At 46.2% G+C, this 144,179-nt stretch overlaps 3 protein-coding genes across 5 annotated transcripts; all 3 read right to left on the minus strand.

Annotated features, from left to right (window-relative positions):
- Positions 1 to 39,038: 39,038 nt before the first annotated feature.
- LOC141153799 (uncharacterized) lies at positions 39,039 to 40,656 on the minus strand. Of its 2 annotated transcripts, none has more exons than XM_073638957.1 (2): positions 40,535 to 40,656; positions 39,039 to 40,164 (listed from the first exon to the last, which is right to left on the minus strand). In XM_073638957.1, exon 2 carries the CDS (start codon positions 39,946 to 39,948, stop codon positions 39,274 to 39,276), a length of 675 nt encoding a protein of 224 aa, XP_073495058.1. In that variant the 5' UTR covers positions 39,949 to 40,164; positions 40,535 to 40,656; the 3' UTR covers positions 39,039 to 39,273. The 2 variants fall into 2 exon arrangements, with proteins under 2 accessions (XP_073495058.1, XP_073495059.1); XM_073638958.1 differs by having other exon boundaries at positions 40,462 to 40,604.
- A 19,135-nt stretch (positions 40,657 to 59,791) lies between these two features.
- EAPP (E2F associated phosphoprotein) lies at positions 59,792 to 65,814 on the minus strand. Of its 2 annotated transcripts, none has more exons than XM_073637545.1 (7): positions 65,463 to 65,649; positions 63,713 to 63,877; positions 62,774 to 62,955; positions 62,097 to 62,189; positions 61,098 to 61,221; positions 60,589 to 60,714; positions 59,792 to 60,427 (listed from the first exon to the last, which is right to left on the minus strand). In XM_073637545.1, exons 2-7 carry the CDS (start codon positions 63,784 to 63,786, stop codon positions 60,151 to 60,153), a joined length of 876 nt encoding a protein of 291 aa, XP_073493646.1. In that variant the 5' UTR covers positions 63,787 to 63,877; positions 65,463 to 65,649; the 3' UTR covers positions 59,792 to 60,150. The 2 variants fall into 2 exon arrangements, with proteins under 2 accessions (XP_073493646.1, XP_073493645.1); XM_073637544.1 differs by lacking the exon at positions 65,463 to 65,649 and adding an exon at positions 65,669 to 65,814 and having other exon boundaries at positions 59,793 to 60,427.
- A 7,452-nt stretch (positions 65,815 to 73,266) lies between these two features.
- On the minus strand, positions 73,267 to 107,415 carry SNX6 (sorting nexin 6). Its single transcript, XM_073638959.1, has 14 exons — positions 107,199 to 107,415; positions 107,030 to 107,080; positions 103,198 to 103,302; positions 102,054 to 102,164; positions 96,812 to 96,933; positions 95,718 to 95,841; positions 94,082 to 94,177; positions 93,889 to 93,994; positions 91,969 to 92,044; positions 91,111 to 91,150; positions 88,693 to 88,779; positions 80,395 to 80,554; positions 75,434 to 75,519; positions 73,267 to 73,601 (listed from the first exon to the last, which is right to left on the minus strand). Exons 1-14 carry the CDS (start codon positions 107,202 to 107,204, stop codon positions 73,548 to 73,550), a joined length of 1,224 nt encoding a protein of 407 aa, XP_073495060.1. The 5' UTR covers positions 107,205 to 107,415; the 3' UTR covers positions 73,267 to 73,547.
- Between the last annotated feature and the right edge of the window lie 36,764 nt (positions 107,416 to 144,179).

Genomic DNA, 144,179 nt, shown 5'->3' on the forward strand with positions numbered 1-144,179 from the left:
AAAAAAATAAAATAAATGGGTTTCACATACTGCTGTACCTGCTTTTTTTCACTAAAACCGGATACCTGCATTTTTTTGCACCTACTCATTGCTCTCTATGGGTGAAAAAACGCTGAAAGAATTGACATGTTGCAATTTTCAAAAACGTAGCAGTTTTCCAAGTCAGTCAGGAAAAAAAACAAAACAATGAGTGTGCATGAGATGTCTGAAATCTCATAGCTTTTGCTGCTACTGTAAAAAGCAGCTTAAAATTTACATTTAAAAAAAAAAAAGCAACTTGTGAACATAGCCTTACAGTTCCAGCAAAGTGGATGGGATTTATAGACATCTCCTGCCCACTGTGCAATTTCTCTTGGGTACGCAGAGTTTCTGTGTGGATTTTTCCCATAAACTTGCATTAGATGCGGAACATCTACAGGTAAAAAAGGCACATGCATTTTTTTTTATTGCATTTCCGCAGCAGAAACGCATCAAAAACACATCCGCACCTAAGTATAGCAATAAAGTTGTCAAAGCCGAATGCCAGGAAATATCACAATCAAAGCCGCTTTATTTAAAGCATCACTTACTAACAAGAAACCCAAAAAATGCGATAAAGGCGCATGTAAAAAAACGCAATGAAAAAATGCAAGTAACCTAATTTAAATACTTGGTGCAGAAATTCTAGAGTCAAAAACGCATCAAAAGCTCATAGTGGGAACGTAGCCTAACTAGTAATCAGCTGTACGTCACAATGCAACATTGCATATAATGCCTGTCCATTAAGTCACGTTGAGACCTGCAAAACCTTCCAAAAACATATATAACCTGGTTTTATTTTAGGTCACAAGTTGCAGGTAATGTGTGCGACTTTTGATTCACATGTCACCTGTCTGTGATTTTACAACAGCCATATATCACAGCTCTGAGAAAAGAAATAGCAAGTCAGAAAAATGTTATTTGGTTTCCCTATGTGTGAACAAGTACATAGACTTCTATGGGAAACGTTCATCCGTGACTCAGATCAAAAATGGAGATGTTGCCGTGATTTTTACTGACATGTGGTTCTCAAAAAAAAAAACACAACATAGATGTGAACAGCTGCATAGATTATTATGGGTACAGGCCTATTTCAGCAGCAGATATCTGAGAATGAGCTTTTGAATCCTGCCACATCGTCTTTGAATGGGGTTAATCAAAGCTACAAAACAAGTAATATGGCCTCAAACCTGATATATGCGGCACCGACCATCACAAACAAGTCACAGGAAACGTGATCGCTATTACTTTACCTCACTAAGAAATACATGCTAAACTTACTAGGACAAGGACAGGCTGAAATCAACAGCGAACAGCCACAAAGTGCTGGAGCCGGCACAGGTGCACAACTCTGATGAGCACTCACTGACACCTAGACGTAGAGGAGCAGCTGCCGAGGCCACGTTCACACGTTCAGTGTTTGGGGAGTTTTTTACCTCAGTGTTTGTAAGCCAAAACCAGGAGTGGGTGATAAATACAGAAGTGGTGACGTGTTTCTATTATACTTTTCCTCTGATTGTTACACTCCTGGTTTTGGCTTACAAACACTGATGGAAAATACTGACCAAATACTGAACGTGTGAACATTGCCTAACCCTGTGACTAACATTTTATAAAACATCTATGTGAGTACAATTATATTACTAAAGCAGCTCCTGAATAGTCGGTGTGTGAATGACTGGAACCGGTCACCTGAAAAAAGCTATTAACCTGCATATTTGGGGTTGGAAATATATTTCTAAGTATACAGAACGATGAACGACGGCTGTAACCACGGCCCTGACTGATAGCCGGCCCCAATACAGAGCCAGTGTCAGTCAGAGTCGGGGCGCTGTAACAGCCAGCGCTCTGTATTTTTAACTAAACCTGCGTTAACGCCGCCCCCCATGACTGAAACCGGATCACTGCAGGGGGAAATAAAGTTCATTTTCTCCCCGCAGCTTTTGGCTAAGTGCCGGTACCAGGTAGGTAAATAACGCTATTAACCTGCAGACTAATCCCATATCTGCAGGTTTAGGCTGTGTGCCCACGATGCGTTTTTGGTGCGTTTTTTGTTGCGTATTTGCAGCGTGTAAACGCTCCAGAAACGCATTGCATACCTTATCCCATGACTTATGACTTCCTATGACATCCTGCAAGTTCTGTGCACATGGTTCGTATTTTTTCTGCGCAGATTTTACTCGCAGAAAAAAATACGGACATGACCAATTCTTGTGCGTTTCTGCATGCGTATTTGCCTATACAATGCATTGGAAAAACGAATGGCAAAAATGCGTCAAAATAAAAATAAAAAAAGCAAAGTACCCTAAAAAAGGTGCATTTCCTGAAGTGGATTGCACTTAAAATAGGATTTTTCCGTCTCTAAAAAAAAAACACTGTCTGAACATAACCTGAGAATATTTGATATCCACATTAGACCATCCACTAATTCTTCAGATGTCTAGATGTAGCACTTAAGCGACAGTTCTTACTCCATATGTGAACATTGTCTTAATGAGGTTTTACCTTTGTTGCCATGAAGCCGCTGCACAGGACGTATCAGAAATATATACAGCTGATAAGGGCATTTGTATTTTATAGGCATTTTACTTTCAAATTTCGCCATCTAGTGGACAATCAGTAAATTTACAAGTTAAAAAACAGCGAACAGGAATGGGATATGTGAAAAGTAACAGAAAAAAACTAATTTCTCTTCAGCCTGATGTCTTGCAGTATGAAGAGTTAGGCTTAAATCTATGTCTTTTCTTTCCAAAACGTAAAAAAAAAACAACTCAAATTTTAAAAAAAAAAAATCAGCAAATACTAGTGAACCGGAAGATATTGTAAACAAAGTCCCATTTACCATCATTTCCTCAGAAGCTTATTCAGAACTGATGAGCAATGTTACTGTTCACTTCATTATTAAACTTTAACTATTGCTCTAATATGTTGCCAATTTTAGATTTGTAGTGGAAATACACTTTAAAAGATTCTCTCATCATGTCAACCCTTCTTTCCAGTGATCGCTGTGGATCTAGTTTCTCCCTACTCCACATCCTTCATTGCTGTGGGAAGTTGAAACTGGCCGTACATTGTACATTTGCAATGAAGAATTCTATTACGGCAATTTGAATTTCACGTACGTGAAAATCCAGTGATGGTCATGTTTTATTGTTTAACTAAGGTTCATAAGGGCCTGAATCCTCCTAAGGGCAGACCTATCATCTCAGGGGTTAATAGCCTGAGTCAAAACATGGCTATCTACTTGGATCAGATGTTGAGACACATTTGTTTCATCCCTGCAGCCATACACATGGGATTCTCATTAGAACTTAAATAAAATTAATAAATTAAATAAATTAATAATTATATATACTGTGTGTGTGTGTACATATATATATATATATACAGGGTGGTCCAAAAGTAGGTGGACAGAAAGTGTAATAAGGTTATGAAGGGGGACATTTATTAAACATGGTGTAAAGTGAAACTGGCTCAGTTGCCCTTAGCAACCAATCAGATTCCACTTTTCATTCCTCACAGACTCTTTGGAAAATGAAAGGTGGAATCTGATTGGTTGCTAAGGGCAACTGAGCCAGTTTCACAGATCTAGTTTTCACATATAGATCTCCCCCAAATCTGTTTTATTTTCAGATAATTCAGATAACACATAATGGCAAATAATTTAAATACAGATCAAAGCAAATGAATTATTGGAAATCTCAAAATGCTGAAACCATTAGAGCAAATTGGGTTGAAACATTTGGTACTCAAGCCCCAAAGAGACAAACCATTTACCGCATTCGTAACAAATTCAATGCCACTGGCTCAATCCTTAATGCTCCAAAAACTGGTCGACCCAAAACAGTCTGTACAGAAGATAATAAACAACTTGTTGCTGAAACATTTGTTAAGAGTCCAAAAAAGTCCACAGAAGAGCCTCTTTGGAATTGGGAATTTCACGAGCTTCTATCATGCGAATCCTGAAATCTATTGGGTGGAAAGCTTATCGTCCACGTCTGATTCATGGTTTATTGGAGGGTGATCCAGACCGGCGGCTGCAATTTAGTGTTTGATAAATCTCCCCCTTCATAACCTTATTACACTTTCTGTCCACCTACTTTTGGACCACCCTGTGTGTGTGCGTGTGTGTGTGTGTGTATATGACGCGCCCCCTGGGCCAGTGCTGTAGTGCGGCGCACGTGTGCGCGGGGGAATACCCGGAGCCGGATCCGATGGGGGTAGTAGTCTCCGAGTGGCGGGGACCCGGTCCGTGCCCAGGGTGGTCAAACTAAGTGTGTGGCAGTCTTTGTAGATGTTGTTTAAGTGTCGACTACGCCACCCGTTGATTTGCGGTCGCAAGGCCGCCGCTGCAGAACAGTCCGCTGAGGCCGATGGTATGTGTGCAGCAATGGTGGTATAACCCCCAACGGGAGAGGTATGGCCTCAGGGCAGCTGGTGCGGGTGAAGGGAGTGATAGAAAGGGCGTCCCGGTACCTTTAGTGCTGGTAGTGCGATGGAACACAGAGACTGATTGCAGTTTTCAATGCTTTACTCACAGATGTTATCAGTGTCAGTCCTGCAGGTGATGACGACCCGAGCCGTGCTGCGTCCACCAGGTACGGGGCTCGACCAACCCCCAGGCAGCTCCAGAGTGTGACCTTGAACTCCCTTCTCCATTCCTTTCTCTGGCCGTCCCCACTAGGGACCCACCCATGTCCAGCTTCCTCGGGCCTTCTGGTGGCGAAACCTATCTCCGGTTTCCCTGACCCTACGTGGCGTGCCTTCGTGGTGAGTGTAGTGAGTGGTCGCGCCAAGACGTGGCCACGACCTCCGGTTCCTGGCTGAGGATAAGTGGCCTCCACCAGTTCGGGATCCGGTACCCTGATCTGCCAACCCTTCACCCGCTGACTCCTAGCGTGCTCGGGTTCCCTCTTCCTTCATGTCTCTGGGCCTTTCTCCAGGTTCCATTCCTTCCTTGTTCCTTGTTCCTTTCCTCTTGTCTTTCTCTCTCTTGCTCCCTTCAGGAGCAGCACCCAGACAGGGCTGCTGCTCCCTGTCACTACTCTTCTCTTTTTCTGTCTGACTGAACCCCTAAGATGGTGCCCACCTTTTATACTCCCTCTGACACCCGAGCCCAGGTGACTAGCCACCAATGGGCTCCTTCCTATGCCCAGAGTCCCTCCCCTGTCTGCTCCTACACTACTGGGATGTTCCTCCCCCCCTCCCACTCCAGCCAGGGACAGACGCTGTCGTACCTGCACATCTACCTAGTGGGAGTACCGTTGTTCTGTCCCCCGGAAATGGGATGAGTGTAGTGCATGCAGCTAGCTGAGCTCAGTCCCACACTCCATCCTTACCCGGGAGTGGAATACCACACCTCTGGATCGAGGTGCAATACCCCTGTAGCAGCCGAGTCCTCGGGGTGCTACATTCCCCCCTGGTAAATCACAGCACGTCCTCGGGCTGTAAAAGAATAAAACATACCAAAACATACAAACTTTTTTTTTAAAACATACTAACATATAAAACATTATAAAACATTATCAGAATATAATATGACAGGTAACTTATATATTATTCTAGCAATATAAACTTTTTCATATAAAACGTTCTTGTTCCTCCGATCACGGTGCAACTTATGACCGGGTAAAGTGCAACAGTCACTAGAAGAAAATCAGTTCTTCCTATAAAACCGGTAGGGGGCGCTTTAGGAAGCGCAACTATTTACAGGGTATGGCCGCTCTCAGTCCTCGGCCAGTGGGGAAAAGGAATGGCTGCTCACAGTCCTCAGCCTGTGGGGAAGAGGGATGGCTGCTCACAGTCCTCAGCCTGTTGGGAAGAGGGACACACAGCAAACAGTTCACACTAGTCCCAACGGGGACCACACTCTGATTTGCATCATATAAAGTACCCCTACGGGTAACTATCTACAGTTTCAGTCTATGCTACTTCCCTTCAGCAGCGGTGTCCTCTCCTTATCTCCTCTTGAGGGTAATCTTCAAACCCGTCCGGGTCCTCCTGTTCCTCCTCATACCGCAGTTCTTCCTCCGTCAGCCGGTGCACATGAAGGGCGTACGGTCCTTTGGCACACTGATGCCGGGTGAAGGTGACCTCGTCACCCAGGTAAAGGTCACGTCCGCGGTGTCCCTCCGGCAGGTGAGATTCGACATCCCTGCGGGTGACAAAGACGTCGCCGGGGGTTTTGTGATCCCTGATAAAGCCCCAGCCGTGCTCCAGTTGGAACTTAATTACAGTCCCGGTGGCGCGGGGACCGTGGGCTGCACGGGGGTTTCTCCGGGTCCGGCTTTTCTGCTCCGCGCTCTGGACCTGCAGCCGCTCCTCGCGGATCCGCCTCTCTCGCCGTTCTTTGTTGAAGACCTCCAGTTGTTGTCGGCAGCACTCCGCACGCTGGGCTGCGGCCGCCCGGGTCTCTTGGGTGAACCCCATGAGGTTTTCACCGGTGGGGTCCCATGCGAACTGCGCCTCCTCCAACGGGAGTGGGGTGATCTTGGCGGGTGCCGGAGCCGGGATCAGGGGCTCACACAGGGGCCATTCCTTCCGGAATCGGGGATTGAGGTATTCCGGTGGCCACTCAAAGGGCTGCCCATCTGGGCAAGTATGTTGCACAAGTAGGTCTTCGCTTAGGGGCAGCACTGTGGAGGTCGAGGGCGCGGTGGTGGTAGCGGCGCCCGGATTCACCAGGCCTTGCGACCAGGCCGGTGGCACTTTAAAGGTGAAGGGCACTGTGGAGACGGCGGCGCCCGGGGGCACTCGGCCTTGCGACCAGGCCGGTGGCGTTTCCTGCTTGGCCGCGCTCAGAGTTAAGGCGCGTGACGTCACAGGGGGCGTGGCCGCGGCTCCTGCCGCTTGAGGCCTAGTTCGGAGCAGTGGCGGTGCAGCAACGGGCACGGTCGGTGGGATTTCGGGCTCTGCGACGGGGAGCTGGGGCAGGCTTACGGCTACTAGGCTTGGGGTAGTAACGTCCCCTTTACCTGCTTCCATCTCTTCAGCTCCTTCCACGGCGTCGTCTCCGGCCTTCGTCCCTCCTGCACCATCCTCAGAGGCAGACAGACTCCTCGTCCCGGGTGACGTCTTTTGCTGGCGGGTTCCAGCCTGCAGGGCCATTTCTCTGCTCCACTCTGTCAGCACTTCTTGCTGCACTCGGGTCATCTTTCGAGCCAAGCCCTCCAGCGCGGTCTGTGCATGCTCCCGATCTTTGGGGAGCTGTGCCAGGATCTCCACCAGGCCTTCTGGGGTGGCGGCCTGCAACAGGCTCCTGACCAGAGGGTCGGTGCTGCCTGACTCTCCCTCCATCTCCAGGTGCGATCTTTCCAGACTCCTCCAGGCTGCACCCATCCTCTCTCTTTTGTTCTTGATCCGCCCATACTGAGGGCGGTCCTGGGGCAACTTGGTGATTGTCAGTTTCAGGGGCAGACCCCTCGCTCTGATGGACATCTCTATCATTGCAGTCTCTGCTGGTGGGGGCGGTCTCCGCTTTTGGCGCTCTTCTGGGACCAGGCCCACGATGGGAGGTCGTCTCTTGCCACCCTCTGGCACGCCCATAATGGCGTCCGCTCTGCCAGGGCGGGAAATCGTCTCAGATGGCGGGAAACTCCGTGGATGGCGGGAAAAGGCTGCAGATGGCGGGCAAACGGCGGGAAACGATCCGAGAAGGCGTCCAATGGCGGGGACCCTCCGGAATTGGCGGGAGACTCCTTTTTACGGTAAATGTGAACTTTTCTTCAGGCACGCAGTACCCGGTGGTTGCGGGCACGTAATCCTGCCGACTACGACAAAGTTGACGCGCCCCCTGGGCCAGTGCTGTAGTGCGGCGCACGTGTGCGCGGGGGAATACCCGGAGCCGGATCCGATGGGGGTAGTAGTCTCCGAGTGGCGGGGACCCGGTCCGTGCCCAGGGTGGTCAAACTAAGTGTGTGGCAGTCTTTGTAGATGTTGTTTAAGTGTCGACTACGCCACCCGTTGATTTGCGGTCGCAAGGCCGCCGCTGCAGAACAGTCCGCTGAGGCCGGTGGTATGTGTGCACCAATGGTGGTATAACCCCCAACGGGAGAGGTATGGCCTCAGGGCAGCTGGTGCGGGTGAAGGGAGTGATAGAAAGGGCGTCCCGGTACCTTTAGTGCTGGTAGTGCGATGGAACACAGAGACTGATTGCAGTTTTCAATGCTTTACTCACAGATGTTATCAGTGTCAGTCCTGCAGGTGATGACTACCCGAGCCGTGCTGCGTCCACCAGGTACGGGGCTCGACCAACCCCCAGGCAGCTCCAGAGTGTGACCTTGAACTCCCTTCTCCGTTCCTTTCTCTGGCCGTCCCCACTAGGGACCCACCCATGTCCAGCTTCCTCGGGCCTTCTGGTGGCGAAACCTATCTCCGGTTTCCCTGACCCTACGTGGCGTGCCTTCGTGGTGAGTGTAGTGAGTGGTCGCGCCAAGACGTGGCCACGACCTCCGGTTCCTGGCTGAGGATAAGTGGCCTCCACCAGTTCGGGATCCGGTACCCTGATCTGCCAACCCTTCACCCGCTGACTCCTAGCGTGCTCGGGTTCCCTCTTCCTTCATGTCTCTGGGCCTTTCTCCAGGTTCCATTGCTTCCTTGTTCCTTGTTCCTTTCCTCTTGTCTTTCTCTCTCTTGCTCCCTTCAGGAGCAGCACCCAGACAGGGCTGCTGCTCCCTGTCACTACTCTTCTCCTCTTTTTCTGTCTGACTGAACCCCTAAGATGGTGCCCACCTTTTATACTCCCTCTGACACCCGAGCCCAGGTGACTAGCCACCAATGGGCTCCTTCCTATGCCCAGAGTCCCTCCCCTGTCTGCTCCTACACTACTGGGATGTTCCTCCCCCCCTCCCACTCCAGCCAGGGACAGACGCTGTCGTACCTGCACATCTACCTAGTGGGAGTACCGTTGTTCTGTCCCCCGGAAATGGGATGAGTGTAGTGCATGCAGCTAGCTGAGCTCAGTCCCACACTCCATCCTTACCCGGGAGTGGAATACCACACCTCTGGATCGAGGTGCAATACCCCTGTAGCAGCCGAGTCCTCGGGGTGCTACATATATATATATATATATATATATATATATATATATATATATATATATACAGTACAGACCAAAGGTTTGGACACACCTTCTCATTTAAAGATTTTTCTGTATTTTCATGACTATGAAAATTGTACATTCACACTGAAGGCATCAAAACTATGAATTAACACATGTGGAATTATATACTTAACAAAAAAGTGTGAAACAACTGAAAATATGTCTTATATTCTAGGTTCTTCAAAGTAGCCACCTTTTGCTTTGATGACTGCTTTGCACACTCTTGGCATTCTCTTGATGAGCTTCAAGAGGTAGTCACCGGAAATGGTTTTCACTTCACAGGTGTGCCCTGTCAGGTTTAATAAGTGGGATTTCTTGCCTTCAACAACAACAGGTCCATGCCACACAGAGTTCTAGCAGCAGACACATCTCTTCAACAACTGTTAAGAGGAGACTTTGTGCAGCAGGCCTTCATGGTAAAATAGCTGCTAGGAAACCACTGCTAAGGACAGGCAACAAGCAGAAGAGACTTGTTTGGGCTAAAGAACATAAGGAATGGACATTAGACCAGTGGAAATCTGTGCTTTGGTCTGATGAGTCCAAATTTGAGATCTTTGGTTCCAACCACGGTGTCTTTGTGCGATGCAGAAAAGGTGTTCGGATGGACTCTACATGCCTGGTTCCCACCATGAAGCATGGAGGAGGAGGTGTGATGGTGTGGGGGTGCTTTGCTGGTGACACTGTTGGGGATTTATTCAAAATTGAAGGCATACTGAACCAGCATGGCTACCACAGCATCTTGCAGCGGCATGCTATTCCATCCAGTTTGCGTTTAGTTGGACCATCATTTATTTTTCAACAGGACAATGACCCCAAACACACCTCCAGGCTGTGTAAGGGCTATTTGACCAAGAGGGGGAGTGATGGGGGGGCTACGCCAGTTGACCTGGCCTCCACATTCACCAGACCTGAACCCAATCGAGATGGTTTGGGGTGAGCTGGACCGCAGAGTGAAGGCAAAAGGGCCAACAAGTGCTAAGCATCTCTGGGAACTCCTTCAAGATTGTTGGAAGACCATTTCCGGTGACTACCTCTTGAAGCTCATCAAGAGAATGCCAAAGCAGTCATCAAAGCAAAAGGTGGCTACTTTGAAGAACCTAGAATAGAATATAAGACCTATTTTCAGTTGTTTCACACTTTTTTGTTAAGTATACAATTCCACATGTGTTAATTCATAGATTTGATGCCTTCAGTGTGAATGTACAATTTTCATAGTCATGAAAATACAGAAAAATCTTTAAATGAGAAGGTGTGTCCAAACATTTGGTCTGTACTGTGTGCTTTGTATATATGTGTGTATATATATATATATATATATATATATATATATATATATATTTATTACAGGTGCATCTCACTAAATTAGAATATCATCAAAAAGTTAATTTATTTCAGTTCTTCAATACAAAAAGTGAAACTCCTATATTATATAAAGTCATTACAAACAGAGTGATCTATTTCAAGTGTTTATTTCTGTTAATATTGATGATTATGGCTTACAGCCAATAAAAACAGAAAAATCATTATCTCAGTAAATTAGAATACTTTATAACAAGAGCTTGAAAAATGTTTTGAAAATCCGAAATGTTGGCCTACTGAAATGTATGTTCAGTAAATGCACTCAATACTTGGTCGGGGCTCCTTTTGCATCAATTACTGCATCAATGTGGTGTGGCATGGAGGCGATCAGCCTGTGGCACTGCTGAGGTGTTATGGAAGCCCAGGTTGCTTTGATAGCAGCCTTCAGCTTGTCTGCATTGTTGGGTCTGGTGTCTCATCTTCCTCTTGACAATACCCCATAGATTCTCTATAGGGTTAAGGTCAGGCGAGTTTTCTGGCCATTCAAGTACAGTGATACTGTTGTTTGTAAAACAGGTATTGGTACTTTTGGCAGTGTGGACAGGTGCCAAGTCCTGCTGGAGAATGACATTTCCATCTCCAAAAAGCTTGTCGGCAGAGGGAAGCATGAAGTGCTCTAAAATTTCCTGGTAGACGGCTGTGCTGACTTTGGTCTTGATAAAACACAGTGGACCTACACCAGCAGATGACATGGCTCCCCAAACCATCACTGATTGTGGAAACTTCACACTAGACCTCAAGCAGCTTGGATTGTGTCCTCTCCACTCTTCCTCCAGACTCTGGGACCTTGATTTCCAAATGAAAATTGGAACTCTGGGATCTTGTGGCGTGTGTCAATGACTGCCTTCTGGACATCAGTCAAGTCAGCTGCCTTGCCCATGATTGTGGAGCCTACTGAGACAGACTAAGGGACCCGTTTAAACACTTAAGAAGCCTTTTCAGGTGTTTTTTGTTAATTATATTAATTTACTGAGATAATGACTTTTGTGTTTTCATAATCATTAACAAAAATAAACACTTGAAATAGATCACTCTGTAATGACTCTATATAATATATGAGTTTCACTTGTTGCATTAAAGAACTGAAATAAATTAAATTTTTGATGATATTCTAATTTAGTGAGATGCACGTGTGTGTGTGTATATATATGTGTGCATATATATATATATATATATATATATATATATATATATATATATATATATATATATATATATATATTAGTATACACACTGCTCAGAATATAACTCCAAGTAGATCAAACTTCTGTGGAATCAAACTGTCCATTTAGGAAGCAACACTGATTGACAATCAATTTCACATGCTGTTGTGCAAATGCAATAGACAATAGATGGAAATTATTGGCAATTATCAAGACACACACTCAATAAAGGAGTGGTTCTGCAGGTGGGAACCACAGACCACATCTCAGTACCAATGCTTTCTGGCTGATGTTTTGGTCACTCTTGAATGTTGGTTGTGCTTTCACACTAGTGTGAGCATGAGACGGACACTACAACCCACAGAAGTTGCTCAGGTAGTGCAGCTCATCCAGGATGGCACATCAATGCGAGCTGTGGCAAGAAGGTTTGCTTTGTCTGTCAGCATAGTGTCCAGAGGCTGGAGGCGCTACCAGGAGACAGGCCAGTACACCAGGAGACGTGGAGGGGGCCGTAGGAGGGCAACAACCCAGCAGCAGGCCCGCTACCTCCGCCTTTGTGCAAGGAGGAACAGGAGGAGCACTGCCAGAACCCTGCAAAATGACCTCCAGCAGGCCACAAATGTGCATGTGTCTGCACAAACGGTTAGAAACCGACTCCATGAGGGTTGTATGAGGGCCCGACGTCCACAGATGGGGTTGTGCTCACAGCCCAACATTGTGCAGGACGCTTGGCATTTGCCACAGAACACCAGGATTTGCAAAGTCGCCACTGGCGCCCTGTGCGCTTCACAGATGAAAGCAGGTTCACACTGAGCACATGTGACAGACGTGACAGAGTCTGGAGACGCCGTGGAGAGTGATCTGCTGCCTGCAACATCCTTCAGCATGACCATTTTGGCAGTGGGTCAGTAATGTGCTCGCCAGAGGTAGCCTGACTGCCATTAGGTACCGAGGTGAGATCCTCAGACCTCTTGTGAGACCATATGCTGGTGCAGTTGGCCCTGGGTTCCTCCTAATGCAGGACAATGCCAGACCTTATGTGGCTGGAGTGTGTCAGCAGTTCCTGCTAGATGAAGGCATTGAAGCTATGGACTGGCCCACCCGTTCCCCAGACCTGAATCTGATTGAGCACATCTGGAAAATCATGTTTCGCTCCATCCTCCAACGTCACGTTGCACCACAGACTGTCCAGGAGATGGTGGATGCTTTAGTCTAGGTCTGGGAGGAGATCCCACAGGAGACCATCCACAACCTCATCAGGAGCATGCCCAGGCGTTGTAGGGAGGTCATACAGGCACGTGGAGGCCACTCACAATACTGAGCCTCATTTTGACATGTTTTAAGGACATTACATCAAAGTTGGATCAGCCTGTAGTGTGTTTTTCCACTTTAATTTTGGGGGTGACTCCAAATCCAGGCCTCCATTGGTTAATAAATTTGATTTCCATTGATGATTTTTGTGTGATTTTGTTGTCAGCACATTCAACTTTGTACAGAACAAAGTATTCAATGAGAATATTTCATTCATTCAGATCTAGGATGTGTTATTTGAGTGTTCCCTTTATTTTTTTGAGCAGTGTATACATATTTATTTATTTTTAAATAATTAATTTTAATAAATTGTTATATATATATATATATTAGATTGAATTTTATTTTAGCCTTTTTGATTTGTGCTCACATAGGTAGCCAGTGCGCCGCTTACGGCAGCCATTTGTATAAGAGTGGAAGCGCTAGTGTGTTTTACAGTTTAGGTTTTCTTACTAAAACTTGAGGGATTTATGGTCAATACAGGGACTCTACTGGCCAGCATTGATGTGGAAGCGTTATATTCCTCCTCCCCCCCATGATAAAGGCATGGAAGCAGTGAGTTACTTTTTAATGGGTATGTGTCATCAGGTTATTGCTATTAAATCTGAGAGCAGCAACAGAGCCTGGTTACAGGGATGTGTAACTTACTGGGCTATGTCTTGCAGTTTCAATACAATTGGTGTTTTATCAGCAGGAGATTATCACTACTGGAATACGTACCTCCTGGCCCAAACACGTCCCCACCACTGATTGGCAGCTTGCTGACAGTGTACACATGAAACTACCAATCAGTAGTGTGGGTGGGGTTATAGACATGACGCGCCCCCAGGGCCATGGGGTACTCGGCAGCCGGGCCTATGGATGCCGGTGGGGGATATCACGGTGGCTGGCCCGGTCCATGGCCCAGGGCGGTCAACAAAAGGGGGAATTATTTATAGGGGATTTGTAAAGTGTTCGCGACACCACCTGAGGAATGCGGCAAAAGGGAGTCGCCGCTGCGGAACAGTCCTCTGAGGCAGATGTTAGGACAGCTTATGATGGAACGTCTCCCCACAGGTGGAGCGGGCCTCAGGGCAGCGTGGGGGTAATGGATGGTGGTGCAGGGGAGAGACGGCCAGGACGGTTCAGGAAGAAATGACAGACACTCACACGGGGGTTTGCTTCGGTACCTTTACTGGTGTTGATTCAGGTATGGTCCAGGGTACTCGGTAGGCAGGGTGCACTTCTGGACTCTCCCCAGTGAGCGGGTATAGGGCCTCCTGATCCGTTGCTTCCACTTGCTAAGCTTCTGACCTGTCTGGAGCTAGGCCTGGCTTAATTACTGTCTCTCTCTTGCACCTGCTGACCTGGTGGTAGGGCTTTCTCTTGGAGATCACTCTCCCTGGACGCTGGGGCCTCCGTGACTCCTAGCCCTGGTACTGTAGTCAGCATTGGTCGACCTGGGACTTGTAGTCCTCCAGGTGTCCGGTGGTCCCTACTGGGTATAAAGGGACACGGTAGGCGCGGACCCGGTGTCCGGTGTATATTTCGGGGTGAGCCTGGTACGCTTCTCTGCCCCCTCAACTCCTCTCTCCTTTCCTCTTTGCCATCGGCCACTCTAGGGGCCCTCACTACGGCATAAGCAGACGAGCTGCGTCTTCGCGTCTCCACCCTCCCTATATATATCCCAAACGGGCTCCCTCTGGTGGTCTGAGGTGGTAGGGTGGAGGTGTGTGAATGTAGTGAGGGCCTCTTGTGGAGAAGTCCATCCATGCACCCTACTGGGTTCTGTGGCACCTGTGCATAGCAGGGCGCCACATTATCCCCTAGTACAATTCAGTACTCCTGGAGTGAAGCATTTTTTTCAAAAACAGGGAACAACAATAACAACAATATTATAATAATAACAACAATAATAAGGTTACAATAAGTCCCTTAACCTGGTGTCCATTTCACCAATGAAGGAACATGAGGAACATGAGACACCCGCCTGAAAACCCTCAACGTAGGCCCTGGGCGTGGCTGCAGGGCATAAGTGATCCAGGTGCTGTACCATGTCTTCGACCAAGCCAAAAGGATTTTTGTTCCGTGGTCACTTAAGGGGCACTCCAGGGAGTGCAACTATGTACAGGACAGTTTTTGGGCTGCTCACAGTCCTCAGCCTACAAGTCTTTATACCCTTACGGGTAACTAAATGCACATATAAATTTCAGTTTATATAATAAACAATGACAGTAAGCGATGCACAACTGGGTAACTATTTACACTGCAGGTATTTATAACTTATTCCTTATACCTGGCAGGGACCTGGCCTTGTGTACTGCGTGTTGACCTACGTAGTATTGGGGTGTTGTTGATGTCTGTGTGTGCACTGTCTGCTACCCTGTCAGATCTACGTGTGGATAAATTGTAGAACTGTCTTAACCTCTCTATGGGACTGGCAAGTACACTGGTTACTGGGCCTTCTGGCTCTGCTTCTACCGGTGATCCTTCTTCCGGGGATTCTTCCTGAGCAGGCTCTTCTGGGGCACTTCCAGGTCTTACTTGCAGTGGAGGGTCTTCTGGCTGTTGGTAGAAGTGTATCACAGGTACTATTACCTCTCCATCCAGTTGAGGCCAATCTGCCGGTAAATCTCCTAAGACAGTATGAAGTACATCTTCTTTGGGTTCTTCAGTCACTATAAGAGGTACTTATTCCTGTGGCTTCAATAGACCTGGGCACAGCTTCAAATGGTCTCTTGAGACTGTTGCAACTGTCTTAACTCCATCTTTACTGATTAGACAGGTTTTTCTATTGTCGAACCTGGAATCCAACACAGTGTAAGGCTCTCTTTCCCACTGGTCATCGAGCTTGTGACCTCTTCTCTTTCGCTTCAGCACAACTTCTCCAGGTGCTAAGGGTTCTGCTGGTGCACTCTTGTTGTACTGTGCTTCCTGCTTATCTCTCACCCTATTTAGACTGTCTTCGACACAGGCTTGTACTCTCTTGTACTGCTCCTGTCAGGTCATATCCCAGTCTTCAGTGGACGTATCTGCTTCTGGCTCTATCACTCCAAGCTCCAGGTCCATGGGCAACTTTCCGAGTCTTGCTCTCATGAGGTACGCTGGAGTACAATTGGTGGAACTCACAGGTATGTGATTGTACAGATCTACCAGGTCAGGTAGTTTGTCCGGCCACTGATTCCTTTCTTCTAGAGGTAAGGTCTTCAGCAGGTCTATGACGATATTGTTCATCTTTTCACATAGGCCATTGGTTTGAGGGTGGTACGGCGTAGGCCGTATCTTCTTACACCCGTACAGATGGCAAAACTCTGAACAGCTCGGCTTCAAAGGCAGGGCCTTGATCCGTCAGCACTTTATCCGGGTATCCATGGGGCCTGCAGAAGTATGCTTGAAACGTCCTTGCTGCAGTTTCTGCCGTCAGATCCTTGACGGGGGCTACCACCACAAACCGGGAGTAGTGATCCACCATGGTCAGGGCATAGGAGTATCCTGACCTGCTGGGTGACAGCTTGACATGATCCAGGGCAACGATCTCCAGGGGCTGGGTTGTCTTGATGGACTGCAAGGGTGCTTTCTGGCTGCTGTAGTCTTTTCTTCTGAGGCTACAGGGTCCACAATCCCGGCACCACCTCTCTATGGAACTCCGCATTCCAACCCAATAAAACCGGTCCTTCAGGAGGGTTTCCAGCTTCTTCCAGCCAAAGTGCCCTACTTGATCGTGGTAGGCCTACAACACCATCTGGATGTCTGTCCTGGGCACTGCGATCTGCCATACCATCTCATGGGTCCTAGGGTTAACATACCTTCGGCACAGCTCTCTCTATAGATGAACAGCCGGCCTCTCTCATTCCACAGTTGCTTGGCTTGTGGAGAAGTGTCCTTCTCCAGGGAGGAACCTTCCTGGGTTACCAGTTCTTTGATACGGCTGACAACCGGGTCGCTGTCCTGGGTCTCCTTCCAACTGTGGTGAGGTAAAGGGTTTAATGTCTTACCACGATACCTCCTGGAGGTGCGCTGCTCGTGGACCATCCCATTTCTGTGGAAGGCAGGTAGCTCAATCTCCTCCAGGTCATCCACTTCTTCTTCAGTGTCCGACTGGTGAGGCATTCTGGATAGGGCATCGGCGTTGGCGTTCTTGTGGCCTGCACGGTACTTGATGGTGAACTGATAGTTTGACAGTCGGGCCATCCAACGCTGTTCCATGGCTCCCAACTTGGCTGTCTCTAGATGCGTCAAGGGGTTGTTGTCAGTATAGGCCGTGAACTTAGTGGAGGCCAGGTAGTGCTTGAATCATTCAGTGATGGCCCAGACCAAGGCCAGGAACTCCAACTTGAAGGAGCTATAGTTTTCTGGATTCCTCTTGGTAGGACGAAGCTTCCTGCTAGCATAGGCAATCACCTTCTCCTTGCCATACTGCTTCTGGCTTAGTCCCTCGTTGCTGACATCAGTGTACAGCAGGAAAGGTTGGCTGTAGTCAGGGTAGGCCAGGATCTCTTCGCCAGTCAGGATCTCTTTCATCACTGCAAAGGACTCAGCCTGTTCTTTACTCCACTGGAAGGGTTTTTTTTTCCTCTGTTGGACTGTCCTATCAGGAGATCTTGCAAAGGCGCTGCCTTCTTGGTGTAGTCCTTTACAAATCTCCGGTAATACCCGACCAGTCCCAGGAACTGACGTACCTCCTTGAGATTCTTCGGTTCCGGCCATTTCTGGATGGCAGTGACCTTCTCCGGGTCTGGTGCTACTCTTTCTGGACTGACGATGTGCCCCAGGTACTGAACCTTCTGTTTGAGCAGGTGGCACTTGGAAGGCTTCAATTTCATCCCATACCGGGACAACGACTCAAATACCTCCGCCAGGTGCTTCAAATGGTCCTCATACGTCTTGGAGTACACTATCACGTCATCCAGGTATAGCAGCACGGTCTCAAAGTTACGGTGTCCCAAACAGCACTCCATCAATCTCTGGAACATTCCAGGGACGTTGCAGAGTCCGAATGGCATACTGTTGAATTCGCAGAGTCCCATCGGGGTAGTGAAGGCCATCTTCTCCCAGTCCTCCTCAGCAACTGCTACTTGCCAGTACCCACTAGTGAGGTCAAGGGTAGAGAAGTAATTTTCAGACTTTAGTGCAGCCAGGGATTCCTCTATACGGGGCAAAGGGTATGCATCTTTATGTGTTATGCGATTTACCTGTCTGTAATCTACACACATCCTCATGCTTCCATCCTTTTTCCTGACCAGGACCAGGGGAGCTGCCCAGGGGCTACAGCTATCTCTTATTACCCCTGCTTTCTTCATGTCATGCAACATTTCGTTCGCTTTCTGGTAGTGTGCTGGTGGTATGGGCCTGTAACGTTCTTTGATGGGTGGGTGGTCACCTGTGGGTATATGGTGTTGTACCCCTTTAATCCTCCCAAAATCAAGTGGGTGTTTGCTGAATACCTGTTCGTATTCCTGGACCACCCTGTGTACACCTTGTCTTTGATGGGCAGGAGTGGTGTCAGTCCCAACATGGAGCTGTTGACACCAATCCCCCACCTGGGTTTCTGAGTCATTACCCTCCACTGTGTCTGATGAGGTTAAGGACTCTACTGTGTGTATAGCGTCATCATTCACAGTATACAACCAGGCTACAGTGGCGTATCTTGGTAATTTAACTTCATCCTCCCCACAATTTAGGAGACGTACAGGTACCCTCCCATTGCGTACATCAACTACCCCTCTAGCAGTTAAGAGTGTAGGTCTGTGCTCTGAGCTAATGGGCTCCACTACCGCCTGGTAGTTCTGTCCCTTGGAACCTATTGCTGCCCTACACCAAATCAGCATTTCACTCATCGGGGGAATCACAATGGGTATCGGGTCTGTCACCCGTACATTACCAATCTCACCACCTGTTAGCTTTACCTGTTGCTGGTACAGGAGGGCTCGTATCTCTCTCTGGAGCACCTTCCTCTGCCCTGGTTTGGCAGAGTCAGCAATCTGTTGGAGCAAAAACAACACTTCTCACAAACAGTTACCAACAATATTTGTACCAAGTATCATATACAAGTCTGTATCACCAGGGTTAGATTCTATGACAATTAGTCCTTGGTCCTTTAGTTCCACTTTCCCCACCTTCACTGTCATGTCCTTAACCCCTACTAGGTTAAGAGGAAGGCCGTTAGAGGCATACACGGAGAGGTTCGGGGCTGGCGGCTGGAGTTCATCTACGGACCAGTACCTTTTGTAGAGGACATCAGGTATGATGGTTACCTGTGAGCCGGTGTCCAGTAATGCAGGTGTTGCTATCCCATCCAGCACGATGGACAGGAAAGGCCTTCCTCCTACGAACCGGTGATACCAGCTTGATGGGCCTGGTTGATTTACTCCTGGGTGTTGGCCCTCGGCCCCAGGGTTTGCTCGTTTAAAGGACAGTTCCGCGCTGTGTGGCCTGCCTTGTGGCAGCAGTAGCAGATGAATTCTCCTGGAGGGCGACGTTGGTCGTTGGTCCTCCTCCCGGGGTGGCGTTGTCCTCCTACGGGGTGGCGTTGTCCTCCTTCTTCTCCTCATCCAGGGGACATCCTCAGGGCTGTCAGCCAGTAGGATTCTTCCCTCCGGCTCAGGCTCCGTCTGTAGCTGCAAGGTGCTCAGGACAGTGGCCAGGGTTTTACTTAACTGGCGCACTTCAGAGCGCAGGCTGTCCAGCTAGCTAGGAGGCACTGTTTGCATTTTTGTTTCAGCCGTCAATGAAGGAGCAGTGGGTGCTGAAAGCACTGGGGTGGCCCCACCCTGGTAACGCTGGATAGCAGTCTCTGATGGTTCCAGGGGCTGCAGACGCTTAAAAGCCATGCCCTTCAGGGTGTCAAAGGTGGCATCTGGATGATCTAAGGCCCACCACCGTACAGTTCTGCTCTCCTCCTGGGACCTCAACCCCCGGGATGAATTGCTCCGTCAGCATTTTATTCTCATCTTGTATGCTGGCTGGACTAACCTGTTTCAGGGCCCGCAGGGCTTCCTGTAAGCGACAGGCGTACTCCCGGATACTGTCATCAGGTTTCTGGACACAGTGGTAGAACCTCATCCGGAGATCCGTCTCAGTGCGGTTTTCAAACACAGCTTGCAGTCTCTTAAAAATGATGAATACTGATTCCTGGTCTGCAGCTGGCCAGGTTTCAACTTCCCGCTCCACGGCACCAGTCAATTGTTCCAGCACAACAGCAGCTCTCTGCTTACCAGTCATAGAATACATGTCCAGTACACCGCATATTTTTCTCTTGAATCCAGACAGGGTGTCTGGCTTGCCATTATACTGGGGAAGCCATTTCGCTCCAGGGATACACGGCAGGGCCATGGGTATCAATGGGGTCACGACCCCTGCTGGTGGAGCGGCCGCTCCGGCCTGTGCAGCGCCGGGTGCAGGTTGGGCATCAGGAGCGTTAACCGGTGCTCCGACGGCTCTCTGGTCGTCGACCATGGTTGCGCCCCCCCCCCCTAGTAAACCGTAGCCTACCTTCTTCACTCCTTATCAGGTAGGCCGCAGCTCCGCTTATCAGAGCATCCACTCGACTCCTTCCAGGACCTGACGCTTCCTGGTTCGACATCAAGGGTGGGGCGTGTCCTGGGCTTCGCGCGCTTCCAACGGTTACTCCTCTCCGATTCCCACGGTTACGCCCCTCTTCTTCCCGCGCGGTGACAGGAAAATGGCGGATAATGGCGGGGAACCTCAGGAATGGCGGGAAATCTTCACCACAGTAAGTGTTACAATCTTTTAAGCCGCACAGTACCCGGTGGTGACGCGCCCCCAGGGCCGTGGGGTACTCGGCAGCCGGGCCTATGGATGCCGGTGGGGGATATCACGGTGGCTGGCCCAGTCCGTGGCCCAAGGCGGTCAACAAAAGGGGTAATTATTTATAGGGGATTTGTAAAGTGTTTGTGGTGCCACCTGAGGAATGCGGCCAAAGGGAGCCGCCGCTGCAGAGCAGTCCTCTGAGGCAGATGTTAGGGCAGCTTATGATGGAACGTCTCCCCACAGGTGGAGTGGGCCTCAGGGCAGCGTGGGGGTAATGGATGGTGGTGCAGGGGAGAGACGGCCAGGACGGTTCAGGAAGAAATGACAGACACTCACAGGGGGGTTTGCTTCGGTACCTTTACTGGTGTTGATTCAGGTATGGTCCAGGGTACTCGGTAGGCAGGGTGCACTTCTGGACTCTCCCCAGTGAGCGGGTATAGGGCCTCCTGATCCGTTACTTCCACTTGCTAAGCTTCTGACCTGCCTGGAGCTAGGCCTGACTTAATTACTGTCTCTCTCTCTCTCTCTCTCTTGCACCTGCTGACCTGGTGGTAGGGCTTTCTCTTGGAGATCACTCTCTCCCTGGACGCTGGGGCCTCCGTGACCCCTAGCCCTGGTACTGTAGTCAGCGTTGGTCGATCTGGGACTTGTAGTCCTCCAGGTGTCCGGTGGTCCCTACTGGGCATAAAGGGACACGGTAGGCGCGGATCCGGTGTCTGGTGTATATTTCGGAGTGAGCCTGGTACGCTCCTCTGCCCCCTCAACTCCTCTCTCCTTTCCTCTTTGCCGTCAGCCACTCTAGGGGCCCTCACTACGGCAGCAGCAGACGAGCTGCGTCTTCGCTGCTCTCAGCATCAGCACGCTCTCCAACAACTAACTAACTAACTGCCTGGCTCCACCCTCCCTATATATATCCCTAACGGGCTCCCTCTGGTGGTCTGAGGTGGTAGGGTGGAGGTGTATGAATGTGTGAGGGCCTCTTGTGGAGAAGTCCATCCATACACCCTACTGGGTTCTGTGGCACCTATGCGTAGCAGGGCGCCACAGACAGATCAGCATTCTGATAACTGCTACATTTGCAACAGAGAAAACAGGGAATCTTTCAAAATTGCAGCAAGCAGCCCAGTAAGTGACATATCACTGGAATCAGGATCATGCCCCTAGATCCTGTTCCACAACAGCTTTATTTTGAGTGTCTTACAGTTTTGCTTGCCTCGCTAGATTTTTTTTTTTTCCCTTTTTGATCATAAGTTCTACCACCAATTCAGGGGCACTGCTATGGGGAGCCCCTGTGCCCCCAGTTATGCTAATTTGCTCTTGAGTTGGTGGGAGGAAACGGTTGTCTATGGTAATGATGTGAACCAGGAAACAAAAAAGGTTGAAATATTGGCACACTATATTGACATTTTCGTCATATTGAAAGGATCACAAGCAGTTTTGCGGACTTTGTGACCAAACTAAATAATCATTGTCTTCGCCTATATTTTACTTTTGAGGTGAATCATGAATACCTGCCATTTTTTGATAAACAAGTAAAAAAAGGTGGCGAATTTGAGAACTTAACATACAGGAAATCTAAGACTACAAATTCCCTGTTAAGATGGGATGGTAGCAAATCGAGAACCCCTAAAAAGGGAATCCCCAAATACTTGAGGATGCTAAGGAATTGTTCTGATGATAATATCTTTACAAAGGTTTGGGAAGTGACTCGCCTCCTGGGCCGTGGGGCACTCGGAGCCGGGCAACAGGGCAATAATGGGGGTAGTAGTGGCAACCCGGTCCGTGGCTCAGGGTGGTCAGACCAAACGTGGCAGTCTATTTATATGGTTTGCAATGTCCGACTACGCCACCCGTGGATTGCGGTCAGAGTGAACCGCCGCTGCAGAGCAGACCGCTGAGGCTGGTGTTGTGGGGGCAGCAGGGAATAGTATAACTCCCCATGGGAGGAGTGTAGCCTCAGGGCAGTGAGCGTAGATGGTGGGGGTTGTGGTGCAGGGCGTCCCAGTACCGTTAGTGCTGGCGCGGTAAGAAACACAGAGACAACATGTTGCAGTCCAGGGTCTTTTACTCACAGTTGATATCCAAGTCACTTCCGCCGGTAATGACTGCCCAAGCCGTGCTGAGTCCACCAGGTGAGGGGCTCGGTCAACCCTCAGGCAATTCAGGAGTATGGCACAGGACTCCCTTCTATCCTTTCTCTGGCTCATGCCCCACCAGTGACCAAACTTCTGTCCAGCTGCCGCGGATCTATGCGGGCAAACGTGGGCCCCGTTTCCCGCTATCCTGTATGGTGCCTTCCTAGCAGGTTTGGCGGGGGGTCGCACCAATAGATGATCACGACCTCCGGTCTTTGGCTGAGGGATAATTTACCTCCACCAACTTGGGAATCCGGTACCCTTATTCTGCCTGACCCTTCACCCGTTATCTCGTGGGTTCTTAGGGTCCCTTCTGCCTTCTTGTTTCTGAGCCTTTCTACTTCTCTGTCTCTTCTCCTTCTTTCCTGTTCCTTCTTCTCCCCCTTCCCTCGGCCTCTTCTCTAGGCCTGCCTCTGAGCAGAGCTCCTACAGAGCCTCTGCTCCCTGTCACTTCTCCACTGAACTTCTCTTCTCCTAGAACTAAGATGGTGCCCGCCTTATATACCTCCTCCTCTGTGTGTGAGCTCAGGTGACCAGCACCCAATGAGCTCCTACCTATGCTCAGAACCCAACCCCTATCTGCTCCTACACCACTGGGTTTTCCTCCCCCCTCCCCACTCCAGCCAGGGACATAGTCAGATGTGCCTGCATAAATATATAAATGGGAGCACCGTAGAGCTGTCCCCCGGAAATGGGGTGTGTGTGGTGTATGCAGCTAACTGAGCCCTGGTCCATACTCCTTCCTTACCTGGGAGTGGAATATCACACCTCTGGCCGAGGTGCAATACCCCTGTAGCAACCGAACCCTCGGGGCGCTACAGAAGCATATTTCACTACTGAATGATAGAGGGGAGGGAGGTGAGTGCAACAGATGCTAATTGCTGCTCTCCCTCCATACAAACTGCAGTTCCAGTTCAAGCTGTGTGTGATCCAGCAGTTATGGGGTCAAAAGGAGACAGTGCTGCCCTGCTTAGATCTACACAGCACAGACCCAGCACAAATGCCTCCTATTTCTTATCTCAAACATCCCCCAATTAGTAGGTGACTAATTACCACTTATGTGCAGAAGCTGCCGGGCAAGGCAGGCCCTACCTCTCACTGAAGCTCCAGCAGAAGCTCCAGCTGCTCTGTTGTGAAGGGCCTCATCATTTCCTCGCTTCCTCTGGCAGAACCTGCTTCACCAAAAGTAAGAGGTGGGGACAGGGCTATCAGTTCACAATTTGGTTTCCTGCCATTTCGTTGTCCCTGTCAGCGGGCTGGACAGAAACAATCAAAGGGCCGGATGTGGCCTGTGAGCCGCCATTTGCCCACGTCTGCCATGTCTGCTCCAGAACCATTGGCTTCTATGTGCTGTATATTCTGCAGCCCCAGTGTCTCCTATGTGCTGTATATACTGCATTCTCAGTGTATACTATGAGATGTATATACGTCAGTTTCAGTGTCTCCTATGTAATGTATACATGGCAGTCTTGTGTGTCTCCTATGGGATGTATATACGGCAGTTTTATTGTCTCCTATGTGATGTATATACGGCAGTTTCAGTGTCTCCTATGTAATGTATACATGGCAGTCTTGTGTGTCTCCTATGGGATGTATATACGGCAGTTTTATTGTCTCCTATGTGATGTATATGCGGCAGTTTCAGTGTTTCCTATGTAATGTATACATGGCAGTCTCGTGTGCCTCCTATGTGATGTCTACACAGCAGTCTCAATATCTACTTTGTGATGTATATGCTGCAGCCCCAGTGTTTCCTATGTGATATATATACAGCAGTCTCGGTTTCTCCTATGTGATGTATATACAGGAATCTCGGTTTCTACTATGTGATCTATATAGAGCAGTCTCAGTGTCTCTTATGTGATGTATGTACAGCAGTCCTGGAGTTTCCTATGTAATGTATATACAGCAGTCCCGGCGTCTCCTATGTGATGTATATACAGCAATGTTGGTTTCTCCTATGTGATGTGTATACAGCAGTCTATGTCTCTTATGTGATGTATATACAGCAGTCTTGGTATCTCCTATGTGTAAGGTTGCTGTCACGGGTGTGTCAGAGGTGACATCAGTCGCCCTGCAGTGGGTTACAGGAGATCTCTACGTTTGGCATTGCAGACAGTTTCTTAGATAAGAGGCCGTCTTTAGGATCGAGTGGCTACCTCTCTCTTGCTAAGTAGCTCTCTATGGCCTGGGTGTATATATACCTGGTGTATCTGAGAGAGAGTCGCTATGTCCATTTCTACTTGTTAAGCTTAGCAGGAGCAGTACTTCGTCCTCTCTGGAGCTTGAGGCCGTGTGCTTATTTGGAGTTCATCTAAAGCTAAGCCATTTCCCCTGTTTTGTCCACCCTTGTTGTCTAGAGTTTAGTGGAGGTTCACTAGTGTTCATCTCCTTCCATCCCTAGCCCTAGCCATATGCGAGGGAGAGTAGGGCGAGGCACGCGTGCGGTGATTGCTGAGGAAGCAATATAGGGACGTTAGGGGAGAAAGGGTGACGCTAGACCAGACTAGGAGGTCTCTACTTCCCCCTTTCCCTAGTGTCTGGGCTCCCTTTCCCTTTTTCCTCTGTGTTGCACTAAGTCTTTCCCACACCTGGCGTGACTGTTGCAGCTGGACAGGTTGTGGACGGGAGGTATGTGTCCCCGACGTGCCAAGCTTTGGTGATGTAGGACCCGGAGAAGAATGCTCCAGCACACATAGTGCTGAGAGGTAGTTAATGGGCCCGGGTTAAAGGACCGGGTTTATGAGCAGCTGAAAGAGCTGGGGGAGGGGGGGGACAGCTGCTCACTTACCTCCAGTCCAGGTCTTGGAAGGCTTGATTTAAGACAGCTGCGCCTGTCTCCGTCTGTCTGTTGTGCAAGGTGAGCAGGCCTGCTTGTGCTGCTCAGACCTTGCAGAAGGCAGAGCAAAGGACTTCATTTAAACCGCTGAGGCCGTGCTGTACGGACTGGTTATTTTGAGTTTTGTTTTGTTATACCTTCTTGTGCCGAGAAGAGGCAGTTATATTTTGTTTCCTGACGGGTTTATGGTTGCCTGCACTCCAGACCAACGCAAATCTGGAAAAGCAGTTATGAGTAGAAACATCATCCATACCACCTACCACCCAAGTTAATTGTTTGCCCAAATATAACAGGGTAATGTTCAAGTTGATAATTTTGTGCGGCCCCCGAAGGATGATGTAAATATCCAAATGGCTCTCGGCAGAAAAAAGGTTCCCCATCCCTGCTACAAAGGAACGGCCGTATCACTGGAAACCCTGGCATCCTTATCTTTTGGACTACTGAACGGTTGAGCACGTTCAATTTACTCTCTTTATATTATTGTTACAATATCATGAATAATGAATGTGGAATGGGAACCTTCTTAGCCTATGTATTTGAGTAGGAAATCCCCGATTATTCATGGTGGAATGATAAGTTCTAACCACTTTTAGAATCAAACTATATATTTATAAAACTGTTCATATTTGCTGTTGTGGCGCCCCTGAGGGTTCAGTCGCCACAGGGGTACTGCACCTCAGAATGAGGTGTGGTATCTCCTCTCCAAGGTAAGGATGGAGCACCACACAGTACCCCAACCACACACTCAACACTACACCACTCCAGTTCTGCAGGGGGCCTAAAAGCACCATAGTGCTGCCCCGTTCCGGAATGGAGGAGTTGGGGGGAACCAAAGTTAGGGGGAACCATGTAGTGAGTGAGGGTGGAGGAAGCACTTTACTTAGCACTTAATAGAATCATATATAATTGGAGGCCATTTTAATAACAAGGGTCTTTAGTCGTGGGTCTTTGGGACGGCAGGTCAGCACAAGGCTGCAGCCGCCTCAGGGTCCACAGTTCCCGGTCTCAGGCCTCGAGATGGGAGAATGGGACAGAGTTAAAACCGGCTCTGTCCCCAGTCAGAGTCCAACCAAGAAGGCCCAGGAGGGGAGCGGAGGAGTTAAGCTCCACAGGCGAAAGGATCTCAGGGGTTGCGGACGGAGTGGAGTCGCCACCTGCATACCTTATTCTGGCCCTGCCAGAGAGACTGTGCCGCAAGAGGGGACGCCGGTCCCAGATTATCTGACTTTGCACTTCACGTCTCTGTCGATAAAGTCCGGAGGCTTATGTGGATCCCAGGGGGATACGGACGGAGCGGAGTCGCCACCTGTATTCCTTAATCTGAGTTCATCCAGAGGGACCCAGCCTTACGCCAAGTTCTCACCGCTAGTAACCAAGAAGGACACACAGTTGGTCCGGGAGCTACACGCTACCCATCAAGGACATCACAGTACCCGTACGGGACACAGTGGGGGACACAAGGCGGGAAAAGCTACAACAGGAGAGGAACACTTTAGGGCGAAGGTCCTGTCAAGCGCTCTTGAGCTACCTGGAGTGTGCTGAACCCCACCCTGGCGGCTGCAGCTCGCCGTGTGACAGCAGAGAGAAGCTCTGAGCTGAGAAAGCACCACCGTGAGTAAAAAGACTTGGATGACTTCAAATACTGACTCTGTCTGTTCTTTCCTTCGCGGCTCTGCACCCGCCAGCGCTCTGTTCTGCATCCCTTCTCCTACGCTGCCCTGAGGCCCCGCTCCACCTGTGGGGAGCCGCACCTGTATCACCCTGAGGATTCGGCTGCTACAGGGGTATTGCACCTCAACCCAGAGGTGTGATATTCCACTCCCGGGTAAGGATGGCGTGTGGAACTGAGCTCAGTTAGCTGCATGCACTACACACATCCCATTTCCGAGGGACAGACCGATGGTACTCCCACTAGAGAAATGTGCAGGTACGACAGTGTCTGTTCCTGGCTGGAGTGGGAGGGGGGTGGAACATCCCAGTAGTGTAGGGGCAGATAGGGGGAGCAGCCTGGGTAAAGCTAGGAGCTCATTGGGTGCTGGTCACCTGAGCTCACACATAGAGGGAGTATATAAGGTGGGAACCATCTTAGATCAGGGTCAGTCTGTGAGACGTCAGTCTTTTGTAGAGGTTTGGTCAGTCTGAGAGAGCCTGAGAAGCAGAGAGAGAGGAGAAAGAAGGACCCAGAAGGGGAAGAAGAGGGAACTCCAAGAACCCAAAATTAGATCAGAGGGTGAAGAGTTGGCAACAGGGTACCGGATCCCAAGCTGGTGGAGGCTACAGCACACCTTAGCCAGAGACCGGAGGTCGTGGGCAGGATCTGCCACGACCACCCACTAAATCCACCCGGAAGGCAAACCAAGAATAGGGTCAGGGAACCCAGAGACAAGGGTTTACCAACAAGAGGCCCGAGGGAGCCGGACTTAGGTGGATCCCTGGTGGGGAAGGCCAGAGAGAAGGACAAGTCAGAAAGGGAGCTCAGGACCACGCTCCAGAATCACCTGGGGGTTGGCCGAGTCCAAGACCTGGTGGACGCAGCACGGCTCGGGCGGTCACTTAAGGCCAGAGTGACCACAAGAACAGCAGTAAGTAAAAACCCTGAACTGCACAGCCCGGCTCGAAGTCTTCTTAACATCCACACTGCACCACCACTACCACCATCCTCTACACCTGACCCCCTGAGGCTATACCCCTCCCGTTGGGGGTTATACTACCAGAGCTGCACAAGCACCACCAGCCTCAGCGGACCCTGCTGCAGCGGCGGCCGTATTGACCGCAAATCAACGGGTGGCGTAGTCGACATAAAAGAACATCTAGTAACATCTATAAGGACTGCCACACACTGAGCTTGACACCCTGGGCACGGACCGGGTCACCGCCACTCGGAGACTACAACCCCCATCTGATCCGGCTCCGGGTATCCCCCAAACAACACTGGCCCAGGGGGCGCGTCAACTTTGGCGTAGTCGGCAGGATTACGTGCCCGCAACAACCGGGTACTGCGTGCCTGAAGAAAAGTTCACCGTTACCTCAAAAAGAAGTCTCCCGCCGGTTCCGGAGGGTCCCCGCCAACGGACCCCATCACAGGTCGTTTCCCGCCGGTTGTCCGCCATTTGCAGCTTTTTCCCGCCATCCATGGAGTTTCCCGCCACTGGGAGACGATTCCCGCCATTTCCAAGGATTTCCCGCCTTGGGGGAGCGGACGCCATTATGGGCGTGCCAGAGGGTGGCAAAAGGCCACCTCCCATCGTGGGCCAGGTCGAAGAATGGCGCCAAAAGCGGAAACCGCGCCCACCAACAGAGACTGTGATGCTGGAAGTGTCCATCAGCGTGAGAGAACTGCCCCTGGAACTGAAGTTGCCCCGGGACCACCCTCAATGGGGGCGGAGACAGAACAAGAAAGCAAAGATGGGTGTCGCCTGGAGCAGTCTGGAGAGAGTGCACCCGGAGACAAGAAGTCTGGAGAGGAGTCCAGAGAGAGCCTACCCGGAGATGGAGGGAGAGTCAGGCAGCACCGACCCAGTGGTCAGGAGCCTGCTGCAAGCAACGACCCCACTAGGCCTAGTGGAGGTCCTGGCACAGCTCCCCCGAGACCGGGAGTGTGCACAGACTGCGCTGGAGGGCCTCGCACGGAGGATGGCCCGGGTGCAGCGAGAGACGTTGGCGGAGTGGAGCCGAGAGATGGCCCAGCAGACCGGAACCCGTCAGCGGAGCACGCCACCCGAGACGAGGAGACAGACCGCCTCTGAGGATGGCGCAGGAGGAATGAAGGCAGGAGACGGCGCCGAGAAGGGAGCTGAACGGACGGAGGCAGGTAAAGGGGACGTCTCTACCCCGAACCGGGAAACCGCGTGCCTGCCCCAGCTCCCCGTCGCAGAGCCCGAAATTCCCCCTGCCGTGCCCGTCGCTGCATCGTCACCGCCGCCGACTAGGCCTCAACCGGAAACCGTGGCCGCGACCCCTGTGACGTCACACGCCTCGACCTCGAGCGTGGCCAAGCAGGAAATACCATCGGCCTGGTCGCAAGGCCTAGTACCTCCGGGCGCCGCAATACCAACAGCGCCCCCTACCTCCGCGGAGCCACCGGCCTGGTCGCAGGGCCGAGTAACCCAGGGCGCCGCCGTTCTTACGGTGCCCTTTGCCTTTAGGGTGCCCCAAGCCTGGTCGCAAGGCCTGGTCGACCCGGGCGCCGCTACCATCAACGCGCCCTCAACATCTAGAGTGCCGCACCTGGGTGTAGACCTGTTCGCCCAGCATACGTGCCCGGATGGGCAGCCCTTTGTATGGCCCCAGGAGTATATTCAGCTGGAACTCCAGAGAGCAAGGCCCATGTGCGAACCCCTGATTCCGGCTCCGAAGCCCGTAAAGAGGACCTCGCCCCCGCTGGAGGAGGCACAGTTTGAGTGGGACCCCACCGGAGAAGACCTCATGGGGTTCACTCAGGAGACTCGGGCGGCCGCAGCGGAGCGTGCAGAGTGCTGCTGGCAGCAGCTCGAGGTCTTCGAGAGGGAGCGGAGAGAGAGGCGGGTCCGGGAACAGCAAATGCAGATAAGGAGCGCGGAGCAGAAGAGCCGGACCAGGAGGAAACCCCGTGCAGCTCATGGTCCCCGTGCCATCGGGACTGTGATAAAATTCAATATGCAGCACGGATGGGGCTTTATTAGAGACCATCAGACCCCCAGCGACGTCTTTGTAACCCGCAGAGACGTAGAAAGCCATCTGCCGGAGGGACACAGAGGTCGTGACCTGTACGTAGGGGACGAGGTCACCTTCACCCGGCACAAGTGTGCCAAAGGACCCTACGCCCTCCATGTGCATCGCCTGACGGAGGAGGAGCTGCGGTGTGAGGAGGAGCAAGAGGACCCGGACGGGTCTGAAGAATCTAAAGAAGGAGCAGGAGGACGCCGTCGTTGAAGTACGGTAGAGAGAGACTGTACATAGTTACCCGTCAGGGTATAAGAACTGTTCTAGTTAAAATATAGTCCCCGTTGGGACCAGCCAATTGAACTGAATCCCGTGTGTCCCTATTCCCACTGACCGAGGACTGAGAGCGGTCAATCCTCCCTAATACCTGGCCGAGGACTGAGAGCGGCCATATTCCCCTTTGTATATAGTTGCGCTTCCTAAAGCGCCCCCTACTGGTTTTATGGGAAAACCATTTTTCTTCAAGAGACTGTCGCACTTTACCCGGTCACAAGTTGCACCGTGACCGGAGGAACCAGCGACAGGAATGTTTACAAGAATGTTATTTATGAAAAGTTTTATATGAAAAGTTTGATAGCTGATAATATATATGATGTTTTATATGTTGATGTTTATGAAAAAAAAAAAATTGTATGTTTTGATGTTTTGTTATCTTACAGCCCGAGGACGTGCTGTGGTTTACCAGGGGGGAATGTAGCACCCTGAGGATTCGGCTGCTACAGGGGTATTGCACCTCAACCCAGAGGTGTGATATTCCACTCCCGGGTAAGGATGGAGTGTGGAACTGAGCTCAGTTATCTGCATGCACTACACACATCCCATTTCCGAGGGACAGACCGATGGTACTCCCACTAGAGAAATGTGCAGGTACGACAGTGTCTGTTCCTGGCTGGAGTGGGAGGGGGGTGGAACATCCCAGTAGTGTAGGGGCAGATAGGGGGAGCAGCCTGGGTAAAGCTAGGAGCTCATTGGGTGCTGGTCACCTGAGCTCACACATAGAGGGAGTATATAAGGTGGGAACCATCTTAGATCAGGGTCAGTCTGTGAGACGTCAGTCTTTTGTAGAGGTTTGGTCAGTCTGAGAGAGCCTGAGAAGCAGAGAGAGAGGAGAAAGAAGGACCCAGAAGGGGAAGAAGAGGGAACTCCAAGAACCCAAAATTAGATCAGAGGGTGAAGAGTTGGCAACAGGGTACCGGATCCCAAGCTGGTGGAGGCTACAGCACACCTTAGCCAGAGACCGGAGGTCGTGGGCAGGATCTGCCACGACCACCCACTAAATCCACCCGGAAGGCAAACCAAGAATAGGGTCAGGGAACCCAGAGACAAGGGTTTACCAACAAGAGGCCCGAGGGAGCCGGACTTAGGTGGATCCCTGGTGGGGAAGGCCAGAGAGAAGGACAAGTCAGAAAGGGAGCTCAGGACCACGCTCCAGAATCACCTGGGGGTTGGCCGAGTCCAAGACCTGGTGGACGCAGCACGGCTCGGGCGGTCACTTAAGGCCAGAGTGACCACAAGAACAGCAGTAAGTAAAAACCCTGAACTGCACAGCCCGGCTCGAAGTCTTCTTAACATCCACACTGCACCACCACTACCACCATCCTCTACACCTGACCCCCTGAGGCTATACCCCTCCCGTTGGGGGTTATACTACCAGAGCTGCACAAGCACCACCAGCCTCAGCGGACCCTGCTGCAGCGGCGGCCGTATTGACCGCAAATCAACGGGTGGCGTAGTCGACATAAAAGAACATCTAGTAACATCTATAAGGACTGCCACACACTGAGCTTGACACCCTGGGCACGGACCGGGTCACCGCCACTCGGAGACTACAACCCCCATCTGATCCGGCTCCGGGTATCCCCCAAACAACACTGGCCCAGGGGGCGCGTCACACCAACTAAGCTGCCTGATCACCGGCCTCAGAGGACTGTAGCAGCGCTGGTGATCCTCATCAGACACCACGGGTGGCGTCACGAACTTTCCCCTTTCCCATACACCTTTTCCCCCATTATTCCTTGCTTTTAAGAGTGACCCCAGGGTACGGGCCCGGCAGCCGGCCACCGCGGCATCCCCCAAAACTAACAGCAAGGCCCTGGCGCCGAGTAGTCGTCCCCCATTCCCTGGGCGCGTCACTGTCACTATTACATTGGTTTTATTTTTATACCTTTTTACAGTATAGATGGGATATACAACCAGTTATGTGGTGGAACATTGGTGAATGTGATCCATCTTTACTGTCAGGCCCGGCGTCAGCAACCGGCGCACCTGGGCGAGTGCCGGGGCCCCGAGCAGGCGGGGGGGCCCACTCACCGTCGGGCACCCCTGCGCGCTATGGGACCCGTGAGCGGTGCAGTGCCGGTGCCAGCGCCCCTCCCCCCCCCCCATGAGCCGGCACAATACTTGCCTCTTCCGTGCCTCCGCAGCAGCTCCGGTCTCTTCCGCGGCTGCTGCACTGTGATGTCTCAGGTCAGAGGGTGCGGTGACGTCTTTACACCACGCTCTCTCCTGAGCCGTCACAGCGCAGAGCGCGAAGACTCCGGCGACGCTGAGGAGTCTGGAGTAGCGGCAGCAGGTGAGTTTTTGATTTTTTTTTAATATGTATGGAGGCATGGGGCATTATATGGGGGGGGGGGACAAGTGACATCCAGCATGGGGCATTATATGGGGGGGAAACAAGTGACACCCTGCATGGGGCATTATATGGGGGGGAGAGGTGACATTCTGCATGGGGCATTATATGGGAAGGGGGAACAAGTGACATCCTGCATGGGGCATTATATGGGGGGGGAAACAAGTGACACCCTGCATGGGGCATTATATGGGGGGGAGAGGTGACACCCTGCATGGGGCATTATATGGGGGGGAGAGATCTGTGTTTTTCCAGTCTTTACATAGTTTGCCGCCAATTTTTTTATCATCAGTTAACCAGAGGACAGGTCATAACTTTTTCAAGCTTGAATACCCATTTATAGTGACCCCCTCTACCCTGGGACCACATATTTCTCCTTTATAGTCACCCTACCTGGGCCTGTCCATTTGCCTCCCTCTGCCTTCCCTCCTGCTTCCTTGATGGATGCTACACTGGCATGGGGACTGCATTGGTAAATATAATCCATGCCTCCTCTGCCTCCCCTGTGCTGTGGGATATTAAAGGCAGGGAAGGTGTAGTTTAGACTTACCACTGTGCTCCATATGCCACTGTGGTAAACATCTTGGAAGTAGGAGACAAGCAATAGGAAAAAGTAGAGCACCAGGTTGGGTGACTGTACAAAAAAATGTGTAGTCACTTTCCGGGCCCAGCTGGCGGGTGGCTTTAAAGGGGTTGTCCTGTTTAAGCTACAAGTCTGCAGTCACTCTATGTGACTGCAGACTTGTGAATCCTCACATTGCACGCACTGCACACTGTGAGGATTCTCCGGCGCCGGGAACAGGTGGTCATCTGACCACTTGTATGTGATTTGCATAGTTCCAGACACATTCTGACTAGACTTGTCTGGAATGTGTGAATACACTTGCATTGAGGAAGGCCAGATACAGTCTAGTTGGCATGTGACCGCACATAGGCAAATTGCAAACATATATTAAAAAAAAAACATTTGCAATTTGCTGCTTATTAAAATTTGCAGCCGTTCTCAAGATATTAACATTTTTCTTTTGTTTACACTCATTGCCTCAGAAACTGACCACTGCTACTGTCTAGCTTGCAAGTCCTGTGCTAAAACTGGTTGGGACTAGGAGGTAAAAGTGCGCTCCAGCCATTCTGAATAGCTTTAAAATAGCACTTACAAGCTCAATAGATAAGCACTGTGCATGTTCTGCTAACGTTGTGGTCGGTCTCCAAGGCAACAAGCAGTAAACAAAGGAAAAAAAGTTAACTATCTCATGATCGGCTGAAAATTTTCATAAGCAGTAAATTGCAAAATTGCTTGTATTTACCAGCACTATCCAAGAATACCCATTTATTAAGGTGGGAACAATGCTGTAAGCCAAGTCATCCAAGTATTATCTCCTGATGGAGCAACTAAAATGGTTGTATACCCTTCTCTTAATATATTTAAATTTTAAGTAGTATTCCTGTCTTTACCATTCATCATTTATCCACTAGATAAGGAAAAAAATGCCAAACTGGTAAGTGTTTAATGTTTGGACACTTTTTTTTTTGGCTGCAAACCATGACAAAATTTGCAACAAAACTGCAATGTACAATGATCCCTGGAATATATGTGTGCATAACCTGCAAAATGATCTGAAAAGATAAGACCATGTTTACACAAAGGTTTTTTTAGGAGCAGATCAGCTCTCAAATCCTCTGTTTTTCTCAATATCTGACATGGAATCAGAATAAACCTTTCCCGTTTTAGGTCAATTGGGATTACCATAATTTTTAATATTTGTCAAATGGCAGAATAATGAGAGAGAGAGAGAGAGAGAGAGAGAGAGAGAGAGAGAGAATGTTTTAAGGCATTTTTATTACTTACTACAAAGTCAAAAGTTTACATTCACTAAGATTACTATGCCTTTAAACAATTCTGGACTGCCCATATGATGATGTCATGTATTTGGAAGCTTCTGATAGTTTTTTTGGCAACATCTGAGTTAATTAGAGACACACCTGTGGATGTATTTTAATGCACACCTGAAACACACTGCCTCTTTGTGTAACATCATGGGTAAGTCTAAAGAAATCAGCCAAGATATCAGGAAGAGAATTGTGGACTTGCACAAGTCTGGCTCATCCTTGGGTACAATTTCAAGATACCTGAAGGTGCCTCGTTCATCTGTACAAACAATCATATGCAAGTACAAACAAGATGGGAATGTCAAGATGAACGTGCTTTAGTCCGACATGTGCATATCAACCCAAGGACAAAAACAAAAGACCTTGTGAAGATGATGGTGGAAGTTAGTAAGATTGTGTCAATATCCATTGTGAAACGAGTACTGTATCAACATGGGCTGAAAGGCCACTCTGCCAGGAAGAAGCCATTACACCAAAAGAAACATAAAAAAGCCAGATTAATGTTTGCAGATGCACACAGGAACAAAGACCTTAATTTTTGGAGACATGTCTTGTGGTCTGATGAAACTAAAATTGAACTTTTTGGGCATAAGGACCATAGTTACGTTTGGAGGAAAAGGGGAGATGCTTGGAAGCCTAAGAACACCATTCCAACTGTGAAACACGGGGGTGGCACCATCATGTTGTGGGGTTGTTTTGCTGCATGAGGGACTGGTGCACTTCACAAAATAGATGGCATCATGAGAAATGAAGATTATGTGGCAATACTGAAGAAACATCTCAAGACATCAGCCAGGAAGTTAAAGCTTGGGCGGAAATGGATCTTCCAAATGGACAATGACCTGAGGCATACTGCCAAAATGGTAACAAAGTGGCTTAAGGATAACAGTCAATGTTTTGGAGTGGCCATCACAAAGCCCTGATCTCAATCCTACTGAAAATTTATGGGCAAAGCTGAAAATGCAGGTGTGAACAAGGTGACCTACAAACCTGGATCAGTTACACCAGCTTTGTCAGGAGGAATGGGCCCAAATTCAGATCAACTATTGTGAGAAGCTCGTGGAAGGATATCCCAAACGTTTGACCCAAGTAATTCAGTTTAAGGGCAATGGTACCAAATACTAATGAGATGTATGTAAACTCTTGACTTTGCAGTAAGTAATAAAAATGCCTTAAAACATTCTCTCTCTCTCATTATTCTGGCATTTGGCAAATATTAAAAATGATGGTAATCCTACAACGGGAAAGGTTTATTCTGATTTCATGTCAGATATTGAGAAAACTGACTTGTGATATGTGTCAGTTTCTTTTGCACAAATATGCAAGTTTTTTTTTTTTTTTTTTTTTTAAAATGCACCAAATACTCATCATAAGAATTTATCCGTATGAAACTCTTCAAAAATCAGTTTAGAAAAAAAATATATCCTCCAAAAACGTGCGGTGTGATGAACACGACGTCACACTGCAGGTAGGAGGTTCTTAGGGGTCTAATCCAGTGGTCACAAACTGCAGAAGTTCCCGCTGGACAGGCGGCCTGTGAATCTTTTGCCAACTCTAAAATTATATTTTTATACTATACATGCACACGACGCACTGGTGGACATGTACAGAAAAGCAAGAACAATAAATGGTCCCTTTGCAGTCCAATATATCATCATAATACACAATTCCACCTGCTTTGGAGATGGATGTGGCCCCCTTACCTCTTGGGCCCATGGTTGCACCAATGATCTGTTCACCTCTGTACACACACGCTACAATTATACCACACAACATCTTATTACTGCAGCTGTATAAGATTTATTGGTACACACAGCTATTCAATTTGTCATATATACATTGAACAGATGTCATCCACATGGAGAATAATCAGTAAACTGTGAGATTAGCATTAGATTTTTATATAATTTAATGTAAATGTGTAGTTACATAACAAACTATGCTGTAAAGTATTTACTATAAGACTTAACAATAGGATGGATCGAACCTAAAAAATTGTCCTGTCGATCTCTTCCACAAGTATATATGTAGGATGTTATTACTGACCTGACATGTAACTGGGTCTCACTGCTACATTATTCCTAAGGATAGGTTCACGCAACCAATACGGAAAAAAACAGACCGATTATTCTGATCAGACTCTGAGTTTTTCTTGTGCGTGGAGAAGAAAACAAGAGTTTCTCCACATTCTCCTTTCTGTCAGTCCATGAAAATCTGACTCATCCAAGTACAGGTTGATTTTATTTTTATTTTTTATTTTTTTCCACGGACCCATAAACTTGCATTGCTAATTTTGATCCGAGCCCTCAGATCAAAATCGGACATGTCTCCAATTTTTTCCGTAGACCATTTCCATCCGAGGAAAGCGAAAAAAATCAGACATCTGCACAGCCCCATAGAATATCATAGGTACGAGTGCACTCGTCCGAAAAAATTGGTCATGTGCATGAACCCTTACAGATACAATTTATACAATATCCTCGTATACAATGGAATAATGCACTTGTGGTCTTTGTGATGTAACTTGTTGCATGTAACGTAAGTATAAAATGGATATAATGAAAACAACTTTGCTACAAAAATAAATTCTTAATTTTAAAAAATAATTGTCATTTAAAAAAAAACAACAACTTTTGGCATTTCAGAAGTTTTAAACAGTGGAGGTCCAGATAGATGCTCCTCTCCTCTGAGACCTTCTAGAAACTTGGAGGAGAGCACTTCTGCCCCTTTAATTCGGCGATCACGGAGAGCTTCAGCACTTGTACCCCCAACTGATGAAAACTTCTGACATGACAGTTCGACATGTCAAAGGTTTGCAAAATGTCATGGAGTCTTTAAATGTCGTTTCAACAAACTCTGCCTGCAGCAACAGGGTTGGCAACTTTATTTTTTACTATTTCTGGACAGCTTCCCAAAAAATCACTAACTGCTCACATTAGAAAACCATAATATTATGATTATAGGTGATCGGTGTCTACAGCCCATAATTCTGATATGAAGACATCAGCTGCCTTCACTCTTAACTTTACTTGTAATTATCATCCATTTTATAGTTATCGGCATAAGTTTTTTCAGCTTCAAAAAAAAATCACAGACACAATTTTTTCTTTACGGACGGTGAGAAAAAGTGCCCTATTTGTCCAGAAATTTCGGGACGGTTGGCAACCCCGTGTAGAAATAATACAAGCAAATCTAAGAAAGTTTGGAAAGGGCATATTTCTCTCACAAAAACTTACTACACTTTTGAGTCACTTCTATCTCTCCCCCCCTAACTTCTGATTTGGCTTTAATCATGTAGTCACAAAAAAGGAGTAAATAAGAACTTTATGCTAGAAATGTAACTAAAAAAATGAAAAATAGTATCAAAATACAAAGTTTGACCATATCCCAAGTGTCAATGCACATTGCACTTCTGTGTAAACTGACCCTACACGGTAGCACCCATCGTCCCTGAGGGTTCGTAGTGACCTGTAGAAATTCGGTGTGCCACTATGGTACCTATGTGGGGCACCATGTTCTCTCATAGAAGTAATTGTTTCTGAATGAGAATACAGCATGTGATGAAACATTGTACAATATGCCCGTATACTCTATATGAAATCAAAGGCATGAGGAGGGGGGTGGCGAAATAAAAAGGGGATAGTCTCCTGAAAAGCTATTACAACTACAATATATAGACCTTTATGTTTGTAGAACAGCATATATGGGGATACAAGGCTGTTTACAGAATAAGACCCCAGTAAGACGGCCATAATGTGCATGCACTTCAGCATTTATGTTAAATGGCTGCAAGTCCTGGCCAGAACTAACAGCACCATAGGTCCCTGTGATACTGTTAGCCGTGGTGGGTCCTGGAGTTGCAGCAGAAAACCTCACCCTAAGGGTGGCTTCATAAATCGGACCACAATGCACGGACTGGCCGGCGGCTCTCCCCGCCTGAGCGTGAGAGCTGCATAGAAATACATGAAGCTGTCACGCTTGGGTGGGGAGAGCCGCCGGCAGGTCAGAGCACTGTGTTACGATCTCGCTATGATTTATATGGCCGCCTGACTGCCCCCTAAAATGGTACAATGTAGACACGGGTGGAGGAGGCAATTTATTAAAACCAGTGCAAGTGAAATCAAGAGCCATTGCACTAGTGTTGATAAACTCTTCAGTATTTTAAAAGTTTTTTTTTCTGGAATCCCTACATGCAAGAAGATTACGTGTTCTCCTTAGTGTCTCTGTTATCTGTTTCCATATTTGACCAAAATGTCTTCATCATTGATGGAGCCCAAAAAAAAAAGGATGTGATTATTGGGACGTTGAAAGCTCAGTGGTGATGTCACTGCTCCTTGATGACATCACTATTCACATACCCCGCTCATCCTCTTTCATCATTAGTTTCCAAGCAATGTGTATTTGGTATCTTTAAGTGATTTCCATTTCAGGAATATGATCAAGCTTGAGATGTTGAAACCAACGATAATATAGAAGAGTACCAGAGAATTCAGGGACACACGCAGCGTGTAAATGACTTCCGAATAATCCCTGCCATAGCCATAGCGATAATTATAACTATAGTCGTTGGTAGTATTCCCCGGGATGCACGGATTGTACGAATCTATATCCTGCGTAGACACCCAACATGACTGAGTATCCGTATACACCTGGATCACGTATAGGATGATTCCAACAGCGGCGATTGCTACGTTTATCGCGTGGCTGATCAGACAGATCTTTATCCTTAGGATAGTTTCCTTTTCGGCGAAGATCACGGTGAGGATTGCAGTGGAAATAAATGCCAGGCTACCCAAAAATATGATTCCACTGCGCGAGAGAAGCGACAGGTAACCATTCTCAGCCACATACATGGAGGTCCCGACAGTCAACTGCAGCGCCCCTATAAGGATCAACACTGCACTCAGAGACTTCATGGGCTGTTTCTTCTTCTTGGACAGCTCATGGATCCAGTTCGGAGTGGTGCCAAGTCCGGGAAGGTTGTTCTGTCCTCCTGCTGGAACCACTTGGGTAGTGATAGACAAGTTTCCCAGTTGGGCACTGCTCGCAGCCATCTTTTCGACGAGATGTAAAAGTTTCTTTCAAGAATCTCGCCCGCTCTTCTTTTTTCTGCCTTCCTTTCTCCTCTTCTCAACGTTCTCTCCAGTCTATTGTAAACAGGCACGTTTGTTCTGCCAAAAGAAAAGCCTCCAAAGGAAATGAGGAGGGAGGAAAGGAGGAGCTGTTGTCCTGTAAGCTCAGCTTTCCCAGATGACTGCTGTGTGCGGGCTCTGGAAAAGAAGGGGTTAAAAATGAAAGATCAATCTGTATGTATGACCGCTAACTTTTTTTTTTTTTTTCCGCCCCCTTATTGCACAACTTTTATAGCAAACACTCCCAAGGATTTCACAAGAGACTTTAGGAAGTTATCTGCAAAAAAAATAACAGATTCCGTTTAAAGGGACACTGAAGTCTTTCTGCATTTAGTGTACAGTTTTGCGCTGCAGATCTGAAAAATGATTTTAGCTGTGCCGCCTGTTTACACGCGGACACCATAGAAAATCAGCAGATGGTTCAGTGTTACTCACTGTGAACTCTCATGTCCAATATCCTCTACTCTGTTTCCTGTAAAACATGAGATCCCCTCCAGATGTCACTGACCTTTTTCTCGCTGACTCCTCACGTTCACATCCTTCTGCGCTGCTGTAAACAGCCACATGAGGAGATTGGCTTTCGTTTTTTTTTTTTCATTTTACTCCTCCTATTCAAATGCTAAACCCAAAGGATGGGCGTGTGGGGTTTTAAGGGGGTATGCGATTAAAGGGGAAGTTTACTTTTTTTAAAAATAAACTGCAAGGGTTAAATGTTCACACATTGCAATTGATTATTGTTTGGGATGTTTTCCTTAGGGTGCGTATTTTCGAAGAAATGCAAATAACCTATTTTACTTAATGGGTGCAGAAAATCTGCGACATCAAAAGCTCTTAGTGGGAACACAGCCTTATAAATACTCGCTCAGACGTCTATGATTTTTCAGTGTGTTGGATCAGATTTTCATTAGAGTTTTTAGCATTAGAGTTTCATCATTTTTTACCATATACAGTTTAAAAAAAGTTGGAGGTTGCTTAACCTTCTCCTTTCAAACAGTCAATGAAAAGCAGACGGCACGCAAATGGCATCAGATTTTTTTCACAGACCTATAGATTCGTATTGAAAAGTTTTATCCGTGACTCAGATCAATATCAGACACGTCTCGGTGTTTTTGCGAGGCCACAAAAAAAAATCACAGACGTGTGAACAGCCCCTTAAAGGATAAGGTTGGGGTTACATGTGTCGAGCAACAACAAACATTTGTGCATCTCATCTGCGACTTGCTGTCATGCAACTATTTTAGAGCTGTGATTTTGCCAAAATGCAAACAAGTCACGTGTCGACTTGCATTGAAGCCTATGGCAAATGTGTCACGTTCGACTTGCATTGAAGCCTATGGCAAATGTGTCACGTTAGATTTTCTGTCGCAAGTCGAACACATTTGGAAACAATAGTGACTCTGTGGTCGCAGGTCACAGGGCGACACCATTAGAAATCATTAGCTGCGATGGCACAATGTGTAAGTATTGCGTGACACAGGAAGGTGTGTAGCCCTAGACAAATGGGCACATGTTCAATCCATGAAAAACGCACAACACGTACGTGAAAAACTAATGTCTGAATGAGCCCCAAGTCTATATGTACATGGACGCCTCCTAAAGATGTTGTCCACTATTTGGACAACTCCTTCTCATTCCCCACACTTGGCCCCAATAAAATAAAAAAGCCCATACTCGCCTCCCATGCTGGCACCGTTCCAGCGGTGTCGGCACTCGCGGTCCCGGGACTCCCGTGCGGTGGTTATGACACGTGAGCCAGGCACCCAATCAGCGCTGGCGACACTAGCCTGTAGCGTCGGCGTCCCTGCCCCCTGCTAGGCAGGGACGCTGTTCCCCTCACCCCTCCGCTCCGAGCCCGGCGTCCTCCTCCCGCTCTGCTGGCAGCGCGCGCTCCTTCCCGGCCACGGTGCTTAGGGCGCGCGCGCGCTCCCCCCCTCTTAAAGGGGCCGCGCGCGCCGTCTTAAGGAGTCCCCGGCCAATGGCCGGAGGACTTCACCATATATAAGGCACCTCCTCCAAAATGGAGGTGCCCGAGCAATGTTGTTGCACTGTTCACTACTCTGCTTCAGCCCTCAGGTCCCGTTGCCTGTTACCTGCCAGTTACCTGCCAGTTGCCTGCCAGTTTGCTGCGTGATTCCTGCCTGTCATCCGCTTTCCTGCTTGCTAGCCTGAGGTCCGACGGTGTGCCTTCCGACACCTGTCAGTCTGTCTATGGACCAGCTTGCCCGCTCACTTGGGAGCGCTCACCTGCTACCTGTCTGTTAGCCTACCTGGAGGCTCCGCCGTCACGTGCTGTGACCATCTGCCAGTCCAGAGACTCTTGTCTGCTCACCTGGGAGCGCTCATCTGCATCCGCCAGTTAGCCTACCTGGAGGCTCCGCCGTCACAAGCTGTGACCACCTGCTTATCCAGAGACTCTCGCCTGCTCACCTGGGAGCACTCATCTGCATCCGCCTGTTAGCCTACCTGGAGGCTCCGCCGTCACATGCTGTGACCACCTGCTTATCCAGAGACTCTCGCCTGCTCACCTGGGAGCACACACCTGCCATCCGCCTGCTAGCCTACCTGGAGGCTCAGCCGTCACAGGTCGTACCAACCCTATACCCAGAGACTGTCCCGGTCACTTGCTGTGACCCCCTGCCCGTTCTCCCAGAGACTGCCCCGGTCACTTGCTGTGACCTCCTGCCCATTTACCCAGAGACTGTCCCGGTCACTTGCCGTGACCTCCTGCCCGTTTACCCAGAGACTGTCCCGGTCACCTGCTGTGACTACCTGCCCGTCTTCCCTGGTCACCACCCGCTTCCTTAGAAGGATCGCCCCCTTGTATAGTTGCTCAGAGGTTCCGCCTCCCAGACCCGTTACAGTTTGCTCGGGCCATGGAACCCGGTGGTACCCAAGCTCCCTCACTCTCGGATCTATGTCATGAACTTTCCCGTCAGAGGTCCCAACAGGAGTCCATCCTGGGTCACCTGCGGAATGTCAACTCTCGCCTGGACACTCTGACTGCTCCACCAGCAACCACCGCTAGTGTCATGACTTGCAACTCGGCAGCGCCGCTGCCCACCAATACCATGGTATCCTGCCCTGGACCCCGGCTTTCCGCACCTCCTCGCTACGGAGGTGACTCCGCTCAAGCTCGGGGCTTCATAAACCAGTGCACCCTGCACTTCGAACTCTTGTCCCACCAGTTTATCTCCGACCGGTCCAAAGTGGCCTTTATCATGTCCCACCTCACGGGGGAGGCTCTGGCTTGGCTAAATCCTCTATGGGAGAGAGGAGACCCTCTGGTGTCCGACTTGTCAGCCTTTCTCACGGCTTTTCGGAAAGTCTTCGATGAACCCGGACGGAAGACCTCATCCGCATCGTCTCTGCTACGCCTCCGTCAGGGAGATCTCACCGTGGGCCAATATGCCATACGGTTCCGTACCCTTGCCTCGGAGCTGGCCTGGGATAACGACGCTCTGGTGTCTGTCTTCTGGGGGGGTCTGTCCGGCCGTATTAAAGATGAACTCGCCGGTCGGGACATTCCTACCACTCTCGACGACTTAATAACTCTTGCCACCCGGATTGACCTACGGTTCCAGGAGCGCGCCAAAGAGGTCTCTCGCGAGAGAAGGTTTCCACGTCTAGCTCCCATCTTCCAGAAACCCGTTATTCCCTCCGTTTCTCCCCAGGCACACTCTCCTGAGCCTATGCAGGTCGACCAGACCAAGATGGTCAAAACCCGTCAAGACTTACGCCGTGCCGAGGGGAGCTGCTTCTACTGTGTGTGGCAGTAAGGAGCACCGGATCCGTACCTGCCCGGAGAGGTCGGGAAACGCCTGTGTCTAGGATCGCTCAGAGAGGTCGTCCTAGACAAGAATAAATCCTCTCCATCTCTGCTGTTGTCAGTCTCAATCGTCTGCGGGGAGAACCGTTATTTCGAACTATCCCAACTTGACTCTGGAGCAGCCGGGAATCTTATTTCACAGTCCCTGGTAGAGAAATACCGCATCCCCACCAAACCTCTGGCTGTACCCTTGTCTGTCGCTGCCGTGGATGGGGGCCTCTTACCACGTCCCATCCAACTCATCAACGAATCCATTACTCTGCAGGTGGGAATGCTGCATTCTGAGAGTATCTCCTTTCATGTTCTGCCTGGACTCTCTCATGCCCTCTTGCTAGGCCTACCTTGGCTCCAGAAACATGCACCCGTGCTTGACTGGCAGACCGGAGAAGTCCTTCGCTGGGGACAGGACTGCCATAAGACTTGTTTGGTTCCCGTCCATCCCGTCCGTCATTCTCCTACCCCAGCTAATCTACCTGGACTTCCGATTCCTTATTGGTCATATGCTGATGTCTTTAATAAAAAGGAGGCAGAGACACTACCCCCTCATAGACCATACGACTGCCCTATCGACCTGTTACCCGGTACTACTCCTCCCCGTGGGCGTATTTACCCATTGTCCGCTGCTGAGACCCGGTCTATGTCCGAATATATTGAGGAGAACCTGGCCCGGGGATTTATCCGGAAATCTACCTCCCCGGCGGGAGCAGGCTTCTTCTTCGTTAAAAAGAAGGACGGCTCTCTCCGTCCCTGCATAGACTATAGAGGCCTAAACCAGATCACGGTGAAGAATAAGTACCCCCTTCCGCTCATTCCGGAATTATTTGATCGTCTGAGGGGGGCTAGAATCTTCACCAAACTGGACCTTCGTGGGGCGTACAACCTGGTCCGTATCCGTCAGGGGGATGAATGGAAGACGGCATTCAACACCCGGGACGGCCACTATGAATATCTGGTAATGCCCTTCGGTCTCTGTAACGCTCCCGCCGTCTTTCAAGAGTTGGTCAATGACATCTTCCGGGACCTTCTCTACTCCTGCGTGGTGGTGTACCTGGACGACATCTTGGTCTTCTCTCCGGATCTCCAGACTCACCGGAGGGATGTTCGTCAGGTCCTGCTCAGGCTCAGGCAGAACCACCTCTTCGCTAAATATGAGAAGTGCCTTTTTGAGCAGACCTCGCTTCCGTTTTTGGGTTACATAATTTCTCAGACCGGCCTACGAATGGATCCTGAGAAACTGTCTGCCATCGAGAAGTGGCCTCGACCGGAGGGGTTGAAGGCCATTCAGCGGTTCCTGGGCTTCGCCAACTACTACCGCCTCTTCATACCGCACTTCTCTTCCCGGACTGCCCCAATTTCTGCGCTCACCCGTAAGGGCACTAATCCCAAAGAGTGGCCGCCCGAAGCAGAGGAGGCCTTTCTTTCCTTAAAACAGGCCTTCTCTTCCGCCCCGGTGCTGCATCGCCCAGATGGCAACAAGCAGTTCTTCCTGGAAGTTGACGCCTCCTCCTCTGGAGCCGGAGCGGTACTTACCCAAAAATCGTCTTCCGGGAGAATGGTAACTTGTGGCTTCTTCTCCAAACTCTTCTCCCCTTCGGAGCGCAACTATTCCATAGGAGATCGAGAGTTATTGGCCATCAAGCTGGCATTGGAGGAGTGGCGTTACCTGCTCGAAGGGGCTCTTCACCCGGTAATAATTTACACTGACCACAAGAACTTGGCTTACCTCCAGCATGCCCAGAGACTTAACCCGCGCCAAGCCCGGTGGTCCTTGTTTTTTGCTCGCTTTGATTTTGTTCTTCATTTTCGCCCGGCTGACAAAAACATCAAGGCGGACGCCTTGTCCCGATCCTTTCTGGTGTCTGATCTCGAGGAGGAACCTAAACACATCATCGATCCCGCCAGAGTAATGCAGGTGGCTCCCGTGAGTCTAAATCGTCTCCCTCCCGGTAAGACGTTCGTATCAGTACCTGATCGGGAGAAGATCCTACACTGGGGTCACTCGTCTAAACTAGCTGGCCACGCCGGTCAGAAAAAGACCCTCCAGCTTATTACCCGGCACTACTGGTGGCCTACCCTGCAGAAGGACGTAATTGACTTTGTTTCTGCCTGTGTGTCCTGCGCCCGCAACAAGGTTCCGAGACATCTGCCAGCCGGTCGCCTCCTTCCGCTTCCTGTACCTGCTGCCCCCTGGCAGCATATAGCTATGGACTTCATAACTGATCTCCCCGTCTCTGCTGGTTGTACGGTCATTTGGGTGGTCGCTGACCGCTTTTCCAAGATGGCTCATTTCGTTCCCCTGCCAGGCCTCCCGTCTGCACCCGAGCTGGCTAAAGATTTTATCCGCCACATCTTTCGTCTTCATGGCCTGTCCCTCCACATCGTGTCGGATCGTGGGGTACAGTTCACCTCACGCTTCTGGAGAGCCACTTGTAAACTGCTAGACGTCACCCTGGACTTCTCCTCCGCTTACCACCCACAGTCTAATGGTCAAGTGGAGCGGATCAATCAGAACCTGACCAGTTACCTCCGGCACTTCGTTAATGCCCACCATTCTGACTGGGTGGATCTCCTGCCATGGGCTGAATTCTCGTACAATAACCACGAGAGCGAATCTTCCTCCAAATCCCCGTTTTTTGTAGTCTTCGGTCAGCATCCTCGGATCCCATTTCCCGTCTCCACCTCAGTGGATAATCCGGCTGCGGAATCTCTCGTTAACAAATTTTCCTCCATTTGGGAGAGTACCCGATCCGCACTCCTTCAGTCGTCCGAGCGGATGAAAAGACACGCTGACAAAAAACGTCTGGATCCTCCACAATTCCGTCCTGGGGATAAAGTCTGGCTCTCGTCCAAGTATGTCCGGCTCAAGATTCCTTCCTATAAGTTAGGGCCTCGGTTCATCGGTCCTCTGGAGGTTATCAGTCAGATCAACCCGGTGGCCTATAAATTGAAACTCCCGGCCAACCTACGGATCCCTAACTCCTTCCATGTATCTCTCCTCAAACCCGTGGTACTTAACTCTTTTTCCAAGTCTACAGGTACGCCTCCTGCTCCGGTTTCTGCTGAAGACGAGTTTGAGGTAGAGAACATTCTAGCCACCAAAAGGGTAAGAGGAAAGACCTTTTTTCTAGTAGATTGGAAGGGGTTTGGTCCTGAGGAGAGAACGTGGGAGCCCCGGGAGAACATCCATGCCCCTCTCATCCTTGCTAAATTTCTGTCTGGCCTAAAAAGGGGGGGCCTAAAGGGGGGGGTACTGTAGCGTCGGCGTCCCTGCCCCCTGCTAGGCAGGGACGCTGTTCCCCTCACCCCTCCGCTCCGAGCCCGGCGTCCTCCTCCCGCTCTGCTGGCAGCGCGCGCTCCTTCCCGGCCACGGTGCTTAAAGGGGCCGCGCGCGCCGTCCTAAGGAGTCCCCGGCCAATGGCCGGAGGACTTCACCATATATAAGGCACCTCCTCCAAAATGGAGGTGCCCGAGCAATGTTGTTGCACTGTTCACTACTCTGCTTCAGCCCTCAGGTCCCGTTGCCTGTTACCTGCCTGTTACCTGCCTGTTACCTGCCTGTTACCTGCCTGTTACCTGCCAGTTGCCTGCCAGTTTCCTGCCAGTTTGCTGCCTGATTCCTGCCTGTCATCCGCTTTCCTGCTTGCTAGCCTGAGGTCCGACGGTCTGCCTTCCGACACCTGTCAGTCTGTCTATGGACCAGCTTGCCCGCTCACCTGGGAGCGCTCACCTGCTACCTGTCTGTTAGCCTACCTGGAGGCTCTGCCGTCACGTGCTGTGACCATCTGCCAGTCCAGAGACTCTTGCCCGCTCACCTGGGAGCGCTCATCTGCATCCGCCAGTTAGCCTACCTGGAGGCTCCGCCGTCACAAGCTGTGACCACCTGCTTATCCAGAGACTCTCACCTGGGAGCACTCATCTGCATCCGCCTGTTAGCCTACCTGGAGGCTCCGCCGTCACATGCTGTGACCACCTGCTTATCCAGAGACTCTCGCCTGCTCACCTGGGAGCACATACCTGCCATCCGCCTGCTAGCCTACCTGGAGGCTCAGCCGTCACAGGTCGTACCAACCCTATACCTAGAGAATGTCCCGGTCACTTGCTGTGACCCCCTGCCCGTTCTCCCAGAGACTGCCCCGGTCACTTGCTGTGACCTCCTGCCCGTTTACCCAGAGACTGTCCCGGTCACTTGCCGTGACCTCCTGCCCGTTCACCCAGAGACTGTCCCGGTCACCTGCTGTGACTACCTGCCCGTCTTCCCTGGTCACCACCCGCTTCCTTACAAGGATCGCCCCCTTGTATAGTTGCTCAGAGGTTCTGCCTCCCAGACCCGTTACATAGCCCCGCCTTCATATGGATTGAACATGAAGAGAAAGTCAGAGATTAGCCGCAGCCCTAACTTCCTCTTCATGTTGAATTTGACAGGATGCGGAGACAGTGACGCCAGCTCTGATTGAGCCGCCAGCGTCATGTGTCACAACAACCGAGTGCCGACACCACTGGAATGGCGCCGGCATGGGAGGGAAGTATAAGCTTTTTTTATTTTATTGGGGCCAAAAATTTAGATCAAGAATGGGTTGTCCTAGTAGTGGACAACCCCTTTAAACTCAGGCAAACTTGACAAGTTTTTCAAAAAGAAGAGACTTCAGGAAACTGGTGTTTTTTTCCTGCAGCATCTTTTGTGTCATTTTTTTTTTCGGTTGTTTCCTGAACATTTTTCTGATGGTTTTAACGGCTGGCTGTTTTTTTTTCAGGATTTTTTTCCATGGTTTTTAAGACTTATTTTTTTTACTGTTGCTTTTTTCATTCCATGAATACTATGGAAACAGTTTGCCATAGTTTTTGCTTAAAAAAATTGGTAAGTGCCCCAAAACACATCCGGGAGCGATTTTCTATCCTTGAATAACATGGGTAAAACACATGGGTGAGAAACTGACAGCAAAATGAAGCCTAAAATTGCAGAGATGCACTGACCAGCTGCGGGTCTACGGCCCCAATCTTAGCCTCAGCCTATGGGGTTGTTCAGTGCAAGTCAGGAGATCCACGGCCAGAACCTGCATGTATGTATGCATGTGTGAACGTAGTCAAAGCCTTGTCGTGAAGGATACTCACTCCCTTCATCAAGAGCTGATGTATACCTGTATATTATAAGAGAGAAGTGGCTATACCGCTCATGTAGATTTTTCCATAAGCTTTGTTATTTTTTTTTTTAAAGTATGTGCACAAGTTGGTTTATGACATGGATTTTTAAGCAGATCCATTTCAAATTCAGCATTAGAGCATTTGAAGTTTTTTTTTTTTTCAAACAGATCTGCTTCAAAATCTACATAAAAAAGACCTAAATTATGTAAACAAGACCTTTTATAACTATAAAAAAAATGTGAGCATAGAAAGCAACAAAAAAAGCTTTAAAAAAACGCATCAAAATAATAGAAAACAGACTGCTAAAAGCCAAGTGTCAAGAAAGGATAAATTATGTTATTTAGGAGTGAATATGTCATTGTTGCAGTACCCTTGGAGCCACAATGCAGCCTCATTCGCTTGACGCAGCACCAAGTGCACCTTGGTCGCGCGACAAATGTTGCGGATAGAGTTGCTGTGTATCTCCAACCTACTTCAGAGTGATGCCATAAACAGTATTCCTGGAAGCATTGGTGCAACCCTTTATTACAGGGATGGGGAACCTCCGGCCCGTGATTACTTATTCTCCAGCCCCTGGACAGATTTCCAGGGACCACAGTGCCTGAGCTGGTGGTCGGGTTTTGCCGGCCCTTTAATGTTTTCTTGCACTGCGATCATGTGCACACAACATCCACTACTAAACTCTTGATTATGTCATGACACTGGCCAGTGTAAGCGTCTTAATATATCATTTGTGTGGAGTTAGCACGCAATGTGCTCTCATCCCACAGATGAAGACTGCAGCAGCCTCGTGTCTCCTGTGATGTATCTGCTCCTGCCCCAACGTCTCCGGCGATGTATATGCTCCTGCCCCAGCATTTACTATGTGCTGTATATGCTGCAGCCCCAGCGTCTCCTGTGATATATGATCCAGCCAAAGCATTTCCTATTTGCGTATATGCTGCAGCCCCAGCGTCTCCTATGTGATGTATATGCTCCAACCCCACTGTCTCCTGTGATGTATATGCTCCAACCTCACTGTATCCTGTGATGTATATGCTCCAACCTTACTGTCTCCTGTGATGTATATTCTCCAGTTTCAATGTCTCCTACTGTATATACTCCAATCTCAGTGTCTCCTATGTGCTGTAAAGGCTGCAGCCCCAGCGACACCTATGTAAAGTGTATTCTGCAGCCCCAGCATTTCCTATTTGCTGTATATGCTGTACTCCCAGCGTCTCCTATGTGCTGTATATGCTCCAGACTCACTGTCTCCTGATGTATATGCTCCAACCCCAGTTTCCTATGATGTATATGACGCGCCCCCTGGGCCTGTGTTGTGCAGGGGATACCCGGAGCTGGATCGCTGGGGGTTGTAGTCTCCGTGTCGCTGACCCGGTCCGTGCCCAAGGGCGGTCAAACCAGTGGCAGTCTATTGGTATTGTAATTGTCCGACTACGCCACCCGTGGATTGCGGTCATTGGGGACCGCCGCTGCGCTGCAGACCGCTGAGGCTGATGTTATATGCGCAGCCAAGAATGGGATGACTCCCCACGGGAGAAGTATAGCCTCAGGGCAGCTAGAGTGAATGTTGGGAGTGATGGTGTGAGCGTCCCAGTACTGATGGTGCTGGTGCGGCGATGAAACACAGAGACTTATAATTGCAGTTTCCAATGCTTTACTCACAGTTGTTATTCTGGTCACTTGTGCACTTGAGGGACCGCCTGAGCCGTGCTGCGTTCACCAGGCAAGGGACTCGACCAACTCCCAGGCAATTCCAGAGCGTGGCACAGGACTCCCTTCCTTTCCTTTCTCTGGCCGTCCCCACCAGTGACCCACCTTTGTCCAGCTCCCTCGGGCCTTCTCTTGGTGAAACCTATCTCCGGTTTCCCTGACCCTATGCGGTATGCTTTCCTGGTGGATGTAGTGAGGGGTCGCACCAAGATGTGGTAACAACCTCCGGTCTTTGGCTGAGGAATCTGTTGCCTCCACCAATTTGGGTTCCGGTACCCTGCTCTGCCAACCCTTCACCCTGTATCTCCTGGGCATATGGGGTTCCTTCTGTCCTCGTGTCTCTGGGCCTTTCTCTGTGTTCCTTGCTTCCTTTCTCCTCTGTTCCAGTTCCTTTCTTACTTTCCTTTCCGTTCCTTCTCCTCTCTCTTTCTGCTGTTTCTGGCCTCCACTCCAGGCCTGCCTCTGGAGCTGGGCCCAGACTGAGCCACAGCTCCCTGTCAGCCCTCTCTGGCTGAACTCCTCTCTGAACTGGCTCAACTGACTGACTACTGTCCTAAGATGGTGCCCACCTTGTATACCTCCTTCTAACAACCGAGCCCAGGTGACTAGCAACCAATGGGCTCCTACCTATGCCCAGAAACCCACCCCTACACCACTGGGTGTACTTTCCCCTCCCCACTCCAGCCAGGGACAGAAGCTGTCGTGCCTGCACTTCTGTCTAGTGGGAGCACCGTTGACCTGTCCCTCGGAAATGGGGTGTGTGTGGTGCATGCAGCTAAACGAGTCCTGGTCCACACGCCATCCTTACCCGGGAGTGGAATATCACACCTCTGGTTTGAGGTGCAATACCCCTGTAGCAGCCGAGCCCTCGGGGTGCTACATATATACTCCAGCCCCAATGTCTCCTATGGCATGTACTCCAGTCCCAGCATCTCCTATGTGTTGTAAATGCTGCAGCCCCAACGTCTCTTATGTGATGTATATACTGCAGATCTCTCACTGCTTGGGTTCTATAAATGTAACGTGAGCAGTGATGAATTTCCCACTGTGAGGAGACTTGCAGTGTAGTATACATCTATATTCGGCTGTAAGACTTATCATCACAAAGAGTCACCTGTGCTCCAGCCTGATGCAAACCTAGAAAAGCAGTTACGAGTAGCAACATCATCCATACCACCGCAAAAAAAGAAAAGAAGCTTCAACCATCACATTAGGGGTGAGTTAATTAATTGTTTGACCAAATACAGCAGGGTAATTTTCAAGTTGATAATTTTGAGCGGGGCCCTGAATAATGGTATAAACATCCAAATGGCTCCCGGCAGAAAAAAGGTTCCCCACCCCTGGTTTATTACATAGTTGTACATTCAGCTGATCTTCAGGGGTTTCAGCTACCAGACCTATGGCAACATCAAATGGTTGCCTAAAGAAAGCCATATGGTGTTGCACTGACGCGGGAAGATGTGGGTGAAAAGCAACGCACCCCGCAGCTGCTGTGTGTTCTTAGTTATTTAATGAGCGCATGATTTTACCAGAGAACAGCTGTTTCTCCAGAAGCTGAAAGTACAAGTCAAAAACATTTCTGTGCAATCTCTTGTGCAATCCTGGATTTCATAAGATTGACAATGATTAGACGAGATGTCTCAATCTTCCAGCTTTTGGTGAATCAAATCGGTGAATCACAGCAATGAACGTGTTGCAATTCCCAGGTTTATGTTCAGGGGTAAAAGATACTAAAATGTAATAAGTTTTGGTTCTGGTTAAATTGCATTCTTCCTCTTCTGGTAATAAAAATAAATAAAAAACACTTGCAAACACAAGCATTTGAGTTCCTCTTTTTCGCAAATAGTTAGGAACCATATTTAACCCTTTTCTGCAAATGATGGAAAATGGAAACCTTTTCAAAACCTCTCATTTTGTTCAGCATCGAGAAAGCGGCGCGTGCAGTCATATGCTGTGTAATCAAAGCGTCACACAGCAGCACCAAGAGTGCCAGTGTCTTCAAATGAAGCATTTTGCGGAAAAACACATTTTTTTGCCAGCTTTTTTTTTGTGTGTTCCATGAAAGTCAATAATGAAATTTAAGTCTCATTACACACACAGCTTTTTTTTTTTTTCTTTTTTTGTGGCATTTTTTCTGGCTTTTTATTTTTTGGAAAGGGCTGGGAGGGTTGGTCTGTGCATGGTATTTTTTTTTTCTGGTGTTTTCCAATAGATTTATTTCTATAGGCCGTTAAAAAAACAAACAAACAAAAAAAAAAAAACAGAAAAAATGCACATATATAATGAAGGAAGAAAAGAAAAAAAAAGAGGGGAGGAAATATACACACACACACACATTCTTAAAATGCAGGTTTTTCTTACATGAAAGTAAAAAAAATGCAGAAATTAAATTTTGTAAAGAAGCCCAAAACAGTGTCAAAATTTTTTTTTGTTTTATTTATTTTCCAGGAAATGAGGGGAGGGGAAAGGAGAGGCGATTATTCTGTACTGTGATTAAAAGTCCACAATACAATATGGAAACGTCTACATACGCCATAATATTTATGACATTTTTACCAATATGTAACTTTCTCTGCACTTTCTCTCTATAGGTTTCTCTATGACACTACAAAAAATGGCAGAAATTAATTTAGAAAAAGAATTAGACAAATAAAAATGCCACGAAAATGCATGTTAAAGAAAAAAAAAAAAAACTTCAAACTGCAGGTGTTTTTATTTTAAGCAGCCAGTCAACAAATGAAAAAAAAAAATAAATAAAAAAAAAAAATATATATATATATATACACTGCTCAAAAAATAGAGGGAACACTCAAATAACACATCCTAGATCTGAATGAATGAAATATTCTCATTGAATACTTTGTTCTGTACAAAGTTGAATGTGCTGACAACAAAATCACACAAAAATTATCAATGGAAATCAAATTTATTAACCAATGGAGGCCTGGATTTGGAGTCACCCCCAAAATTAAAGTGGAAAAACACACTACAGGCTGATCCAACTTTCATGTAATGTCCTTAAAACAAGTCAAAATGAGGCTCAGTATTGTGTGTGGCCTCCACGTGCCTGTATGACCTCCCTACAACGCCTGGGCATGCTCCTGATGAGGTTGAGTATTGTGTGTGGCCTCCACGTGCCTGTATGGCCTCCCTACAACGCCTGGGCATGCTCCTGATGAGGCTGTAGTATTGTGTGTGGCCTCCACGTGCCTGTATGACCTCCCTACAATGCCTGGGCATGCTCCTGATGAGGCTGTAGTATTGTGTGTGGCCTCCACGTGCCTGTATGACCTCCCTACAACGCCTGGGCATGCTCCTGATGAGGATGCGGATGGTCTCCTGTGGGATCTCCTCCCAGACCTGGATTAAAGCATCCGCCAACTCCTGGACAGTCTGTGGTGCAACGTGACGTTGGTGGATGGAGCGAGACATGATGTCCCAGATGTGCTCAATCGGATTCAGGTCTGGGGAACGGGCGGGCCAGTCCATAGCTTCAATGCCTTCATCTTGCAGGAACTGCTGACACACTCCGGCCACATGAGGTCTGGCATTGTCCTGTATTAGGAGGAACCCAGGACCAACCGCACCAGCATATGGTCTCACAAGGGGTCTGAGGATCTCATCTCGGTACCTAATGGCAGTCAGGCTACCTCTGGCTAGCACATGGAGGGCTGTGCGGCTCTCCAAAGAAATGCCACCCCACACCATTACTGACCCACTGCCAAACCAGTCATGCTGAAGGATGTTGAAGGCAGCAGATCGCTCTCCACGGCGTCTCCAGACTCTGTCACGTCTGTCACATGTGCTCAGTGTGAACCTGCTTTCATCTGTGAAGAGCACAGGGCACCAGTGGCGACTTTGCCAATCCTGGTGTTCTGTGGCAAATGCCAAGCGTCCTGCACGGTGTTGGGCTGTGAGCACAACCCCCATCTGTGGACGTCGGGCCCTCATACCACCCTCATGGAGTCGGTTTCTAACCGTTTGTGCAGACACATGCACATTTGTGGCCTGCTGGAGGTCATTTTGCAGGGCTCTGGCAGTACTCCTCCTGTTCCTCCTTGCACAAAGGCGGAGGTAGCGGTCCTGCTGCTGGGTTGTTTCACTCCTATGGCTCCCTCCACATCTCCTGGTATCGGCTCCATGCTCTGGACACTGTGCTGACAGACACAGCTACCCTTCTTGCCACAGCTCGCACTGATGTGCCATCCTTGATGAACTGCACAACCTGAGCAACTTCTGTGGGTTGTACTGTAGACATCGCCTCATGCTACTGTACCTCTAGGGGTGAGAGCAATGGCAAAATGAAAAAGTGACCAAAATAACAGCCAAAAAGGAGGAGAACAGAGAAATGGTCTGTGGTCACCACCTGTAGAACCACTCCTTTATAGGGGGTATCTGGCTAATTGCCTATCATTTCTACCAGTTGTCTGTTCCATTTGCACAACAGCAGGAGAAATTGATTCACAATCAGTGTTGCTTCATAACTGGATGGGTAGATTTCACAGAAGTTTATTGACTTGGAGTTACATTGTGTTGTTTAAGTGTTCCCTATATTTTTTTGAGCAGTGGATATACCACCTTTAGTTAAGAATTCAAAAAAATTTTTATTTGTAGCACGTAAGAAAAAAATCTGCTGCAAAGCACGTCAGGAAAGGCGCTTCATGAAAAACAGAGTCAGCGTTTTTCCTGATGCGTCTTCTGCTTCAAAAATAATGCTGGTACGCTGGAGTCTAACATGATGTGTGCACATACCATAAAAATGGAAACTTGTACCTTTGATTTCTGCTGCTTTTTTAGCAGCAGACCTGTATTAGATATCAGCAAGATAATAAATCAAATCCTTGGCATTTCTAACCCAAATACAGTGCTGGCCAAAAGTATTGGCACCCCTGCAATTCTGTCAGATAATACTCAGTTTCTTCCTGAAAATGATTGCAATCACAAATTCTTTGGTCTTATTATCTTCATTTAATTTGCTTGCAAGGAAAAAACACAAAAGAGAATGAAGCAAAAATCAAATCATTGATCATTTCACACAAAACTCCAAAAAAGGGCCAGACAAAAGTATTGGCACCCTCAGCCTAATACTTGGTTGCACAACCTTTAGCCAAAATAACTGCGAACAACCGCTTCCGGTAACCATCAATGAGTTTCTTACAATGCTCTGCTGGAATTGTAGACCATTCTTCTTTGGCAAACTGCTCCAGGTCCCTGATATTTGAAGGGTGCCTTCTCCAAACTGCCATTTTGAGATCTCTCCACAGGTGTTCTATGGGATTCAGGTCTGGACTCATTGCTGGCCACCTTAGAAGTCTCCAGTGCTTTCTCTCAAACCATTTTATAGTGCTTTTGGAAGTGTGTTTTGGGTCATTGTCCTGCTGGAAGACCCATGACCTCTGAGGGAGACCCAGCTTTCTCACACTGGGCCCTACATTATGCTGCAAAATTTGTTGGTAGTCTTCAGACTTCATAATGCCATGGACACGGTCAAGCAGTCCAGTGCCAGAGGCAGCAAAGCAACCCCAAAACATCAGGGAACCTCCGCCATGTTTGACTGTAGGGACCGTGTTCTTTTCTTTGAATGCCTCTTTTTTTTTCCTGCACACTCTATGTTGATGCTTTTTCCCAAAAAGCTCTACTTTTGTCTCATCTGACCAGAGAACATTCTTCCAAAACGTTTTAGGCTTTCTCAGGTAAGTTTAGGAAAACTCCAGCCTGGCTTTTTTATGTCTCGGGGTAAGAAGTGGGGTCTTCCTGGGTATCCTACCATACAGTCCCTTTTCATTCAGACGCCGACGGATAGTACGGGTTGACACTGTTGCACCCTCGGACTGCAGGGCAGCTTCAACTTGTTTGGATGTTAGTCGAGGTTCTTTATCCACCATCCGCACAATCTTGCGTTGAAATCTCTCGTCAATTTTTCTTTTCCGTCCACATCTAGGGAGGTTAGCCACAGTGGCATGGGCTTTAAACTTCTTGATGACACTGCGCACGGAAGACACAGGAACATTCAGGTCTTTGGAGATGGACTTGTAGCCTTGAGATTGCTCATGCTTCCTCACAATTTGGTTTCTCAAGTCCTCAGACAGTTCTTTGGTCTTCTTTCTTTTCTCCATGCTCAATGTGGTACACACAAGGACACAGGACAGAGGTTGAGTCAACTTTAATCCATGTTAACTGGCTGCAAGTGTGATTTAGTTATTGCCAACACCTGTTAGGTGCCACAGGTAAGTTACAGGTGCTGTTAATTACACGAATTAGAGAAGCATCACATGATTTTTCAAACGGTGCCAATACTTTTGTACACCCCCTTTTTTAGGTTTGGCGTGGAATTATATCCAATTTGGCTTTAGGACAATTCTTTTTGTGTTTTTTCATTGAAGACAAATTAAATGAAGATAATAATACCAAAGAATTTGTGATTGCAATCATTTTCAGGAAGAAACTGAGTATTATCTGACAGAATTGCAGGGGTGCCAATACTTTTGGCCAGCACTGTGACATCCCATTTATTTCGCTGGGCCATTTTTTTGTTTCAAAGTCCTTCTTCCATTGATAAACATTAGCTCCACATGCTACACCTTTTACATATGTATGGACAAAACACAGAGAGGTGTGAATGAGGCCTTTGGGTTTCTGCACACAGGCCTGGAACCTGCTCAATCAATGTTAAAAATAATGAACATATGAGCAACAATGTCAAAATGACTAGCTGTATATTTGTTCCATCTTTTGCAACTTCTTTTAACCGCTTCTGGATTCGAGAGCAGTGAAGAGACTAAAAAATAAATAAAAAAATTACCTGACCATTCCTACAGAGTCTTCCATGCTGACTTTCAGAAGTCCGATCACAATGTACGGGTTGCCCGCACATCTCCTGACCTGAGCGTGACAGCTTGATAGAAATATATGAAGCTGTCACACTCGGGGTCAGATGTGCGGTCAGCCTTTGCATTGTGATCTGACATCGGAGCGATTAGCAGGGACATCTGAAACAGCCCTCAGGCAAATCTGCCTGAAAACAAAAATTGTGTCCACATGTCCTAATGGAGTTTCCATTTACATGGAGTTTTTTTGCGCGGGTGTTTATCTGAAAAATTCATCTCTAAAAATCACTTCTAAAAAGACATTTGGTTTTGTTATTGCTGCGGTTTTGATTAATTTTTAATTCTAATATGGAGTGTAAATTGACATTAGTTCCCATCTCACAGCTTGAATAACCTTCCTTCACATGCCTACCTCAGCTTTCATAATAGTACTATAAGTATGGGTATCATACTGTGTATAAGCGAGCTGCGGGGACATCATACTGTGTATATGCGAGCCGTGGGGACATCATACTGTGTATAAGCGAGCCGTGGGGACATCATACTGTGTATAAGCGAGCCGTGGGGACATCATACTGTGTATAAGCGAGCCGTGGGGACATCATACTGTGTATAAGCGAGCCGTGGGGACATCATACTGTGTATAAGCGAGCCGTGGGGACATCATACTGTGTATAAGCGAGCCGTGGGGACATCATACTGTGTATAAGCGAGCCGCGGGGACATCATACTGTGTATAAGCGAGCCGCGGGGACATCATACTGTGTATAAGCGAGCCGTGGGGACATCATACTGTGTATAAGCGAGCCGCGGGGACATCATACTGTGTATAAGCGAGCCGTGGGGACATCATACTGTGTATAAGCGAGCCGTGGGGACATCATACTGTGTATAAGCGAGCCGCGGGGACATCATACTGTGTATAAGCGAGCCGCGGGGACATCATACTGTGTATAAGCGAGCCGCGGGGACATCATACTGTGTATAAGCGAGCCGCGGGGACATCATACTGTGTATAAGCGAGCCGCGGGGACATCATACTGTGTATAAGCGAGTCGCGGGGACATCATACTGTGTATAAGCGAGCCGCGGGGACATCATACTGTGTATAAGCGAGCCCTGGGGACATCATACTGTGTATAAGCGAGCCGCGGGGACATCATACTGTGTATAAGCGAGCCGCGGGGACATCATACTGTGTATAAGCGAGTCGCGGGGACATCATACTGTGTATAAGCGAGTCGCGGGGACATCATACTGTGTATAAGCGAGCCGCGGGGACATCATACTGTGTATAAGCGAGCCGCGGGGACATCATACTGTGTATAAGCGAGCCGCGGGGACATCTTACCGTGTATAAGGGAGCTGTGAGGACATCATACTGTGGATAAGCGAGCTGTGGAAACATTTACTTTGTATAAGGGAGCTGTGGGGACATCTTACTGTGTATAAGGGAGCTGTGTGGGCATTATAATGTGTATAGATTAGCTGGGGACCCATCATACTGTATAGATGGGAGCGGTGGGGACATCTTACTGTGTATAGGGGAGCCGTGGGGACATCTTACTGTTTATAAAGGAGCTGTGTGGGCATTATACTGTGTATAGACGAGCTGGGGACCCATCATATTGTATAGCGGGGAGCAGTGGGGACATCATACTTTGCATAGGGAAGCCGTGGGGGCATCATGCTGTGTATAGGGAAGCTGTGGGCCCATCATACAGTGTATGGGGGAGCTGTGCAGGGGAAGACTCAGGGGACATCATTAAATTTTAAGTGAGCACTTGTTATAGGGGCATTCAGGGTATTGTGTCAAAGTGGCACACATGGGGCATTATTTCTAAGGGACAAAATATGGGCACTGTTTTCTAGGGCACTTGCACAGGGCATTAATATATTCCAGGCGTCCGTTTTACCATCTAGAAGGCACCAAAGTGGTGTTTTACTTTGTAACTAGCACAGTGGTGGCATTACATGTGGGACAGTAAGAGGAGCTCTGTTTTTGTACCAGACGGCAGGTGCAGTAATAGAGACACATACAGCCCCATATTGACAACCATTCGCTTTAGCTCTGCATGCACTGGCTGCCTGCAACATGCACATTTTTGCGACACATGCAACAGCCTTTCTTGTGCATTTAATTGTGCCTTGCATATAAAAGGCTCCTTGCCAATCCCTTCCCGGCTATAAATTTATAGACATCAACACGTCAAAAGAAAAAAATAAAACTAAAACATGTGGAATGCGGAGAATCATCTAACATTTAATTGTGAAAAATGGTATTGTACACTTCAGCTGCTTCTTTCTATATACAAGAACCAGTAAGTTATCTTAATGGTATCAGTGTGCACAATGGCTCTAAAGCTTTGAGTCTCTGAAACGATTTAGAAAAATCTGCTATCATTTCACCGTTTCCATTTTCTCAATGTCTCTTTGAAGTCACTCTGGGAGAATCCGGTGATAAAATCCATCTAATATTGATTGGGCTTTCTTTTTAATCTCAGGAATATGATCATCTCCAAAGATTTTTCAATGCTAAAAATACCGAAAATCAATATAAAAATCAAAATAAAACTGTAAGTGATGGAAAGCATCACTGAGAAAGTCAATGTTTCCGTCCTAGCAGTGGCTGGCTAAAACATTAAAGAAATGGTAGACTTCCTCCTTGTCGAAAACGGCCACTTCCGTGGCACACTCATTGCATTTCACAGGGTGATACATGTCCACCTCTTTACTTTGCGTTTCCATTGCTGACCCTGCGGAGGCAGCCTTCCTTTTTTTCCTCTCCCGTCGTCTGTTCTTTATGGGCTGTTCGGGAAATTTTAAAACCTCCTCCTTGTTGACTGTGCAATTCATGACAAACATGGCTCGGTACTGCGTCCTATAGGATTCGTGTCTGAAAAAAAAAAAAAAAAAAGAATATATTTATTTTCACACTGTAGAGATGAAAAATTTGACTTTTGAAAACCAAGAGGAAAAATGATAAATACAACATATTGGAATAAAATTGATATCCTGAAACCGGAATACCAACTATTACATATTAGGTCCACAAACCTTTGGCAATCCAGGCAAAGTGTGGTCATACAGGCTGGACAGTTCAAGATGGCATCACTGCTGGGAAGAGCATTCTGTTTGGTCGATTGGGTCTGCGATTGCCTTTGTTTTCTGATATTTCTGTAACTAATATTTAAAGAGATAGTTTAAAAAAATCCCACGTAACATTTATTTTTAATCTATTATCCCATGTTGTGGATCCGTGAGGGAAAAAAAAAACATTGGCGTCCTACGCCAAATTACGGATATATTCTCCTCTGCCACAGCATCAAGGTATCCTCCCCTAGAATTGTTGCATCTAGTAGAGGATATGACGGTCTATACGGCTCATATGTCACTTTGTAAGCCTCTTATTAGGATGAGTGACTATAACCCGCAAGGAATATATATGAATACAGAGTACATATCGTGTCTCCTCTGATTTTGGGGATCTTGATGTTTTCTTTCCATTACAACGTCAAAATAGCCCATAAACGAGTTTAATTACAAGCCTTGCGTTATAACCTTACCTTCTTCTTTTGGCATCTACCCATTCCTGGTCGCGGTCGTCCTCGTGTGGATCGTACAGCAAGTCATCATTAGACAGCACTTTGTGCTTTTCTTTCCGCTTTTGTACCTTTCCTTTTTCAGTCCCTAAGACGAAATAGCAACAATTGATTAGTATCAACGAAGACTTGTTCAGATTGAAAAATTGAGCAGAACACTGTAATTTTGCGATAAAAGCCAGAAAAAAAAACGTATATCTAATTGTAGTATATCCCGGCTGGTTTCTGTATATTTTTCTCTTTCCGTACTTGTAGTGTAGATGATCTCTTCATCCTGTTGCTTCATAATTAGTAAGAAGATGCAGATGGAAGATCCGATAGATGACATTTGCCTTAAAAATATGTATTTTTAATGATGCTTGCACAAACCAATGATTTATGCAAAACATGTATCAATTGCCCCAGATACTCTCATTTGATGGGATTACAGCAGCCAGTTCTCAAGTAACTAGTTTAGCCATGTAATTTAAATTTCCCTCACTAATTCTCTGCCAATCCCTTCACTGGCGTCCAACTACCCAGAAAATCAAATCTAAACCATTAACAATGTCATACCAGGTCGTCCATATTCTGTTTCCACCATACATCTCCAAATTAATCTCCCAACACCGTCCCACACGTAACTTCCGGTCCTCCCAAGACCACCTCCTTTCCTCCACCCTTTTACGTTCATCACCCAACAGTCTCCAATATTTTTCCTGGGCATCCCTCACCCTCTAGAATCCCGTGCTGAGATCTAAATCTGCGCATGCGCCTCCTCCGGAGGCCATTTGCCTGAAGCCCACTGCCGGTAAATCAATGGGCAGAGTGGGGATTCCGCTCCTGCCTCACGGCCAACATCTTGTTGAAGCCCAAGGCCTGTAGCCTTCCACCGACCGGACACCCCCTCCTCCTAGCCCATACATACATACTATCAAAGAGATCTGGCTGTTCACACCATGCTAAATGTATATCTTTATGTACCTTCCTCCTCAGAGTCAGAGTCAAAGTATATCTCATCATAATACTGCGGCTTGTCCCCTTCTCCTGACGTTGTGGCAACGCTTGTAGAGGCGTCTACAATACAAAACACCCAATTATTAAATGCACCAAATTAATAATAAAATAATTCAAATTAAAAGTCTAAATGTTAGAAAGTCCCCCCACCCCCACACACAATAGACTTTTACCATGTAAACACTTTTCGGGGATCCATTGCTAGTATTTCCACTGATCTATCTCAATGCAATCCTATTTCCTTATAGATTGTTCCTTATAGATAGCTTGTGAGCAGGACCCTCACATCTCCTGTAACTGCTGAACTATGTGTTGATTTGTATAGTCTTTATTATCTGTACATGTCCCTTGTCAATTAAGTGCTAAGGAATATGTTGGCACTATTGAAATAAAATGATTATTATGAGAGACTTGATGACTTCCAGTGCACACAGAATATGCTTTGTAAGCAGTGGCACTCTGGAAATCTATAATATATCACATAGCCATAGTTATGTGGCTAGACAATAATAAAATAAAAAATGATTGTCTCAGTGCTACTTTAACATATTGACCCTGTAAAAAAAAAAAAAAAAGACACACAACCTCAGTGTGCAAAGGGCTCCTGACATTTATTAGCCATTTTTAAAAAGCCAGTCCCAAACCTGGGCCGTTGTTTTGCCATCTCCCTTCGATTGTTTTCATGGTAGAACTCAACTCATTTTCCATTTCCTTCTCAAAATCATCTTCACTAGAAGATTCACTTTCGCCAGTAAGACATTCTCGAATCAACTTGCGTTTCTGCTCTGGAGTTCCGTGTAAAAGAATATCCAACTCATCCTCAGAACTTCAAAAGAGAAAATAGTCACAAAAAAATCCTACTCAAGTTAAAAGGAAGGGTTGTGTTGCTTCCTCTACTAAAACAGATCACTGTTGAGATTTCAGAGCTGGTAAATAGATATTAGTGTTCACCAGAGATGGTCCTTTATAGTCTTTCTCATATAGTTTATATTAGGCTAGGGCTAGAAAGAGACATATAGTAAAATAAAGGAAACATTGCAACCATGGATTTCCTCTTCAACCCAGTGATGATGATGATAATAATTATTAAGATTATTATTAAGGGCCCAACCTCTGGCAACCCCACTGATGAGCTTACAATTTAGACACTGCACAATACTGGACAACTTCTACAGCTCAGATCCATTCGAGTGCATGGGACCGACACAGTTGCCTGCACAGATGGGAGTGCAGCTATGACGGTAAAAACTGAAGGAGAAACTGTGCTGCGGCCCCTTTTACTTTCAGGATTTTGGGGGTTCCAGATGTCTGAATGATCATTTACTGAATTCGGAATACTTCTTTAAGCCTAATGCAGTGCTGAAAAGAATGGTGCATGAAATTTGAGTCCTTATTTTGTTCATTGATTCCCTATTACCTCATGTCATGATCTACACCTTAAGACCTGTGTAAGGTTCAACTAATATTGTGTCCTCAAGCAATACCTGGTACAGAGATATAGGGTGTGCACACAATCTCTCTCTAATTTTATTTATAATATTATATATAGTATGTGCTGATTTATAATGAAGCACAATCCTCACCTGCTAATAGCACGTTCTTCATCACTGGGTTCTTCAATTGGATAGGCGTCGTATTCTTGCTGTAACCGGTTCATGGTGAATCACACTTCGTGTAATTCCTGTATGGCATGTGCTCACTTACAAGCAGAAGGATATGCTGCAGATAGTTCAGCGATGGATAGAAATCTGCAAAGCACAGAATCACTTTAATTTACACATCTCATCAAATTGGTATAATTTCGAGGAGATTCTTATAAAAAAAACATATCTGTCCTCTGAAACCTTTGACAATCATTGGTTCTCACTATGACGTAATATGGCTGATGCAGATGGACAGTACAAGTCCCTGTGAATGTTATGGTAGTGGTCCCTGCTTGATGTATATAAAGCTCTTAGGCTATGTTCAAACATGTTGGGTTTTTCAGCGTCACAAATCTGCAGCAAAACCTAATCTCTGGCAGGAAATCAGCTGCGTCAAAAATGCAGGTCTTGCTGCGTTTTTTTCCACTGTCCTTCGGTCTCTATTTACGCATGTACATACAGTTCTGTGAAAAAAAAAAGAACCCCATTCTATTTTGCCATCAAAAACGATGATGCAAATTTTGGTACATTTTTTTCACCACCCATTACTTCCTATGGGTGAAAAAACGCTGAAAGAAGTGACATGCTCTATTTTCCAAAAACCCAACCAAGGCCCAAAATACGCAACAACAACAAAAAATTATGATGTGTGAACAGAGAATTCTGGTTTCTCATGGACTTTGCTGGTACTGCAAAATGCAGCTGAGAATTTGCATAAAAATCTGCAGCAAAAAAAAGCTGAAAAACCCAACTAGTGTAAACATAGCCTTAGTGCTGCAACAAATCCCCCTGTACAGGCATACAGTAGCATATGTAACCCATACATTTTTTTTTTTTGCAGTACATGTATGTATACAAGCTAGGCGGAAGCCAAAGGGACAATGGTAGCAAAATACTCAGGCATAGTTATAGCAGCCATGGGTGGTGTAAGGTCCTCCAGGACTCAGCACTCTTATCTTTCCCAGCAAAGCAACACCTGGTTTCCTCTCACCTCCCCAGACCTGGTTTGGCACATGGAGAGGTAGGACACATAGTGGTTAGGGACCATCCATATTTAGGTACACCTTGACATGGATGGATGGCTTTTGCATTTTTTTTTTTAGTCTCTCCACACCAACTCTAGGTGATTGACAGCTCTCTCCAATATATGTACATAAGGACAGACCTGTCAATCCACTGGAGTGACCCAAGGAGGAGCCAAATCTTAAAACTATGCAGCGCCAGAGGAAAACCTACCTGTCTGCAATCAGGCTGCCTGCAGAATGAGCAGCATGAATCTAGTGACAAGCTCCTTTTAAAGGGGTTTTCCACAACTGTCATAAAACTGGCCAGAGTGGAGAGGTATATTATTAAAGACGTGATACGATCAGACCAACCCTTGAAGTGATGACGTCCAGTCCACTGTGACTGATGGCCGGGATGTCATCACTTCCAGGGGACCATCGGAGCAGAAGCACTGCAGCGGTCAGAATCGATCCATTCCTGTCTGGCAGTTTTGGAAAACCCCTTTAAATGTCCCATAAGGCTGAAACTAATTCTACTGAAGAATACTAGATAAAGGAGCAGGATAATAACAGTCTTGTGGGATTTTAGAGTAAACTGTTGTTTTTTTCTACCAGCAGGAAGAGCCACCATGGCTATAATGGCTATACAGACCCCTGAATAGAACCCCCCCCCCCCCCATACATACCAGACCATCACACCTAGGACAGCGCCCCAAGCACAGCGGCCATGCTGCTCCTATCCAGCAGATCCAGGCTGACCACCGAGCAATTTGCAGAACAGAAGTATTCAGTGAGCGCTGCCCAGGAGCCTACAGTGAAGCCTCGGAGCCGCCGTCACCGCTCACTACAAAACTCCCGTTTCCAGAGCAACAATCATAAAATATAGATTTACCTTTTCCTGGCGGAACCAAACACCCACAACGAGCGTCGCACGGCAATGACGTCACCAGGTTATCGTCGCGCAGGTAATGACGTAGGAAGCTAGGCCCCTCAGAAATGGGCGGAGCTGAAACGAGGGATGGGCGTGGTTACATGCCCCGCTGATATTATGCATTGATTATCTTATCTCAACTGTCGCTGGGAGGTGTCGCACAGCCACACACCGGCCAGTGCTGCAGCTGTGTGTGTGGGGTCAGGCTGAGCTGCACCGGGTGGAGGGAAGCCGCGGTGTTTCCCGCCATCGTTATGTCCAGCTGCACTCTGCTTGCTGTCAGTGATTGGGAGGCAGAAAACCTGCGCAGTCCTCGGGTTCTCGTCTCACATTTAGGTTTTTGCTTTTTCTTTTGTTAGTTTTTACGTTTTCAACAAAAGCAAGATAAAGAAGCGTCCTCCTGACAACCACCCCCTTGTATACAGGACACTCAGACATCCCAGAGGGGTCCTCAGCCTGGGACCACCCCCAACAACATATAGGGGTCCTCCGCCTGGGACCACCCTGACAACATATAGTGGTCCTCCACCTGGGACTACCCCGACAACAAATAGGGGTCGGGTCCTCAGCCTGGGACCACCCTGACAAGATATAGTGGTCCTCCGCCTGGGACCACCCCGACAACAAATACGGTTCCATCGCCCGGGACCACCCCGACAACATAAAGGGGTCGTGTCCTCAGCCTGGGACCACCCCGACAACATATAGGGTTCCTCCGTCCGGGACCACCCCTGTGTATAGAGAATACAGGCATCCTAGAGGAGTCCTCCGCCCGGGACCACCCCTGTGTATAGAGAATACAGACAACATATAGGGATCCTACGCCCAGACCACCCCTCTGTATTGAGAATACAGACATCCCAGAGGGGTTCTCAGACTGGGACCACCCCTGTGTATAGCGAATACAGACAACATATAGGGGTCGTCAGCCCGGGACCACCTCTGTGAATAGAGAATACAGACATCCTTGAGGGGTACTCCGCCCGCGACCACCCCTGTGTATATAGAATACAGACATTCTAGAGGTTCTAGAGGGGTCCTCAGCCTTGGACCACCCCTGTATATAGAGAATACAGACAACATATAGGGGTCTTCAGCCCGGGACCACCTCTGTGAATAGAGAATACAGACATCCTTGAGGGGTACTCCGCCCGGGACCACGCCTGTGTATAGAGAATACAGTCATCCTAGAGGAGTCCTCAGCCTGGGACCACCCCTGTGCATAGAGAATACAGACATCCCAGAGGTGTCCTCAGCCCGGGACCACCTCTGTGTATAGAGAATACAGACATCCCAGAGGGGTTCTCAGCCTGGGACCACCCCTGTGTATAATGAATACAGACAACATATAGGGGTCGTCAGCCCGGGACCACCTCTGTGAATAGAGAATACAGACATCCTTGAGGGGGACTCCGCCCGCGACCACCCCTGTGTATATAGAATGCAGATATCCTAGAGGGGTCCTCAGCCTTCGACCACCCCTGTATATAGAGAATACAGACAACATATAAGGGTCCTCAGCCCGGGACCACCTCTGTGTATAGAGAATACAGACATCCTAGAGGGGTACTCAGCCTTGGACCACTCCTGTGTATGGAGAATACAAACAACATATAGGGGTCCTCCGCCCGGGAACACCCCTATGTACAGAAAATACAGACAACATATAGGGGTCCTCCGCCCGGGACCACCCCTGTGTATAGAGAATACAGACAACATATATGGGTCCACTGCCCGTGACCACCCCCGTGTACAGAGAATACAGACAACATATAGGGGTCCTCTGCCCGGGACCACCTCTGTGTATACAGAATACAGACAACATATAGGGGTCCTTCGCCCAGGACCACCCCTGTGTATAGAGAATACAGACATGCCAGAGGGGTCCTCTGCCTGGGACCACCCCTGTGTATAGAGAATATAGACATCCCAGAGGGGTCCTCAGCCTGGGATTCTGTGTATAGAGAATACAGACAACATATAGGGCTCCTCCGCCCGGGACCACTCCTGTGTATAGAGAATACAGACAACATATAGGGGTCCTCCGCCCGGGACCACCCGTGTGTATACAGAATACAGACAACATATAGGGGTCCTCTTCCCGGGACCACCCCTGTGTATACAGAATACAGACAACATATAGGGGTCCCCCGCCCGGGACCACTCCTGTGTATTGAGAATTCAGTCATCCTAGAGTGGCCTCCGCCCAGGACCACCCCTGTGTATAGAGAATAGACATCCCAGAGGGGTCCTCATCCTGGGACCACCCCTGTGTATAGAGAATACAGACAACATATAGGGCTCCTCCGCAAGGGACCACCCCTGTGTATAGAGAATGCAGACATCCCAGAGGGGTCCTCATCCTTGAACCACCACTGTGTATAGAGAAGACAGACAACATATAGGGGTCCTCCGCCCGGAACCACTCCTTTGTACAACGAATACAGGCATCCTAGAGGGTTCCTCAGCCCGGGACCACCCTGCCCCATTATACTGTATGGCGCACTATGTGGGGCCATTATACTGTATGGAGGACTATGTGGGGCCTATTATTCTGTAAGGCGCACTATGTGGGGCCCATTATACTGTATGAAGCACTATGTGGGGCCCATTATACTGTATGAAGCATTATGTGGGGCCCATTATACTGTATGGCACAGTATGTGAGGCCGTTATACTGTATAGAGCACTATGTGGGACCATTATATTGTATGGTGCACTATTTGGGGCCATTAAACTGTATATAGCGCTATGTGGTGGGCCATTAAACTGTAATAGAGCACTATGTGGGGCCATTATATTTTATGGCGCACTATTTGGGGCCATTAAACTGTATATAGCGCTATGTGGGGGGCCATTAAACTGTAATAGAGCACTATGTGGGGCCATTATATTGTATGGCGCACTATTTGGGGCCATTAAACTGTATAGAGCACTATGTGGGGGGGCCATTAAACTGTAATAGAGCACTATCTGGGGCCATTATATTGTATGGCGCACTATTTGGGGCCATTAAACTGTATATAGCGCTATGTGGGGGGCCATTAAACTGTAATAGAGCACTATGTGGGGCCATTATATTGTATGACGCCATTATATTGTATGGCGCACTATTTGGGGCCATTAAACTGTATAGAGCACTATGTGGGGGCCATTATACTGTGTGGTACACTATGTGGGGCCATTATACTGTATGGCCAGGGCCACCATCAGGGCATTACAGCACTTACTAGACTGGGCCCCCCTCTGCTCATCGGGCCCCAGCGGCAGGATCAATACTGAATGTGCGTTCTCAGAAGCCGCATGGCAATAGTTAAAATCCGGCAGCCAATCACAGGGCGGCGTGTGACGTCACTGTCATGCGCCAACACGTCCGCACCTCAAATGCATGAAGGAGAGCCTGGCGTCGGGGCCAGGTAAGGAGAAACTTTTTTTTGTAATGAAAGCGTCAAGCCGCAATATGGGGACAGATGGGGCAGGATGGCGACAGATGGGGCAGAATCATGGAGCAGGATGGAGACAGGTGGGGCAGGATCATGGGGCAGGATGGAGATAGATGGGGCAAGATCATAGGGCAGGATGGAGACAGATGGGGCAGGATAGACACATGGGGCAGGATGGAGACTCATGGGGCAGGATGGGAGACTCATGGGGCAGGATGGGAGACTCATGGGGCAGGATGGGAGATCATTTGGGGCAGGATGGGAGATCATTTGGGGCAGGATGGGAGATCATTTGGGGCAGGATGGGAGATCATTTGGGGCAGGATGGGAGATCATAAAGGGCAGGATCATGGGACACATGGGGCAGGATCATGGGACACATGGAGCAGGATCATGGGACACATGGAGCAGGATCATGGGACACATGGAGCAGGATCATGGGACACATGGAGCAGGATCATGGGACACATGGAGCAGGTTGGAGAACATATGGATGGGGCCAGGATGGGAGATATTATTACTGTAGGGGCTAATTATGGATATTTTTACTGCGGTGATGTTTTTTATTTTTGAGGATACAGTTTTCTGTGAGGGGTCCTGCTACTGTGCAGGGCAGCACTATATCGTTTTTATTTCTTAATCTTGTGAAGTTAGGGAAAAATTGGGGAGTGTGCTTTGGAAGCGGTGCTCTAGATCAGGGTTCCCCAACTCCAGTCCTCAAGGCCCACCAACAGGTCATGTTTTCAGGATTTCCTTAGTATTGCACAGGTGATGTAATTATTGCCTGTGCAGGTGATGTAATTATCACCTGTGCAATACTAAGGAAATCCTGAAAACATGACCTGTTGGTGGGCCTTGAGGACTGGAGTTGGGGAACCCTGCTCTAGATAACTTATTTTCTGCAGAGACGAGTCCTGGCTGGGAGAAGTGATGGCGGTCTGCACTGGATGAAGAAAAGCAAAGATGAAGGACCTCAACTAGAGATGTCACTAGTGAGTCAGTGTGTTATCTGTACACTACATACAGAGCTGTTGTGTAAAAAGTGACTGGTGATCTCTGTATTACCTGTACACTGACACTATACACAGAGCTCCTGTGTATGTGTTACTGGTGATGTCTATTACCTGTACACTATACACAGAGGTCCTGTGTATAATGGCACTTATGGTAATATTAGTATTTTTTTTTTTTTTATTAATGATTAGTATTGTAATATTCAGTCACTATGTGGTGGTAATATGTGGCCTGGTCATGGTGTGGCGGGATTAGTTCCTTGTATGTGGTATTATTTGATAACTATGTGGTGGTAATATGTGGTCTGGTCATGGTGTGATGGTATTTGTCTCTTTATGTGGTATTATTGGTCATTTTAAAAAATGTATGTGACACCTTCCCTTAAAGTAAAATAAATAAAAATATATCTAAAAAGAGTACTGGACATTTTAAGAAATAATTAATAGGTTAGAGTAGAGTAGGGCCCGGCCTAAAAGGGTATGTGCACACGGTCAGGAGCCACCTGTGGCCCAGACACTGCGGAATAGCCGCTTGGCTTCAGTCCTCATTATGCAAATGAGCGGCACAATTTTTTTATTTTTTTTTCACATGTGGACTTTACTTATAGATGTTAGTCTATGGGGAAAGTCCACATGTGGATCCACAAGAGAAATTGACATGCTGCGGGTCCGAAAGACGCACCGCATGTCAGTTTCCGCGGGTGTGGAGCAGGTGCCCAGAGACGCATAGTGGACATGGGATTTTGAGAAATCCCATCCACTATGCTGTAACATCTGGATGCTGCGGGTTTGACGCTGCATAACACGGTGCTTCAAACCCACTGCAGCTACTGACCATGGGCACGTACCCAAAGAGTCTCCTTGTTGTGGTGATGGCGGCTTAAAAAATCATTTGGCTAAAAAAAAAAAGCTGCTACCTATGTATGTGATCTGGTGTTCGATAGGAACTGGTAATGTGTGATTGGTGAGGACGTGGTACAGAAGTGGAGTTTTTCCAACAGTGGGCGGTGGGACTGTAGAAGGTTCGCAAGGTGGAGGTGAAGCTGGGGTGGAGTCTCAAGGGGCCCGAAAATTTTGCCAGTATGGGGCCCTGAAATTCCTGGTGGCAGCCCTATGTATGGCGCACTATGTGGGGCCATTATACTGTAAGCAGTCTGAAAAAGAAATGTCTTTAGTCACTCTGTGTGACTGCAGACTGTCTAATCGGGACAGTGCACAATGCCCAGACACAATTTCCCTGTGCAAATGGGCAGTCATGTTCTATTGAGAAATGTGGGGAGAGCCTAGTCAGCATGTGACCGCAAATCGCTTGCATATGGTCATGCGACTGCACGGGGAGTACAGGAGTGCATAGAGTGACTGCAGAAAACTAATGTTACCTCCATTCACCGTGTAGCATTAGGCGTCAGTTATACACAGGTGCTCTGCAGCCCATGCATGAGAGTACGTACAGGTACATACAGCGACTTGCCGGTAGCGTCTCCAAATAAAGTCATTCACTTTCAATTATTTTCTTTTAACTACGTCTCATCTCTGTAGAATGAAACACACAGACATCTATAGCTGTTATAGAGCGCACTCCCCATCTTTCCCCCCACTTATACACTGTGGTGGATAAAAAGAAAAAAGTGCCGTAGTGCACCCAGATACCCTAGACAGTAATAGTGACTCCCTTTTGTTTCCCTCACTGTAACAGAACCTCTAAAAAGAAGATATATTACCGTAGTGACCGCTTCACATGAGACGTGTCCCCCTCTGAGGCCCCCATCCAGTACTAATGTTCATGGCCACTGTACAATAGTAAAACTCCCCTTTGTGTCCCCATACAGTAGCATTGTCCATCTTTGTGCAAAAATACAACAGTAATGCCTCCCTCCTCAGGTACCTACAGTAGTAGGTACATACAGTTTTTCTGCCCCCATACACATTGTGGTCCTATACAGTTGTAAAGTCCCCCATTGTGTCCCCATACAGTAATAATGTCCCCCATTGTGGTCCCATACAGTTGTAAAGTCCCCCATTGTGGTCCCATACAGTAATGTCTCCAATACAGTTGTAAACTCCCCCATTGTGGCCCCATCCAGTAATGTCCAGCATTGTGGTCCCATACAGTAATAAGGTCTCCCATACAGCTGTAAAGTCCCCCATTGTGGTCCTATACAGTAATGTCCCCCATTGTGGCCCCATACAGTTGTAAAGTTCCCCGTTGTGGCCCCATACAGTAATAATGTCCACCATTGGGCCCCATACAGTTGTAAAGTCTCCCTTTGTGGCTCCATGCAGTAATAATGTCCCCCATTTGATCCCATACAGTTATGTCCCCATGGTGGCCCCATATAGTAATAATATCCCCCATTGTGGCCACAGTTGTTCTTCATATAGCAAACAAAATAAACAACCATGCTTCTCAAGATGAGCAGCTCCTTCTTCCTCCACAATCTTTATGCCTCTAAGGGCTGGAATTACCAGATGGGTAAATTATAAGTTACTACCATCATCAAAAGCTTATTCATCTACTTGACCATTTTTGAAGTTAGATCTTTTCCATTGTATATAAAAATAAAGCTTATTTAATGGATAATAAAAAGTTTATCACTTTTTGGATTATTTCTGCTTGAACAGCGAAGAATCTCACACAGGCAGCGCAGTGAAGCTTCAGGAGTAAATGAATGTTTCAGTCGTGAGAACACTACACAGCCAGTAATGACATCTACTCTACATCAGGGAACACCAGGACGAGGTCAATTAAAAAAAATCATTGGATTCACAGTTTATTTTACAATATTTGAGAAGTCTACAAGTTAAGGCATACATACTGATGCGTTAGCGTTATGAACTGAAAAAAAAAAAAAATGTAAAAAGATAATTGGAAACGCTCTGAAATATCTAAGAAACTGTTTAATAAAAAAAATATAGTTCAGTAAATCAAGATAAACAGAGGCTTAAAAAAAAAAAAAAGTCAAGAAAAATCATTACATGGAACTTGGACAAGGATATACGACGTGAACAACTAATGGCAATGTTAATCCATTCAAACCGTGAATGTCGAACATCATCCAAGAGTAACATACATTGGTAAATAAATTGGCATTATGTAATACGATTCATTACACAGAGCATTTAATTGCATCCAAAAAATAAAATAAAGGGCGATTGTATCTGTGACGTACTAGAAAGCGTACAATGACTAAATAAAGGTACATGTGGATACACCGAGTGTGGGCTTTGCAGCACAGTGCTGTTTCTGACATGGAGGTAGCCCAATGTCTGTACGGGGTCCTCCTCCGCAGCTGGGAATTCCCATTTGACCAATTCATGGAAAACGTGGCAGCTCTTGGAGGCGACAGGAGGGTCTGGTTAACTCAAATTAGGACGGAGTGTGCTTTATGGTTTACCATTCAACACAGCCAAGCAACTCTGCAGCAGCTGCAAATTACCCTGCAAATGAGAGGGAACAAAAGCAGGAAAGGATCAATCAACACCACAAATATCAATAAATCTTAAAGCTGTGTCCACCCGCCCCAGGTCCATGGCTTGTAAAACACATCCTGTGGATCATGGTGGGCAGAGTTTCGCTCCAACATGTGGTCTCATGCTTAATGGTGCAAATCCATAAAATACTTTCAATAAATAACTGGCACACAGGTGTATTTTTCAGCTGCTTTTTTTCTAATACTTAAAGGGAACCTGTCACCTGGAAAAATGCCATTTACCTGCAGATATAAGGTTAATCTGCAGGTAAATAGTATTCCAATGCTGCCCTAATGAAACTGCGGCTACTGGGAGAAAATTAAATTTTTTCCTCTCGAGATCCGCCAGCTTTCAGTCATGGAGGCTTTCAGTCACCCCCGAAGCAATTAGTCATCGCTCAGTACATGGTGACTGTAAGGATTCCCCGACACTTTGATTGATAGCTTGCTCTGCACAGATGTGCTGGAAAGAATGATCAGTGCTGTGAGCTGCGATTGTAATTGCTCCATTCATGCTCCCATAACAAAGCCAGCGGCTCTCATGGAGGAAATAACTTCATTTTCTCCTAGTAGCCGCATTTTCAGTAAGGCAGCATTTTAACACCAATTACCTGCAGATTAATCCTATATCTGAAGGTAAATGTCATTTTTCTAGGTTCCATTTAAATGCATAGGTTTCTTGTACAATAAACATATTTGCAATAGGGTTTCATTAAAAATGTAGACTCCTGCAGCTTCTATATCCCAGAACATAGCCATCTTAAATAAAATCCACCAGTAAGATAAGGGAGTATTGCTTCCGTTAGTTATTTTGAAAATAAAACAATGTAGGATAACCCCTTTAATGATCAAGTTAAAGTTGAAATCAGCTTCAAAGACAAAGATAAGAGCTACAAACCCTGCAACGTCAAAAATCTCGTGCACGGACTGCTCTTAAGCCGTCATACACCTTAGATGGCTGTCATCCAAAAGATTGTACGACTGACAAGGAGAACAATGCGATCTGCAGTTCGAAATCAGACTTGCCTGATGACATCTCTCCCAACTATCAGTCGGCCGATGCCTACATACACAGACTGTCGGCAGAACCTGTCGATACTGGCGCGTTCAGTCGACATGAGTCTACTGTGGATGGGCAGCTTTAGGCTTGCATTGTACAAATACACTGAAGCCCATAGCGAACAAAAATTTTTATGTAAACCCCAATTGTAAACTTGCTTATCAGTCAATAATACACATATTAAACTAACATGTCCACTTTACGGGTATGTTCACACAGTGCTGTGGATTCTGCGCTTGATTTATAGGCGAAAATCAGCATTCGATTTAAAAAAAAAAATAATATGTATGCATGCTGCAGAAAAAAGACAATTTTTCTTGTGCAAATGTTCAGTTTGCAAAACTGCAACTAAACGCAGATTTTGCAGCGAGCCCCGAGTAGAACAATAAGCCCTTGTATTATCTAGTTCTCAGATGCTTTTGCCATGACAGATGCATAGTACATCACAAGCTTCTATCACTAGGGTTCCAAGTATTCGTCAGAAACGAAGCAGTGTTCTGAGTAGAAGAGCAAAAAGAATAGGAAACAACTGATTGATTGTTTCAAAGAGCGAATACGTCAGGATTAACAATTGCTAACATGTTGTTCTGCACTAGGACACTTCTCAGAAGCGCGTAGCTTGGCAGATTTCCCAGAGCTTTACCATAGTAACAATTATTGGGGTGTTATGAAAGCCCTGGACACGGAGGAACAAAAAGAAAGAGGAAATGGACAAAGTCCGCAGAAATGAGAATGTATACCTTGGCGTGCTTAAGTTCCAGTTCTGCAAGCTCTACTAGATTTTTACGAAAAGCAGCAACTCTTCTTGTTTTAAAGTCCATGAGTTCTGGAAAAACAAAATCCAGACTTGATAAACACATGAAAAATAAATTCAAGTTGGCACAGTACAGGAAGTGTTGTCATTGGCACACAGATGTGCAACAAATAATATTCATCCCAACAACGAACCCTGGAATTTTCCCCTGCGCTCAGAGCATTAAGCATTTTAGCTTTACATGCGCCTCTCGCAGGCTAGGGTCAAACAAGTGTTAAAAAATAACCCTCATTTTATTTCATAAATTAACAGTACGCATGAAAACAAGAAACAAGTAATAAATCATATCCAAGAAATCTGCTCCTTTCTCCTCCTGGACTGATCCTTCATTCTCAATTCATGGGTAAGATCCGTATTCAACAAAGACAGAGTTCTCCATTACCGAGATAGGAGATGACAGTTGGTGCTCATAAAGTTCTATGGAGAACTGTAACTGTGGTTTCAGGAGAACTTGCAGCAGAATGTCTGTGTCTGACTCTAGCTCCTCCTACTCTAAAGAGATGACAGTTGGTGCTATTAAAATTCTATAGAGGGGAGGAGCTAGAGGCAGAGACATTCTGCTGCAAGTTCTCCTGAAACCACAGTCTGCCTCTAACTCCTCCCCCCTATAGAATTTTAATAGCACCAACTGTCATCTCTTTAGAGTAGGAGGAGCTAGAGTCAGACACAGACAGACATTCTGCTGCAAGTTCTCCTGAAACCAGTTACAATTCTCCATAGAACTTTATGAGCACCAACTGTCAACTCTTATCTCAGTAACAGGGAAGTCCGGGTTCACTGAAGGCAGATTTTACTCGTGAATTGAGAATTAATGAATAAATGAGGTGCCAAAAGAAGAAAGAAGCAGATTTCACTGATAAGTTATTAAGAAGTTTCTTAATTTCATGTATATTATTGATTCATAAAAACTAAACGACAGAAAAAGATTTACAGACTGCCAATCATTTAATATGGTTTACACAAGCAGAGCAAGCTAAAGGATGTACACTGAACAATGTGCTGCAGAGAATAATGTTATTTTGTGCTGCACAAATCGACAGCCTATTTACACAGATTATTATGCACAGAAGAGTTCTGATGAACGCTCGTTCATGTCAGTGTAAATACACTGTAACAATCACAATTTTTTATGCTCATATGATAACCAAAAACAATTGCAGCTCCCCCAATTTCTTCCCAACAACTAGACAACCCACCATGTCGGCAGGGGTTGCGGTGTGTGAAGGGGTTGGGGGACAGTCTGCTGATTTATTTCAAGTGCAAAGCCACCCCTTCTCTGTCCAGGGTGATACACAGTGGGTACAGAAAGTATTCAGACCCCTTTAAATTTTTCACTCTGTTTCATTGCAGCCATTTGGTAAATTCTAAAAAGTTCATTTTTTTCTCATTAAAGTACACTCTGCACCCCATCTTGACTGAAAAAAAACAGAAATGTGGAAATTTTTGCTAATTTATTAAAGAAAAACATAAATATCACATGGTCATAAGTATTCAGACCCTTTGCTCAGACCCTCATATTTAAGTCACAAGCTGTCCATTTCCTTGTGATCTTCCTTGAGATGGTTCTACTCCTTCAGTGGAGTACAGCTGTGTTTAATTAAACTGATAGGACTTGATTTGGAAAGGCACACACCTGTCTATATAAGACCTCACAGCTCACAGTGCATGTCAGATCAAATGAGAATCATGAGCTAAAAGGAACTGCCCAAGGAGCTCAGAGACAGAATTGTGGCAAGGCACAGATCTGGCCAAGGTTACAAAAGAATTTCTGCATTACTCAAGGTTCCTGAGAGCACAGTGGCCTCCATAATCCTTAAATGGAAGAAGTTTGGGACCACCAGAAGTCTTCCTAGACCTGGTTGTCCAGCCAAACTGAGCAATCATGGAAGAGGAGCCTTGGTGAGAGAGGTAAAGAAGAACCCCCGGATCACTGTGGCTGAGCTCCAGAGATGCAGTAGGGAGATGGGAGAAAGTTCCACAAAGTCAACTATCACTGCAGCCCTCCACCAGTCAGGCCTTTATGGCAGAGTATCCCGACGGAAGCCTCTCCTCAGTGCAAGACATATGAAAGCCCGCATAGAGTTTGCTCAGAAACACATGAAGGACTCCCAGACTATGAGAAATAAGATTCTCTGGTCTGATGAGATGAAGATAGAACTTTTTGGTGATAATTCTAAGCGGTATGTTTTTTGGTGATAATTCTAAGCGGTATGTGTGGAGAAAACCAGGCACTGCTCATCACCTTCCCAATACAATTCTAACAGTGAAACATGGTGGTGGCAGCATCATGCTATGGGGTGTTTTTCAGCTGCAGGGACAGGACGACTGGTTTCAATTGAATGAAACATGAATGCGGCCAAGTACAGAGATATCCTGGATGAAAACTTCTTCCAGAGTGCTCTGGAGCTCAGACTTGTCCGAAGGTTCACCTTCCAACAAGACAATGACCCTAAGCACACCGCTAAAATAACAAAGGAGTGGCTTCAACTCTGTGACCATTCTTGACTGGCCCAGCCAGAGCCCTGACCTAAACCCAATTGAGCATCTCTGGAGAGACCTGAAAATGGCTGTCCATCAACGTTGACTATCCAACCTGACGGAACTGGAGAGGATCTGCAAGGAAGAATGGCAGAGGATCCCCAAATCCAGGTGTGAAAAACTTGTTGCACCATTTGCAAGAAGAATCATGGCTGTTCTAGCTCAAAAGGGGGCTTCTACTCAATACTGAGCAAAGGGTCTGAATACTTATGACCATGTGATATTTCAGTTTTTCTATTTTAATAAATTTGAAAAAAACAAACGTAGAAATTTTTGCAGTCAAGATGGGGTGCAGAGTGTACTTTAATGAGAAAAAAAATTTAACTATTTAGAATTTACCAAATGGCTGCAATGAAACAGAGTGAAAAACTTAAAAGGGGCCTGAATACTTTCCGTACCTACTGTACAGAATAGGAATAGACTCCTATGCACAATCCTGATGTTGCGCCAACATAGGAAACGCTCTCTCTCGCACAAAGTGTAACCGCCAGGACGTCGGTGGTGCTTTGCCAACAGAAGTAAAAAAATTACCCCTTTAATATACGTGGGTTAAAGAGGATTGTCCCTCCCATTAGTTTGGTTTCTCTATACCCATTAGCCTGCTCTTCGACTTCTAAACTAAATGTCTATAATATCTATATGTAAATATATTACAGGAGGATTTGCTTATTAAAAAGGGGTTTTCTGGACTGAAATGTAAGCAACTGCTCTTACGTGACGGCAGAATGACGTATCATAGCAGTGTGCAACGTGCATACTGTCAGGATTCTCGTGGTCGTTCACGTATGTGATATGGAGACTAGTGGTCACGTGTCGGCTAGACTCAACTGGCCTCTCACAATAGAAAATGTGAATGAAAAATTGCATACTTGCAATCACATAGATGGCGACGATACATGGAAATCGTGACAGTCATGAATCCGCAGTCTGCAATCAGTGACTGCAGACTTGTTTTCTGCACAGAAAACCCTATTAAAATACTTGGCTCTTGTTCTTTTTTTTTTTTTTTAAATAAACAGATGTTGAATTTGATCCACAAAGTCGCTGTGACTGCCTCCATCAGATGGCTGCTGGAATTCCTCTTTCCTGTTTTCTTCCATAAAAAAATGCTGTGCAATTTCCCATCCACTTATTTTCCCCTCTGTGGAGGATGGCGTTTCTTTTTTCTCTGACAATCCAAAGTCATCTCTTTTTCCTATACTTACCAGTCCATCTTTTTCCATTTCTTTTAGGCCATGTTTACATCTGGATTACGAGACTCCATCACAGATTTGATCCAAAATTGTGGAAAAAATAGCGCAGCAGACCCAAAGAAAAATCTCAGAGTAGGGAAAGTGGCACCGGGGGCATGGGAAAGTAGGGATTCATCCTATGAAGTCTCAGGCTGCATTCCCACTGATCGACTACATGCAAATTGATTGTGGGTCATTTAATAACCTGGTTAGAACACATTTCCATGTACTAACAATAATTAATACGCATTGAATATATTTTGTTCTCGGCAGCGCATGTTCTGATTATAAAGGACGATGTGCTGTAGAGTATGAGGATTTCAAGCAAGCTCATAAATCATTTCAACGGACGCACAAAAATTTTGCTTATTTTGTTCATGGTTCGCAGCCTGTTTAGATTATTAGTCAATCGGGGAAAAAAACAAAAAAACAACTTTCTGGAGGCGCTTAATCCCCATTATCGGCCAGTGTAAATGTGGCTTATTTGGTGTCCTCTGGATTGGCAGATGTTGTATAATTGTGTTCATATTGTTGGCAGCTTTAGGAAGGCTGAGATGAATTTCTATGAGACGTGGACGGATCTGCCTGCACAGCTGTGTCCTCTTCATCTGAGCTGAGATATATCCAGCCCAGAGTGAGAGAATACCAAATAAAGCCCTCTATGCAGCACTCACTGAACAGCTCTATGTTGAATCCTTGGCAGGGGCGCCTTATGCATCCTCTTTTGGAAGCAGCAAAAAAAATGCTTGGAGATGGTTATGTACAAGATGTCTTCGTAAGGGGTTATATAAAAAAAAAAGCATGCTCAAAGCCTTCAGGAAGAAATGACATAAAAACGGATTATGTGCAATAATGGAAATTTGCAAAAGTATTTGTCACATTAGGAGTCACCCACGGTGCGGAAAAATGTAATTAAGCAACTCTGTCCGCAACAGTTCTTAAAAACCACAAGACTCCTTGCCCCGGTCTGGATTGGTGCAGTGCACAGAGATTACCATCCACTTGATACTATCCAGTCCATAGAAGGAACCCCCTGCATACACCGGGCCATCACTGACCAATATAATAATCACCGAGCCATTTCTGGCAGATACATATATGTTTTTTCCCCCTTCACCTTGTTTTGCAGATTCAGAGATTTTCTCAAACTTCTGGCAGCTCAGCTGCTGAGTGGTTTCCGCTGACAGCACATCCTTGTTTTTAGCTCTGGCTTTATCTAGTGCTTTATTGGCATTTTCATAATCTACCAAAGAGCGAGATCTTCTGTACAACAAATCCTGGAAATGAGAAAATCAAGGTAAACACGTCATTAATTGGAAGAAGAAGAAAACAGATTAAGAAGATTTTGTTTCCGCTTGGAGTTTGAACAATGGGAAAAGAAAAAGGGCGGCTCTGTTCTCCATATACAGTCATGGCCGAAAATGTTGGCACCCTTGAAATTGTTCCAGAAAATGAAGTATTTTTCCCAGAAAATTATTGCAATTACACGTTTTGCTTTTATGTTGCTGTTATGTTTTGTTAATCTTTATTTCTTCTCTTTCTGCTCTCCATGCTTAGTGTAGCACGCACAGACACACTATGCAAAGATTGAGTCAACTTCTCCCCTTTTTATCTGGTTTCAGGTGTGATTTACATATTGCCCACATCTGTTACTTGCCACAGGTGAGTTAGAACGAGCATCACATGGTTGAAACAAAGTGGTTTACCCACAATTTTGGAAAGGAGACAATTTTGTCAGACCCATTTTTGGGGTTGTGTGTGAAATTATGTCCAATTTACCTTTTTTTCTGTGTTGTTCCAATACACACAAAGGGAATAAGCATGTGTATAACAAAACATGTGTAACTGCAATAATTTTCTGGAACAATTTCAAGGGTGCCAACGCTTTTGGCCATGACTGTATAATGTTCTCATAATCCTAGTAAATTAACCAGTTGCAATGCCACAGACACACATGAAGGGATGAGGTTCATCTGGAGGGCACTTCTGATAGGTGAACGCTGCAGATGCTTTCCAACCATAAGCAGTGGCATCCGTCAGGTAGTGGACGGTGGTTTGGGTCAATGACAGATGGTGTGAAGCATCCTGCAGCATCTAATCACTAGCACAAAGCATTGCTCAGTAATAACTGCAGCATAACGGCCCAACGACACAAGTAGATCAGTAGATCGGTGTTGGAGGCCTAGTAGAGATTGCAGACAAGCGCTCTTAAATTCTTTCTTCAATTGCCTAATAAAGGGCTCATGCAGAGGTCAGAGCACGGGCCGGTCACAGCTCAATAACATCGCGTCCTCAGACGTATGAAGCGCTAAGACCACAGCCCCACTATCAGTATTTGGTCAGTATTTTCTCTCAGGAGTGGGTGATAAATGCAGAATTGGTGACTTGTTTCTATTATACCTTTTCTCTGATTATTCCTCACCTGGTTTTGGCTACAACTCCTGAGAAAAATACTGATCGAATACTGACCAAATACTGATAGTGGGGCCGTGGCCTAACGCTCAGGTCAGGAGAGAAGCGCCAAGTCTGTGCTCAGACGTCTGATTGAGCCCTTAGTCTACCTATCATTAAATAAAAACCTTTGACATGACCAGTGTTTCCCAAATCCCAGTCCCCATGGTCCCCAACACATCATGTTTTCAGGTTTTCCTTAGCATTGCAAAGGTGATGAAATTATTCTCAAGAGGCATCAGAAATGGCTATAGCTTCTCTCACCTGTGCAATATTGGGGAAATCCTAAAAAACATGATGTGTTGGGGGCCAAGAGGACTGCAGTTTGGGACACACCGATGTAGACCAAAAGAGTGCAGATGCTGGGAACCCCATGATTCCTCAAAAGGAGGAACAGAAGTGCTGAGCTGAGTGCTGTCCTCCTCCATCACTGTTAATTCATAGACTTCCGGAATGAGTAGTGTCGGAGGATAGTAGCACTTACCTTTCACTTCTCCATTTTGTAATTGGTAGGGGTCTCAGCATCTGGATTTTCCCCCTTCCTCACAGATTAAAAATATCTGACTTCTCGATTAGGACTTGTTCACATGTTTTACAGCACCAGCAAACTGAATGAGATTTCTGAAATCTCATGCACACACTGCTAATCTAATTTTTTCCTTGCACACTTGACTAATCTTAATCAGCCAGCTGATTAGATTTGTTAAGCCAAAAGAAATGCACTATTGTGTTTATGTTGACTTATAAATGTATGTATTTTTGTGGCTGGTCAAGAAGGACATACTATTAAGTGTATAAAACTGAATGTGGTCTTCTCTTCGTTAGGAAACAATGATACTTGTTAATATGCTAATGACATTGTACTAAGCCAGCTAGACGTGAATTTAACCGCTTCCCGACCGCCCACTGTAGATAAACGTCCGCGCTGCCTGGGCTCTGTGCAGCGCGGACGTTTAAAAACGGTGGGTGGTCTCGCAGTGCTCAGGACCCCCTGGGTCCTGCAAGCGCTGTGAGAGCGGTGCAGAGCGTTAGCTCTGACAGGGAACATCATCGGGACCCGATTAGATCAGGTCCCAGTGATGTTAACCCTTTGCTGTCTTCTATATGCTGCGATCTATAGTGATCGCGGCATATAGGAGACAGCAGGAGAGGGGGTCGTCCACTTACCTCTCTGACGACCCCTTGATTGCTTTCAGGACCTGGCGTTGCTATGGCAGCTGGAGGTCACATGACCGCCTCCAGCTCTGCCATATATGGTGTCCTTCCTGTCTGGCTTCAGCCTGTAGCTGATGCCAGACAGGAGACTGTGAAACAGTCAGTGAAGATCTCATATAATGTAATATATGTCTATTACATTACATGAGATCAGGGATCAGAAAAATAAAAATTAATGTCCCATACAGGGACTAAGTAAAAATGTAAAAAAAAGGAAAAAAAATGTTTTGAAACTGTTAAAAAAAAAAATACAAAATAAATAAAAATATAAATAAAATATTAAACCGATAAATCCATATAGTTATGCAAAAATAAAAAAGTACACATATTTGGTATTGCCGCGTCCGAAACAACCCGAGCTATAAAACTGTCACACTAATTAACTCCTTATGTGTACACCGTAATAAAAATAAATAAAAAACGGAGCACAAAACTATGCTTTTTCCACATATCGCCAAACAAAAAGTGGAAAAAAATGCGATCAAAAAGCAAAATGGAAATAGAAATGGTACCGCTGAAAACGTCATCTTGTTCCGCAAAAATCAAGCCACCATACAGCTCCATCAGCCGAAAAATAAAAAAGTTATACCTCTCAGAATAAAGCAATGCAAAAAAAATATTTTTTCTATAAAATTGTTTTATTGTGTAAAAGCGCCAAAACATAAAAAAATTTACAGTAAGTGTAGTATCGCTGTAAATGTACTGACCCGAAGAATAACGCTGCCTGATCACTTTTACCACACGCAGAACGGCATAAAAAAAAACCTCAAAAAACAATTCCTGAATTGTTGGTTTTTGTTAATTTTACCTCCCAAAAAAACGGAATAGAAAGCGATCAAAAAATGTCACGTACCCACAAATGGTACCAATAAAAATGTCAACTCGTCCCGCAAAAAACAAGCCATCACATGACTCTGTCGGCCGAAATATGGAAAAATTATAGCTCTCAAAATATGGCGATGCAAAAACTAGATTTTGCAAAAAAAATGCGTCTCTTTGTGTGTGACAGCTGTCAGTCATAAAAACCCGATATAAATCTGGTATCTCTGTAATCGCACCGACCCGAAGAATAAAGTAATCTAATCAGTTATATCACACTAGGAACGGCGTAAAAAAATAAATAAAACCAATTCTTCACCTGCTACTGATTTGTTTATTATGTCTCCCAAAGATCGCAGTATGGCTCGGCACACATTTATCCTGCACTCTGCGCTGAGCACTTACACCAGAGTTTCCATGTAAATCTCTGAAATATGTGATTCAGCTGGAACCCATGACGGAAGATTCACTGTAATGAGGCAGATATAGGCCACTGTGGATGCCGTCTGGCCTGTGATCCCACGGTGTCATCTGTTTTAGGCGTGCATAAAAGTGCGGTTGGCCATAGTTTTGTGCACTTCTGAAAAAAAGGACACCGCTAAACAGAGGCCAGACGGAGTCCAGAGTAATTCTGCTGCCTCATTACAGTGAATGGATCCCGCAGGGGTTTCATCTGAATTACATCACTTGGAAATTTAGATGGAAACCCCGATGTAAGTGCTCAGCCTAGAGCGCCGGATAAATGTTACGTAAAATGTTCCCAATAAAAGCTTCAACTCAGTCCTCAAAAAAAAGCTAGTCCCCACTCAGGTCCGTCATCTGTTAAAAATATAAGGGACTTCCAAGTTACTGGTAGCAGAAAGGCTCTGGAAAAGCGAAATGGCCCTTGCCCCCCAAAAGAAATTCAAAAAATTTTGTGCTCCCAAATCCAAATGCCTATTCTACAATAATTTGTTCTCCAATTGTCAAATAGCACTCCGTCCCCCCCAGATCTCGCCATATGGCTGAGCGGTACGATACAGCCACATATGGGGTATTGGCACTTTTAGAAGAAATTGTGTGACACATTTCGGCACCAATTTTACCCATTGCCTTGTGTGAAAATGTAAAATCTGAGGGTAAAACATTTTTTTGTGGTAAAAATATAATTATGCTTTTTTCACTGCCCAATGGTATAAATTTAAAAATTAAAAAATACTCACTACTTCCCTAGATGAATTCCTTGAGAGGTGTAGTCTACAAAATGGGGTCACTTGTGGGGGTTTCTGCTGTTTCGGCATGTCAGCGACTCTTCAAATGTGACATGGTGTCTGCTGCCTATCCCAGCCAACATAGCGCTCCTTTCTCTTCCGAACCCTGCCGTACACCAAAGCAGTGGTTTTCCCCCACATATGGGGTATCGGCGTGTTCAGGAGAAATTGTACAACAAATTTCATGGTGCAATTTATCCTGTTACCCTTATGATAGTACAAAATTAGGGAAAGGAAAACATTTTTTGTGGGGAAAATGTGAAAATTTTATTTTTATGGCTCAATATTATAAACTTCTGTGAAGCAGCTGGGGGTGCAAGGTGCTCACCACATATCTAGATAAGTTCCCTAAGGGGTCTAGTTTCCAAAATGGTGTCACTTGTATGGGGTTTCCACTGTTTAGGCACATCAGGGGCTCCCCAAATGCAACATGGCGTCCGCTAATTATTCAAACAAATTTTACATTCAAAAAGTCAAATGGCGCTCCTTCCCTTCCAAACCCTGCCGTGCGCCCAAACAGTGGTTTGCCTCCACATATGGGGTATCGGCGTGTTCAGGAGAAATTGCACAACAAATTTCATGGTGCACTTTATCCTATTACCCTTATGATAATGCAAAATTAAGGGATGAAAAACGTTTTTTGCGGGAAAAATGTGAAAATTTTATTTTTACAGCTGATTATTATAAACTTCTGTGAAGCACCTTGGGGTTCAAGGTGCTCACCACACATCTAGATAAGTTCCCTAAGGGGTCTAGTTTCCAAAATGGTGTCACTTGTGGGGGGTTTCCACTGTTTAGGAACATCAGGGGCTCTCCAAACGCAACATGGCATCTGCTAATTATTCAGACAAATTTTACATTCAAAAAGTCAAATGGCGCTCCTTCCCTTCCAAACCCTGCCGTGCGCCCAAACAGTGGTTTTCCCTCACATATGGGGTATCAGCACGCTCAAGAGAAATTGCACAAAAAATTTTGGGGTCCATTTTTTCTTGTTACCCCTGTGAAAATAAAAAAAATTGGGTCTAAAGTAACATTTTTGTGAAAAAAGTTAAATGTTCATTTTTTACTTCCACATTCCAAAAATTCCTGTGAAGCACCTGAAGGGTTAATGAACTTCTTGAATGTGGTTTTGAGCACCTTGAGGGGTGCAGTTTTTAGAACGGTGTCACTTTTGGGTATTTTCTGTCATAAAGACCCCTCAAAGTGACTTCAAATATGATGTGGTCCCTAAAAAAATGTTTTTTGTAAATTTTGTTGGAAAAATGAGAAATCGCTGGTCAACTTTTAACCCTTATAGCTCCCTAACAAAAAAAAATTTTGGTTCCAAAATTGTGCTGATGTAAAGTAGACATGTGGGAAATGTTATTTATTAAGTATTTTGTGAGACATATCTCTCTGATTTAAGGGCATGAAAATTCAAAGTTTGAAAATTGCAAAATTTTCAAAATTTTCGCCAAATTTCCGATTTTTTCACAAATAAACGCATGTGATATCAAAGAAATTTTACCACTATCATGAAGTACAATATGTCACGAAAAAACAGTCTCAGAATCAGGGGGATCAGTTGAAGCGTTCCAGAGTAATTGCTTCATAAAGTGACAGTGGTCAGAATTGAAAAAATTGGCCCGGTCACGAAGGCAAAAACAGGCTCTGGTGTGAAGTGGTTAAAGGGAATCTGTCACCCCCTGGAACTTTTCAGATGGGTAATATGGGCATACAGGTGATAGAAATGTGAATCTATACTTACCTGTATGGCCCATATCTACTTACCTGTATGGTCCTTATTAGCAATCTGGTTGCTGTGTAATAGCTTTTTTATTAAATTAGTTCTGCTAAGCTTCGCGTCCCCCGGATTCCAAGAAATGCCCGCCTACGAAGCCCTATTTCCATACTCACCCCACCTCCCCTGCACGTCATAGGGCCCTGTGAGTTACTCTGCCTTCCCAGCACCTGCGCACAAGTTCCCTGCTCCACAACTCTACACTGAAGGCAGGGAGAAGAGCGCCATCCGTACAGAGGAAGCAGCGCAGGAGCAGGATTCGGCCGGGAACTGCATGTCACAGGGCCCTGTGACATGCAGGGGAGGTGGGATGAGTATGGAACAAGGGCTAGTAGGCGGGGATTTCTTGGCATCCGTGGGATGCGAAGCTTAGCTTTTTTTTATTAAATTATTTCTGCTATTACACAGCAACCAGACCGCTAACATGGGCCATACAGGTAAGTAGAGATTCACATTTATATCACCTGTATGCCCATGTTAGTGGTCTAAAAAGTCCCAGGGGGTGACTGATTCCCTTTAAAGAGCAGGATGGATACAAGCTATGCAAGTTGATTAAATGCTGAAACAATGAGTCATGAGCCCCTTTCACCTTCATCCCTGATCCTTGACCTGTGAATGATGATCTTACACAGGTGTAAATATAAACAAGAATGTCTGTAGTGCTGCAAGCAGAATCTAGGAGAATCAGAAAGACTTTACAAGGAGAATCAAAGATCAGAGACTCTCTCAGACCATCAGCTTGGTAGCGTGTCTTTAACCAAATAGACACAGATTTGGATTCTACATGATTGCGGCCTAAGGGTATACGGCCCTGACTGGAAAGATATGGATCTGCTCCACTGACCATCAGAGAGCCCATGGATACATTTGAGGAGGCAAGGTTGGGACGATAAGAACACCTAGCCTTAAGGATATGTTGTTTGGGGTTGCCAGGTGGGACCCTCCGGTCGCCTGGAACCCATGTAGACATTCGGAGAAGCCAGATTGGAACCAGCCGATCATCTGGCCCCATGGACACTCTCGGAGAAGCCAGGGTGGGACCCTCGGGTCTCCTGGCCTTGTACCTCGATGGACTGCTAGCTTCATAAGCTTGCCACTACCTTCTCTCTGTGGGGGCCCGCCAAAAGCAGGGGGGCTACTGGTTGAGATAGTTGGCCCTGGAAGTCCCAAAATCACAGCCGTTCTATCCCAGGCGGGTCAGCGGAAGGGTGAGGACTGTAATGTTGCACCATCTTGGGTATTAGCTGGGACTGTTCTATGTGTTTATTGTCCACTTTGTGGTTCAATAAAGTATTGCCACACTAGATTACCCTCACCCTTTGTTGTCTGAGTAGTATTATGCCCACGGAAGACCCCATGTCTTCACAGGGGACACCATAGAAAAAAAAAATTGGGGTATTTTGCACAACGTTTTTCCTGCCAACATGAGTATTTGCAGCAGATTTTTCTGTAGTAAAAGACAAACGTGTGCACATACCCTCACTTGTGATCATTTTTATTACATTTTCACGTTAAAGAGAACAGGTACATTGAATATATGAAAAAGGTATATTTTTGGATAAAGTGGTTGAGTAAAATCAGAATATTATGTGAAAACATTTTGATCTGACAGTCACACTTTAATAATGTCACAAAGGCTATAAATACCAAGTCATTACATACCACCATTATTTTTATATTCACAAAAACTATTATTCACCTGATCAATGAGCATTTACCGATAATTGTTGTATTAAATGATCATGCACACTCACTTGCTTGAGCTCAAAGCGGACATAGTTTTCTGCCCATCTAAATAGGTCTTTATGATAGGATAAAGTTTAGGAAAATCCGATAAACCCATTGAAACACGTGTGAACCAAACCTTATGTTGTACTATTGTATGCAGTGAACTGCTTACCTTAGCAGCTTGTGATTCCCTTAAATAATATTTTAGAAGATCAGAAAGCTTCAGATCTTCATCAGCTGATATCCGGGCCTCGATTTTCTAGAGAAATGACAAAAAAAAGCTGGTGATACATCCGCACGTGTCTACTGTAACCAGTTAAGATGAGGGAGTTGTAAGTTTGAGACGTTGATGTTCTGATTTTCTTAGACATCCACTTCATAGACAGAGGCAAATTATCAAGTCCTGGCTGCCTTCAACCACCACTAGGGGGAGATAATGCATAGTAAAGATACAGGTAGCGTCTATGGTCCCCCCTAGTATTAACTGCAATAGACCTGCCATCAGACTATGTAGGTGAGCAAACTGCAGGGACACGTCCACTTTGCTGGTACCAAAATCGTACAAAAATTTTTTATTGAGTCCAGATAAAAGACAGGACACCGTTTATGTGATAGTTTATTCATTTGGGGCACTATCCCAGCCTTATTCCCCTCTACTTTTGCAGTAAATGACCACTGACTGATGTGTATCTGCGCATACAGCATCCATTACTATAAAAGGAGGCACCGGACTCTAAGGGAACCGGTCAGGGAACTGATGCTGCACTACCCACAGTCACCACAATCGCAGCCACGTATATTATTCTCTAATACACTGTCATTTTAGAAAGAATATTCTTTCTTTCATGATGTAGACTATGGCGGGAGAGGAGACTAGTCTGGCACTGTTCCTGGTTGCATCATCCCAGAGAAGCTGCAGGTGATTGACAGGTCTCTCCCCTCATATGTACATATGGACAGATATGTCAATCACCTGCAGCAGAGCTGGGAAAAACCAGATTAGTCTCGTCTCTCCCTATTGCCCCCGGATGGATCTTCAAAGTATGTCTTTCCTGCAACGTCAGAGCGTTTCAGAGAGTAATATACCTGGCTGCAGACGGACTGTGATTTAGTCCCTTTAACTATAGTTCTAGGATATAGAGGTCGTGTTGCTCTAAGTGCTATGAAGAAATACTAAGATAAACACCACACAAAAAAAGATAGGGTGATTAAACAGAACGGTAGGTCCCCACACCTTATAGAGCACCTGTCATACTGAAAATGGTCTCTGATCTGTCAGCAGGATGTTATAGGGCAGGAGGAGCTGATCAGACAAACTTTTTTTGTGGGAAAAATTTCAGTAAAACTTGCATTAATTGAAATCCCTGGTGTTTGTATGAGTCCAGTAGGCGGTGCTAGTCAGTGACTGACAGTCTTCCCTATATGACTGTGCATGTAGACATAGCAGCCAATCACCAGTAAAACTGCACACTGGACTAATGTATAAAGACACCAGGGATTGCAATGAATAAAATGAAAATTTTACTTAATCTTTTTCAACAAACCTACGTATCATTCTGCTCAATGTCTTCTCTGTGTCGTGCTGTGCACAGATCAGACTGCATGTGCAAAAGGATAGGTTCTCTTTAATCATTTATTTATTGCTTTGCTCTACATATTTCTCTTTGGGGCTGAAATTTGCTGGAAAACGTTGCATAAGAAACTGAAGGTCAAGTGACCACAACGTCCCCAAAAAAATCCTTAGTTCTACATGTTGAAACCAGAGTAAAAGCTACTCAGGTCGCCTGATTCACTGTCTTTTAGGAGTGACTTCCTGCCATTTAAAGTTGTACTACCTAATTATTATTGGCTAATTAGGCTGCATTCACGTGTTACATTTTTTTTATGCAATCACAATAATGGAAAATTGCGGCAAAATATGCATTTTTGTCCATGATGTGTTTTTTACAGCACTGTGTGATTCAAATAATTTTATGTGGAACTTTATATAGTTCTCAACTTCCCTACACAACAGAAGAAAGGACTGAATATTTAGAAAAAAAAAGGGAATTCTTGCAACGCTCTTCTGTGGCCCAGCAACAGTTAGAGGGGTATATCAATTTAGATGAGGGCAAAATGGTTCTCCTAAAGGCAGAAAAACAAACTTAAAATTGTGGTTTTAACTGCTCCACGTCCCTCCTAAACATGGATTATAAAATCCTTACTAACAATATAGCAAAATGGATTAAACAGAATCTGTCAGCAGATTCAGGGGCCATTCTCCTTTGCTCTTCAACGTGAGCAGTCGCCTCAAGCCACCACTCATGGTGATGAGCAAATGTCACACAGATTGATTACGGCATGGGGCACTATGGAATTTTTCGACTTCGGACAGGTGAGGGATACGGTTTTCTTTTTTGAATTTTATTCTTAAATTTTACACTTGTTGTAGACAGCAGGGGCTGAATACAAATCTCAACATTGTCCCCTGCTTGTGCTGATGTCAGCTGATCATGGCTGACTCGAGCCAAGCCTGACCAAGCTTGGCTCCAGTCGTTTGTAATACTGAGGCAATTAATTCCACAGTGGTATTGATTACGGATATACATACCCGGGTCTTGTCGAACAATTCCGACACTCTTAGGAAAAATCTGTAGGAAAGAGGAAACAACAAAGGAACAGGATAATTTTAATGGAGGTGAATAATACTCTACTGGACCATCCCTTATTAGCAGCTACAATAGGCATTCAATAAAGAAAAAAAAACCCCACACGGTACTTCTCTCCCTGATTGGCGCCGTTCCACCCACTGATTTTTTCCATGCCAAAATGTTTTTACTAGTATCAATTTAAGGTACATACAACATTTTGATCACTTTTTACTGCATGTTTTAGGATGCAGTGACCAAAAAAAAACAATTTTGATGTTTGAATTTTTTTCCCTTTTTATAGAATTTACCGTATGGGTTAAATAATGTTACATTTTAGTAAACTAAACTTTTATAGACGTGGCAGCATTGAATATTCTTTTATTTGAACAGTTTGATCACTTGTACAACATACTGCAGTATGTAGGAAGGTTAGCCATCTCCTAAGAAGCATCAAGGTGGTAGCGACGAGGGTCTTCAGCAGACGCCAGCTACCATCGCATCCCATCAGCACCCCACAAACCAGTTAGGAGGGGAGATAAGGGCGATAGGCGCCCAAATGAACGTCCCACTTAAATCCATTGTCAGAAATTGACAGGAACACGTAAGTGGGTAATAAACAGGTAGAGATAAGAGTTGCTGGTACCTGCTTCTGTGAAGCGGGATCAGCTCATGAGCCTGCTCTATACACCTGTTGGAGTGGGGAGCGGTGATAGAAATGCTTGTATATTGGAATTACTAAAAAAATGGATACATACTGCTTCCAAGGATATGGCCTAAAATTTCTATGTAAATGCATTTCTATTGTGTGCATATCTTACTTGCATATGTCAGTGTTATCTTGGGTTCCCAAGGCGTACATGGAGGAGCCTATTCTGTTATAATCATCGGCGACACCTACAACAAAAGATGGGAAGAAAATATTATCAAGGACCAAACCTTTTCAACTTATGCTGCCAAGGCAATATCACCAATATGAAGGAAACACTACAAATTCTAAACATCCTGATGTCTAGAGGGGGTCATTTGGCTACCATGTTGTGTATGGACGCGCTATTTCCCATAAACCTGTTTCTGTATAACAACCTGTGCAATTTTACAGTATTTCATGTTTGTCTAGACTTATTATTAGCAAGGATTCATAGGCGAATGTACAGGAGACACCTGAAGGGGATTGATGGCCCCCCAGCTGCTAATGCAAATCTTTAGGACCCTGTGATTGAAAAAAATACTCAGACGAGATCTGGGGCACAATCTTAACTCCTAGAACAGCACCTACAAGTGACGGCATGGGGACAGCTCTTTGCGCTGCACGTTACAGGGTGGGAAGGCGTTACATTGGTTAGATCTTCACATAGACAATATATAAAACTTTGCTCATTCCTTAAGGGTCCCCCCCCCCTCCCCCGCCCATCCTGGATATGGCATGCAGCAGACGCAGACTGGCTAAATACGTGCCCGCATATCCACAGCTGTCTCTATTCAAGTCTATGGAAATTACAGAAAGAGATGGCTAAAGCTGTTACCACCTTCTACCTGCTGTCAACCGCAGCGTCACTATTCAGTTCATGCCACAATAAAGACACTGCTCAAAAAAACAGGAGCTCTGGGCGACAGCAAGTAGCGGACGGTTCGCAGGGCTCCCATCCAGCGACCACCGGAGTACTGAACGGGCCTCTGGACTAGGGTCCTACAATTGGATTTGCTCATTTCAAATAGCAATGGATGATTGCTGCCTGGCTGTTTCGCCTCTCCTGTGCACCCACTCTGTTAAAGGGGTCATCCAGAACTATTTAATTTTTTTTTACTAAGGGCCTAAGAATTAAACAGGCAGGTAGCTGCAAACTCATAATCCTATAAAAGCCCAGTACTCCGATGTGCGTTTCGCGTGCAGCTTCGTCAGAGGGTCCCTGGGCAGTGTGGTCTTTATGCACGATGGCACATGGAGGGTATAGGCCTCAGCATATACCTTAGTTGATATTCTATATTTTAGGAGTGCTAATGCAGGGGGGTCGCCTAGATCTTCAAATTGATATGATTGTATATTTGTAGCATCAGTGCTCTATATATTCAGGGATGGTCCATGTTTCTGTAATCTGCGCGGACCGTATTCCTATGCCTCCATTACTTTGTTATACTGCCTGATTTTCAGTGTATTTTCATGTTATGTACTAATCTGACCACACTGGCATTTTTCCTTTTATTTGGGCTTTATGGTCTCTTTTTTGTTGTTTTTAAAGGGTTTTGTGTCTTTTGTAGTTGTGTTAATAATGGTCTATTAATAAAGTTTAAACACACTGCTTCTCTTCCGCTCTGCTCTCTTGACGGGGTGTGACTGACGACATCATGCTGATTGACAGCCAGCTCCCCAACTGCGGGGAGCCGGCTGTCAATCAGCATGGCATCATCAGTCACACCCCGCTGATAGAGCAGCCCGGAAGAGAAGAGCAGCTGAATTACAGGCTGGAGCGGTGGGTCACCATTCTGAGCCGGCGCCGGGCAGAACAGCCAGATAGTTGCCCGTTAGCAACTACCAGACTTAAGTTTGTAGGCCCTTAATATAAAAAAAAAAAAAAAAAAAAAAAAATAGTCCTGAACAACCCCCAAGAAACCAACAGTCTGATTTGTAGGAATTTTCTGCCTTACAAATGACTGAAGTCTTTTTAATGGAGTCTCAGACACCAAATCCTTTGGCGAATTAGGAAATAGCACAATGTACAGTTTCAATAAAAGAGACTTGCATTTGTGGGATCTTGTCATCTTATCAGACTTTGCACTTGCATCCTTCACTCTGTTGTGATATTCTACAAGAAACGTCCGCTCGTGATCAAAGAAATCATCCACATCCTTCAAAAGACATTAAGGAAAGAGAAGCGATTGTCATTTAGTGCTCTACACTAGGTGCAGTTATGGTCACCAAACCGCCTAGCTTACCTTTGTACCAGAAACTATGACGCCATCAGCTGATTTCACTACGCTTTTGAAGAAATCTTCCAGTTTTTCCTTCTTGTTTTTACCACGAACACTTAACTGTAAAGTAAAAATTGATGAGGAGGTGACATTTTCAAAATTCTTTCCATCCCAACACTTTCTAAATTTGAAGGGGGATCAGAAAGCATTTACTGTATGCAAATTGCTTCTAATTAATGGGTTATAAAAGCAAAGAATGCTAAAAATGATCTCAATGTATTTACATATGACTGCTTAAGGGGTTTGTCCATGACTTGGACAACCCCTTCTTAAAAGAAACAGTGCCCCATGTAAAAATACAAACACCATATACTCATATCGTGGACGGGTGCCATTCCAGAGCTGCGTATGCAGGCGAATGCGTCACATTGTTATGTCACGTTAGTGCTGCAGCCAATCAACGGCTACCGATAGCGCTCACGTGATATAATCGCTAATAATAATCATTGAAATTGTCCTTTAATATTATGCGTGGAACAGTAAAACTGCTATCCCACAAAGTACTCTTAAGCTGTGCTATGTCCGCACCATGAACTGGAGCGGCTCTGCATGGTCAGACACAGCCATTACACAGTATACAGCAGGGGCACATTTATAAGATCTCAGCACAGGAACATTTTCCTTTTTAAACACATCGAATTGTGGAACTTCTAATTACTACAAGGTCTATTAAGGTAATTAAAATTAACTTTGGGTTGACTTTGTTCATGTCCTTGCTGTTTTCTACTGCTGAAGTGTGGACATAGCTTATCATGGCTGCAGCAAAATCTTTATACTCCATAAGGTTGTGACTTCTCTTAATCAAGCATTTAACTAGTTAGTAGCAACGTGCTGTGTTAAATTACTTTGACAACTTTTTGTTTTCTATCACTGTCTCATTGAAGGCCAAAATTTCAAGTGGATTGCGTCCGAAATCCACCTGATAAAGCACTTTAGCATTTCATAAATAGAATGAATGTATTCACGCACACAGTCATTTTGACATTGGTATGTTCAGACTTTTTGAGCTTCTTTTATCCGCTTCAGAATATGTTTCAGGAAAAACATTGGGGTCGTTTTCCTGAAGAATCTACTGCTTCAGAAACTCGACAGGTACGTCGACGTCTAAAAGATGCTGTATGCACGCACATACCAATAGGGATATTTTCAGCTGCACCCCTGACCTCACATGTAGTATGAAAGAAAACAAGCTGCACAACATAACAGGACAACATGGCAGACATGTATCACTCTGTTCCCAGGCTAAGGCCTCATTCACACATCAGTGTTGAAACACGTATGTGAAAAAATGGTACAATGTGTCCGTTTTTACCACCAGTGTTTTTCACAAATGGATAAATAAATTACAAAGATTCTCCTATCTTTTGCAATATTAAATACATACAGCACACGGATGGTTCAAGGATGCCATCTGTGTGCTGTACGTGTTTTTCACAGACCCATAGACTTGTATTGGCAAAGACAGAAAAAAAAAACGAACATGTCTTCGTGTGTTTCAAAAGGACATATGCTCCTCGAAAATTTTACAAGGACACATTGTCACAGACTGGGACTATCAGACCTGGTCTATAGCTTAGGTCTAATCTAGTACGCAACTTACATCTTGATTGTACTCCAGAAAAACATGAAAGTTCAGATCTTTTCTAAGAATAGGATGAGCTGCGACACGGCACAGGAACACTTCGTGCATTGCTACCGTTTTCTTAAAAATAGCCAGGTACTCTCTGCAAACAAGAAAACAGCGCATGCTTAAAGTGGAACTGCACTTTCACACTTTGCATAAATCAATAGTACAGACTAATATTTGAAACTGTATAATATGTCTTAGATCAGGTTCCTTCCTCACATATCAGACACTTTTTCCTAAACCTGAAATCCATCTGTAGTCACTGTGGCGTCACATGACAAAGCCCAAACGATACTGTTTTTTCCAGTACTGGAAATATCAGGACGTGTGAAAGTGCCCCAAGATGGTGAGTGGACACAGATATAGTTTAACAAAAAGAAAAAAAAAAATATGTATTTCAAGTCAAATAAGGCCTTTTTATGACATGTGCTCATCGTTAACTCCTGTAATCTCTAAACGACATATCACTGGCTGATATTCCAATAACACCTTATCGGCCCAGTGAGAGGACGCCACAAGTCTCTGCACAAAACTATGGAGGACGTTCACAATAGTGCTCACAATAAATGGAGCGGGCACAGGATTCTTTCAAGTGGCTTCAGCTTCATATCTGAGAGGCTTCGGCTAGGTACACATTGTGTTTATGTCCAGTAGGTATGCGCCCGACAACTGCCAGTCAGTATGGGTGCAAAGGCATCAGTCTGCCACAAAGAATATACTGTAAAAATAAACAAACATACAGCACGGTATATGTTTTTTGCAGTGATCCTCTGTATAGGAAAGCGTCTTCTGGGCTTTCCTATACGGTTACACCGTAAGCCGGCACTTACTTGCCAGGAGGCACCTGAAAGAACAGATTTCAGTCTCCAGATGGTGAATCATGGCAACGTTACAGTATGCATCGGGAAAATCTCTGGACGTATACTGTAGGCTAAGTGCACAGATGCAGTGTGAACCGGGCCTAAGGAACAACCCAGAGCTTTCCCCTTAGCTTTACCACTATGATTTCAGGTATGAGGGAATAGAAAGCAAACAGCGGTATTGTCCATGGACGGGTAAACACTCACGCTTCAAGCTCCTGCTTCATTTTAGTAAACTCTTCCTTGGTCATTGAACCTTCCCCTTCTCCGAGCTTTTGCAATTTCTCTCTGGAGGCATCAAAATCAGGTCTGGGGGGTGCGGGTGGGATCTGGATGTATAATAAATCATTTGCATTGTAATAGGTCATGTTAGGTAAAGTTGCTTTCACAGAGGTGTTCTCAAAAAAAAAAAGAAAAAAAAAAGAAGGACCTGTCCGCTCTACAAACAAGTTTATGAGTAAACACTTGCATTTCTCACAAAATCACCAGTTGACGCAGCTTTTTTTTTTTTTTTTTTTTGCTTTATGTCTGTAACTCCTCCTGGAACAGTATTAAAGGGGTGGTCTACTACTAGGACAACCACTTCTTCATCTGAATGTCTACCCCCGATTTAAATAAAACCACCTGTGCTCACCTCCCAGGGCTCACGTCACATAACGTCATGTGAGCCCTGGGAATGCAACAATGAACAGCGCCGGCACGGGAGGTGAGTATAGGTTGTTTCCCCCATTAAAATAAAACCGTCAGATTGAGAAGGGGTTGTCCTATTAGTGGACAACCACTTCAATAAATAGCCATTTGGGTCTTACTATTGTCCTTTTGATGTCTGACAATATTATAACTGAATGAACAATTTCAGACTGTGTAGAGAAATATCCCCATGACAAGGGGTAAGGTGTAAGGTAGACTCAGTTTTTACCTTATTCATCAATATCAAGAGGAATAATGAAGGAAAGGAACAACCAAAGAGCTGCCGATATTGTCATTTTATACGTATTTATGTATACAGACATATGTTTGAGAGGGCTTACCTCTGGAATCTTAACAAATCATTGTGACAACACAGCATTTCTTCTTAATTATGCCAGACAAACATTCAGTAGGGCAGGAGCCATACGCTTTTATCTTTATGTTGACTTTTGAATTTATGTGTTTTCTTTGATTGGTTAGCACAGACTATTGATTGAATAAGCCTGGATGTTGATATGTTGATATTTACTGCAACTTATTGTCTGCTAGCTTTGCAAGACAGGGACTCAGGGTCTTTGAACAATGGATGTTTGCTAGATATATTAATTACCATTGTACAAGTCCATACAGCTTGTTGACTTGTATTGCTTGGGTGGTTACAGTCTAGCCTTCAGGGTTTGCAAGTCAACATTGGGAAGGGGGGGGGGTGAGCTGTGGATACACAACCATTACTAGTGGATATCACCATCCCTTATCCTTTCCCTGTGGATGGGTGCTTGAAAGGAAAGGGGCATATGCCTCTGTATCAGACTTTACAAAATCAAAGCCAAGAGAGACTCTTCAGAACAGCCACATGGCTCCATCAAGAGGGACACAGATCTGATGCCCCAGGTGCTGTACATGCTGCACAATGCCCCTATATGGTTACCTAAACGGTGGTTCCGTACAATCATGTCTATATTTAGGGATCTTGTATGGGGAAAAAAACAACCGAGGATTAGATTGGAAATATTACAGAGGCCCAAAGATTGAGGGGGGCTGGCAGTCCCGAGCCCGTGGATCTACTATCTAGCAGCTCAAGGTCAACAGCTGAGGGGATGGAGAGAGACAGAGGGCACGGGTTCGGTGTGGCGGATATTGACTCGGGTACTGGGGAGAGATCCCTAGGTTCAAGGACTGGAGGCAGGTAGTTCTAGGAAACTGGGACTGTCATGCCCCACTCTGGCCCTGATACACAAGGTATGGGAGGAGATTAAAAGGATTAGGGGAGTGGAGGCCCTGACTAATTATTCCCCTATATGGCAAAATGAAAAACTGCCAGTTTGACAAAATGGGGGAATTTAAAAACTGGACGAGGAAAGGAATTCAATACATGGCCCAATTACAGGACTCGCGAGGACTAGTGACTTTTGAGAAACTACAGGAGGAATATGAGTTGTGTGAGATCTGTAGATTCCAGTATAGACAGTTCTGTCACGCTTACATAGCACAGGGTAAGACGGTTTCTATGAGGGTCCAAAAAGATATATTGTTGGATTATGTGTGTAGTGATGGGGGAACAAATGGAGTTATGTCAGGTATTTATAAGGACTTAAGGCACACTTTTTTAATCAACTACCCGATTAAGGCTAAAGAAAAGTGGGAAGACGAATTGGGTCGATAGAAGTGGATAAGTGGGAGGTGATTATGGAATGCATACCCCAATTGTCACTGAGTGAGCCAGGTAGACTCTCGTAAATATATGTGCTCCATAGAGTATACAGGACCCCTGAAAGACTAAATAGGGCAGGACTGAGACAGACTTCTGGATGCCCTCGTTGTCAGGCTGATGGGGCCGGGATCTTACATATGTTGTGGCAGTGCTCCAGACTGGACTCATACCGGACAGCGGTTATTAACACTATAGAGGGAGTGTATGACTGTAGAATTGAGAGGGATCCTGTGGTTTGTATTTTAGGTTATGTGGAGGAGATCCAGATTCAAAATTAGTTCAAACTGGCGATTGCTAGGTTGTTATACATTGTACGTAAATTAATAACCAGGCATTGGATAAATGAAGAACCGCCGACGATACAAGAATTTTTTAGACAATCAGACTTTATTGTAAATATGAAAAAAGGTATTTATGCCAAAAGAAAAAAAGGGAAAAAAATGTTCAATGTATTGTGGACACCGTGGGTGGAGAGACGATGATCCCGAAAGGAGGATGTACTTCTAAGTATTTGTTGTTGATGTTTTTTTATAAGGGAAGGGAGGGGATGCGCTGTAATTGAAAATATGTGACCTTGTTGGACATTGTAATGTCTGGACGCTGTTTCTTTGTTTGAATTTCGTTAATAAAAACATATCGGATTTAAAAAAAAAAAAAAAAAAAGAGGGAGGGACACAGATTTGGTTTCTACAGAATGTCAGCTTAAGGCACCATGGCCCTGGCTGGAGGAATACATATCCGTTCCATTGACTATCGCTGAACTCTCAGACGTTTTGAAGAAATCCAGGTTGGGACAATCAGGTCACCTGGCCATATAGCTCACTGCTCTATTCCCGGCGGGCCAGTGGAAAGGTGAGACTCTGTAACTTGCACCATCTTGTGTATTTTCTGGAACTGTTCTCAATGTTATTATTTGCTGATGGTTCAATAAATTATTGCCACATTGTTTAACCCTCACAGTGTTGTCTGAGTAGTGTTCTGCCCACATGAGACCCCTGTGTCTCCACAATCTATAGTGTTTATTACCATTTTAACAGCTTGAAAAATAATTCTAAAGTTTTTTAAAAAAATAAAAATTAAAAAAATTGTATCGTAATTTTCCTAGACTAAACTTCAATTTTTTCGTCCATGGAGAAGTTTGAGGGCAAGCTGACGTTTTTATCCATACCATTTTGGAGTACATAGGTCATTTTGATGGCTTCTTTTTTCTTTATTTTGTGTTGTTGCTGTGACTGAAAAAACGCAAATGTGGTGTTTGGTAAACGACAAAAGGAGGAAAACATTTTAAAAAAAATAAATAAATCAATTGGGTTAATGAATTTTATAGGTCGAACTTTTATGGACACTGATACCAAATATGTAAATACATTATTAACAAAAAAGAAGGGGGTGATTCAAATTCAAATTTATTTTTATTTAAATTTTATTTTTTTCCGTTCCCATAGGGGACTTGAACCTACGATCTTTTGATCACTTGGGGTATGTGCCCAAGACATGGAGTAGCAGCGGTTTGGATGCAGCTCACCTGTGCTGCGTCCAAACCACTGCGTTTTACATTAGAAGCACAGTGGATGGGATCTATAGAAATCCCATGCCCACTGTGCTTTTATTAGACGCCGCATAAGCTCACCGGCAGCGCGGGTTTAGGAGCCGCAGCATGTCAATTTCTGTTGCGGAGACACTAGTGTCCGCAACAGAAATTTCCACAATAGAATGGATAGGATGTGTTAAATCTTCAAGCTTCAGTGAACACATGAAGATTTAGCTGCGTGATTAGAACGCAGCGTTTTGGACGCAGCAAACATACGTCCAAAGCGCTGCTACTTCCTGATCCTCGGAACGTAGCCTTGTACTATATGCAGCTATACTTCAGTATGGCTGCATATAGTAAAATCCTTGGTCTTCTATGGTGCCCAGCTTAAAATGACAAGCACAGGGGCCTTTAGCAGACCCTTTGGCACACTGCTATCATGTCCCAGCCAAACAAATACCCAAGCCAGATCACAGTGTTTAAATGCTGCTGTCAGTGATTAAGAATTTTAGTGCCAATCACTGCTGCTAATGTCAGATGCCAGCTATGTAGTAAAGCTGGCATGTGCCCTTAGCAAAGCGGGTTCAGCTCCCGAACCAACTCCTCGTTGTATATAACCATCATGGAGCGTTAAAGAGTTAATGAACTCTGCGGCACAGAATGGCGTACTTCACCACACTTTCATACCTTTTTCGCAGTGCGGTATTATTATAGCGCCATTTATTCCATGGCGCATTACATGTGAAATATAATAATCTACTCGCCAACAAGCGGCGGCTAACAGGACAATCTTTTCCCATTGGTCAGACAATGGAGCCACATTGACATAGCATTTTAACTGCTTAAAACATCATTCAGACATCTGGGATTTTTCACGTTTGCAAAAAAGAAAAAAAATCTGCATGTCAGTTTTTTCCATTGGCATTTGATTAGTATGAAAAAAAAAAAATACAAAGTTTCTTCTATTTATTGCATTATTAACCGTGGACTGTACCCTGATGTCATCCGTGTGCTGTCTGTGATTTTCATGAACCCATAGATTTATATGGGTAACTTTCATCATTGATAAAAAAAAACCTCTAACACACCTTAAAGTGTGAATATGGCCATATAAACCTATAGATTGTCATGCTTTGGTAGAGAATATTGCAGAAAGCAGCTTTAGCATCTGAGAGACACATTAAAATAAAACCTCACATGCCGAGTGCCTGTAGCTAGAAATAACCCTCCGCGTCATAGATTCCTATGCATCACCTTATATCCCACTACACAACACACATTCACCACATGGCAGATCAACCTTTCCAAATTAAAAATGTTATTTTCGCCTTGCTTGATTGTTGTGAGCAGTATTTTCGCAGCACAGATGGCCTTGGCAGCGGTTTTCTTTTTAATGCTCAAAGGAATTTGTAATTATTGCCATTTAATTTTCAGAGACGTAATCGCCTGCAGCGCTGAAATCCAGCGACAGGAATAAAGCATTAACCAGTGACAAACTGAAGCGAATCCTGACTTACAATATATCCAGCGTATTCCTCATTCTCCACAAAGGAATCGTGAAGCCATATAAACTCCTCATGCTGTCTGACCACAGAAAACTCGTTTTGCTTGAAGTTTGGTAGTGAACTCTGTTGACAGAAAATTACAAAATATTAAAAATCCAATAAAAGGGTCATTTTTGGTTGCAAGATCTGGGCCAAATTCAGTCACAAGCCCTACATCCCAGCAGTGTAAACCATCTGCTGCGGATTTTCTAACCTACCGTTGGCAGTAGGAGTTGTGTGATGTGCAGACTTTATTGAGAGGAAGAGCTGGTCCTGCCGAATGTTGATCTGCTTTGCCTAGAGGAAGGCTCAAAATGTGCAAAAAGTGCATAGGAAAATGTATTTTTCTTTTGCAAACTATTTAAAGGGATTGTCCACTACTTGGACAACCCCTTCTTACATGCACTAAAGCCCAATGTAAGATAAAAACACCATACACCCACCTCCAGGACCGATTCTGTTAAAGCCAGGTCAGCACAGTTTCTGCTGATGTTTGAGTTAAATTGTTATGTAAAGTGAGCGCTGCAGCCCATCAGTAGCCACTGATGGACAGCAGCGCTCACACGTTTCTTGTACGGAACTGAGGGAATTGTGAGCAATTTGCGGAGATCCGGTTGTATGGAAAGTGACTAAGTATGAGTGATCAGCAGGACTCCGCTCATTACATGGACCTGCACATTAGGTGGTGCCATACTATGAATGAAAAGGAAATTGAAAATATTGATTTTTTTCATCTATCTAGTGGATGTGAAGTAACAATAGGTCGACCCCTTTAAGGGTAAGTACAGACAATGGATTCTGCACTGAAAATCTGCAGTAATTTACAATATACTGTAATACAAAAGGATGTATCAAATCCACATGTATCGGAAACATTTCTGCAGATTGTAGTTTGTGCATCCAGTGGATATTACTTTGCTAAACACAGGCTGAAACCGAATCCCCAGCAAAATCCACAAGAAACACACATTTAACCTCGAATTAGTCAGGAATAAACTGCAGTTTTGCCAAAAATACCTGCATCGTATTGAGCGATTCTTACAAGATGACCAGAAACAGGGTTACCTGACATTAATAGAAACTTCATAACTGGCCGCAGCACCCGGATTGCACCCACCTTTGTGTGCACAGTGAATTTCACTTTGTCTCTCTCACTTAGTGCATCGGATATATCGACTTGCAGAGTGGCATCAGGCTGCAGATCTACATTAATGGCCCGTGGCTTTAAGAGAAAAGAATGATCTGATTAGAAAGCATGCAACAACGTGGCTCATCGAAAGAATCCTCCTAAACCAGAGATCACAGACATTGCAAAAAGGCAAGAATTATATATGTAAACCTAGTAAACAATGTCACTCGTATTCTCCATTTTATAAGCACTTATTTGTTTCATCGCACTTCTGATCTTCACAAAAAAAACCACTCACACTCACCTGATAAACCCCCCAGCACTCCACCGGGGGTCACTGGCCAGTCTTTGTGTACGATCTTGGAGGCATGATATCCATTCACCGCAAGCAATTACTGGCCATGTACATTGTATGACTTAGGCTACTGAATATCCGCAGCACTCACATGTCTGTATGGCAAGTCACCTCTCCAAAAAAAATAATCAAAAGACCAGTGGAGACCATCAGAACCTTGATCAAGTCAATTATGTTTGTTTTGATGCAGATAGCTTTATTTCTTAAATGGTCCTTTCTTCTAGATAGGCAAGCCAATCAACAATGACAGAATCAAAATATGCTGAAAAGTGAGGGAAAGTAAGGCACGACACCTATAGTGCTGGCAGAATGCTGATGAAGAGGAACTAGTCACTGAAAAAGTCGATGGCTAGATCTGTGGTTCAGAAAATTAAAACTGCTTAAATATTTATATAAGTGACTTAGACTCTATAAAAATCATACCAGAAGCGTACATTTTAGTAGCAGACAAATACTTTATATGCAAATGAGGGCAATGGACTTGGCGCACCGTTACGCACCCCCAAACTGCATATCGAGCACATTCCCTGATCTTGATTTGACAGCACTCGCTTGCCCATAGACACTGGAGGAGCGCACGCACAGTGATTGTGGGCATGCTTTGATCCCTGGCTCCTCTCTGAAGCTGACAGGAGCCTGGGATCAGAGAAAGCAACACTGTGAGCATTCGCTGGAGAGCGGGTCGAGTTCAGGAATCACTCGCTCTGGGCAAGAGAGCACTGTCAATCAAGATCAGGGATATGCTCGATATGTAAATTGGAGTGCGTAACGGTGCATGGAGCCTTTGGCCACACCAAGGGTACACCAAACCCCCCTCATTTGCATATTAAATAAAAATCTATTTCTCTCTCACTAAAACACTAAAATGTACACTGCTGCAAAATATAGGGGCCAAGTCACCTATACAAGTTTCATAGTTTTTAAGGTTGAAAGTAGACAAAAGTCCATTGAGTTCCACCTATAACCTAAATTTTAAAGCAGTTTAATTTGCATTTTGAGGGTAACAGACGCCCATTACAAATAATTTGAATGGGGATAATTCCTAGATATATCAGACAGATATATGCACCAAACACACAAATTGTCGTGGGAGATGAGGCAACGGGACAACGGCTTTCCACAGATTGTGTGTGAAAGGACAAGTAGTGTTTATAAGGGGGTTTTCAGGGAATAAGTTGTTCATCCCCAACAGCTGCTGGGTAAACACAAACTCAGCTGATACTTTCCCTCTTTAGAGCCGCCTCTCTGCTGCTGCTACAATTTTTGTTGGCTGGCTGCAGCAGTTATGTTACTACTAAAAAGAACCATAACCGCTGCAGCCAATCATTGGGCTCAGCAACAATACCATAGGCTCAAAATGCTGGGCCTATAAACAGACTGCCAGCAATCAGAGCATTAGGGGATAAAATCAGACTCTGCACACACATACCGTATGTGCACATCAAGCTCTATATCTGTAGCTTCCAACTATTAAACTGGTGATTATCATTAGTTTTTGCAGAGTTTATGACCCCTCTAGACACATCATCAACCATAGGCTATTACTGCAATTTTGTATTTGGTTACGACATCCAATTGGGATTATTACTGAGCTGTCATTTTCTACCACTTAGGAATTTTATAGTTTAAAAGGAAAAAATCTACACATGTAAAATTTTAAAAGGATAACTAATTAACCGCAAACACTAAGAAGCCTAGGAAGTAAGCATTCCAAGCACGTAAAGAACTGATGTGAAAGGCACATAGGTCAAGACCACGGCTGTCTTCTGTTAGTGGTTATGCATGTGCTTGTAGAAGAAAAAATATATATGTAAAAGTCTGAGAAGTCCACCGACCATCCGAGATCTATAGAAGGTGGTAGTCCATCAAACATTATCCACTACTAGGTCCCATAGCCGGACCCTCGCTAATTGTCCCATGTCCCCAATTTCCCACCAACCACAAGACACACTAGAGGAACCGACTATAGTGCCAAGAGTGGACGAGTCCTACACTCCACCATCTCATTCAATGAGAAAACTGTGACTTGATCAGTAGGGCGCATGCGGGACCCCCGGTTCCAGCAATCAAACTTGTCTGATCCACGCTGATCTTACAGCGGTCACCTATCAAGGGGATCAGTGATCATCTGTTTAAACTGGTTCCCCTTTAAAGAGGATCTTCACCTTCAGAAAAATCTGGTTGCCGCCTGAAGGTATGGGCTGTGTAATTAGGTTATCAGAGAGGAGAGAGGTTTCTACCGCATATGGATTATCTGGCCATAATTATCTTTTTAAGGTAATAACAGTGGGACATCGGCTGCTATCCTCGTTAAAATCAGTCCGTTCCTCCAATTCAGTGCTTGAATTGGTATGTAAATGAAGCTGAAGGGCTATAGTAGATCTGAAGCCTCTGTCACTCCAGCTCTATTCCCCACCCAGTGCTGCCTCCTCCTGCTTTACTGATGACTCCTTTGACTTCAGGTCACACAGCACAGAAGCTGTCAGTCAAATAGGAGGGGCAGGGAATAGAGCTGGAGTGACAAAGGCTTCAGATCTACCATAGCTCTTACGCCTTATTTGCATATCAATTCAAACGCTGATTTCTCAGTACTGGAGAAAAGGACTGGCCGTGTAAAGGTATTACTTGTACCACAAACATTGTAATAAAAAAAATAATTGTTCAAGGCAGCATCCTTAAAGGGTTAAACTTGTGCCGCTGCAAAAGTAGTTGTATGATATCCTAGTCTGTCAATGGATGTTGTATAACTATAGCACTTGTCTTTCTCTGCTGGTCCTATAGACAATGAACGGAGCGGAAGACGATCATAGGGTCCTCTGATCCACGCAGGAAATTTCTGCAGAGCCCCATCTTCAGGATCCAGGGGTCGCATTCTTTAGATTGTGGGCATCCCAGCAGTCAGATCTCCAGTGATCAGTAAAGGGTTATTCCCCCCCCCCCCAAAAAAAATCAAGTTACCACTAATCCATGGTATAGGTGATACCTTGCTGATCGCTAGGGTCTGACAGCTGGGACCCACAGTGATCCTGAAATCTGGCTTATAACCTTTCTAAGGTCCAGATCTCTGCATTCCCAGTGGTTAGTAAGTCGACACTTATTCAGTGGAGAAGGGTTAACCCTTTATGTTGTCATTTCCTATGGATAACCTTCAGTTCTGGGATTAACCCTTTATCTTATGCCCTCCCCCCCCCCCCAAAACACCAGAAGTGACAAACACGACAGACGGGAGCGGCGCGGCGACAACGGACAGGAGCGGCGTGCGGAGGCTACTGGCGGGTATACATCCAATAGTGGTCATGCCATCTGTCCACCATAGGACGGCGTACGTCATCCTGTATGGGAGCGAATGTCGCCATGTGCTGGCCAGGCAGAGGACAAAAGTCAGCTGTCCGCAGTGTATGTTACAGCTGACAGGTGCCCCCGTGTAATGTCTGGTCCCAGTCACTGGGGTCTGTGGCCACTCACAGCTCTGTCCTCCTCTGACAGGAAGTCGGGTCCATCATCCAGGCCTTCCTGCTGCAGAAGGAAAAAAAACAAACAAGACATACACCGTTACTGTGACGCCATTATATCACCACCGACCGCTCGGGCTCAGCTAACGGAATACGGCTCACACCCTTCCCCCTATACTCACCATCATGGCTGAGACGGTCACTGCCAGGCAGGGGACGGACTCGAACCGATGAACAGGAGGGGGAGGAGAGATGAGGGCCGAGTCACGTGAAAGGAGGCGGGGTCAGGATGACAGCGGCTAGACGGCGACCACCGCTTACAGGAGGCTGGCTACGTCACGTGGTACGTGAAGACAGTGTCCGGCGGCCATAATTGCTAAGGGCAATGAGTTGGAGGTAGTAGAAGGGCGGAAGAGGTTGTGTGCGTTCTGTGTCATTTCCGGCCAGTCACGTGCACTCCGTTTTCCCTCAGTGTCAGTCGCTGTGTTTGTCTCCAGCAGTGAGGTTGTGGTAGTAGTGGAGGTCGAACATTTTACCTCAGAGAGGGACTACAATTGTAATAAAAGTGTACGTTACCAGAAGTATGTAAATATGAATATTGTAAAAAATATATATTAGCTGTTTTGTTTGCTTTTGACATAATACGCCTGAAGTGCAGCCCTGGGCGACCCACTAATACTAAAAAACTGACCAGTACCGCTGAACAGAATAAAGCAAGTGTGAACAGGCGCCAGCTGTTCTGCATGAGGGGAAGACATTAAAGCACCCCTCCTGCCTGTTTAGCTTCACCTCTGTAGTGGTGCTGAGAATACAAGCACCCTGTGATACCTTCCCGCATTTTCATCTGTTTTCCCCGCTGCTCCTGTCCGGCTCCTGCCGGATCCAGCGTTTGATGGAGCCGCGCAGGGGTCGCTTTTCAATACATCTCTAGGAGAGCCTTGTTCTGGCCTCGCTCTGGTTCTCATAGACTTGCATTGAGAGCTTGTGATGTACTGTAGCTTCTCACTTTGGCTGTTAGAAGCTGCGCTCACAAGATGGCGCAGGGGGGCTGTCCTGGCCCCAAAAAATGGTGAAGACGCTGGAGGGTGAGTATATGACCGGGGGCAGGGACTTATGTTTAAAACTTCACTCCAGCGCTGAAAAAACCTGCAGGAGTGGTGCTTTAAAGCAGAAACACACTGCCTGTGACTATGTCGTTACCTAATACCTGGTGCCCCAAGCCCAGAGATGTGATGTGACCACCGATCCCTGGGGATACGTAAATACGGAGTGCACGGTGCTGCTCCGATCACCCCTCCCTTATAGACGGCGGAGCCACTGACCTCACTGACTGGCTGGAGCGCTGCAGGCAAACAACAGAGACCGGAGCAGCGGGTGAGACTCATAGCTGGACCCGGGGAGGGTGAGTAATGCTCCATTAGTTTTGTTAGAACTACTGCAGCGTATAGCCCAAAAGGTTTCTAAAAGGGACAACCCGACTCACCGGAAGTCACATTTACAATGTATTTTTATGGAGCCTCAGAACTGATCTGGCTCGCCGGAGTTGAATTCACGTGGCTTAGAAGACGACCAGAGCGGTGCTGGTACCCGGGAAGATGGCGATCGGTGACTATATTATCACAACTGCACTACATCACATACTTATTTAGACAGGTGTAGGGGATACCATGTTTGTTGGAAGTGCTTTAATTATTCCTTTCTATTAAACACTAGGCATAATGGCACCTTTAACATGTTTCTACTGATCCCATAGATTTGTTATAGAAACGCTTTATAATTTATCCTGATGATAACGGTTGCAGGTATTATATGGGATTCAATAGCATACACAATATATAATGTATATCTCTTCTTTTTCTATGTGTCTGTTTTCAAGTTCAGAGATGCAAGATGCTGAACGCTCCAGCCAGTAGCTACAGAGGAATCGCAGGACAGGTAATGAATAGGATTATTAAATGTACAATATTCGCTCTTCCCTCTGCCCGGCGCGCTCCCGTTTTCCCTCTGCCCGGCGCGCTCCCGTTTTCCCTCTGCCCGGTGCGCTCCCGTTTTCCCTCTGCCCCTGCGCGCTCCCGTTTTCCCTCTGCCCCTGCGCGCTCCCGTTTTCCCTCTGCCCTGCTTACTGTGTACAGCTAGCAGAAGTCAGTAGTTGTGCCCTGCCCGCTGTGACTGTACATAGTCTGCAGCGGGCAGGGCAGGCTGTCTGTGCTGGATAAAAGTATTAGGTGACACAAGTGAAATTGCTGACTGACCGATTTGCCTCCCTGCAGGTCACCTGAACGCTGCATAACTGCATGCAGACATTGCATTGCCTATGATTGACTTTATCAGTGGTCACCACTGCTATAGCAAAAATTAATGACCTTCACACATTTGACCTGTGCAGTGTTCCATCGTCTAATGCCTTTGTTTTTGTTGAATAAAAAATGGTGATATGAAATAGGCTGCTACCAGGCACAAGGATGGATATGGAAGAATCAGCTGCAGGTGTTCCCGTATATCCGGGCAGCTGGAGGATGCTGCTGTTAAAGGGGTTGTCCACTACTGAACAACCCCTGCCTAATCAATTAAGGATCCTAATTTTAACAATCGATACTCACCTCCCACAGTAGCGCCATTCCAGTATTGTTGTGCCACGTGTCAGCTGCAGCCAATCACTCATTGGAAGTGTCAGCTGTGAAGAATAGCGGCACCATCATCACTAGAATGGCGCCTCTGCAGGAGGTGATTATCCATTGTGGTTTTTTAAATTAGGTTCTCAATTGATTAAACAGGGGTTGTCCTGGAATGGATAACCTATTTTAAAACCAATAATAATTAAAAAAAAGTGCAATAGTAACACATCACTGCTCAACAAAAGAAAGAATAAGGTGTTGACCTTTCAAGGCATTTATTGGTGCATAGATAAAAAAAGACAGAACTTCACTGATTACAACAAATTACCCTATTAACCTCTCAAATGCTGCTATTGTGTAAGCTGTATTTAAAAGGTTTCAACGTCATGGCTGTCAGTTCCGAACAAAGCAATCGTAGAGTGCTGATGGGTTTCCATGGCTCTACCGATTGCCCTTGTGTCTGCCATGTTTGTACACCTACACTACCGTTCAAAAGTTTGGGGTCATTTAGAAATTTCATTATTTTTGAAAGAAAAGCACATTTTTTTTCAATGAAGATAACATTAAATGAATCAGAAATACACTCTATACATTGTTAATGTGGTAAGTGACTATTTTAGCTGCAAACGTCTTGTTTTTATTGCAATATCTACATAGGTGTATAGAGGCCCATTTCCAACAACCACCACTCCAGTGTTTTAATGGTACATTGTGTTTTCTAACTGTGTAAGATGTTTAGAAAACTCTAGAAAACCCTTGCACAAGTATGTTAGCCCAGCTGAAAACAGTTTGGCTGATTTGAGAAGCTATAAAATTGACCTTCCTTTGAGCTAGTTGAGAATCTGGAGCATTACATTTGTTTGTTCTATGAAACTCTCAAAATGGCCAGAAAAAAGAGAACTTTCATGTGAAACGCGACAGTCTATTCTTGTTCATAGAAATGAAGGCTATTCCATGCGAGAAGTTGCCAACAAACTGAAGATTTCCTACAACGGTGTGTACTACTCCCTTCAGAGGAGAGCACAAACAGGCTCTAACCAGAGTAGAAAGAGAAGTGGGAGGCCCCGCTGCACAACTGAGCAACAAGACAAGTACATTAGAGTCTCTAGTTTGAGAAATCGACGCCTCACAGCTCCTCAACTGGCAGCTTCATTAAATAGTACACGCAAAACGCCAGTGTCAACGTCTACAGTGAAGAGGCGACTCCGGGATGCTGGCCTTCAGGGCAAAGTGGCAAAGAAAAAGCCATATCTGAGACTGGCTAATAAAAGGAAAAGATTAATATGGGCAAAAGAACACAGACATTGGACAGAGAAAGATTGTAAAAAAAGTTTTATGGACAGACAAATCAAAGTTTGAGGTGTCTGTATCACACAGAAGAACATTTGTGAGACGCAGAACAACTGAAAAGATGCTGGAAGAGTGCCTGACGCCATCTGTCAAGCATGGTGGAGGTAATGTGATGGTCTGGGGTTGCTTTGGTGCTGGTAAAGTGGGAGATTTGTACAAGGTAAATGGGATTTTGAATAAGAAAGGCTATCACTCCATTTTGCAACACCATGCCATACCCTGTGGACAGCGCTTGATTGGAGCCAATTTCATCCTACAACAGGACAATGACCCGAAGCACACCTCCAAATTATGGATGAACTATTTAGGGAAGAAGCAGGCAGCTGGTATTCTATCTGTAATGGAGTGGCCAGCGCAGTCACCATATCTCAACCCCATTGAGCTATTATGGGAGCAGCTTGACCGTATGGTAGGCAAAAAGTGCCCATCAAGCCAATCCAACTTGTGCGAGGGGCTTCAGGAAGCATGGGGGGAAATTTCTCAAGATTACCTCAGCAAATTAACAGCTAGAATGCCAAAGGTCTGCAATGCTGGAATTGCTGCAAAGGGAGCATTCTGTGACCAAAGCAAAGTTTGAAGGAGAAAATTATTCTTCCAATAAAAATCATTATTTCTAACCTTGTCAATGTCTGGACTATATTTTCTATTCATTTTGCAACTCATTTGATAAATAAAAGTATCAGTTTTCATGGAAAACACAAAATTGTCTGGGTGACCCCAAACTTTTGAACGGTAGTGTATGAAACCAAGCCTGAGACTGAGCTTCATTTGAGATTGTCAATTTCACAATAAACTATACGATAGTGCTGCAGTATATTATATAAGTGATCAAGTCCCTTAGAGAACTAATTAAAAATGTAAAACACATTAAAAAATATTTTTTGAAAAATATAAATTTAAACCAACCTTCTTTTTCTGAAACTTAAATGTAAAAATGGAAAAAAAAAAGAACATATTTTATATTGCCATGTATGTTCCGTAATTGCCCAAACTGATAAAATATCTTAATATTGATCTCATAAGCTGAATGGCAAAATAAAGAAATCGAAATGTAAAAATTGCCCCAGATTCTGCACTTCAACCAAAAAAACAATAAAAAGCAATCAAAACATCATATGTACCCCTAACTGGAATGGATAAAAACTACATCTTGATGTATAACAAACACGCTCAGAAACAGGTCCAGAAAATGGCATATATATATTTACAATTTTTTTAACTTGAAAAGTGTGCTGTCTCCATGATTTTTTGAGATACATATGTATTCATATACAAAGTTCTGATTTTTTTTAAACACCAAAATATAATAAAAATTTGTAGATTTGACCAGAAGAATTATATTGCCATTTTTACTGCACAATGAACACCGTAAAAACAAAACCCAAGAATGGCGGATTTGAGGTGTTTTTTTTCACCATTTCTCTTCACGTGGATTTTTTCCCTTGTTCAGTACATTATATGGTAAACTGAATGGTGTCATTCAAAAGTACAACTTGTCCTGTAAAAAACAAGCCCTCATATGGCTATGTTGATGAAAAAAGTAAAAAGATTATGACTTTTTGAAGAAGAGGAGGATGAAAAAATTAAAGCGAGAAAAGAAAAATCACCCAGTCCTAGTATCACAGTCTGTTAATATGTTATAAACTAAAAAATTTGAGTCAAAAGCCTTGTAAAAAAAAAAAAAACCCTGAGCTCCTCTTATTCTGCTGATCTTTTCCACTTTGTGTTGTGTTGCTCCATTTTAGAGATCTTTCCATTTGTTGCTTTTGGAGCGCAGTATGTGAAATCTCTGCTTGTAGTTCAACTGGGTGTTTCTTCAGAGTCTTCTCTGGGGGTGAGGACTTCCACCTCTCCCTTCCAGACATTCCCAATCCAGACTGCTAGATAAGCTGTGAGCTGTGATTGGCAGCATCTGGAAGGGACAGGTGGAAGCCCTCACCCCCAAAGAAGACTCTGAAGAAACACCCAGTTGAACTACAAGCAGAGATTTCACATACTGCGCTTCAAAAGCAACAGGTGGAAAGATCTCGGCAATAGAGCATTTTTTTATTATATACTAGACCCATGAACTGCACTGACATCCATACTGGAACAATACATCTATATCAGGAACGTATTAGCACACATATTTCTGTCTTATTATTTCAGGTGATTATTTCTAAATGATGAGAAGCAAGATGATGAATGCTTCAGGCAGCAACCGTATACAGGAATCAGAAGACTGGTAATAATTATTGTTATTATTATACATTACTAATAATTAGCAGACTAGTTTCTAGCTTTGAGGTGTGATATTTCCTTTCTGATATACAGATATATTGAGCCAGGCCTGACAACCAGACCTACCAGGCGGATTCCTGGTGGGCCGCTGACATAATGGGCCTTCTCCTGCATAACGTGACCACACTGTGCATGAATTCTGTGCATGAGTTCTGTGCGGCACTCAGTACTGCCTTCAGCACAGGTTCTGCCTGCCTGAATATTTTGCCGTCTTCCTCCTCCAGATCAGGAGAGCAGCAAGCAGTGAAGGGGTCCATCAGGAGGAGACGTGTGTCAGAAAACATCAGTAATTATGTCTCCTCAGTTTGAGAGAGGTCACAATTATTCTGGCCAGTATATGACAGCATGACACATTGATGTTGCCTCCTACTGTATCTAGAGCTTCCTGCTCACTTCCATTGGCTGCAAAAGGGACCCTCACTAGTTTGAAGGGGAAAATCAGCTGCTTAGCACTTCCCAACACTGTCACATCCATGACTGCTCCGATTTCTTTTACCACAGCTGTCTGTGGATAACAAAAAACCTGCTGTCTATAAACAACATCTCCCTCTCCTTTTATCACTAGAGGCCAGTGGACCAAGAGAAAGGGGAGGGGATGACGGCTTAAAAAAGTAATTCAGACGTCCATGAGTCACGTACGTGACCAGTGTCAGACTGAAAAACTTTGGGCCCACCAGAGGATTTGATTCTAAGGGCCCACCTTTCTCCCCCTCTCAAGAGCCCCATAGCAGCTGCAAGATTTGCACTATGAACTCTCCTGAAGGAGAAGCCAGGGCCCACCGGAGGATTCTCCAGTTTTCTGGTGGGCCAGTTCAACCCTGTACGTCACTTATCCTTGGTTTTCACGTATAGAACACATACCCATTATAATCTATGGAGCTGTTCACATGCCCATGCTGTTTTTGTGGACCGAGTGGTCTGCAAAAAATCACGGTGACATGTCTTTGATCCAAGTCACGGATCAAAATCACCCATATAAGTCTATGGGTCCATGAAAATCACAAATGGCATCATTAGTGAAATTCACTGAAGAACACTGATGGTAAAATCTGACACGCTGACCAAACTCCAACGAACAAATGTTCATGTTTTTACGTATAAGAAAAATCACAAAGTCTGAATAAGGCCTGGGTGTCTGCACAGCCTGTGATGAGGAATTAGCAGCCAAGTTCTCCCCTTTTCTGTGGTAAGTTCTCTCTTCTTGCTGACCACTTACTACTGACACTGGTTATGATTGCTGTCCTGGAATGTTGCAGGGTTGTGAAGGCCACAGCTGCAGCATAGTGTATGTAATAATGTGTATCTACACTCCTCAGCATTGAAATTGTAACACCAAAAAGGAAAAGTCATGGAGATATGGAAATCACAATATGGATAGACATGATAATGATCGAAACATCTCGATTTATTCAGTATTGTTTATGAGCCATGTACAGAAATCCGTTCAATCACATGCCTTGGCTGCTATCAACGAGGATTTAAATGGTTATCTGAGGAATATTCTGCCGCGCTGAATGCACTTGGGCAAATTATCAAGATTCGTCGCTGGCAGCTCCTTTACAGTTGCTGACTAATGACCTTTGATGTTATCAAAGGGAGATAAGTCTGGAGATGTTGCAGGCCATGATAGGATATCTAGGCCACGCAGGCTGCTCACAGTAACACAAGCAATATTTGGCCTGATGTCGTATTGAAAAACAGCTCCTGGGACACTTTACAAAAATGTCCGCACCACTGGTTTCACAACCAAATCAATGTTCCATCAAGCTGCTATTGGACATGGAATAAAGACTAGAGGGGTCCTAATACTGTACATTATGCCACCCCTCGACATAATCCCGTGAATAGGACCAGAGTGATGTTCTCTCATTCATTTTACGTCTTTTCCTTTTTGATGTTACAATTTAAATATTGAGGAGTGTAGTATATGTAATAGTATGTATGTAGCATATAATGTATGTAGTATATATTGTATGTAGCTTATAGTGTATTTTATAGTGTGTACGTACTATATAGTGTATGTAGTATATAGTGTGTGTAATAGTGTATGTAGTATATATATGTGTAGTATATAGTGTATGTAATAGTATGTATATAGTGTATGTAATAGTGTGTATGTAGTATATAGTACATGTATATAATATGTATGTAGTATATAGTGTATGTAATATAGTGTATGAAGTATATAGTACATGTATATAGTGTGTATATAGTGTATGTAATAGTATATATGTAGTATATAGTACATGTATATAGTGTATGTAATAGTATATATGTAGTATATAGTGTATGTAATAGTATATATGTAGTATATAGTATATGTAATAGTGTGTATGTAGTATATAGTACATGTACAGTACAGACCAAAAGTTTGGGCACACCTTCTCATTTAAAGATTTTTCTGTATTTTCATGACTATGAAAATTGTACATTCACACTGAAGGCATCAAAACTATGAATTAACACATGTGGAATTATATACTTAACAAAAAAGTGTGAAACAACTGAAAATATGTCTTATATTCTAGGTTCTTCAATGTAGCCACCTTTTGCTTTGATGACTGCTTTGCACACTCTTGGCATTCTCTTGATGAGCTTCAAGAGGTAGTCACTGGAAATGGTCTTCCAACAATCTTGAAGGAGTTCCCAGAGATGCTTAGCACTTGTTGGCCCTTTTGCCTTCACTCTGCAGTCCAGCTCACCCCAAACCATCTCGATTGGGTTCAGGTCTGGTGACTGTGGAGGCCAGGTCATCTGGCGTAGCACCCCATCACTCTCCCTCTTGGTCAAATAGCCCTTACACAGCCTGGAGGTGTGTTTGGGGTGATTGTCCTGTTGAAAAATAAATGATGGTCCAACTAAATGCAAACCAGATGGAATAGCATGCCGCTGCAAGATGCTGTGATAGCCATGCTGGATCAGTATGCCTTCAATTTTGAATAAATCCCCAACAGTGTCACCAGCAAAGCACCCCCACACCATCACACCTCCTCCTCCATGCTTCACGGTGGGAACCAGGCATGTAGAGTCCATCCGTTCACCTTTTCTGCGTCGCACAGAAACGGTGGTTGGAACCAAAGATCTCAAATTTGGACTCATCAGACCAAAGCACAGATTTCCACTGGTCTAATGACCATTCCTTGTGTTCTTTAGCCCAAACAAGTCTATTCTGCTTGTTGCCTGTCCTTAGCAGTGGTTTCCTAGCAGCTATTTTACCATGAAGGCCTGCTGCACAAAGTCTCCTCTTAACAGTTGTTGAAGAGATGTGTCTGCTGCTAGAACTCTGTATGGCATTGACCTGGTCTCTAATCTGAGCTGCTGTTAACCTGCGATTTCTGAGGCTGGTGACTCGGATAAACTTATCCTCAGAAGCAGAGGTGACTCTTGGTCTTCCTTTCCTGGGGCGGTCCTCATGTGAGCCAGTTTCTTTGTAGCGCTTGATGGTTTTTGCAACTGCACTTGGGGACACTTTCAAAGTTTGCCCAATTTTTCGGACTGACTGACCTTCATTTCTTAAAGTAATGATGGCCACTCGTTTATCTTTACTTAGCTGCTTTTTTCTTGCCATAATACAAATTCTAACTGTCTATTCAGTAGGACTATCAGCTGTGTATCCACCAGACTTCTGCACAACACAACTGATGGTCCCAACCCCATTTATAAGGCAAGAAATCCCACTTATTAAACCTGACAGGGCACACCTGTGAAGTGAAAACCATTTCCGGTGACTACTTCTTGAAGCTCATCAAGAGAATGCCAAGAGTGTGCAAAGCAGTCATCAAAGCAAAAGGTGGCTACTTTGAAGACCCTAGACTATAAGACATATTTTCAGTTGTTTCACACTTTTTTGTTAAGTATATAATTCCACATGTGTTAATTCATAGTGTTGATTGTAACATACCTGGTGGCGTCCTTGCATAGTGGTCCATCTTCCACTGTGCAAGAGCGCGCACCTGATCTCCAATCCAGAATGTCTCTCTGGCTTCCCTCCATGCTGTCTGTTTGCCTCTGTGTCTGCTGCTTAAGGGCGGCGGCCGATCACTTCCTGCTTTTTGTACCTGCTGCAGGCACACCCCTTGTGCGTCCTCAGCCTATTGCTGTCTGTCACCTGGTATTTAAACCAGCTGCTCCAATTAACCCATGCCTGAGCATTGTGTTTCATTCAGTGTGGTCTTTCACTCTGAATGTGCCAGGTCCCCTTCTGTGTTTGCTTGTCTGCCTATCCTGGAGGCTGTATTTCCAGGCCTGTCTGAACACGCTCCTTGCCTGTTCGTTTCGCCTTCTAGGGGCCGCATACCTAGACCCGCTCCTGTATCTTGTCTGTCCTGTCTGAACACGCTCCTGGTCTGTTCCTCCCGCCTTCTAGGGGCTGCATACCTAGACCCGCTCCTGTATCTAGTCTGTCCTGTCTGAACACGCTCCTGGCCTGTTCCTCCCGCCTTCTAGGGGCTGCATACCTAGACCCGCTCCTGTATCTTGCTACTGTGTCTGATCTTGTCTGTATTCTCTTCTAGCCTGTTTCCCGTGTTTCTCTATGTCCGTACCTTTCCTTTTTCTGCAGAGTCTGAACTCGTACCTAACTCCTGCTCGTTGTCACTGTACTCCCGTTTGTCAGTTTGTGGTCCACTCGCTACTTCACTGCAAGTACCCTGTGGGTATCTGGTTCTGCCTTTCCCTTCCTGTCTGTTCCGTGTGAACAGAGCCCTGTCCCCCCTGCTCTGCCTTGCTTACCGCTCTGGCGGTTCTAGCCTGCTCTGCCTTGCTCACCGCTCCGGCGGTTCTAGCCTGCTCTGCCTTTGCTCACCGCTCCGGCGGTTCTAGCCTGCTCTGCCTTTGCTCACCGCTCCGGCAGTTCTAGCCTGCTCTGCCTTTGCTTACTTCTCCCAACCTCAATAGGCAGTCCAGACGTGCTAGACGTAGAGGCAAGCCGTCACGCCAGGGTCTGTGCTCCCTGAGACCTCCTGACCCCAACCTTGTAGTCCCTACTGAAGCTTCATCTCCCTGTATCCCGGAGAAGCCCCAACGGGTAATGTGCGTGGGTAGTGCACCAGTTCTCCTGCCCGAAGAGACTACTGCCCATCCAGACTCCACACAGGAGAACTTCCTGCACCCGGCATCAGATACTTCACCCACTTTAACCAGTGTGCATGTCCAAGGATGCTCCGAAGCTGTGATTACCTCCGAGTCTGTGCACCTCTACTACCTGGCGGAGGACGCCCTGTTGCCTCCTGAATCCTCCGGAATACCAATCGATGACAAATGGAGAGAGACTTCTCTTCACCCGGTACTCGATACTTTGTCTGCTCCGTCCTGTGAGCCTGACAATGGGTACCCCAAAGTGGTAGTTACCCCCGAGTCTCTACACCCCTCCGACCAGGCGGAGGACCTCCAGTTGTCTCCAGAACCCTTCGGGGTGCTACCTGGTAGCGAAAGGACAGAGACTCTCCTATACTCTGTACCTGATACCTCGCTCGCTTCGTCCAGTGAGTCCAACCTAGTGTACTCCAAAGCAGAGGTTACTCCCGAGTCTCTACACCCCTCCGACCAGGCGGAGGACCTCCAGTTGTCTCCAGAACCCTTCAGGGTGCCACCTGGTGGTGAATGGACAGAGACTTTCCTATATCCTGGATCTGATACCTCGCTTGCTTCGTCATGTGAGTCCGATCTAGTGTACTCTGAAGCAGAGGTTACCCATGAGTCTCTACACCCCTCTGACCAGGCGGAGGACCTCCAGTTGTCTCCAGAACCCTTCGGGGTGCCACCTGGTGGTGAATGGACAGAGACTTTCCTATACTCGGCACCCGATACCTCGCCTGCTTCGTCCAGTGAGTCCGACCTAGTGTACTCTGAAGCAGATGTTTTCCCCGAGCCTCTGCACTCTTCTGACCCGGTGGAGGACCTCCAGTTGTTTCCTGAATCCTCCGGGGTACCATCAGATAACAAAGAGACAGTGACTTTTTCTCACCCTGTACCTGATAACCCGTCTATTTCTTCCTGTGAGTTTGACAAGATGTACCTCGAAGCAGAGATTACCACCAAGTCTCTGCACCCCTCCAACCCGGTGGAGGACTTCCAGTTGTCTCCTGTACCCTCTGAGGTGCCACCTGAAAATATATGGAGAGAGACTTCCTTGTGTGCTGTTCCTGGTACTCCACCCATTTCGTCTGTTGCTGAGGATGGCTGGATAGGAGGTAGCATCCTAGCTACCCAGAGGAGACCAGTTTTTCCAGTGGACAGTGGAAGTGATCTCCTTGTAGTGAAGGATTGGCCCTCGAATTCCCTGCGGAACATTCTGGCAGGCCTGAAGAAGAGGGGGCGTAAGGGGGGGGGTACTGTAACATACCTGGCGGCGTCCTTGCATAGTGGTCCATCTCCCACTGTGCAAGAGCGCGCACTTGATCTCCAATCCAGAATGTCTCTCTGGCTTCCCTCCATGCTGTCTGTTTGCCTCTGTGTCTGCTGCTTAAGGGCGGCGGCCGATCACTTCCTGCTTTTTGTACCTGCTGCAGGCACACCCCTTGTGCGTCCTCAGCCTATTGCTGTCTGTCACCTGGTATTTAAACCAGCTGCTCCAATTAACCCATGCCTGAGCATTGTGTTTCATTCAGTGTGGTCTTTCACTCTGAATGTGCCAGGTCCCCTTCTGTGTTTGCTTGTCTGCCTATCCTGGAGGCTGTATTTCCAGGCCTGTCTGAACACGCTCCTTGCCTGTTCGTTTCGCCTTCTAGGGGCCGCATACCTAGACCCGCTCCTGTATCTTGTCTGTCCTGTCTGAACACGCTCCTGGTCTGTTCCTCCCGCCTTCTAGGGGCTGCATACCTAGACCCGCTCCTGTATCTAGTCTGTCCTGTCTGAACACGCTCCTGGCCTGTTCCTCCCGCCTTCTAGGGGCTGCATACCTAGACCCGCTCCTGTATCTTGCTACTGTGTCTGATCTTGTCTGTATTCTCTTCTAGCCTGTTTCCCGTGTTTCTCTATGTCCGTACCTTTCCTTTTTCTGCAGAGTCTGAACTCGTACCTAACTCCTGCTCGTTGTCACTGTACTCCCGTTTGTCAGTTTGTGGTCCACTCGCTACTTCACTGCAAGTACCCTGTGGGTATCTGGTTCTGCCTTTCCCTTCCTGTCTGTTCCGTGTGAACAGAGCCCTGTCCCCCCTGCTCTGCCTTGCTTACCGCTCTGGCGGTTCTAGCCTGCTCTGCCTTGCTCACCGCTCCGGCGGTTCTAGCCTGCTCTGCCTTTGCTCACCGCTCCGGCGGTTCTAGCCTGCTCTGCCTTTGCTCACCGCTCCGGCAGTTCTAGCCTGCTCTGCCTTTGCTTACTTCTCCCAACCTCAATAGGCAGTCCAGACGTGCTAGACGTAGAGGCAAGCCGTCACGCCAGGGTCTGTGCTCCCTGAGACCTCCTGACCCCAACCTTGTAGTCCCTACTGAAGCTTCATCTCCCTGTATCCCGGAGAAGCCCCAACGGGTAATGTGCGTGGGTAGTGCACCAGTTCTCCTGCCCGAAGAGACTACTGCCCATCCAGACTCCACACAGGAGAACTTCCTGCACCCGGCATCAGATACTTCACCCACTTTAACCAGTGTGCATGTCCAAGGATGCTCCGAAGCTGTGATTACCTCCGAGTCTGTGCACCTCTACTACCTGGCGGAGGACGCCCTGTTGCCTCCTGAATCCTCCGGAATACCAATCGATGACAAATGGAGAGAGACTTCTCTTCACCCGGTACTCGATACTTTGTCTGCTCCGTCCTGTGAGCCTGACAATGGGTACCCCAAAGTGGTAGTTACCCCCGAGTCTCTACACCCCTCCGACCAGGCGGAGGACCTCCAGTTGTCTCCAGAACCCTTCGGGGTGCTACCTGGTAGCGAAAGGACAGAGACTCTCCTATACTCTGTACCTGATACCTCGCTCGCTTCGTCCAGTGAGTCCAACCTAGTGTACTCCAAAGCAGAGGTTACTCCCGAGTCTCTACACCCCTCCGACCAGGCGGAGGACCTCCAGTTGTCTCCAGAACCCTTCAGGGTGCCACCTGGTGGTGAATGGACAGAGACTTTCCTATATCCTGGATCTGATACCTCGCTTGCTTCGTCCAGTGAGTCCGATCTAGTGTACTCTGAAGCAGAGGTTACCCATGAGTCTCTACACCCCTCTGACCAGGCGGAGGACCTCCAGTTGTCTCCAGAACCCTTCGGGGTGCCACCTGGTGGTGAATGGACAGAGATTTTCCTATACTCGGCACCCGATACCTCGCCTGCTTCGTCCAGTGAGTCCGACCTAGTGTACTCTGAAGCAGATGTTTTCCCCGAGCCTCTGCACTCTTCTGACCCGGTGGAGGACCTCCAGTTGTTTCCTGAATCCTCCGGGGTACCATCAGATAACAAAGAGACAGTGACTTTTTCTCACCCTGTACCTGATAACCCGTCTATTTCTTCCTGTGAGTTTGACAAGATGTACCTCGAAGCAGAGATTACCACCAAGTCTCTGCACCCCTCCAACCCGGTGGAGGACTTCCAGTTGTCTCCTGTACCCTCTGGGGTGCCACCTGAAAATATATGGAGAGAGACTTCCTTGTGTGCTGTTCCTGGTACTCCACCCATTTCGTCTGTTGCTGAGGATGGCTGGATAGGAGGTAGCATCCTAGCTACCCAGAGGAGACCAGTTTTTCCAGTGGACAGTGGAAGTGATCTCCTTGTAGTGAAGGATTGGCCCTCGAATTCCCTGCGGAACATTCTGGCAGGCCTGAAGAAGAGGGGGCGTAAGGGGGGGGGTACTGTAACATACCTGGCGGCGTCCTTGCATAGTGGTCCATCTCCCACTGTGCAAGAGCGCGCACTTGATCTCCAATCCAGAATGTCTCTCTGGCTTCCCTCCATGCTGTCTGTTTGCCTCTGTGTCTGCTGCTTAAGGGCGGCGCCCGATCACTTCCTGCTTTTTGTACCTGCTGCAGGCACACCCCTTGTGCGTCCTCAGCCTATTGCTGTCTGTCACCTGGTATTTAAACCAGCTGCTCCAATTAACCCATGCCTGAGCATTGTGTTTCATTCAGTGTGGTCTTTCACTCTGAATGTGCCAGGTCCCCTTCTGTGTTTGCTTGTCTGCCTATCCTGGAGGCTGTATTTCCAGGCCTGTCTGAACACGCTCCTTGCCTGTTCGTTTCGCCTTCTAGGGGCCGCATACCTAGACCCGCTCCTGTATCTTGTCTGTCCTGTCTGAACACGCTCCTGGCCTGTTCCTCCCGCCTTCTAGGGGCTGCATACCTAGACCCGCTCCTGTATCTAGTCTATCCTGTCTGAACACGCTACTGGCCTGTTCCTCCCGCCTTCTAGGGGCTGCATACCTAGACCCGCTCCTGTATCTTGCTACTGTGTCTGATCTTGTCTGTATTCTCTTCTAGCCTGTTTCCCGTGTTTCTCTATGTCTGTACCTTTCCTTTTTCTGCAGAGTCTGAACTCGTACCTAACTCCTGCTCGTTGTCACTGTAATCCCGTTTGTGAGTTTGTGGTCCACTCGCTACTTCACTGCAAGTACCCTGTGGGTATCTGGTTCTACCTTTCCCTTCCTGTCTGTTCCGTGTGAACAGAGCCCTGTCCCCCCTGCTCTGCCTTGCTCACCGTTCCGGCGGTTCTAGCCTGCTCTGCCTTTGCTCACCGCTCCGGCGGTTCTAGCCTGCTCTGCCTTTGCTCACCGCTCCGGCGGTTCTAGCCCGCTCTGCCTTTGCTCACCGCTCCGGCGGTTCTAGCCTGCTCTGCCTTTGCTCACCGCTCCGGCGGTTCTAGCCTGCTCTGCCTTTGCTCACGGCTCCGGCGGTTGTAGCCTGCTCTGCCTTGCTCACCGCTCTGGCGGTTCTAGCCTGCTCTGCCTTTGCTCACCGCTCCGGCGGTTCTAGCCTGCTCTGCCTTTGCTCACCGCTCCGGCGGTTCTAGCCTGCTCTGCCTTGCTCACCGCTCCAGGCGGCCTCGTCCTGCTCTTCTCTTGCTCACCGCTCCAGGCGGCCTCGTCCTGCTCTTCTCTTGCTCACCGCTCCAGGCGGCCTCTTCCTGCCCTACTCTTGCTCACTGCTCCAGGCGGCCTCGTCCTGCTCTACTCTTGCTCACCGCTCCTGGCGGCCTCGTCCTGCTCTACTCTTGCTCACCGCTCCTGGCGGTCTCATCTTGCCCTGCTCTCGCTCACCACTCTGGGCGGCCTTACTTTGCTGTGTTTGTCCACCACATCTGTGGTTCTGTTCCTGAGTCCCAGTGTGTACTGGGTCCTATCCCACCTGTGTTCCTACCTGCTAGTGCCTCCCTGTCTGCACTCTAGCCGTGCTTGTCTGTACCCGCCTGCCTGCATACCCTCCTGCCTGCATACCAGTCGTGCCTGCCTATACCCACCAGTCTGTGTGCCAGCCTAGCCTGTCTGTTCCTGTATTCCCCTGTGTGGGTCAACAGCCGTCTCCGGGGTCTGTCCTGGAGTAGCACCTGGTCCCTCTGCTCGGTTCCTCCTTGGTGCACTGGCTCGTATGCCGTCGTGCGACCCTGGTCGGATCGGGTGAATACCTAGTTACGCCCCTCCAGGCATTCACTCTCCGGCACGGTCCAGTGGAATCACACGCACACGCCGCTCAGCCCGGGCGTGTGCATTACAGCGATGCCTTTAGTGTGAATGTACAATTTTCATAGTCAGGAAAATACAGAAAAATCTTTAAATGAGAAGGTGTGTCCAAACTTTTGGTCTGTACTGTATATAGTGTGTATGCAGTATATAGTGTATGTAGTATGTAGTGTATGTAATAGTGTGTATATAGTGTATGTAGTATATAGTGTATGTAATAGTGTGTATGTAGTATATAGTGTGTGTAATAGTATACAGGGTGGTCCAAAAGTAGGTGGCCAGAAAATAATAACATTTATTTTGATTTATATATAAAATTATATTTACTAACACAAGCATAACATTGACAATTAAATTGTTTTCTGAACAATAATACAAAAGCCCTTAAATTATATCACCGCAGGTGCTCAAACTGTTTTCCATTACAATTTGCACAGCTTTGAAGTCGCCTCTTACGCTTCCACAAGCTTTTTTGCACAAGTCTCTTTTGGTATTAATTTCTTGAAATGCATCTGTTATGTAATCTTTCAAATCACTGACACTTTTTGGTTTTCGACTATAAACTTTGTTCTTGAGTACTCCCCAAAAGAAAAAATCCATTGGGGTCAAGTCTGGTGAACTTGTCGGTAAGTAGTATATAGTACATGTAATAGTGTGTATATAGTGTATGTATTAGTGTATATGTAGTATATAGTACATGTATATAGTGTATGTAATAGTGTATATGTAGTATATAGTACATGTATATAGTGTATGTAATAGTGTGTATGTAGTATATAGTGTATGTAATAGTGTGTATATTGTGTATGTAGTATATAGTATGTGTAATAGTGTGTATGTAGTATATAGTGCCTGTATATAGTGTATGTAATAGTGTGTATGTAGTATATAGTACATGTATATAGTGTATGTAATAGTGTGTATGTAGTATATAGTACATGTATATAGTGTGTATATAGTGTATGTAGTATATAGTGTATGTAATAGTGTGTATGTAGTATACAGTGTATGTAATAGTGTGTATGTAGTATATAGTGTATGTAATAGTGTGTATGTAGTATATAGTGCCTGTAATAGTGTGTATGTAGTATATAGTGCCTGTAATAGTGTGTATGTAGTATATAGTGCCTGTAATAGTGTGTATGTAGTATATAGTGCCTGTAATAGTGTGTATGTAGAATATAGTGCCTGTAATAGTGTGTATGTAGTATATAGTGCCTGTAATAGTGTGTATGTAGTATATAGTGCCTGTAATAGTGTGTATGTAGAATATAGTGCCTGTAATAGTGTGTATGTAGTATATAGTGCCTGTAATAGTGTGTATGTAGTATATAGTGCCTGTAATAGTGTGTATGTAGTATATAGTGCCTGTAATAGTGTGTATGTAGTATATAGTGTATGTAATAGTGTGTATGTAGTATACAGTGTATGTAATAGTGTGTATGTAGTATATAGTGTATGTAATAGTGTGTATGTAGTATATAGTGCCTGTAATAGTGTGTATGTAGTATATAGTGCCTGTAATAGTGTGTATGTAGTATATAGTGCCTGTAATAGTGTGTATGTAGTATATAGTGCCTGTAATAGTGTGTATGTAGAATATAGTGCCTGTAATAGTGTGTATGTAGTATATAGTGCCTGTAATAGTGTGTATGTAGTATATAGTGCCTGTAATAGTGTGTATGTAGAATATAGTGCCTGTAATAGTGTGTATGTAGTATATAGTGCCTGTAATAGTGTGTATGTAGTATATAGTGCCTGTAATAGTGTGTATGTAGTATATAGTGCCTGTAATAGTGTGTATGTAGTATATAGTGCCTGTAATAGTGTGTATGTAGAATATAGTGCCTGTAATAGTGTGTATGACATTAACTTGTAATCCATCGCAGCATAACCTATACTACCGGATAAAAGAGACTCTAGCTAGGTAAAAGCAATAAACTTTATTGAAAACATATAAAAAAGAGGAAATCAAAGAAACAGGGTGGGACAAAAAACCTCCAATGGAGAGAGGTAATAAATATAGCTCGGTTACATTAGATACATGCTGGAAACATCAAAAATGCTGCTGAACACATAATAGGGATCTGGCATGACAAAAAATATCCAATGCAATAGATAATGTATCTCACTAGAAGCAGCACACCTGAATAAATAAATAATAAATAAAAAATTAACAGAATGCAGATATGCTTAAATAGGACATATGCATCTACTTTATAATAGCGGCCTAAAATAAATATAGTATAAAGTGCCAGGTGCCTATACAGTCATATAGCCATATAGTTGCATGCATATAGTGCAGCCCCAATCGCAGTAGTGTGTAAAAATAACAAGATACATATGCACTCAGATCCAAATTTACCCTCCTTTTTGTGCTGATGGCATGGTACCACTAGTTTTTGAGATGGGTGTATGGTATGAGGGCTGGTGGGGTCTGTGTGTCAGGGATGATTTATAGTCTCAGTCTGGCCCTGTACATACAACAATATTGACTGTAGACAATCCTAACGATTGAGGCCATTGTGGCTACCATGCTGTTATCTTTTATAAAGTAGATAAGCCCCATCTTCCATCATACTCACTCCTGCACCACTCACCCATTCCAACACAACCAGTACAAAAGCAGATTGTCTCCACTTCTGTTTTCCATAATATCCTCATAAATATTTTTTTTCTCTGAAAAGCTCATTAGGTTTCAAATCATGCATATTTTAGCGAGGATTTAACAATTACTGGAGCTTGAATAGAAATAAGAATGGTAGAAAAGTGAAGCGTAAGTGTTTGAGGATGAGCCAACCACTAATGGGACATAGAATGGAGTGTTAACGTGCGATCCCTCTGATGGACTACTGTGGGGGTATAGTCCGTGTTCCTGAATCACCAGGTAATCTTCATGTAGAAAGCAAGCTAGCATTTTCTAATTTTTGCATATATTTTAAATAGACGTAGGTTTCTTGTGATAGTTATTGTAGTTTATTGTAGTCTTAAAGGGATCCTCCCCCCTTTCAGAAAATGTTCTAACTATAAATACGTCGAGTATTACTTACCCCTCCGTGTCAGCCATCAGATTTCTGTCGCTGCCCGGTCTTTGTTGTTTGGCTGCAGCGTTGACGTCACATCCACAGCTCTTCAGCCTATTGAGCTCAGTGGCTCTAGCCATATACAGTACAGACCAAAAGTTTGGACGCACCTTTTCATTTAAAGACTTTTCTGCATTTTCATGACTATGAAAATTGTACATTCACACTGAAGGCATCAAAACTCTGAATTAACACATGTGGAATTATATACTTAACAAAAAAGTGTGAAACAACTGAACATATGTCTTATATTCTAGGTTCTTCAAATTAGCCACCTTTTGCTTTGATGACTGCTTTGCACACTCTTGGCATTCTCTTGATGAGCTTCAAGAGGTAGTCACCGGAAATGGTTTTCACTTCACAGGTGTGCCCTGTCAGGTTTAATAAGTGGGATTTCTTGCCTTATAAATGGGGTTGGGACCATCAGTTGTGTTGTGCAGAAGTCTGGTGGATACACAACTGATAGTCCTACTGAATAGACTGTTAGAATTTGTATTATGGCAAGAAAATAGCAGCTAAGCAAAGAAAAACGAGTAGCCATCATTACTTTAAGAAATGAAGGTGGTCAGTCAGTGCAAAAAATTGGGAAAACTTTGAAAGTGTCCCCAAGTGAAGTTGCAAAAACCATCAAGCGCTACAAAGAAACTGGCTCACATGAGGACCGCCCCAGGAAAGGAAGACCAAGAGTCACCTCTGCTTCTGAGGATAAGTTTATCCGAGTCACCAGCCTCAGAAATCGCAGGTTAACAGCAGTACAGATTAGAGACCAGGTCAATGCCACACAGAGTTCTAGCAGCAGACACATCTCTACTACAACTGTTAAGAGGAGACTTTGTGCAGCAGGCCTTCATGGTAAAATAGCTGCTAGGAAACCACTGCTAAGGACAGGCAACAAGCAGAAGAGACTTGTTTGGGCTAAAGAACACAAGGAATGGACATTAGACCAGTGGAAATCTGTGCTTTGGTCTGATGAGTCCAAATTTGAGATCTTTGGTTCCAACCACCGTGTCTTTGTGCGACGCAGAAAAGGTGAACGGATGGACTCTACATGCCTGGTTCCCACCGTGAAGCATGGAGGAGGAGGTGTGATGGTGTGGGGGTGCTTTGCTGGTGACACTGTTGGGGATTTATTCAAAATTGAAGGCATACTGAACCAGCATGGCTACCACAGCATCTTGCAGCGGCATGCTATTCCATCCAGTTTGCGTTTAGTTGGACCATCATTTATTTTTCAACAGGACAATGACGCCAAACACACCTCCAGGCTGTGTAAGGGCTATTTGACCAAGAAGGGGAGTGATGGGGTGCTACGCCAGATGACCTGGCCTCCACAGTCACCAGACCTGAACCCAATCGAGATGGTTTGGGGTGAGCTGGACTGCAGAGTGAAGGCAAAAGGGCCAACAAGTGCTAAGCATCTCTGGGAACTCCTTCAAGATTGTTGGAAGACCATTTCCGGTGACTACCTCTTGAAGCTCATCAAGAGAATGCCAAGAGTGTGCAAAGCAGTCATCAAAGCAAAAGGTGGCTACTTTGAAGAACCTAGAATATAAGACATATTTTCAGTTGTTTCACACTTTTTTGTTAAGTATATAACTCCACATGTGTTAATTCATAGTTTTGATGCCTTTAGTGTGAATGTACAATATTCATAGTCATGAAAATACAGAAAAATCTTTAAATGAGAAGGTGTGTCCAAACTTTTGGTCTGTACTAATATATATATGTATATATATATACACAGACTTGTTATGATATTTTCCTACTTTCTCGGTATCCTGCAATTCCCACTGTTGGATGATGTCTAGATGTCAGCTGGCTTTTTGGGGAGGTCTCCATTGTTTTTCCGAGTTGGTCTTATTGTCTGGAATGGGTGCACTTTTCATTAGCATGTTATTTATGTGGATATTTATTAATATTTTTCATTCTCAATAAAGGATACAATTTCTATTGAGCTGGTTGCAGAATTTGAATATTTTACTGGCTCATATCAATACTGTTTTTTGGTGGATTATAGGTAATATATAATTTCTAAAACAACACTGAGTCATTTCTGCTAATGGACAATAGAGGGCACTGTGGTCACTTAGGTTTCTTTTACATCCGTCTCTGAGGAACAGAGTTTTTCTGCATGTGACATTGACTGCCTATGCTTAATATAATGCAAAAAGAAAAGGGAAAGGGCGCATGTGTAGACTTACAGGGCTATTTATATAAATTAAAAAGTGCCAGTGCACTCACCTGTGATGGTTGTGTACGTCTACACAACCAAGATTAAGCGTGTGATTAATGAGGCTCCGGGTCGCCTCTCTCTATTTGTAATACCGTCCTGTCGGTGTTTGCTTCGCAACTCCGTGCTCCTCGAGTGGTCACGCGATCCTGCCGAACCGGATACCACGTCACCGCAGGTCCTCAGTTTTTTATCCCGGTGGCTGGATAACCGCAGTTTTACCCCACCTGATGAAGACGGCTTAGACAGTCGAAACGCGTTGTGGCAGTGGTATTGGAGGAAGAATAAAGGTCGGTTATCATCTATTAAATTGTCCAGTATTCCTTTGGCGTTCCCGGAGACCGCTGCACCATTGTTTACATATGCTTAATATAAGTCATCATTGTGTGATAAATGTGATGGCTGTCCATGCCTACCCAAAACAGTGCCACTGTCATCTCTGTGGCTGTGTCTAATACTGAAGCTCAGCTGATCCATTAAAGGGAACCTGGTTGTATCCAAAAACATTATTTACCTGCAGATATAGGATTAATCTGCAGGCAAATAGCATTAAAATTTGCGGTAGATTGTTATTACATGCAGTACCCAAGCAGCAATTCCTGCAGCTCCTTCCGTGGTGTTTGTAGGCCTCTTGGCAGCTTCTCAGGCCAATTTTCTTCTTATCAATTTCTGAGGGATGTCCAGTTCTAAGTAATATGCAAATAGCCTCCTTAGAGCCTCTTTAGCGCCACTTATTAGATGTAGCAGCAGTCCTAAAGGTCAATATCAACCCTTTAACGAGTTTTGCCACATGACTTAAGATAAGAAGTCAAAGCCGAAACTTCATTTGCAGATACATGTTTCGGGGTGTTTGCCCCTCATTAGTGGAAAGCAAGCTATTTTGTAACGGGTCTGGGAGGCGGAACCTCTGAGCTACTATACAAGGGGGCGGTCCTTGTAAGGGAGCGGGTGGCGACCAGGGAAGGTGGGCAGGCAGTCACAGCAGGTGACCGGGACAGTCTCTGGGTGAACGGACAGGAGGTCACGGCAAGTGACCGGGGCAGTCTCTGGATGAACGGGCAGGAGGTCACGGCAAGTGACCGGGGCAGTCTCTGGATGAACGGGCAGGAGGTCACGGCAAGTGACCGGGGCAGTCTCTGGGTAAAGGGTAGGTACGACCTGTGATGGCAGAGCCTCCAGGTAGGCTAGCAGGCAGATGGTAGATGTGTGCTCCCAGGTGAGCAAGCGAGAGTCTCTGGAATGGCAGGTGGTCACAGCACGTGACGGCGGAGCCTCCAGGTAGGCAAGCAGGCAGGTAACAGGTGTGCGCTCCCAGGTGAGTGGGCAGGAGTCTCTGGAATGGCAGGTGGTCACAGCACGTGACGGCGGAGCCTCCAAGTAGGCTAGCAAGCAGGTAGCAGATGTGCGCTCCCAGGTGAGCGGGCAAGCTGGTCCATAGACAGATTGACAGGAGTTGGGGGGCAGACCGTCGGACCTCAGGCTAGCAGGCAGGTAGCAGAAGAGCGCTCCCAGGTGAGCGGGCAAGCTGGTCCTTAGACAGACTGACAGGAGTCGGTAGGCAGACCGTCGGACCTCAGGCTAGCAGGCAGGTAAGCGGAATATCAGGCAGGAATCAGACAGCAACTGGCAGGAATCTGGCAGGTAACTGGCAACGGGACCTGAGGGCTGAAGCAGAGTAGTGAACAGTGCAACAACATTGCTCGGGCACCTCCATTTTGGAGGAGGTGCCTTTTATATGGGAGGTCCTCCGGCAATTGGCCGGGGACTCCTTAGGACGGCGCGCGCGGTCCCTTTAAGAGAGGGGGAGCGCGCGCACGCGCGCCCTAAGCACACTGCCGGGGAAGGAGCGCATGCCGGAAGCAGCAGGGAGAGAAGCGCTGGAGGAGGCCGCGCCAGGAGCGGGGAGGTGAGAGGGACGGCGTCTCTGCCTAGAACGGGGCAGAGACGCCGATGCTACAGTACCCCCCCCCTTTAGGCCCCCTCTTTTTTTGGCCAGAAAGAAATTTCTCAAGGAGAAGCGGGGCGTTGATGTTCTCCCAGGGTTCCCAAGTTCTCTCCTCAGGACCAAACCCCTTCCAATCTACCAGAAAAAAGGTTTTTCCTCTTACCCTCTTGGAGGCCAGAATACTCTCTACCTCAAAGATGTCATCAGCGGAAACCGGAGCAGGAGGGGCACCTGGATTTTGGGAAAAAAAGTTAAAGACAACGGGTTTGAGGAGAGATACGTGGAAGGAGTTGGGGATCCGTAGGGTGGCCGGGAGTTTTAATTTGTAGGCCACAGGGTTAATTTGCCTGAGGACTTCGAAGGGGCCGATGAATCGAGGACCCAACTTGTAGGAGGGTACTTTGAGCCGCACATGTTTGGATGAGAGCCAAACCTTGTCTCCCGGACGGAATTGGGGCGGATGCAGACGTCTCTTATCAGCATATCTCTTCATCCGCTCAGAGGAGAGAAGAAGAGCGGACCTGGTGCTCTCCCAAATAGTAGAAAATTCGCTGACAAGAGACTCCGCAGCAGGGTTGTCCACAGAAACGGAGACAGGAAGTGGAATCCGGGGATGTTGGCCACCGACTATAAAGAACGGGGATTTGGAAGAGGACTCGCTCTCATGGTTGTTATAAGAGAACTCGGCCCATGGTAGGAGATCCACCCAGTCCGAGTGGTGAGCATCAACGAAGTGCCGGAGGTAGCTGGTCAAGATCTGATTGATCCGCTCCACTTGACCATTGGACTGAGGGTGGTAAGCGGAGGAGAAATCCAGGGTAATGTCCAGCAGCTTACATGTGGCTCTCCAGAAGCGAGAGGTGAACTGAACCCCACGATCCGACACGATGTGGAGGGGCAGACCATGGAGACGGAAGATGTGGCGGATAAAATCTTTGGCCAGCTCGGGTGCAGACGGAAGACCAGGCAGGGGAATGAAGTGGGCCATCTTAGAAAAACGGTCAGCGACAACCCAAATGACAGTACAACCGGCAGAAACTGGAAGGTCGGTGATAAAGTCCATAGCGATGTGTTGCCAAGGAGCAGCAGGTACGGGAAGGGGCAGGAGATGGCCGGCAGGTAGATGTCGGGGAACTTTGTTACGGGCACAGGATGAACAGGCCGCGACGAAGTCTACCACGTCCTTACGCAGGGTAGGCCACCAGTAATGCCGAGTAATGAGTTGGAAGGTCTTCTTTTGGCCAGCATGGCCAGCTAGTTTAGAAGAATGTCCCCAGCGAAGAACCTTCTCCCGATCTGGCACAGCTACGAACGTCTTACCGGGTGGAAGACGAGTCAGATCCAAGGGAGCCACATTCATCACCTTGGAGGAGTCGATGATGTGCGTAGGTTCCTCCTCTTGATCGGAGGACAGGAAGGACCGGGACAAGGCATCAGCTTTGACGTTCTTGTCCGCCGGACGGAAATGAAGAATGAAGTCGAAGCGGGCAAAAAACAACGACCACCGGGCCTGTCGAGGATTGAGTCTCTGGGCATTTTGGAGATATGCCAGGTTTTTGTGATCCGTGTAGATAATTACCGGGTAGAGAGCCCCTTCAAGCAGATAGCGCCACTCTCCCAGTGCCAATTTGATGGCTAGCAATTCACGGTCTCCTATGGAGTAGTTGCGCTCCGACGAGGAGAAGATTTTGGAGAAGAAGCCGCACGTTACCATTCTCCCGGTAGAAGACTTCTGGGTGAGCACCGCTCCGGCTCCGGAGGAGGAGGCATCAACCTCCAGGTAGAATTGTTTATTACAGTCCGGACGGTGCAGGACGGGAGCAGAGGCGAAAGCTTTCTTTAGGGAAAGGAAGGCCTCCTCGGCTTCAGGCGACCATGTCCTGGGGTTAGCCCCCTTACGGGTAAGTGCAGATATGGGAGCAGTCCGAGACGAGAAGTGTGGGATGAAAAGACGATAATAATTAGCGAAGCCCAGGAATCGCTGTATCGCCTTCAAACCTTCAGGACGAGGCCATTTTAGAACGGAAGAGAGCTTCTCGGGATCCATTTGCAGACCTGTTTGGGAGATGACATAGCCCAAGAACGGAAGGGAGGTCTGATCGAAGAGGCACTTCTCGTATTTGGCATAAAGGTGGTTCTGCCGAAGCCTAAGCAGGACCTGACGAACATCCCTCCGGTGTGTGGGGAGATCCGGAGAGAAGACCAAGATATCGTCCAGGTATACCACTACGCAGGAGTACAGGAGGTCACGGAAGATGTCGTTGACTAGTTCCTGAAAGACCGCGGGAGCATTACAGAGACCGAAGGGCATCACAAGGTACTCGTAGTGACCGTCCCGGGTATTGAATGCCGTCTTCCACTCGTCTCCTTGACGGATACGGACCAGATTATACGCTCCTCGTAGATCCAACTTGGAGAAGATCCTGGCGCCCTTGAGACGGTCAAACAATTCGGAGATGAGTGTCAGGGGATTTTTGTTTTTTACCGTGATGAGATTGAGTCCTCTGTAGTCAATACAGGGACGTAGCGAGCCGTCTTTCTTTTTGACAAAGAAGAATCCGGCTCCAGCCGGGGAGGTAGATTTTCGGATAAATCCCCTAGCCAGATTCTCTTCAATGTACTCAGACATGGCTCGGGTCTCGGCTGCAGACAACGGGTAGATACGCCCACGGGGAGGAGTGGTACCAGGTACCAGGTCGATCGGGCAATCGTATGGCCTATGGGGTGGCAACGTCTCAGCTTCCTTCTTACCGAAGACGTCCGCATAGGGCCAGTAGGGAGCCGGGAGACCAGGTAAGTTAGCTGGAGTAGGCTGAGGGCGAAGTGGACGGACCGGGACCAGGCAGGTCCTATGACAGTCAGGACCCCATCGGAGTACTTCACCGGACCGCCAGTTCAATACGGGTTCATGTGTCTGGAGCCAAGGTAGACCTAGCAACAGGGAGTGAGAAAGTCCGGACAGCACATGGAATGAGATCTCCTCAGAGTGCAGCATTCCCACCTGCAGGGTTATGGGTTCAGTGACGAGCAGGATGGCCTCCGAGAGAAGTCTTCCATCCACAGAGGCGACTGACAATGGTTCAGCCAGGGACTTGGTGGGAATATGGTATCTCTCTACCAGAGACTGGGAGATGAGGTTTCCAGCAGCTCCAGAATCCAGATGGGCGAGTTCAAAGAGACGGTTCTCTCCCCAAACAATAGAGACCGGTAAGGTCAGAGACGGAGAGGGCTTACTTTTGTCTAGGACGACCTCTCCGAGTGGTCCTAGACACTGGCGTTTCCCGGCTTTTCCGGGCAGGAACGGATGAAGTGCTTCATACTGCCACAATAGAAACAGCTTCCCTCGGCTCGGCGAGATTCTCGGCGAGAACCGACCATCTTGGTCTGGTCGACCTGCATAGGCTCAGGAGAGTGTACCTGAGGAGAGACGGAGGGAGTGACGGGTTTCTGAAAAGTAGGAGCTAGACGTGGAAACCTCCTCTCACGGGTGACCTCTTTGGCACGCTCCTGGAACCGCAGGTCAATCCGGGTGGCAAGAGTTATTAGGTCATCGAGAGTGGTAGGAATGTCCCGACCGGCAAGTTCATCTTTAATACGGCCGGACAGACCTTCCCAGAAGACGGAAACCAGAGCGTCATTATCCCAGGCCAGCTCCGAGGCGAGGGTACGGAACCGTATGGCATATTGGCCCACGGTGAGACTTCCCTGACGGAGGCGTAGCAGAGATGATGCAGATGAGGTCTTCCGTCCGGGTTCGTCGAAGACTTTCCGGAAAGCCGTGAGAAAGGCAGGCAAGTCGGACACCAGGGGGTCTCCTCTCTCCCATAGAGGATTTAGCCAGGCCAGGGCCTCCCCGGTGAGATGGGACATGATGAAGGCAATTTTGGCCCGGTCGGAGTTAAACTGGTGAGACAGGAGTTCAAAGTGCAGGGTGCACTGATTTATGAAGCCCCGAGTCTGGGCGGAGTCGCCTCCGAAACGAGGAGGTGCCGAAAGCCGGGGTAGGATACCATGTTATTAGTGGGCAGTGGAGCTGCCGGATTGCGAGTCATGGCACTGGCGGTGGTTGCAGGCAGAGCAGTCAGAGTGTCCAGGCGAGTATTGACATTCCGCAGGTGACCCAGGATGGACTCCTGTTGGGACCTCTGACGGGACAGTTCATGACACAGGTCCGAGAGCGAGGGAGCTTGGGTGCCACCGGGTTCCATGGCCCGAGCAAACTGTAACGGGTCTGGGAGGCGGAACCTCTGAGCTACTATACAAGGGGGCGGTCCTTGTAAGGGAGCGGGTGGCGACCAGGGAAGGCGGGCAGGCAGTCACAGCAGGTGACCGGGACAGTCTCTGGGTGAACGGACAGGAGGTCACGGCAAGTGACCGGGGCAGTCTCTGGATGAACGGGCAGGAGGTCACGGCAAGTGACCGGGGCAGTCTCTGGATGAACGGGCAGGAGGTCACGGCAAGTGACCGGGGCAGTCTCTGGGTAAAGGGTAGGTACGACCTGTGATGGCAGAGCCTCCAGGTAGGCTAGCAGGCAGATGGTAGATGTGTGCTCCCAGGTGAGCAAGCGAGAGTCTCTGGAATGGCAGGTGGTCACAGCACGTGATGGCGGAGCCTCCAGGTAGGCAAGCAGGCAGGTAACAGGTGTGCGCTCCCAGGTGAGCGGGCAGGAGTCTCTGGAATGGCAGGTGGTCACAGCACGTGACGGCGGAGCCTCCAAGTAGGCTAGCAAGCAGGTAGCAGATGTGCGCTCCCAGGTGAGCGGGCAAGCTGGTCCATAGACAGACTGACAGGAGTTGGGGGGCAGACCGTCGGACCTCAGGCTAGCAGGCAGGTAGCAGAAGAGCGCTCCCAGGTGAGCGGGCAAGCTGGTCCTTAGACAGACTGACAGGAGTCGGTAGGCAGACCGTCGGACATCAGGCTAGCAGGCAGGTAAGCGGAATATCAGGCAGGAATCAGACAACAACTGGCAGGAATCTGGCAGGTAACTGGCAACGGGACCTGAGGGCTGAAGCAGAGTAGTGAACAGTGCAACAACATTGCTCGGGCACCTCCATTTTGGAGGAGGTGCCTTTTATATGGGAGGTCCTCCGGCAATTGGCCGGGGACTCCTTAGGACGGCGCGCGCGGTCCCTGTAAGAGAGGGGGAGCGCGCGCGCGCCCTAAGAACACTGCCGGGGAAGGAGCGCGTGCCGGAAGCAGCAGGGAGAGAAGCGCTGGAGGACGCCGCGCCAGGAGCGGGGAGGTGAGAGGGACGGCGTCTCTGCCTAGAACGGGGCAGAGACGCCGATGCTACATATTTGACTATTTAAATTCCCAGAGGAGCATTGCATGGCCTATAAGTTTCATTATGCCAGCATTGCACTCTCCACAAGGAGAAACGTTCCCCCGTACACCACTAGTCAGAGGCCTCTCAAATAGCCATATCACCTCTCCTATTTTGCACTGAGGAGGGGCAAACACCCCAATATGCAAATGAAGTTTCTTCTTTGACTTCTATCCTACGTCATGTGGCAAGCCTCGTTAACGGATCAATATTGTACTGTATTTTTTGATGATTTATATTATTATTGAACAACTACAGCGTTGTCTGTAAATCCAATAACCTGAATACTTAAGAAAGTAAAAGTGAGGATTTGTCTTTTTTAGGAGAATATCTGTGCTTGTAGAATTATTGGGCGACTATTAGTGGGCAGAATTATTATGTAACTAAATGAAAAACAAATTTTTCATCTCAATTGTTTATTTTCATCTGTTAAAGTGAGAATAATAACCAAACAAAATTACATTTCTGACATTTTCAAAAAAAATTTCATTGACCAATATTGCCTTCACGGAGTCTGTTTTTTAATCTGTTGAATCAACTTTTTGCGCCTCAGCAACCACAGATTCTCAGACACTGTTCAGATAGGTGACTGTTTTCCTTCACCATAAATCTCCCAATTAAGAAGGGCCCACAAGTTCTAAAGAGTTTAGGTCAGTGAGGGGTCTTGTCATTATTCCTTCATCTTTAAAAGGGTTGTCCTACGAACAAAGTACATTTTAATTATTGGAATAAAAATAATTTTCACAATTGAATGTGTTAAAAAAATGTCCCAGTGCTGAGATAATCTTATAAATGTGCCCCTGCTGTGTACTGTGTAATGGTTGTGTCTCACAGTGCAGGAACACGGTCTATTCATACCACATCTCCTGGGCAGGGGAAGGCGCAAAAGAGAATATACAGACAGGACAGCATGGGATCACAGCTGATTCTTTTTGTGAGGCAAAACATTTCACTGCCTGTTTTTAAGCAATGTTTTACCTAAAAGAAAGAAAGAAAGAAAGAAAGAATCACCTGTGATCTCGTGCTGCATTGTCTGTATACTCTTTTGCTTCCTCCCCTGCCCAGGAGCTGTGGTATGATCAGACCATGTTCCCTGTACGGTCCAGTCCAGGCCACTCCAGGACACGTTCGGCAGTAGCTGCTGACCCCGAAAGGGAGAGACGATACCACGGGGTAGAACAGCCACGTGGGACAAGTTCAGACAGGATGGCCACTTTGGACAAATTCAAACAAGACGGTCACTTGGGACAGGTTTCAGACTCGCTGGTTTCTGGTAACAGGCAGGTACCGCCGATGCGGCCATGGAGTACAGGTACTGCAGACACGGTTTCAGGTTCAAGGCTCTGGCCTGGGTACTCAGCCCCCAGGGTGGCAGACAGGTGCCTCAGGTGCAGGATACTGACTAGCCTGGACTACAGAATAAGGAACTCAGGATATGGGGAACAGGATAACTGTAACGGGCAAGGGACGAGGACCTGGCAACATACAGTTGCTCACACTACCACCTACTAAACTATAGTGGTTGATCAGGCATCTCCCTATTGGGGAGGGTGCCTTTTATACAAGATGTCTCCCAGCTATTGGTTGGGGAGGGGAGCGTGCACTAGTTACGCTGCCGACGCAGGGTGCGGCGTGCATGAGGAAGGGAGGAGGCAGGAACATGTAAGCCAGGGAGGTGAGTAACCCGGCGTCACCGCATGCTGGGAGAAGGGGACAGCGTGCAGGGGTGCCGGACACAGCGTTACAGGTACCTTGAAGAGATGTTTCGCCTCTGTTCCAATTGAGTGACGTCACTCAGCCATTCATTGTGGAGGTGGACGCATCAGAGGTGGGGGTTGGGATGTCAAAAGATTCATCGCCAAGTAACTGGCATCCGTGTGCATACTTCTCCAGAAAATTGTCGTCCGCAGAATAGAACTATGACATTGATATAGGGAACTCTTGGCAATAAAGTTGACCTTTGAGGAATGGCGTCATTTTTTCGAGGTGGCAGTTCATCATTGATCATAAAAATCTATTGTATCTGGAATCAGCTAAACGTCTGACACCTAGAAAGGCAAGATGGTCATTGTGTTTTACCAGATTCAACTTTTTTGTGGCTCACAGGCCGGGGGATAAGAACATTAAACCGGATGAATTGTCTCGTTGTTTCCCGGGGGGAGGAAGTAACTGTGAGCCGGTTCCCATACTACAGAATGGAATTGTTATTGCTACAATATGTTCTGATCTGGAGAAGGAGGTCATGGATAGACATCCTAACTCATTGTTTTTGGTGGTCTAGTGTGCACCAGGATGTTAGGGAATATGTAGCGGCCTGCAGTATGTGTGTGAATTCTGAGACCCCACATACTCGTTCGTCCATGGCTCTTCAACCTTTGGCTATACCGTGTAGGCCATGGACTCATTTGTCTGTGGATTCTATCACTGATCCACCTTTGTCGGCAGGTAACACGGTAATATTAGTGGTGGAGGATAGATTCAGCAAGATGGCTCTTTTCATTGCGTTACCTGCACTCCTGAATGCTGAGACTTTGGCACAAATTTTTATTAAGGAGATTGTGAAATTGCATGGGATTCCCTCTGATATTGTCCATTAACGATTCAGTTTATGTCTGAATTTTGGAAGGTGTTTTGTGCTCGCTTAGGGATTCATCTTTCATTCTTTTCCGCCTTTCAGCCACAGTATAATGGGCAAACTGAGCGAGTGAACCAGAATCTTCAGAATACCTTAGGTGTCTTATGTCCGAGAATCAGGAGGAGTGGGTCTAATTTTTACCCCCAGCTGAGTTCACTGTAAATAACCATTGTCATGAATCAACTGGCAAGTCTCCGTTTTTCGGGACATATACAGTACAGACCAATAGTTTGGACACACCTTCTCATTTAAAGATTTTTCTATATTTTCATGACTATGAGAATTGTACATTCACACTGAAGGCATCAAAACTATGAATTAACACATGTGGAATTATATACTTAACAAAAAAGTGTGAAACAACTGAAAATATGTCTTATATTCTAGGTTCTTCAAAGTAGCCACCTTTTGCTTTGATGACTGCTTTGCACACTCTTGGCATTCTCTTGATGAGTTTCAAGAGGTAGTCACCGGAAATGGTCTTCCAACAATCTTGAAGGAGTTCCCAGAGATGCATAGCACTTGTTGGCCCTTTTGCCTTCACTCTGCGGTCCAGCTCACCCCAAACCATCTCGATTGGGTTCAGGTCTGGTGAATTCATCTAGGGGTGCAGTGAGCATGTTGACACCACATGTGCCTCACAGAATTTTACACCATTGGGCGGTAAATAAAGAATGATTAAATTTTTACCACCAAAGTTTTTTTAGCCCCCGATTTTACATTTTCACACTGGGAAATGGGTAAAAATTGTACCAAAATTTGTCCCACAATTTTTGCTGAATGTAGAAATTCCCCATACGACGAGACTCAGGAGGGACGGAGCGCTATTTGCCTCCTGGAGCGCAGATTTTCCTAGAATAGTATGCAGACTCTATATACAAGTACTAGAAAAGCAGAATTCTCCCTCAAGTGACCCCATTTTAGAAATTATACCCCTTTGGGAATTTATCTAAAGGTGTGGTGAGGATTTTACTACATGGGTGTTTTTTCAGAAACAAGCAGCAGTGGATGTTGCTGAGTGAAAATTGCAAACTGCCGTTGTAGTTACCATTATGTTGTAGTAACTAGTACGTTGTAGTGACCAGTAAGTTATGCCCAGCTTATGCTTCTGGAGACATGCACCCATAAATTAGGCAGGCTCTCATCTCTACAGAAATGTCAAACATGTGAGCGCTAACTGCGGTTTAGGCACACTGTGGGGATCAGAAGGGAGGTGGACATTAGGATTTGGGAGCACAGAATTTGCGGAGTTTCTTTTGGAGGGCAAGGAACATTTGGCTTTTCCAGAGCCTTTGTGCTACTAGTAACTTGGAAGCCCCCTATATTTCCATTAACAGATGACAGACCTGAGTGGGGACTTGCTTTTTTTGTGGATTGAGTTAAAGCTTTTATTGTGATCCTGATGTACAATACAAAGTTATATTGTGGTACCGTGTTAGCCAGAAAGAAACGATGTAAATACTTTTATGCCCAAAAATGACAAAAGTATTCTCGGAGTAATACTTTTGTTGGCTAACCAGAAAAAAAATTATATATGCAAGCTTTCAGAGCACAGAGGCTCCTTCTTCAGGCAATATTGCAAATGAATTGATAAGACAAAAGGCACAACATTTAAGAGATGTTACAGCAAAACATTTGTTCATGAGGTGTAAGGGGTGATGCCTCCTAATGATAAGTCAATGAGATGAAATTAGGGTTTTTAGTTGCAAATGAAGAGTCTGTGGGAATGTTTAATTATCTGGAGACCATCTGGTGAAGGTGTGAATTTAATCCATGTAGTGAGTCATAAATCCAGGTGTTAAATTCATTGGTAATATTGCCTGAAGAAGGAGCCTCTGTGCTCTGAAAGCTTGCATATATAATTTATAGGGCATAAAAGTATTTACATTTATTGTGATGCAAAATGTTATGTAAAATGTTCCTATTTATTCTGTGCTCTACGCTGAGCACTGATATCTGGGTTTCCATTTAAATCTCTGTAAAAATAGCCTTGGCACTCCAAAAAGTTCGATTTGAGAAAATTTATTACAGTCCAAATTAATATACAGTAAACATACGTTAACGTTTCGGTTTATACGACCTTCTTCAGTTGACTAAAAAATGGACAAATAAAGAAAACATAAACAAAAGAGTACAGAAAATCTCTGTTCAAAAAAGCCGTATATAAACATATGCAAAAAACATACAAGGTTACACAACAACGGAGGGGAGGGGCAATGGGGTATAAGGTGATGGACTGACAAAATAGAGGGAAACACAAAAGGAGGGAGGAAGAGGAGGGGGCAGCCATGTAAAGCATAGGACCTACCCGTATGCTGTGTCAATGGTGCAAGGGAGGATAAGCTGGAGGAGTCTACTAGGACAGCCTGGAGGAGAATAGCAAATATGTGTAATACTGGGTTAAAGACTCAGTAGGAGGCAGAGCAATAAACTGTGTGTGCACAAATCAAAAATAACATGGCCAGAAAAGGTAGAAAGGACCTGGGCAAGTACCTGCTGGGAAGCTCGTGGGAACACCGGACCGGCAGCGCGGCATCCACCGCTAGTTGCTGTGGCCTAGAGCGGGAAAAGGGGGCCTTTTAAATGTGGAGGACGATGATTGGAGAGCCAATCATCCGTGCGAGCGTTACATTCTGTGATAGCGCATGTCCGGAAGTGAATAGAGACACGTGACCGGAAGTGACCGGGAAACAGGTCACGTGTGCGTTCCATTATGCTAAAGCTTGCGTTCCACACGGGGTTGTGCGGCGCAAGGCTAGTAACGTTGTGTAAACCGCTCGGATCAATGTTTGGAGAGGTACAGGAGCAGGAGGGGGAGACGGGGGAGGACCAGGCAACAGGCAAATCTGTAAAAAAGGAAACGATACATGTCAATCAGGTGGAACGGCATAAACATAGTAGTAAGACAGTAAATGGTTGGAAACATAGAAAAATTACAATATAACAACATCTTATGAATGAGTGTCAGACAATTGGATGGTAAAGCATCGTAAAAGAGATCAGATGGGAAAAGAAGCCTATAAATCCTGATAGGATACTGCCGGGTGAGACCCTAGATAAAGGACATAAGGTCATAATCTCTATTTAAGCCCCTTGGGGAGAGGGAATCTAATCTATGGATCCAAAACGCCTCACGTTGCTTAAGGAGGCGGATCCTATCACCACCCCGTCGGGGTGGTGGGATCTGTTCAAGCACCTGAAACCTAAGTTGGGAGATGTTGTGGCCTGTGGATATGAAGTGGTGGGGTATTGGCAAGAGAAGGTTCTTGCAACGGATTGTGGACTTATGTTTGGAAATTCTGTCACGTATTGGTTGAGTAGTTTCGCCCACATAGAGAAGTCCACACGGGCATTTAATTAAATATACCACATATGAGCTCTCACAGGTGAAGAAACCTTTGACGTGGTATTTTCGTCCAGAATGGGGATGGTGTATGAGGTTACCTTTCAAGACATTATTACATTGTCTACACTGTAGACATGGGAAAGTACCCATTTTGGGGTTCTGTAGGAAACGTTGTGTGGATGTGGGTCGATTTGTGCCAATATCGGCACGGATAAGTGAATCTCTGAGGTTGGGGGCTCGTTTAAAACAGGGCATGAATGGATAGCGGAAGCTAGTGATGGATGGGTAGCCCGTACGTAAGATATTCCAATGTTTACGGATGGTCTTGTGGAGTATATAGGCAAACGGGTGAAAGGTGTGTACAAAGGGGATGCGATTTGAATTGTCAGGACGTGTATCCTGAGAAGCAGCCCTGGAGGGCTGTAGGGAGGGGGAAGGGTAGCCCCTTTCCGTGAATTTCTGATGCATTTCTTGTAGCCTTAATTTACGGGTGTCGGGGTTAGATACAATACGCTCAACCCTTTTGAATTGAGACCGGGGAACGGATTTTTTAATGTGTACAGGATGATTGCTGGAGTAGTGGAGGAGGCTATTCCGATCTGTAGGTTTGGTATATAGATCTGTGGAAAGAGAGCCAGTATCGTTCTTGATGACTAATGTATCTAGGTAACTAATTTGGTTTAGATCATGGGTCATGGTAAATTTCAAGTCAGGCCATGCAACATTGAGATCAGCGAAGAATGTCTCAAGGGAGGACAGGGGGCCGTCCCAAATACAAAAGATATCATCTATATACCTTTTCCAAATCAAAGAGTGTGACCGGAAGAGAGGGTGAGTATAGACGATCTGTGTTTCAAATGTCGCCATATAGCAGTTGGCATAGGGTGGCGCAACATTAGAACCCATAGCCGTGCCCTTAGTTTGTAAAAAATATCTATCTTGGAACATAAAGTAGTTGTTCTTGAGTATTAAAGATAGTAGATCTATAACTAGGTCAACAATCTGATGATTGGTCTGGGCCTCAAGTAAAAGTGTTCTGACAGCATGTATACCCTGATCGTGCGGGATGGAGGTGTAGAGATCCTTAACGTCAAAGGAAACTAACCATGCGGAAGGTGGAACATGTTTAAGATCTGCAAGGATGTTGAGGAATGAGCCTGTATCTAACAGAAAAGAGGTATTTTTCTGTATGAGTGGGGTAATGATTCTTTCTACAAAAATCGAGAGGGGAGAAAGGAGCGAATCAGTAGAGGCCACGATAGGGCGCCCTGGGGGTTCAGTCAAGTTTTTATGTATTTTGGGTAGGACATATAGAACAGGGGTGATGGGATGTGTTTTGGTGAGATATTCACCTGTTTTAATATCAATCGTCCCAGCTCTAATATGTCGGTCAATGGTGTCACGAATAAGAGTTTGAAACTGGGAGGTAGGATCTTGGGGAAGTTGTCGGTATGTGGTCTTGTCACGAAGTTGACGCTCAACTTCATTAGTGTATAGGGCCCTGTCCATAACGACTATGGCGCCCCCTTTGTCAGCTGGTTTAATAACTAGGTCATGGTCCTCACGAAGACTATTAAGGGCTTGGAAATCGAGGGCAGTCAGGTTAGGTGCATAATGGAGTTTACCCTCGTCAGCCTTAGAGCGTAAATCCCTAAAGGCCGAGTTGACAAATCCGATAAATGTTTCGAGGGCATGAGAGCCCCGAGGGGGTCTATAGGTACTCTTGGTGTATAAGCCCAAATCTTTGGAAGTGATGACCGCC

This window comes from Phyllobates terribilis, unplaced genomic scaffold (genome assembly GCF_046119375.1).
Source record: "Phyllobates terribilis strain yellow unplaced genomic scaffold, ASM4611937v1 Scaffold_7__3_contigs__length_470593459, whole genome shotgun sequence".
NCBI lineage: Eukaryota > Metazoa > Chordata > Amphibia > Anura > Dendrobatidae > Phyllobates > Phyllobates terribilis.

Excerpts from the sequence above, each read along its gene's own strand:
- SNX6 (XM_073638959.1), bottom strand. Across the intron at positions 102,165-103,197 it reads AATTCACTGTGCACACAAAG|AGTTCACTACCAAACTTCAA; the intron begins GTGGGTGCAATC and ends TTCTGTCAACAG. Across the intron at positions 95,842-96,811 it reads ATGAAGCAGGAGCTTGAAGC|AGAGTACCTGGCTATTTTTA; the intron begins GTGAGTGTTTAC and ends TCTTGTTTGCAG.
- LOC141153799 (XM_073638957.1), bottom strand. The coding sequence starts at position 39,948 with ATGGCTGCGAGCAGTGCCCAACTGGGAAACTTGTCTATCACTACCCAA.
- EAPP (XM_073637545.1), bottom strand. The coding sequence starts at position 63,786 with ATGAACCGGTTACAGCAAGAATACGACGCCTATCCAATTGAAGAACCC. Across the intron at positions 61,222-62,096 it reads CTCTGACTCTGAGGAGGAAG|GGACTGAAAAAGGAAAGGTA; the intron begins GTACATAAAGAT and ends ATTTCGTCTTAG. Across the intron at positions 60,428-60,588 it reads CTTTGCCTGGATTGCCAAAG|ACACGAATCCTATAGGACGC; the intron begins GTTTGTGGACCT and ends TTTTTTTTTCAG.